The 127,725-nt window shown below is 41.4% G+C and overlaps 9 protein-coding genes across 12 annotated transcripts; 5 read left to right on the top strand and 4 right to left on the bottom strand.

The window, feature by feature from the left end:
• The first annotated feature begins 7,724 nt into the window (after positions 1-7,724).
• Positions 7,725-17,089, top strand: tnfaip3 (tumor necrosis factor, alpha-induced protein 3). The gene is made up of 9 exons (XM_076974472.1): positions 7,725-8,017; positions 8,938-9,282; positions 12,582-12,772; positions 13,168-13,309; positions 13,416-13,586; positions 13,681-13,858; positions 14,063-14,937; positions 15,314-15,507; positions 16,155-17,089. Exons 2-9 carry the CDS (start codon positions 8,976-8,978, stop codon positions 16,413-16,415), a joined length of 2,319 nt encoding a protein of 772 aa, XP_076830587.1. The 5' UTR covers positions 7,725-8,017; positions 8,938-8,975; the 3' UTR covers positions 16,416-17,089.
• A 6,883-nt stretch (positions 17,090-23,972) lies between these two features.
• On the bottom strand, positions 23,973-29,879 carry perp (p53 apoptosis effector related to pmp22). The gene is made up of 3 exons (XM_076974193.1): positions 29,589-29,879; positions 27,721-27,861; positions 23,973-25,815 (listed from the first exon to the last, which is right to left on the bottom strand). The coding sequence occupies exons 1-3, from the start codon at positions 29,791-29,793 to the stop codon at positions 25,604-25,606; spliced, it is 558 nt and encodes a 185-aa protein (XP_076830308.1). The 5' UTR covers positions 29,794-29,879; the 3' UTR covers positions 23,973-25,603.
• Positions 29,880-31,147: 1,268 nt separating this feature from the next.
• On the top strand, positions 31,148-34,876 carry psmb1 (proteasome 20S subunit beta 1). Its single transcript, XM_076975294.1, has 7 exons — positions 31,148-31,254; positions 32,025-32,233; positions 32,966-33,073; positions 33,215-33,296; positions 33,968-34,097; positions 34,302-34,408; positions 34,559-34,876. The coding sequence occupies exons 2-7, from the start codon at positions 32,028-32,030 to the stop codon at positions 34,742-34,744; spliced, it is 819 nt and encodes a 272-aa protein (XP_076831409.1). The 5' UTR covers positions 31,148-31,254; positions 32,025-32,027; the 3' UTR covers positions 34,745-34,876.
• Positions 34,877-46,471: 11,595 nt separating this feature from the next.
• Positions 46,472-50,306, top strand: LOC143476083 (uncharacterized). 3 transcript variants are annotated; one of them, XM_076974057.1, is made up of 4 exons: positions 46,472-46,571; positions 48,046-48,149; positions 49,118-49,287; positions 50,256-50,306. In XM_076974057.1, the coding sequence occupies exons 1-4, from the start codon at positions 46,546-46,548 to the stop codon at positions 50,298-50,300; spliced, it is 345 nt and encodes a 114-aa protein (XP_076830172.1). In that variant the 5' UTR covers positions 46,472-46,545; the 3' UTR covers positions 50,301-50,306. The 3 variants fall into 3 exon arrangements, 2 of the variants coding, with proteins under 2 accessions (XP_076830172.1, XP_076830173.1); XM_076974058.1 differs by having other exon boundaries at positions 49,382-50,306; XR_013121222.1 differs by lacking the exon at positions 46,472-46,571 and adding an exon at positions 46,587-47,763 and having other exon boundaries at positions 49,118-50,306.
• A 145-nt stretch (positions 50,307-50,451) lies between these two features.
• Positions 50,452-53,292, bottom strand: dnaaf10 (dynein axonemal assembly factor 10). The gene is made up of 8 exons (XM_076974053.1): positions 52,982-53,292; positions 52,326-52,426; positions 52,083-52,213; positions 51,891-51,992; positions 51,611-51,726; positions 51,272-51,406; positions 51,007-51,104; positions 50,452-50,899 (listed from the first exon to the last, which is right to left on the bottom strand). Exons 1-8 carry the CDS (start codon positions 53,165-53,167, stop codon positions 50,692-50,694), a joined length of 1,077 nt encoding a protein of 358 aa, XP_076830168.1. The 5' UTR covers positions 53,168-53,292; the 3' UTR covers positions 50,452-50,691.
• A 194-nt stretch (positions 53,293-53,486) lies between these two features.
• pno1 (partner of NOB1 homolog) lies at positions 53,487-56,776 on the top strand. The gene is made up of 7 exons (XM_076974054.1): positions 53,487-53,783; positions 53,932-54,081; positions 54,179-54,262; positions 54,396-54,456; positions 54,537-54,654; positions 54,824-54,894; positions 54,987-56,776. The coding sequence occupies exons 1-7, from the start codon at positions 53,586-53,588 to the stop codon at positions 55,052-55,054; spliced, it is 750 nt and encodes a 249-aa protein (XP_076830169.1). The 5' UTR covers positions 53,487-53,585; the 3' UTR covers positions 55,055-56,776.
• A 62-nt stretch (positions 56,777-56,838) lies between these two features.
• Positions 56,839-79,287, bottom strand: ppp3r1a (protein phosphatase 3, regulatory subunit B, alpha a). 2 transcript variants are annotated; one of them, XM_076974056.1, is made up of 6 exons: positions 79,028-79,287; positions 63,970-64,009; positions 57,782-57,958; positions 57,364-57,423; positions 57,068-57,252; positions 56,839-56,978 (listed from the first exon to the last, which is right to left on the bottom strand). In XM_076974056.1, exons 1-6 carry the CDS (start codon positions 79,028-79,030, stop codon positions 56,931-56,933), a joined length of 513 nt encoding a protein of 170 aa, XP_076830171.1. In that variant the 5' UTR covers positions 79,031-79,287; the 3' UTR covers positions 56,839-56,930. The 2 variants fall into 2 exon arrangements, with proteins under 2 accessions (XP_076830171.1, XP_076830170.1); XM_076974055.1 differs by lacking the exons at positions 63,970-64,009; positions 79,028-79,287 and adding an exon at positions 58,178-58,725.
• Positions 79,288-80,430: 1,143 nt separating this feature from the next.
• cnrip1b (cannabinoid receptor interacting protein 1b) lies at positions 80,431-82,519 on the bottom strand. The gene is made up of 3 exons (XM_076974684.1): positions 81,482-82,519; positions 81,163-81,307; positions 80,431-81,074 (listed from the first exon to the last, which is right to left on the bottom strand). The coding sequence occupies exons 1-3, from the start codon at positions 81,661-81,663 to the stop codon at positions 80,910-80,912; spliced, it is 492 nt and encodes a 163-aa protein (XP_076830799.1). The 5' UTR covers positions 81,664-82,519; the 3' UTR covers positions 80,431-80,909.
• Positions 82,487-87,945, top strand: plek (pleckstrin). The gene is made up of 9 exons (XM_076974683.1): positions 82,487-82,645; positions 83,530-83,685; positions 83,783-83,964; positions 84,734-84,825; positions 85,119-85,303; positions 85,468-85,572; positions 85,815-85,898; positions 85,999-86,071; positions 86,262-87,945. Exons 1-9 carry the CDS (start codon positions 82,604-82,606, stop codon positions 86,399-86,401), a joined length of 1,059 nt encoding a protein of 352 aa, XP_076830798.1. The 5' UTR covers positions 82,487-82,603; the 3' UTR covers positions 86,402-87,945.
• The last annotated feature ends 39,780 nt before the right edge of the window (positions 87,946-127,725 follow it).

Below are 127,725 nucleotides of genomic sequence, written 5' to 3'. Positions count from 1 at the left end.
TCAGTATATATTCAGTACACTGGTGTGTTTTTCATTTTTAAATTAACTTACCATAGTTTATACTTCATGTACATATTGAACTGTTTTGATTGCTGCAAGAAAATTTTCCGTTTTTCAGAGATATGATTCAATCAGTCAACAGCTTTCAGCTTAAACTCGAGAGGTTACAATAAAGCGTGAAAACAGGTCTTTGCTGCCACCCAGCGGCTGGTATGTTGTATGTAAAACTGAGCTAAAGGCTAACCCTGAGTCAGTTGTTTTGGTTTGTGTCCCACAGAGCTAAGGTCCGACCCCAAACTTGCCGACAAAGAAAGGTAAAAAATATTCTTAATTCTTAATGTAGGCTACTTTTAAATTAGATGGAAAGGTTTGAAACGAAGTGCTGGATGTGTTAATGAGACTGCTAGATGATAAAAATGTCATACATTCTCTGCAATTTATATTTTTTACCAATAATGGCGAATTATAATAAAAATAATATAATTAAATAAGAAGAAAACAAAAACACATACAAGGAATATAATGTACAAATGTTTGTCAATCTTCTTCAACACCTGAATAACAACTGGGAATGTTGTATAACCAGTAAAAAAAAAGTACAGGACACGAACTACACTATATTACCAAAGGTATTCGTTCACCTTCCTTGACTCACATATGACTGAGCTTAAGTGACATCCCATTCCAAAGGATTCATTATGAAGTTGGTCCACCCTTTGCAGCTACAACTTCAACTCTTCTGGGAATGCTGTCCATAAGGTTTAGTGTTTATGGGGATTTTTGACCATTCTTCCAGAAGTGCATTTGTGAGGTCACATACTGATGTTGGACGAGAAGGTCTGGCTCTTAGTCTCCGCGGGTTGAGGTCAGGACTCTGTGCAGGCCAGTTAAGTTCATCCACACCAGACTCTGCCATCCATGTCTTTATGGACCTTGCTTTGTGCACTGGTGCACAGTCATGTAGAAGAGGAAGGGGCCAGCTCCAAACTGTTCCCACAAAGTTGGAATAATGGAATTATCCAAAATGTCTTGGTATGCTGAAGCATTCAGAGTTCCTTTCACTGGAACTAAGGGGCCAAGACCAGCTCCTGAAAAACAACCCCAAACCCAGACTCGTTCATCAGATTGCCAGATGGAATACGCACGATACATCACTCCAGAGAACACACCTCCATTGCTCTAGAGTCCAGTGGCTTCACACCACTGCATCCGACACTTTGCATTGCACTTGGTGATGTATGGCTTGGATGCAGCTGATCAACCATGTAAACCCATTTCATGGAGCTCTCCGCACACTGTTCTTGACCTTAATCTTTAAGCCACATGAGGTTTGGGTGTCTGTAGTGATTGACTCTGCAGAAAAGGAAATTTCACGACTAGATTTGCTGCACAGGTGGCATCCTATCACAGTTCCACACTGGAATCCACTGAGCTCCTGAGAACGACCCATTCTTTCACAAATGTTTGTAAAAACAGTCTGCATGCATACAGTTGTGATCAAATTTATTCAACCCCCACTGAAATAAAGTGTTTTGGCCAGTTTGACATTGATTTTGATCATTTCAGTCATCTTATTTACAATTATATCAAAGAGGCACTTATAAATTAGACAAACATAACATAATATTTATGATGGAATAACCACAAATGTCTTTACTGTGCTCACATCATTATCAGTTTTATTCAACCCCCTAGTGACATTATTTTTTAGTACTTAGTACAACATCCTTTTCCAGTTATGACAGCTTTCAAGCGTGAAGCATAGCTTGACACAAGTGTCTTGCAGCGACCTATGGGTATCTTAGCCCATTCTTCATGGGCAAAAGCCTCCAGTTCAGTCACATTCTTAGGCTTGCGCACTGCAACTGCCTTCTTTAGGTCCCACCAGAGGTTCTCAATTGGATTTAAGTCTGGTGATTGCGATGGCCACTCTAGAATGTTCCAGCCTTTCATGTTCAACCATGCTCTAGTGGACTTGGATGTGTGCTTCGGATCATTGTCCTGTTGGAAGGTCCAACGTCTCCCAAGCCGCAGGTTTGTGACTGACTCCATCACATTTTCCTCCAAGATCTCCTGGTACTGAAGGGAATTCATGGTACCCTGCACACGTTGAAGCTTTCCTGTACCATTAGAAGCAAAACAGCCCCAAAGCATAATTGACCCCCCGCCATGCTTCACAGTAGGCAAGGTGTTCTTTTGTTCATAAGCCTGGTTCTTCCTTCTTCAAACATAGCGCTGGTCCATTGTCCCAAACAGTTCTAATTTAGTTTCATCTGACCACAGTACACTGTTCCAAAACCTTTGTGGCTTGTCCACATGACTTTTGGCATACTGCAGTCGACTTTTCTTGTTCTTTGGAGTCAGCAAGGGGGTGCGTCTGGGCGTTCTGGCATGGAGGTCTTCGTTATGCAGTGCGCGCCTTATTGTCTGAGCTGAAACTTCAGTGCCCACATCTGACAGGTCTTTTTTCAGTTCCTTAGCAGTCACGCGGGGATTTTTCTCCACATTACGCTTCAGGTAGCGCACAGCAGTCGCGGTCAGGATCTTCTTTCTGCCACGACCAGGTAACGTTTCCACTGTGCCCTTTAACTTGAACTTGCGAATGATACTTCCGATAGTGTCTCTTGGAATATTTAACAACTTCGCAATCTTTTTATATCCATTGCCATTCTTGTGAAGAGCAATAACCTCTTCTCTTGTCTTCTGGGACCATTCTCTTGCCTTCACCATGCTTGGAAACACACCAGTAGATGTCTAGAAGGAGCTGAGTATCACAGTCCTTTTAAATCTGCCTAATTGGTGCTTATCATGCTTGATTGCTGCTCGTTGACATCCACAGATGTTTTCAATACCTGATGGAAAACACTGGAATGAACCTCTGTTCTTAGGAGTGGTAGTCGTAAAGGGGTTGAATAATTGTGTCAATGAAGAAATCACAAAAAGGCCATTTAATACTTTATGACAAAAAAAATTGATGCTATCTTAGTTGCATTTAGTTCTTTAACAAGTCCTTGTAAGATTTCATTATGAACACAATTACAAATGTGCACTGAATTCCATAAAACCCTTCGCAGCATTGGGGGTTGAATAAATTTGATCACAACTGTAGGTGCTTAATTTTATACACCTGTGGCCATGGAAGTGATTGGAATACCTGATTCTGATAATTTGGAGGGGTGAGCGAATACTTTTGGCAATATAGTGTATGTCTCCTTGTACCCTTTCTAAAAGATTCTGTTAAACAAACAAACAGACAACACCCCCTCCCTCCATTTTTGACAAGCATAATTGTGTGGCCCTCTCCCATCACCCTCCACCCCCTTCTCTGTTGCCCTGGGCAGACATACTCGCACCATTCAGAGATAAAGCCAACTTTGAGCCAGAATGCATCTATGAAAATTTTGCCATTATGTTGCCAGAAGATAAACTAGAGTCAGTACACGAACTGACGCTGCCAGATGAAGAAATGATGCCAGTAAATGAAGCAATGGTGTGATCCCAGAACCAGCCTGCTCACCCCAGACCTGATGGAGTGAGTGAGAGTTCATATCTACACTGAAGCAGCTACTTGGAAAAACCAGTCCAAAAACATGGACTGGTTAATGACTCAAGAGAGTCTCACAAGGTTTCTTCTTACACCCACCGAGAAATTTGGCCAGGCCACGGGTGCCTTTGCTGTGCTCACTGGAGATCTTGGGATCTCGACACATACGTTTGTAAAGCTGCTTTGTAACAATGTGTAGTGCAAAAAGTGTTATATATATACATTTGACTTGACTTGAATTTACATCTTATTATAATACCTGTCAATATTCATTATTCAATATAAACTCAGCAGTTTATATTATATGCCATTAATAGTACTGAAAAAGCAATAAATGCTGTTTTGAACATTTGAGCATCTGTGTGCATGAACCGTAGACTTCTTGACGGTTTTTGGTACAGCAAGGTTTCATTATGACAGAGTTAATCAGCCCTGTCCCAGAGATACCACAATGGAGAGTTTATATCCAACCCCAGCCTAAAACGCCTGATCTCAGTAGAATCTGTAAACATGAGTATCTGAGGTCTCAGCTCGGTCACAGTGAGAAGAATAACCCATTCAATCCAAACTGGCTACTCTTTACGCTCAAGACACCAAAGCAGCCAGTTGGGAAACGTTTCACGTAGGAAGAACATTGTGTACTTGGGCCTGAAGACAACAAGCTTGGGAACCCATAAAAGAGGACATTCCCACAGTGAGGTAACTGTGTACACATCCTACATTAACCAAACAAATCTATTATAAATAAATGCAAATTCTTTATATAGTATTCATTCAAGGGCTTTATATGAGAAAGTATCGGTCTGAACTTCTTCATCTCTTTTTGAATGAATACTACATGTCTGTAAGAGCAGAGCTCTTATAGAACAGAAGATGTTCTTGGAGATAACAGTTCACAGTTCATTGCAACATTCAATGCGGTGCGCAACTACAGTGCAGGATTGTGCCATATGGGAGATAATACAGTAAAGTAAATGAATAGAGTTTAGCATGCTCTGAATTTGCGCAACCGTCAATGTTTGATCATTTCAACAGTGCAAAGTCTATGTGAGCCACGCCAGCCGGTCTTCCTGTGTGTTGATGTAATCTAGGGCCCACCTCCCTCTCATATCCTGCTGTAACACTAGCGCATGTGCTCTTATTCTGAAAATACAGCAACATGTTGAAAGCCCACCATCCGTGCAGCATGAGGTTAATGGACGTATTGCTCCTTCCTGTTCAACTCGTCTTCTGCGTCTGCAAATGTGTAATTACATCTCAATGTACAACTTTAGGCAGCTGTTCTCTAGACTGACTTACGTATTTGTCTGTATGACATTGTGTGTGCTTCCTGAATGTGACAACCACAACGTTGGTACTCTTAGCATCACCAAGTGAGATTCAGTAACACAGTATACACAGTACACGATGCACTCAATGGTAATTGTACTTTAATCTTAGTGGTTTAATAGTGTAAAATATCCTTAGTGTCACCCTGAAGCAGTATTCAATTCAATAAGACGCTGAATTGTAAACAATATCAGCAACATTGCTAAAAATGTTGGCACTGGCATGGCACTACAATAAATGCTGTGCAATCATTTGAAAACCAATAAAACTGACCAATAAGAACTACCATATAAGTTGTTTTGCAGTGGTTCTGTTTGTTGAATGCTATACACATACATATGGGCGATTTTGTAGCTGTGAATATAGTAAATGACTGTGTAATCTAAAATATGAGAAGGCCTTCCTAAGAGAATGTGCAGTAGTTACAGGTTTAGCGTATTTTTATTCTATTTATTAGTAAATACAGTAATTAAGTGTAAACATAGAGGTCGATCTGACACTACTGTGCAGTGGGGATGAGTGTATTTGGAGACAAAGTACAGAATACAAAAAGTGCAAAGTGGATGTGCACCACGTTGCTGTGCAGCTGAGCGGGAGAGATAAGTATCGCTGGTGAGGGTTCAGTCTTGGGTAAGATTGGTGATAGTGTCAGATTATTTATATTGTCATTTCTCTTCCAGTGTTAGGTGTCACACCACAAGTGCTCCTCACTGAAAGCTATATCTGAACTTCTTAATGGGCACCAGCTACAATAGGCAGTTTGACTCCTAGTAATACCACCAATGGTTCCCTGCATCCTCGCCTAATAAAACTGTTGAAAATGTTGGACACTTGCAATAACTTTTAGATCATATAATTAAAAAATGATACAGTTGCTGAAATGTCCACTAGATGGTGTGTTAGTTCACTTTTCTTGCAACACCAACAGTAAAAAATAACATTTTGTCTTCTATAAAACAATTTAGCAGAACAGTATTTCCCAACTCTGGTCTTTTTTATTTAATATATTAGCTATGCCATTAGATTTATCAAGCTCTGAGTGAGCTGAAATCCCTATTAGAGCAGTGAACTCAGCTCAGTGCAGAACTCAGCTCAGTGCACCTCTTGGGCTAATGTCAGAACACACATCTGGATAGTATAAAAAGTGAACATATCAACACTGCGCAAAAGATTAAATTAAAGCAGTTTGGAAATGAGCTCATTAAAGGCAAATGGGAGTTCCGCTAGAAATTTCCATAGAAAAGAGAATAAAGACTGCCATTTATGCTTGTTCATTCTCATTTTGAATTTGACTTTAAGGTGAAGTAGTGCAGAATAGGTTATGCTGTGGAAAATATTTTTTTTCTGTGCAAAATGTATTGCTTTACATCTCTGTCTGTGAATAACCCTGGGGAATTTCCCCTTGACTAAACTGAATGAAAAAAAAACCTCCGGGTGAATGAAGTGAATCATATGTAGGTATGTAGGCTTGTGTCCTAAGAAGTATGTGTTACACTAGGTACAGACATATGTCAAAAAAATGTGAGAAAAGCCCAGGAAGACTAGTATTTAAAAGGATTTGATTATGGGGATGGGCACTGTGGCTACTTCACAAATACATTCCTGCTGAGTACATGCAGACCGAAACTGAATGGTATGTATATGGTAATTTCTTCTGCACACATTCAGAACAGACATATACAGTGCAGGAAACAGGAGAGAGGCTTGTGTAAAGTATTTTTTTAACTTTACTCAAAGTAAATTCCTAAGGTTTTGTGCACAAGGTAATGTTTTACAACCATAATGTTTAGCAATCATTCGAAATTTAGAGTAGCACAGATGTGATGCCTACTTAGGATTCAGATATCCATGACATAGTGATCCATAATCATACCTACAAATGTTTGTTGTGTGTGATAATAATAACGATTCATCTGGATGTGTGGTTTGTGTAATAATCTTATTAAGTTTTTGTGAGTAAAACACAAAGCCTCTGGGTACTGGTGTCTGGTGTAGGAGAAAAAGTGGAATAAATGCTGATAGGAGCCAAAAGACCATCTGCCCAAGTCTGAGGATGAAGAATTGCACCTGAATTTATTTCCCCAGCAGAAGGAGCTGGCTTGTGTGCAGTCTGACTCTGTGTGTGTGTGTGTGTGTGTGTGTGTGTGTGTGTGTGTGTGTGTGTGTGTGTGTGTGTGTGTGTGTGTGTGTGTGTGTGTGTGTGTATGTGTGTGTGTGTGTGTGTGTGTGTGTGTGGTCTCGGTGATATAAGGTCTGGCTTCCATATAGATTGAACTATTTGGGGATAGTTTCAGTGGTAAAATGTGTGAATAACACAGTGTGTTTTTTGTAAAAATGCTTATTAGCTTTTTTGAAAATAAATTGCTCCAAGTAAAATAGTTTCATAACAAGTACTTATAACAAGTACAGTGTTACAGGTGAAATATTTACTAATGTAGACTATACAACTATTATAAGCGCCTTTCAATGGTCAGAAAGTGTGTTGTTGGGTCATCTTCAGCACAGCTTATGAAAAAAGCACAGCACCAATGCACTTGTGTGTCGCAGTTACTCAGCAATACCACCTGCTGGACAAAACAGCAACTGGACAATTTCAAACAATACCAAGAAGGCTTAAAGATTAAATATGGTGGCTTCATTAAATATATATCTACACTTTTGGTTTTGCTGGCCCTTTATCGAGATATCGGTGACTGAAAATGCGTTAAAGACTTTGAAATACGTCATAGGCGTTGGTTTTAAAAATGTATAGAAAAGCAAACGAGATAACAATAGTAGCTAGTGAGGTACGCCTACAAGCACCGATGGGTGTGGCAAAGTAGCCAACGTGACTGCGTCATCGTTTGAGCGTAACGTCAGCACGCTCCAATGGCTCGGCTGTGTAATTGGTGCTGTGATGGGTTGTGAAAGTGGAAAGTACCTCCTCGGAAATCCCCGATGGCTTTTCCTTGTTGACATCAATCTGAAATCTTTCGACTAGACGGATTAAATCATCCACTCCGCGTTTAAACGCCTGTGATGCGCGCTGGGAGGACCGGGCGGACGTGTGAGGGCGCCATGGACTGCTAGGCTGTGCCGAGCGGAGTCGCTGCCAGGCGGTCGGAGCTTCTGGGCTTTGTTGGCGGATCCCGACATATTGGACAGGTGAGAGTCGGACGGGTTCGGTCCTCCCCGCGTCCCCGCCTCGGTTATATTCGCACCGGCTCCGTAAATGTCCAGATGAAGGTGAATGGTGGAGGTGAACCGTGTGTGTGTGGTGCCGAGCGACCCTCGGTCCGGCTGCCCCGCACGTCTGGACGGGTTCGGGGGGGTTTTGGGTTTTGACAGCCATTGTTTGCGCGGACGCCACTTTGACCAGTTATGTGAACCCAGACTACCGGAGCGGTGCGGTGCTGGTGCTGGTGCTGGTACCGCCGGGTTCGTGCGGCGGGTCGCGGTGTCTGGTTCGGTTCGGCGGATGAATTACGTAATTCCAGCGCCAGGCGGCTGTGTGATTGTGCGAGGACGAGGTGGCCGAATCAGCCGAGTCTATTGTGCGAAGACGAACACACAACCGCGTCTCCGTGTAACGGCACCAACACACACTCCTCCAGGGGGGGTTCTTGGTGAGATGATGGTCTGTGTGAGGGGTATTTGAATAAGTTGTCCTCAGACAACCTCGGACGACTAAAGGCATAAACGTAAATCGTGCCCTTGTAAGTTAAGTCAGCAGCATTGTGAGATGTAAGGAGCTCATTTCAACAAGAGCGACTGTAAATCACGACTGTGGTCCTTCATGTCTGTAGACTGGAGGATGTATGATGCCAGCAGGCATTTACGCACCTTACCAATTTATTACTCGTGACCTCAAGGTAGCCTTTTGCAGTGGAAGTGGAATTATCCATAGTGTCATGTGCGGATAGTCTTCACTTCTGTGTGGACAAAAGAGATGGGGGAATTCACATTTACACACAAGCACTAATCTGACATCCCCCATCCCCCACCTGGATGGATTGCCTGATTGACTAAATACATTGTATATCTACCCACAAGAAAGAAATTATTGTTGCTCTTTTTTCCCACAGAGATAAAACTGGTTTCCCACACCTTTTTCAAGAGCACAATGTCCCAAGGCCAGAACTTCCTCCCCAAGTTCCTGTTTGTGAGTAACCTCCTAAAGGCCGTGAAGATCCGGGAACGTGTGCCCAGCGATGTGGTCAAGCCTTCGGCCAGTGGTGGCCAGCTACATCACCTGCGGGGCATGCACCGCTACACCCTGGAGATGATCTGTATGAACCAGTTTTCACAGTCGTTTCGTGAGGTCATCCAGTCGGCCATCTTGGACCGTGTCATGCAGAGCTCTCTGGAACAGGAGAAGAGGCTGAACTGGTGTCGGGAAGTCAAGAAGCTCGTGCCGCTCCGGACAAACGGTAGTTAACATGTTGTTTTCAGCTTTACCTTACAGATTTTAGCTTGGATCACCTGAAAATTAATCCAATTAGATTGCACAAAATCATGAATGTTTGCCCACATCCTGTGATTGCTAAGGGTTTGAATGTGAGTCTATGAGCATTGAGGCTGCATGTGTTTGCCATTCACAGAACCATTTGAGCCTCATGAGAAAATGAGGCCTATTTGCTGTGCATTGGGTTTTTGTTTGGTTTTCTTCTTTGTACAAAAAGAATGAAAAGTTCTCAATGAAAGTTCATCAGGGACTGATCCGCTGAAGGTTTTAAAGAAATCACTTTGAATCTCTGTAAGAATTGGGGCAAGATCAAAGAGTTAAATATGGGGGAAAACTGTCCTCATCCCCTGTTCTTTTTTATGTCTATATCAGACTTGGAGGGAAAGTCCTTTACCGTCACACTGACACCCCCCCCCCCCCAACCCCCTCATTGTTTTTGGTGTGATTTTGAGGGGCACTGTTGAAACACTGTTCTCCATGAGGTCTTTGGGTTTAACACTTCTGTTGTTAACTCTGGGTCAGGTTGCACTGCTCACATATGGTGAGTAATGTTCCGAAAGGAAGTTTCAGTCTACTTGCTCTTTTGTTCTCTACTGTACAGTCACTTATTTTACTGTAAGCCCACCCAAAGGGACAAAAGTGTCATAAGGGGTCACATTTTACTGTAAACACCAATGAGACACAATGCGACCCACAGATGTTTTCTTCTATGCTCATGATCGGAATATTTATGAATAAGTGACTTTGCATCTTTTTAAGTCTCTGGCAATATACAGTCAAATGTATTTGGGTGGTATTTTTACCCTTCTTGACTACCTACACATTTTTATTGCCGACTTCATAGGCCAATTATCTAAGTCCCTGGTAATCGTCACTGGAAGCAATTCTTTTTTTGTCCTTTTTTTTATCCTATATTAGTCAGTCTCATATTTGGTTTGTTGACGTTGCTTGGTTTGAACACAATCATGCTGAAATCGAATGTGCTACTTTAGATAAACAAGCTCTCAGACTGAAGGTACATACATGGCTGCTGATCTCAAACTCATCGCAGCAGGTGAAAACAAGACAAGAGTAAGATGAGCAGGAGTGTCCCGTGAGCAGGAGTGTCCCGTGAGCAGGAGTGTCCCGTGAGCAGGAGTGTCCCGTGAGCAGGAGTGGCCCATGACGGTGTCCATAAAGCTGACTCATTTTACTGTCCACATGTTGAAGTGGCGACTGAAATCCATACTGGTGAGCTGTGCTGATAAGGATGTGGTTTTGTGAGAAGGGCACTGGGTATTTCCAGAAATCTGTTCCATGCGTTTCATATCAGGTCCCCATCCAGTCTTCAGCAGTCACATGGTCTTATAGTTAATTTAGATGCTACCTAAGAATTATTGCGTGGTTCAGTTGATTTTCTAAAATCAGTTTTGGCCCATTTCCATCAGTGTTGAAAAGTGCCCGTAGCATCATATAGTGAATGTGATGTAGTTTTGTAATGTGTGACACAGCGTCATTGTGATAATACCTCTTCGAGAGTAAAGTCCAAATCGGTGTCTGGTTGCGTAGAATGTGCCATGTAGAATGCAGATTTATTTCTCTGGTGTTGTAGATGCCAAGGAAACATTAAAAGTTTTGTTATGCTCACGTATTATCTATAATAGAAGTTCAAACAACAATGCCTTCCCGCAACATTTTATTTTCATGTGATACTTATTCTACCCCCCCACCCCTTCCCCCAACACAAACACACACAAAAAAATCCTGGCTTGAATTTCCCGCAGGCGTAGAAGCTATCCTGGAATTAAAAAGAAACTATGGAGGCCCCCATGATGATCCTGGAAGTCTTGGGTGTCAGTGGAGTTTGCAAGGCTACAGGCATTCCAGCAGAGTGAGGCCCCGCCCCTTTGGAAAGTCCAGCTACTCGCTAGCACAGCTCGGCTGTCTCAAGAGCAGAAAAGGGGAAGAAAAGTTGAAGTGTCGGCCTTACGGCGCTTAATCAGAGTCGCACAGAAGGGAAATTCCTGTCTATTGTGTTACAGGCCTGTTTAAGAGTGGCTTGTTGCCATGGAGCGCACATGCGCACGCACAAAAATACACACGCTCAAGTTGCACAATATCAAAAAAACCCAGGCCTCAAATGGAATCTAGCACGTAAGCTGTTCTGCTGCTATAGTTGTGTGGTGTAATCCACGTTTCAAATGTTTAAGTTGCCCGTAATGTGATTGGCAATTTTCATTTTTTCTGTGTTTCCATTCTTTAAGTGAGTTTTATTTAACCTGCAAAGTTGGGGGGGGGGGGTGCTCAGGGAGGGAGCATGTTATGTTATTTCATATATAAATGTTTATATATAGATATATATGATATTGAATTTAAGAAGAGAAAAGGACCATAAAGAAATGGACAGCTCTTAGAATTGAACTTAGAATTTACATTTATGCGCATTGCATCTTGATTTCTGATGTCTGAGGTCCCATATGTTTAACTAATGCTATGTTCAAGTGTTCAAGCAAATTCACTAGCAGAACTGTAAAGTTTTGATATAGCTGTACAACCCATTTCCACTATAGGTGGCCTAACAGGTGACACTTCTGTACTTGTACAAAACCATATTTCCTCTTTCTAAAGATATATGGCCCATGTAATAGTTACATCTAAACAGTATGAAGAGCTTGGTGGAATTTCCCCAGTTCTGTTTTGTCACGCTGCTTGACAAAAACACTTCAGCATTTGTGATGCATCTTATGGCACCAAAATTCTTTATTGCTTAACAATAAAGCACAAGGTGCATGGATGGCTGTTTTGCCTCTTATAACTAAAGCTTTGGTAGCTTTCAGGTGGCTTCTTAGAACTCATTTGCCCTCTGCCTGATTTTTGCCTTTGGGTTTTTTTCCCCCTTGCCTGTGGAGGCGGCCTACAAAAAGACGCCATTCAAAGCGGAACCACAAGTCAGCCTGCAGTGCACAAATGTAGCACAAAATGAACTCGTTTCTTGCTTTTGCTTCTTATCAGATGCAGCTGAAGCATTAGCTAGGTTTTGCAATGTTTTCGCAGACGGGCAGACGTTCTGGAATTAATAATGACGCTTAAGTCTGCAGCGAGCATCTCAAACTCCAAGATCAACCTTGTGTGTCATAACAGGCCTTAAAATGCTAACGTTGGTTCTTGCGTCCAGAGCAGCTTCCGAAACCTGCTCTCGTACCTGACCACTTCCGGCGGTGGAAACATGGCTCTCTGTGTACTTCTGCTGACAAGGCCTCTCCGCGCTCTGTGTGTTGCGTCTAGGTGATGGGAACTGCCTGCTGCATGCAGCCTCCCAGTATATGCTGGGTGTGCAGGACACAGACCTGGTCTTGCGTAAGGCCCTGTACGCCGCTCTCAAAGAAACCGACACGAGCGGCTTCAGAGCGCGCTTTCAGACAGAGCTGCTGCACTCCCAGGAGTTCACCCAGACCGGTCTGCGCTACAGCACTAAGGTAACGACTCTCGAAACTAAACGGTACTGTGTGTTCGAAACCAAGCCAGCTGAGTAGAACGTGGTGCATGAGGTTTGCAGGCTAGGCCAATGTTTTTCAGTCTGGTCTTCTGGACCCACCATGCAGTCAGTGTTTTTTGTCACCTGAACCAAACCATGTAGACTCTGTGATAGGTAGCAGGTACACTTAGAAGTCATAACACTGGAGCCTTGACTAGTTGTGTAAAAAAGGGAAAGGTGGGTGTAGGACATGCCCTCACCTTGAACCAATCAGTTTTGAAGCCAGAGGTTTTCTGTCTACAGGGCAGGGATTCTCTCTGGCTCTAAATGTGGCTCTAGATTTAATAAGTTACTAAAGATTTGACAGAAATGCCTGATTGTTCTTTGTTCTTCCAGAACTGGGAAGAGGAATGGGAGAAGATAGTTAATATGGCATCTCCTGCATCCAGCAGTAATGGCTTACGGTTCGACTCCCTGGAAGACATTCACATTTTCGTGCTGTCAAATGTCCTGCGTAGGCCGATTATTGTTATTGCAGGTGAGCTTGTGCTCTGTGCCTGGAGGGGTGCGGAGGGGTGGTCATCAGAAAGACCTCAGAGTTTACATGCGGTTTTCTGAATTCACTGATTTCTGTTACTCAACAGCTCAAGTGGTGAGGAGCATGAAGTCAGGAACCTCCTTCTCACCTCTCAACTTTGGCGGAATTTACCTGCCTCTACACTGGTCTCCAGAAGACTGCTACAAGTATCCTATAGTGCTCGGCTATGACTCGCAACACTTTGCTCCCCTCATCACAGTCAAGGACAGTGGCCCAGGTACATTGGTTCATGGTTCAGCCCTTTCCGTGTGGGGTTTTTGGTTCGTTTGCCTCCGTGTCTGAGTGGTCTGCCGTATGGTCTTTTTCCTCAGAGCTCCGGATGGTGCCACTGATCAACCCTGGCAGAGGAGGCTTCGAGGAGCTGCGCGTCCACTTCCTGACTGAGGAGGAGAGGCAGCGGAAGGAGAAGCTGCTCAGTGATTATCTAATTGTGACGGAGATCCCCACTGGCCTGGGCTACGACCCTACGCGCATGATCAAAGCAGCCCGGTATGAGCCAGTCAGACACCGCTGGGAACCACTGGTGCTTCCCGTCTAGACTACACTTATATTTTGAGTCATTTGAGTTTATTTGGAAATTTACCGCAATAGTCATAAATGGGAGCTCAAGCACATATTGCCACTTTGAGTGGTCACCGTTGACATCATAAGCTAGTGGGCTTAATTTTCAACTTTGCTTGGTTTTTCCAACAGACTTGATGAGGGCAACCTGCCTGAGGACATGAACCTCATGGAGGACTACCTGCAGCTGGTCAGTCATGAGTTCAAGCTATGGAATGAGGACAAGGAGGGCCCCAGGGCACCCCAGTCGCAGTTCTCTGTCTCCCAGCTGTCCCTGATCGAGATCCGCTGTGCTACGCCACGCTGCACCTTCTACGTCTCTGTGGACACGCAGCCGCACTGCCACGAGTGTTTCGAGAAGAGGCAGGCTGGCAGGAAGCTGGAGGCCGTCACCAACCACACCAACTCATCGTCGGAGACGGAGGGCCGAGGTGGACGGTCGGCCCCGTCGGAGCGTACGGCGCTGGCCAGCCCTCGCTCGGCACCGCCCACGGCGCCCAGCCTGAGCCTCTACAGCGAGACGCATGCCATGAAGTGCAAGACTCCCGGCTGCCTGTTCACGCTCAGCGTGGAGCACGACGGCCTGTGCGAGCGTTGCTTCGCCTCCCGCCAGAACCGGCTGGCGGGCAACGCGCCGCCCCAGGGTCCCTCCCACGGCTGGGGCAATGCCCATTGGGCAATGAGCGTGCGGGAGCGGGAAAAAGAGAGGGACCGGGACGCAGAACGCTGTAGCCTGTGCCGACAGGAAACCTATCGGACGTTCAATGGCGTTTGCGGGCCGTGCATGCAGAGGCCCGGCGCTACGGAGCAGCCTGACCCCCAGCAGCAGGAGCCCAGGGTGGAGGGCTCAGTGTGGGCCCCGCCGAGGGAGCGCACGGTCACTGCTGGCCATGGCTGGCACACCCAGCCGGCACGCCCGTGCAAGCGTTCGGGCTGCCCGTTCTTCGGGACGCAAGAGAAGCTTGGATTCTGCACCATATGCTACGTAGACTATCAGACCAATCACCGTAAGTGGAACTGAAAGCGAGCATCCACCCATATTAGCCACATCCACCCGCTAATGTGGCTAATACTGAACGCTTGCTAGAAGGGACCTGCTAGTATGCTGTCATTCACATGCTTTCTGCATCTGCTTATCTTTCCTTCATTACCTGTTGCATCCACATGATGCATGGGAACCAAGTGGAAGCAGTACTTTAACCTTTAATCATTTGGTAGTTATTCTCACTCTTCACATTGAGACTTGGTCCATATACCACCAGGTGGCTTTTCTATTTGTTAACCACCATCATCGAGGCGAGCGCGGCGAGCACGGTCCTGCTCGCGGCAGCTTTTGCGCCCCGTGTTTCCACGCTTTGATGTTGTGACCCCTCGTTTCTGCAGAGGCCGCTCCCGCGGTGGTGCAGCCCAGACACACGTCGGAGGCAGGCTTCCAGAACGTCCGTTGCCGGGGCCAGGGCTGCGGCTTGGCTGGCAAGGCCATGCTGGAGGGCTACTGCAACAAGTGCTACGTGAAGGAGCAGAGCGCAAGACTCAACCAGGCGGCCAGCAGGGGCTCCACTTCCCCTCCAGCCATGGTGAGCTACCGGGTCCCGGCGCTGTTTTGACCAAGCGTGACTTATGTTCAAGCTTTGTGCACTTTGACCCCCAGCTTGTTCACCAATTGGCGTTACTCAGGCCCCGTCCACACGACGCCGGAGATTTTTTAAAACGGAGGTTTTTGTCTCCGTTTTCAAAAATATCTCGGTCCACACGGCTGCGTATCAGCTGCGTATCCATGCTGAACAAGCTGAGCGAATGTAAACAAAACAAAAGACATGCGCAGACTCACTATGTGACGTCAGCGTTTTCCTAAACGTGCGTTTTCCCCGTCCACACAAATACGCAGAGACCGGAGTTTTCCAAAGTCTCCACCTTGGAAGGCATTTTCAAAAACCTCCGTTTTCGGTGACCGAAAACGCCGTTTTCGTGTGGACGGGAGGCTGAAATGGAGACAAAAACCTCAGTTTTTTTAAATCTCCGGCGTCATGTGGACGGGGCCTCAGAAGACGGGCTTTAAAAGTCAACATTAGTCACAGAGCTGTAACATTATTGCCTCTCATCATAATCACATACAAATTGTATAATGCATGTTTCGTGTAGTTTAGTCTGAATGCAAATACGTCTTAAGACGTCATCACGTGACCTATTTAGATTGAACTCTTTTCTGGCCTCCCTCCAACAGCGGGTCACCAAACCTCGCCCAGTCCCGACGCTCAGCCAGGTCCAATGCCGGCGCAACGGCTGCAAGAACGTGTCCCCCGGCTGCACGGACCTGTGCCCGGACTGCCTGAGTCGCGGCCAGCGCGAGGGCCGCCGCGCCCAGGCGCCCAAGGAGAAGAGCAAGCAGCGCTGCCGGACGCAGGGCTGCGACCACTACGCTAACCAGGAGAAGCAGGGCTACTGCAATGAGTGCGACCACTTCAAGCAGATCTACCGAGGCTGACGTGCCGCGCCGACTTCCCGTCCGAAAACGGGGGCCGGACCGGGACCTGGCGGCCGTGCGCACGCACGAATGTTCCTGCGTGAGAGGGTCCGGCAGCAGATGGAGCGGGCTGTTCTTGGGCGGGGCTGATGGGCAAGGTGGTGGTGCTGTGGAGCTGGCGATTTACCTCTAAAGCAAAGTTTCGATCATTTTGTATCATGTGTGTAAGCGAGGGTATTGACACAAAGAAACTGATGATACACTGGCATCCAGTCGCATACATCTGTGGTATCTGTGATTAATATCGAACAGGGTATTAGATTGTAAACAATTTGTATATTGCCAAACAGTTTGAGGGAAAGCAACTTCAAAGGATCCTTGATTAAGTTTTTTTTTCTGATTGTGAGCTGAAAATGCAGCAAAATTTGACCAAAGTTACTTAGAGAATGAATATGACCAAGCCAATGTACATTGCCACTGTGGACTGCAGTAAGCCAGTGGGGCCTGTAGAAAATACAGGATATATATAGCTACAGGGTTTCAGAGGCCTCAGAAAGACAGCATTTGATAGCTTATTTCATACAATATAGGTTAAGTGCCAATGAGATTGCAAAGCAGAACTTAAATTTTATTTATCGCTGCACCATTTGATGAGTGCTGGCAGTATGGACCTGTTGCCTTTGAGATTTTTTTTTTGGGGGGGGGGAGTGGGGGGGGGGGGTGTCATCTATCACTTTGTGTCCGACTCGCTCTTGAAACTATTATTCACCTGATTTTGCCTTGCTAGACTTCTTTCGGTCTTATAAATTTTTTTTGTTTGTTTGTTTGTTTACTGGTTATGGCACTGGGCAGTGTTAGATGCATTCTAACATTTTTGCGTAGCTTCAAAATATAAATTCCAAAGTGCAATAAAACTGGTTCTTCACCATACCTCCTTAAACGACAGCTTGTGATCACTCACACATGATGTGATCTAAATGAAGGGGGCGGTCGGCTTCAAAAAGAATACAAACACACCAAGAATGTGAGTAAGGAGTAACCATAACATGAAGTGAAATCCCCGTCAGGATAGACGTCTTATTTTCTATATTGAAGAAAGAAAAAAGGTCCAGAAATGCGATGATTGGAAGGTGGACACGTCCGAGTTATCCGCACCCTCTCTTAGATCTGTGAATACCCTGTCAGTTTTGGTTTTGTTTGTTTGTATTTTTGGTAAAAGAGCTTCTCTCCTTTGGCTGTATTTCTTGGTTACATTCACATAAAGCCTCTACTGCATACATCCGTTATGCAGAAATGTGTCTAATTTGACTATGGGTCCCAACACTTGCATAGAAAAGTTTTTAGCCACTGTGGCTTCACTGAGAAAAGACCATCTGTAAAACATTCCCATTTCTGAAGTCTAGGGGGCCCGTATACAGAAATGTTCTTTAGTCAAATGATGCATTCAGAAGAGTTCACAGTCAGATCATGAGTAGGAATTCAAGAGTGTCTGCTCTTCAACTACTGGATCTGAATTCACTTCAGATTACCACAAATTTGCACAATATTTAATAAGCTGCTCTGGAATTAGTTGAGGTACTTCTGATTTACTTCTGACATTGTGACATTCCAACCTAGATACAAAATACAAATTTGTGCAAACTTTCATATAGAGTAATGTATGAAAATCTTTTTTTTTTTTCCTTCTTCTTCCTTTTTTGGGGAGGGGGTGTTGTTTTCGTATTTATTTACAGCAAACATTATGTGTATTGTGTTTCAACAATTATTTATATGTTGTTCTGGAATAAATTATTTTTAATAAGAAAACTTACATTGGCTTCTTGTTTATGATTCCATGTATTGTACATATTATATATGAAACATAATGATCTATAATGTATTCTTGACGTAGATTTGAAACTACCAAAAAAAATCACCAATATTTACAGCCAGGTGAGAATGATGCATCTGACAGCTAAAATAGAGAACAGGGAAATGATTCTGACAAAGGTTTCATTTGTAGGTCTTTACTGTAACATCTTTAAAATGGTGTAAATTTTGACAGAATTTTTTTTTATTACAGTTTTCTTTTTTCCCTTTCCTTTTTTCAACCATTACAAAACCAGTCAGACACAGAACTATAACCACTGGAGCTATGTCACTGGCTTCAGGAAGTTTTCTGACCACAAGTTACAACACATTTGTGCCTTTTTTCTCCTCGGCATTTTTGTCGGTAATTTTTTCACTCTTTCTAACAATTCGATTCTGAAAGTCGGCCCACGGGCTGGCGGCCCACGGCCAAACCGTTTGAATAGTAGGCAGCCCCCTTCCCGTGCTTGAAGCGCTGCACTGACTCACAGCAAGAAGGAAAGTGTGCATCAGAACGCTCTGTGAGAGAGGGAGGGGATGTTTGTTGTGAGTGAGAGGTGACATTTCAAAGTTGAGGGGGAAGAACCGTTGGCTGCGTGGGCCGTGTGCCCACACCCTTGAATGTGGTCGGCGATGCTCTCTGAAAATAGCATGCAAAGCAGGATCCTGACCTGCAAACAGCACTGTGAGATATGTATATAGCCCCAAACTTCACTAATATATATATATATATATATATATGACCCCAAACGTCACTAATATATATATATATATATATATGACCCCAAGCTTCACTAATTAATAAATAAATAAATAAATATAAATATATATAAAGTATATATATATAAATATATATAAAATAAACATATATATATATATATATATATATATATATATATATATAGATAGAGGGGGCAGTCATGGCCTGGTGGTAGGGAACTGGTCTTGTGACCGGAGGGTCGTGGGTTCGATTCCCATGACTGAGGTGCCCTTGAGCAAGGCACCTAACCCCAACTGCTCCCCGGGCGCTGGGCTAGGGCTGCCCACCTCTGGGCACGTGTGATCCACAGCCCCCTAGTAATCACTAGTGTGTGTGTGTGTGTTCTAACTGCACAGATGGGTTAAAAGCGGAGGACAAATTTCGATTGCGGTGTAAAAATCACAATTGACAAAATACGGCACATTTTTAAAAAAAATATATATATATATATATGACCCCAAACTTCACTAATATATATTAGTGAAGTTTGGGGTTATATACAGTATATATCTCACAGTTGAGTGCTGTTGTATATATAATGACACCACCCATCACAATTATTGGAATCAGGTGTTCCATGGCCACAGGTGTATAATATTAAGCACCTAGGCATGCAGTCTGCTTTCACAAACATTTGTGAAGGAATGGGTTGCTCTCAGGAGGTCGGTGAATTCCAGCATGGACCTCTGATAGGATGCCACAAATGCAACAAATGCAGTCGTGAAAATTTCCTCATTCCTAAATATTCCACAGTCAACTGTCAGTTGTATTATGAGAAAATGGAAGTGTTTGGAGTTACAACAACAGCTATGAAATGGCTGAGCGCCAACTTTCTAGAGCTGTGGAGGCGTGTTCTTTGGAGTGACGCTAACCTGAACCCTGGAGTTTGGAGTTTTGTCAATATATACACACACACACACACACACACACACACACACACACACACACATATATATATGTATATATATATGTATATGTATATGGTGTGAAGTTCCCCTATGAACTGCGAGTCTGAGGAAGCAAGGAGGAGGTGGATGTTGCCTTGAAAGAGAGAGAACTTCATGGAGCCCTCAGGAAGAAGCTGATGTCTCTACTGAAGGGCACAGGGGGGAGGCAGGAGAACAGGCCAGGAGACACACAGTCTGCTCTTCCAAATCCCAGCCCTGGATATATCAGTTCTGAATCCTTCCCGGGATTTTGTGGCCACTGCTATCTGTAAATTCCCTTTTGTGGGAGGAATGGAGGGCTTTGATGGGAGGATCAGTCCGCACCTGCTCTGGTGTCTGAGTCTGCCACACAGCCCGAGCGGCGTCACTCTGTACGGGAGAAGCTCAAGCCGACGCTCCCCATGAGCTGCCTGAGTGGAGAGTGCACGGGTCACCCATGCAAGAAAGGTGTGTGGCAGTCATGTGACCCAAAGACCCAAAGTGAGAATGGAGAGAGAATGGAAGACACAGGATGCAATGGACCAGGCAGGCAGACTCATGCCTGCAGCAAAGAGCTCTGTTGGGATCCGCAGGTCTCCATCGACATGTTATGACCAAGATGAAGGCAAAGAGAGGGGCCGCTTACTGCAAGAGAAGTGGCATGTGTGAGCCAGCAGGGAGCATGGCCCAGAAGTGGGCAGGCATTAGGTCTCCTGGTCCATGTTTTGGGAAGCTGCTTTTACATCAAGTTACTAATACAGTGTGTTTATGACGTCCTGCAGAAAGTCTGATGCACTGGTACATCCATTGTGCGGCAGGAAAAGAACACTGGAGCACATTGGTAGCTGGTTGCCACTAGGTGAAGGTCACTGGTGGCAGTGCCAGGTGCTTGGGCCTAAAGCTGAGCCAAGCGCTTCTGGCCCTCCAGGCAGGCATTGGCATCTCCATCTGAAAACAGTAGGTTTTTTTTTTTTAAACAGCACGTCACTGGTAGAGGAGGGTTGATCTGGGGGAGCAACTCGGGCTTCAAGGGAACATTACAGAGACCACCGACGTTGTGATGGTTTCAGAAAATATTAAAGCAGGTGGTCATTCTTTAGCTGACTGGGAGGTGAGGGTGGGGGAAGCCAACAAAATGCAGCCAGGGTCCAGGGGACCCAGGCACTGGTGGACACTTCCATCATCACGTGGAATGTGTCCAAGTGTCTTACTAGATATATTTAAAATATAAATATAATAATAATTATGTGAGTGTGAGGGTACAGTGCAGGATTGCGCTCTTCTGGACTAAGACTGATATTGTCATTCCTGGGATCTGTTGAAATGACTCCTCCATCTTAGGGGTCACAGCCCTGAAGTGCCCCTGTCACCATCGCAATGGGTATCAGGAACGAAAACTAAGTTGATTCCAGTTCTGGGCTAGTCTGTACCAAAATATTGATAAGCTCATGGGCAAACCGTGCTATCGGTATTCATATAACATGAGTTCATTCTAACATAAGGTAGGGCCTGGGTTGCTCGCTCACTCCCTTTAATGTGGTGTTCGTTTGGACCCAATGCAGGCAGATAAACAAATTATATGAAAGGAGCTCGAATGTGAGGGAAAGGAAACCCAGGATGAATTCCATGGGACAGGGTCTGGATTTGATCACACACACAGCCGTTCTCAGCCACTGAGTGTGTGGTATGGACAGGGAATTCCGTGTTTGTCACTTCATCTGTCCCACGCAAGGGCTAGCCTGGTCAAGTCTGATCAGTCACTTATTATGTCAGGAAAACTTCCAGAGTTGACCTGACCACTCAAGGTGCATTCCAGGAAGATTTTCTAAGTTTTCAGTTTTCATTTATGGTGCTGGAAGCAACTAAAAATAAATACATTTTATATATAATGTGCTATTGTGATGGATTTATTTGATTAAGGACTTCATTGGCTTGGGTAAAATATCTCAGTGGTCTGTGGAAAGCACCTAAGATCTTAAGTTCATTTTTCTGTTTGCTGTTTGGTGATAAGAAACTGAAAGAAAAGATAAATGCACATAAATGTCCTTAATGACTTAATAACTCACTATGTATAGATATATACACACACACCTAAGTATACACTTTACGTAAAAGTAAAAAAAAAAAACCCTGGAGTAAAGATTACAAAGGCACGACAACTGAAAGGCCCCCGTGCGCAGCAGTGGTGCGTGTGCCTAGGAATATACATGATTTGCATGCTGGTATTTGATTCCGGGCCTTTCTAATAGTCCATACTGACTCATCCGCTTTTGAGCAACTGAATCCCGTAAATTTGACCAGTATTTCATTCTGATTCAAGAAGGGCTGCAAATCCAGAATTGAGGGGGTTGTCCCCAGTGAAAACAGCACTTTTGAGTTAGCTCAAGTCAAATGAGCCAAGACACTCAGGAAATAAATAAAGCCACAACACGAGAGAACCAGAGTTCACTCTGAAGTGGGGAGGGTACTTGGGGAACATGCTAGATTTGAAGGGGAATCACTGTCATTTTTTAAAGACGGGGGTAACATTTCAGCAAGTTATCATTTGAATGGTTCCCAGCTGTCAGTCACTACCGCCATTCAACATCTCTAAAGGCACACAGTTCAAACAGTTCACACATCTAAATCTCACCTTCCGAATACCTTGTTTTTTTATTACATTTCATGTCACCACAGAGAGGTAGGATATGCTCTAACAGTTACTTACTGAATGCTGTTAAAACAGCATTTTTATTTATATATTTTATTTTTTTATATTTTAACTTTGGGATGTGGGACTTAACTGAATGACCTAAAGGTGTCAGTAGCTAGTGGTCTAGTTCCTGTCTCTGAAAATAATACTAAGGGGAAGAAAAATTTTAAGTTCTTCTTAATGAAAAAGCTCACTCCCACACACATAAGATACTGTGCATAAAAGCACACAAATGTCCTTAATGACTTAATAACTCATTATATATATAAATACACACCTAAGTATACATTTTATATAAACATAAAAAAAACCTCTCGAGTTAAGATTACAAATGTGTGTTTGTGTGAGTCATATTAGGGAATTAAGGGAGTTGTCTATTTCTTTTAACCCAGCAGGAATGTAAGGACAATAGTGAACTACAATAAAAAATCAACAAAGAGAACCGCTGTTTAAAAAAATTATTCCTGCCAGGAACAAAGCACAACTCGTTGCAGGCAGTATGTTACATAACATAGACGCTGCAGAATTAAACTGAATGCTGAAACTCTTTGTTTAGGTCAATATGCACTGTCCGTGTTTGCAATGACAGCCAGACAGGTCTAATGACGTCACACAAATTGATAGGCACTAAACGGTGAATCATGATACTAAAAAAGTTGTATGCTGCCACCTTGTGGCAATAGATATCATGCAACATGTTGTGTATTTTTGCACATTCCATTTGTGTTCTATTACATTAGAATGAAACTGGTTACGTTTTACAAAGCTATGATTCACCAGTAATAGTAGATAATGGAAGTAGATGATTCACTAAAACAAAGTATTGCATTTTTCCAGGAATTTCACAATTCAGCTACAGTGAATCCCAATTGCCTTTCGATGACAATGTGCACAAAGGGAATATTTTCCCCTGAGCATTTAAACATTTTTTTAAATAGTGTGGAATTTCTTTCTCAGAAAAATAAATAAACAAATACACCTTGTTTTGCTTGATTTATTGATTTTTCTGAAATGGCTATGTTGATATGCGAGTGGTGTCCAAATATGAAACAGGTTTGTGAAGGATTGCTCATTGTGTGAACAGGTGCGTGCATATCGGATAGCTACACAGGGCAGAATCAGGTCTGAGCCACAGATTAGCTTTAGTTGCTATATTTCATTAATGAGTGTGTAGTGACTAGATGCTTTTTCAAACATTTCCTACTATCTCCTACCCAGATGGCATGTTTAGTCAGAAGGCAGTGGCCTTTGTTTGAATAGCAAACATTAGCATCAGATTACAGGGCAGATGGAGAACAGGAACATGGAGAGAAAGGAAGCATAACAGTGTTATATTAATGCAGACACACGGCACCATGCACATCTCATTTATTTATATGAACTAGGTTAATGTTATAATTCAGAAAATGATACCAGGCAAAATACAGGTAAAACATAATATTTCTATATTGTAAGCACTTATATTCAATAATGTGGCATATATAACTATAAACATAATTAAACTAATTAGAGATGTAGGCATGTGTATTCAAATAAAGAAATGATTTGCAGCTCATGTTCATATACAGCATTTCAACTTCACACCCGCCCCCAGGCCCTGTCTTCCACCCAACCCAAGTTTATTTTCAGTTCTTGCTGACATTTTCACCCAATGGTTCGTTATTTTGTGAGCCATTGACATTAGTATTGTGAATTTTTATTTGACGTAGCGATTTTTAACAGCAGGTGTGTCACTTCAGGTGCGTCTGGTGTTAATCATCAGCTCTGAGGTTCTAAACAGAATCTACGAGGTTGTTCACTTTGAGTGTGTTTCTACAGCGGTATTGCACATCCTTTTTCTAGAGCTCCTTGTTCTAGAAACCAGGTGTGCAATATGAATATTTTTTCTCATTTCTATCTTAATATAAAGTGTGTCTTGATTAATCATGTAAAAATGCTATTTAAATAAGAATTCTATTTAACTTCTTAACGGAATGCTGCAAACTTTACATTTGCTCAATATTGGTATCGAAATTTATAACAGTAGAAAAAAACATCTTTTAGAAAGGTACAAATGACTAATGGAAACCCTTAACACGAAGGCCTTACACATATTTGCACTACTGCTGATAAGGGTAAGGGCTTCTAATATTGTAAAAATTCATCAATCCATTCATACCAACCATACCACAGACACACAATCTATACAGCATTTTAGGATAGTAAGAGCACTTCTGTAATATAGGCATGTTGCCAAAGTGGTATATTTGGTAGGATGTGACAAGATTTAGCACAACTTAGCAGAACTGAACTGAAAATTAGACAGCCATTTGCATACTGAGTAAAATGTATATTTATATTCTTTAAAAGTACTAGCTATGTTATTTGTAACATTTTCAACAATAAGAACCCCATTTATACTAACATATAACATATAGCGCTATTTCTAACAAAAAGTGACCAGGACACAACCATTATTGGCAGCTCAGGTAAACATCTATGGATGCTCTACCCAGGCACTGCCACAGATCTGCACGTCCATGCGAACCCATCTGTGACCGCTCATGGCTGATCCAGGCTTAGTGTTGCACAGGAAAGTGTAAGTAGTTAGTAAAATGCTGAAAAGCAAAGCGCTGCTTTCCTGGTGTGGCCCAAAGTGAGTACCCAGCAGCACCCACCAGGGCCACCAGCACAGTGTAGCGCTAACCAGTGTCCTCAGAGACCAAGTAAAACCCCAAGCAGGAACTGCAGCAAAATATATGGCAAGCTTTTTTCTGGTATCGTGAAAACACAGACCTTTGAACTATAAGGCATATAATACTGTACACATGTCTACCGTGCCTTTAATCTTGGGCAAATTGTAGAGCTGTGTCACCAGTTCCTGATTGGGGCTTTAGATTATATTCTAATGCAGTCAATATATAAAAGTCTTTGTCAAAATATAAAGATTTTTTATAAAGAACATTGCTCAAACTGTGAGGCATGGTAGGAATGAAGGGGTTATTTAGGAGGAAGTGTAGATGTATTTGGTCTTTTCCAAGCCGGTGAGTTCGTCTTCATAACGAGGTAGGCAGCAGAAGAGAACCCCGCAGCCAATCATGAGGATTGTGGCTCCCCACCCAAAGCCATAAGCCCACGTGTAGTCGTAACGGCCTTCGAAGATCAGCTCATTGAACTTCACTGGGTAGATGATGAGAGCGATGATCTGAACAACAACTGAAACCACACAAATAGACACGGTCAGACAACTAGGCTAAAACAAACAAAAACCAGCCAACCAAACCCTCAAAACTTCACTCTAGAATGTAAAAGAGCTTATCGAATGAGTCAAAGAAGTATTCATGGCCATTTTAACGATAAGCAGCCCACAAACAAAAACTGCTCCTGTGTTCCTACTGGATGTCTGCTCTGTGAAAAGGTTTGCTCTGACTGGCCTCAAATTCCAAGCAGTAAAGTTTCACCTGGATATGCAGAATCATCAGATTTGTCTACTAAATCATAGGTTTATCAAAGCGGGTATGACTAAAAATGAAGCAGGTGGTTTCATGTGTTTGTGATTCAAACACAACATTTATGATTATTTACAAAACGTTACGATTCAGGCCACACAGAGCATAAGACACATAACCCATCAAAATCTCTTGTTTGGAAATGAGCAATCATATATAAAGGTACTGATTTTTTATAGAGTTGATTTGAATGAATCTGACATCATTTAGAAAAGTCACACTCCATTTCATTCTTTAAATACAGCATTAAAAATGTTAGCATTACACCTCTTTGCTTAATTGTGACTTATAAACATGTAGCTAGCTTGTTTCCTTTTGATTAATGAAATGTTATGAGCAAATGAATGAGTTCTGAGAGGCCTCAGAGGTTAGGTGTGATATTACACAAACACTGAAACCAACCACACAGGGCCACTATATTAAATTCCAATCGTACAATTTGTGGAAACCAGACTGCCTTGTGGATCTCAAAGCATCAGAAAGCAAAAGTATGTTATGACAACCCTCAGATGAATCTAGGTTGAGAGGGACTGAATGTGCATTCTTGAATGCCAAATATGTCACCACCATGTAATACGGGCTGATTTAAACAAATGAGTTTTTTAAAATGTATTTGTCTGCAGGCACTTCCTGCAAAAACAATACCAGTAAGATGTTGTCACGACTGTACTGAAAGTCTCAAGCAGATGTGAGTAAGTGCCTCACCCTGTATGGGCGTGTGACAACGGTTCTTTCATATGGGCGTGTGAAAGGAGATTTTATTTTTTGCTGTAGACAAGATTAGGCTCAAAGGAGAGGCTCTTCCTGCTCTCCCACAAAGCTAAAAATTATTAAAAGATCATTATAAGATCTACAAAATCCTGAGGATGTATAATCATTATTATTAGTATTATTATGATTATTATTAATAGCATCATTATCATTAATATCATTCCATCCATTTCAATTCATTGTCTTCCGCTTATCTGGTGCTGGGTCTCCGGGACAGTAGCGTAAGCAAAGAGGCCCAGGTTTCTCTTTTAGTCTAATAAATATTATTGTTTTTTATTTATATTTATTAGTATCATTAATATTATTTTGCCAAAAGAGCAAATCATAGCGAGGAATGATAAGAGGGCAGGCAGCAGGTTTTTCCCAAGCCTGTGCGTAGACTGGTTTGTGGGTGTGTGTCAGCAGGAGAAGTAGGCAGTGTCACTTTCAGTTCTGTGTCCTCACAAGTCAAAAGTACACTCCCAGGTATCCATGGAAACAGCATAACAAAGCCAATGGCATCGCAGGACGGTGCACAACTCCCATAGTTTACTCAGAAAGAGCTCAGGGCTAGAGCTGGCTGTTCAGGCCTGTTCAGCCTCATGTAACTGCTGTCACTTAGTGTCATTAAATTAGTGTCCAAAGCGCTGGGGGTTGACTCAACACAGGGTGGAAAATCAAAACAAAGACGAGACTCATGTCTCCTTTGAGTCATTCACAAAATATGGGGAGAGGCCACAGTTCAATCCATCATTACCTCTCACTGTTGTTACATAGATCTTGGAAGACTAACTAAAATGCCCGACCTGAGTAAAGACAGACAAATTATATTTTATAATCATATATATTATGTTTCTCTTACCAGCGATGAAAAGGAGAAGCCCGATGAAGGGGAGGGCGGTAATGTTGAGGGTACAGCAGAGTGCAATGCAGGAGATGATGAAGGCTATGATGAGGAGGATTAGGCCGATGATCATTAGCGCAGCAACAGCCTGAGCCCATGCTGAGAGAGAGAGAGAGACAGAGATGTGTTTAACTCAGCATCAACAACGATGTTTTTACTATAGCTAACAAATCTCTTTTTCTTATTGTAATAGTTATAATACTTGGAATGCTAGTAAACATCTTGCAGAACAGGAGTGAGTTATTTGGTACTCAAGCAGAGCCGGAGTGGCTAATCGGGAGATTCTGGAGGATTCCCGATGGGCCAGCTCATGTCAATCTCTAGTTTGGGCCGATTGGGAGGGGAAAATAATTTTGGGCCGGATTTGGGCATGAAACTCCCGGGCTGAAAAAGGGGCCCACTCCGGCCCTGTACTCAAGGTACTCAAGGTACACAAAAATTGAGGAATTAATTGAGCATGTAGCTATAGGGACGTGAAGGGACATGAAGTTTGTCCAAACCAGGCTTGCAATACAGTTACTGTACACTGGCAAAAAAAAAAAAAAGAAAAAAGATTATCCTTAAAAAAAGCTAAAGAAGCTTGCCTGGGCAGAGTGTAATTTTTTAATGCGTTTCTGCAATTTAATTGTCACTTTAGTAAGAAGTGCTGATGACTCAGTGTGACATAAAAAAACGACATATTAGTTTCCACAGACACTTGCTCCACCCTGTAATTGCATCACTTGACTTTCAACCTATGAATTTGCCTAAAGAGAAATAAACCAACTGATAATTTCAATAAAAACTGATAATTATGAAGCTGTAACAATAAAACATGTTGGCTATGCCAACCCCCCACCCCTCCAGCGCTGAGAGAGATTACATTAGGCAGGTCTGTAAGGCGTGTTTGGGTTGGGCGAGACTGCCCTGACACAGCCCTGATGCACCCTATGACTTAAAGTCTGACAGCAGAAGGGTGTGGTTGTTGTCACTCCAAATAAACTCAGAGAATCTCTGAAATCTTTACCTGAAGTACATAAACATAATAAGATGGGGCAAAAACTGAGAGGACTTTGTGGAAAAAAAAATAAAAACTTTTACAATCACAAAAAATCACAAAAAAATTCAAGCATAAACATATGGAGTTTGCATACATTTTGGGGGCTGATTAGCCATCTGTGAATTGCACAACAAAAAATACATGTAACATAGTGAAACGTTTAATTGTGTTATGAAAGAAACCACCGAGGATCTGTTCGCTCTGGGGCCGCGTTACAATAAACAACACACAAAATGGCTGACTTGGAGAGTTACGCACTCACCTGTATCAGCTACCGGTTTAACAAGTTCTCCTTCAAACTATTAAGACCGAGTTACCAGCCCTAACGTGTTTAATATTCAAAGGAACAAATTTACCCAATATCTCAATGGCCATACAATGCCACTTTTCTTACTGTCCAGTGCGTTGGTTATGACCAGAACAAGCAAACTGTAAGGTTAGCTTAAGTCTTCGTAACGTACCTCTTCGTAACTTTTATCATGTTCAATAAGCATAACAACAAGCATAACAAATACTGCTAAAAGAACCTAAGAAACGAATCATTTAAAAGTACGAATGTTGACTCATATAGACTACGAATTAATAGCGATACTGAGTTTAAAACATCAGTGTCGGTCTTAGTTAAGGTCCACCTGTGGCGTGCAGACCGACCCTGCTACATTTCCGTCCCCGGGACTCACTCGGGTCTAGGGTTGTGTTCACCAACTCGTACCCAGGCTTCTCGTGTCCACTTGTAGAACACATAATATCAGTACAGTAATACTGTTATAACTCTTGACCAACTTACGATATCCCATTAGCGACGTGCAGGACCAGTTGTCATTGCGGCCTCGGCACTGGTCCCACATGCTCGCGTAGTGGGACTTGGCGTTTTCGTCTTCCACCCATCCAGACTGCGCCGCGATTGCAATTATGTCAAAAATGACGGCGAAGAGCAGAAGAAGAGGTAGAATCCACCTGCATCTTGGATAGGCAATTCCACAACGAAACATGTTTGATATCGGCCGCCTGCTGTGAACACCGCTCGAAGTCAACAGTTGCAGTTATTGTACCCGTCCTGTTCAGGCACCCTCTAAACTATGTGCTCCACCCAACATGTAACCTGATCACGGGAAGTCGATCCCATTTTGGGTGGTCTTAACACATTAAGGTAGGAGGACTAACCTACACTTTTCCTTTGGTGACTTGCGTTTTGAGTCCACGGTTAATATTTTAGCACATTTTCATCAAATAAGTATTAACTTGATTTAAAGATGATTGTTCTTCAACCCCATAAATAAAACAACCGTACTATCAGCCCTATGAACAAAAACATTAAAAACAGACAGACAGACAGACAGACAGACAGACAGACAGACAGACAGACAGATAGACAGACAGATAGATAGACAGATAGATAGATAGATAGATAGATAGATAGATAGATAGATAGATAGATAGATAGATAGATAGATAGATAGATAGATAGATAGATAGGCTATTCACATTCAAACCCCTTTGTACAATAGTCCATGAATACATAAATAAATGGATAAATAAATAAATATAGTGGAACAGAATATTTGGGGCAGATGTGCTTCATCAGCTGTGCATCCCGTTGATAGTCTATACTGTATAAATCATATGTAAATCAGAGTGACCCCTTTAATAAAGAAACAAATTTAATATTTTTTATGGGTAACCTTCATAACTTGACCTCACACATTCACTCAAAAAGCACAACTAAACACATAAGTTATTATTTACCTTCAAAGAAGCTTGATAACTTTGGTACTTGTTAAGACTGTAATAAACATTGCTTGTCCCCTCATTGCTTGAACCCATTCTATGTATCATTTATAACTATTCAAGATCCACAAGAAACTTCACCAGTTCCCTACCTTAATGACTTATTATTACTAATAGTCATTACAGTGTCATACGCAGAATTAAGACTGGGTAAAAGAACATCAACTACTATAATAATGATCCACAAAGAAGGATTTCTCAGTTTAGCCATATATTAAGACAGTCCTCAACTTTGAGATTAATTTATCTGGCTACCCTAAGAGATCCTGCTTCGTGGCATACCCCCATGTCTCTTAGGTAGGAGAAGACAAACATTAGAGTTGGACATGCAACACCAGGTTTTTATAACCTTCCAGACTATGGTCCAGTTTTATATTACGTCAGTTTATCTTTCTAATCCGCATTTTAAAAGTCCTGCAATTGTTGATGTTTTTTAATCTGTGAAAAATAAATATTTCCTCAAAGAAATGTTTTGAATGTTGTTTTTTTCTATGTCGCCTTTCTGCTGTGTGGGCGTGGACCTCAGCGGATGATTGACAGCTTTAGTGTCAGACGTAACCACCCACTCAGTATAGAGCAGGTTGGAAATCGGATCGGATCAACGCAGGTTTACTTGTCTGAACTTGAAGACGTGAACGGCTGTTTGGTGTCTCTATCAACATGCTGTAAATAGAAGCTAATCAAATTCTCTGGTTAAGTTAGAGGACGCCACGATTTATATTTTATCGACATATTTAGAGTGGTGTCATCTGTGCATTTTTTCATAACGTTTACATTAACGTTATTAGGCAACGTTAGCTCGCTAACTTAGCTTACGTTATACGTTATATAACGTTATAAAATGTATTTGTATCTGAGCTAAATTGCATTTCCAATCGTCAGAATTCACATTTTGAATAAATTGTCAATTGGGAACAATGACATTTAATTTTCAAATTCAAAAAAGACTTAATAACTGCCACATAGTCCACATCATTCAGTAAAAGTCTAGAAAGCTGTTGATAAGCTTTAGTTGGCGGGCAAATCAGGAGCTTTTTGAGCTCTATTGTCAAATGAATTCACAGTTAAAAGAATTCGCAGTTTGTAAAACTTCTACAAACTTCTATGTGGTATCAATTCAACTCCAGAAAGAAATCTGAGGCGATTTGGTCTCGAATTCTGGAATAAAATATAAAGAGTAACGTTTCTCTCGCTTGCATCCCAACATTGCATTTGTATAGTAATAGAGCAATGCAAAGTAAAATAAGTGTTGGATGAATATTATAATTAAACATAGGTTATTTTATGCTCTTTGCTGTAAATTCAATAAATGTCTCATTGAAGATAATCAATACTGTGCAGGGCTTTTAAAAAGTATACTAACTAACAGTTCTGGCAAATAGAAAATAATCTGTTAAGAGCATAATAGCTTTATATATATTTTTTCATTGTACAGTGTATGAAACGTCACAGGAAAAAGGAGAACATCAACTTCCGTCCGCCATGTTGCAGTGAGACAGCGAGATTTGTTGAAGAATTGTTACGGTTTCAATTTGTTGCAGCCATGCTTTCTACACACTCTTTCGGAGATAATGGAAAGATGAAAGATTATCACTACACTGGACCGGTAGAGCATAAATTTTCCCCATATGCATTTAATGGAGGGTAAGAACAAATAATTCTGAAATGTTCTTCTAAGCCGGCGTTGTCATCTTCCTTGAAGGCGAAAGTTAGCTAGCGAGGACGAGTCAGTCAGTCAGTCAGTCATCAGGGTTTCAGCTTTTAATTGTTTTTAATCCATTAGTTGAGAGGGGATTATGTCGAAATTAATACTTAATCACTATATAGTAGTCACAACACATTGATATACATTGATATACTGAATCCAGTAGGCTAGCTTGTTCCTGAAGGACTGAAAGTAAATGACTAGCTAACTAGGTTAGCTAACATATTCTCACTTTTCTTACCGTGGTTAGCTAGTTAGTACGGGGAATAACTTTTAATTTAATAGCTGACTAACTAACGTTAAACTCCTTATATAATTATTTGTACTAAACTTGAAAACTGTCATGTGAGATGCGTCCTACCTTGACTGTCAACCTGTGGCCCTCGTTGTCCACAGTAGACCAACACTCACATTGTTGCACAAACGCACCGTATCTGTCTCCAGACCTTCATATGTTGGCTTTCTTTTAAACTGACTTGACTTAAATTGACTTGTATTTGAAAATAGCAACATTTTTCAAGTTAAGTTTGTTCCCTATTCTGCTATAAATAAGCCACTGTGTCATTATATTTTGTATGTTGTGTTTGTAGTCACCAAGACAGATTCCTGGTGTTTTAACATACCTGGCAACATTCAGATTCTGCTTCTTATTTGTACAATTTCTTTGACAGAACTGTGCTGGCAGTAGCAGGTGAAGATTTTGCGATTGTGGCTTCAGACACACGTTTAAGTGAGGGCTATTCAATTCACAGCCGCGATTCCCCAAAATGCTATAAACTGTAAGTGACCACATTCTTCATATGCTAGCATGAAATTGGATTTAATATATAAATACATTTAAAAGCTTTATTGCATGGCTGCAATGAAGACATGTCAGACATGTTGACTGAGTCTGATTTGTCTGGTTCATTCCCACACAGGACAGACACAACAGTGATTGGCTGCAGTGGATTCCATGGTGACTGTTTGACGCTGACCAAAATTATTGATGCAAGGCTGAAGGTAGGCTCAGTTTCAACACTCATAGCTGTAGCAGCAGATTGAGTTACTAATCCAGAATTGTTAGTAGTTATGCTTTTGCAGGACAGAAGGCACTGATATAATGCAAGTCCATTAACAAATTAAATAACCAAATAATTAAGCAAATAAGTCTATAATGGTTTTTAATCGCGTGTCATCATTGTGACTGTCTTAGATGTTCTGTGTAAGTTTTCTCTGGGTGCTTTCATGAATGACAGCATTCCCAATAATAACAAATGTAAAGGCTTTTGCTCAAAATTCAGCACACATTTTTTGTAACATGTAACAGTCTAACCGCAGTGTAGTGTTTTGTTACATTGTGCAGCCCTAATGTACACTACATGCATAAAGAATGTAACTAGAACTGTTAACCGTATCTTCTGGACCTCAAACGTTCTTCATAGATTTGGAAGGTGGAAAACTTGGGCTGACAAGTTGTCAAGAACATTTGATACCGTTGATTTTGCCTACTACTAAAATAAAATATGAGTGAAGTAGCTTATAACTTGATAACTTTAATGGGACTAGTAATTTGCCTGTTTGTAGTTCTTTTGTCTCAGATTTTTTAAAGTATCTGCTTGATTTTGAGTATTTTTTACAAATCTATTACAAATCTATACAATATGTGCTTTGTTCTTTCTACTTTCAAATAGATGTACAAGCATGCAAACAATAAGTCAATGACCAGTGGAGCCATTGCTGCCATGCTATCAACAATTCTCTATGGAAGGCGTTTTTTCCCATACTACGTTTACAATATTATCGGTGGCCTTGATGAGGAAGGTAAGCGTACAGTGGCCATTGAATTTCATCTGGCTTGGTTTGTGTTCACTGCTGAAAACACATTATTACCTCATATTACTGTTAAATGCAATTTAAAGTTGGCCGTTCAAAAAAAAAAAAAAAGGATGGCACTGGAAATCTAAACATTAATAATAAAATGTATTTTTAATCTTACAAAAAGTGCTTTTCTAAAACCCCTTTAAGGTCGAGGAGCAGTGTATAGTTTTGATCCTGTTGGATCCTACCAGCGGGACACCTACAAAGCAGGGGGGTCAGCAAGTGCAATGTTACAGCCTCTTCTTGACAACCAGGTATGTTTGTATTTGTATAGAAAAGCTTAATTAACACAGGCAGTATAATACTAATATTATTTTCTTTATCAGTGATCCAGAGTAATCAAGCATACTGAAGATAAACCACTCAAACTGTCTAAAGGTTTAACCTGCTTTCATTATGCTTAGATTGGGTTCAAGAACATGGAGAATGTGGAGCAGTTACCCCTATCCCTGGAGAAAGCTGTGCAGCTGGTGAAGGATGTGTTTATATCGGCCGCAGAGAGGGACGTCTACACTGGTGATGCCCTCAAAATCTCCATCATCACAAAGGAGGGCATCCGAGAAGAGACGGTTCCTCTCAGGAAGGACTGAGATCGCTTCTCTACCATGCCAAAACTAGCCTGTTTTAGTTTGTCTGTAATTGACACGCTTCACTCTGGATATTTTTTTTCTGCTGTTCTTTTTATATCCTGTCTCAATAATTAAAAGAAATACTACATACAGTCACAGGGTATTGTCTCTTTATCTAACACTACTTTTATTTGAGAGTTGCTCTAGGGAAAGTCTGTTTCAGGATGTGAAGCAAAAGCTCTCGGCAGCCCCGTCGACGGGGGGACAACCAGGTCTGTTGTCCTGGGCCCCAGGGCCAGGGGGGCCCATCAAAGAGCACAGCAATTTATTTTTTATTTAAAGTCTAGAAATTTTAAGTCATCTTGAAATCTTTCATTAATATAAAATTCTGTACTCAAAATAAGCTCAATGGCTAAAATATATATGTTTTTTTTTTTACCTATCTGCATAATTCCCATTAAGTGCATACACCCCCACCTCCCACTGAAAAATGGTTTGATCCAGCGACCGACTGGTACCCGCCCAACAGCGGGAAATACAGTGGTGCATAGTTAAATTAAACAGAAATCTGGAGCGCAGAAAAGAAATGAAAAACATTTACCTGACAAATTTTAATGTTGCATTGTGTTCCAGGTTTGAAAAGTGCTGGAATTTAGGCTAAAGTACTTGAAAATGCTTGAAATTGTAACTACTTCGTTTCACAACAAATATCTGTCTGACTGAACATTTCTCTTGTATTTCGTTAACAAATACGAGCCTCTTGTAATTCCAGGACGAAACATGAGAGAACGTGAAGACGTTAAGATCGGGCGTTTTGAAAATAAACCACCATTAAATAATGTGATAAAAAGCTAATTATTTCGAATCATTTCGAGTATATGTATAAATATTTAACTTAATTAAGTTTAACGTGCTGGGAAATATTGAAATGGACCTTTAAAGTGACGTACAAGTGCTTTAATTCCACCTTGTAAACTCAAGGATTGTCTGTTACAGAGAAAATTCAAATGACGTAAGCGGGGGGGGGGGGGGGGGGGGGACTTTCTTGTCCCGGGCCCCAGCAAGACTGTCAACAGGCCTGGCTCTCGGTAGTAAAATACTCAGAGGAGATGATGTAGAAAACTTACAGTGGCACACTTGTTTGCGCATAAAAAATAACTCAAAGAAAGCTTGACTCGTGACAAAACGGATAAGTATGAGGCGGTACTTCTACTAGTCCTAACGATTCGGTGCTGTTGTGTAGAATGTTGCCATAAAGTAACTATAGGCGCTATGAATATTGGAGCAAAGTTAGAGGTCTGTCTCGTCAAGAATGGATAACCGATTTAGAAGAACTTTCCGTCAATGGCGGGATACCGGACGTATTGAAGTGGTTGCAGAGGACGGCACGTCAAAGAAATACCGCATTGACTTGACCAAGCTCTCAGCCACCACAGCTAAGTTAAACGCTCTGGCCTTGGAGGGGAGTGAACTTCATCCTGCGTGTTTTCCCAATGTCCACACTCCCGCAGCTCTGTATAAGGCTATTAAAAACTGGCGATCTTCTGGCCCGGTCAGATGGCTCTGTTGTAAATCTATTTGTATATGTATGGTGAATTTCGACTGTTGACTATGCAACCCGAAGTATCAGACATGCAACAAGTTGTGGTGAACCTGTCGATGGCGACACGACGATTACTGTCAAATGTTTGTCGCTAGATGGCACTAATTCTCAAGTCACAGTGGAGGAAAAAATTGGGTTATTTTGGTCACAGTGGTGTGTTACTCATAATAAAGCACAGGTGGTCTGTATGGAAATGTATGGCCGAGTCTGTATGGCTTATGGAAAACATAAGCCAGTGGATGTGTGATGACTTACAGCAAATTATATACATAATATATGAGAAAATATAGAATAGCGCTATTCTACAGAACGATTTGTTAAGTTAATTTTGCATAGGTATGTACACTGATTGACCACTTCATTAGGTACACCTGTCCAACTCCACATTAACGCAAATGTCGAATCAGCCAATCACATGGCAGCAACTCGATGCATAGGCATGTAGACATGGCATTTCCAGCAGGATAACGCACCATGTCATAAAGTGTGAATCATCTCAGGCTGGTTTCTTGAACACAACAATGAGTTCACTGTACTTGAATGACCTCCACAGGCCCCAGGTCTCAATCCAATAGAGCAGTGAGGAATGTTTGTACCTTGTTGAAACTATGCCATGAAGGATTAAGTCAGTTCTGAAGGGGGTCCAACCCAGTACTAGCAAGGTGTACCTAATAAAGTGGCCGGTGAGTGTATTTATGAGAATGATCTATAGGCTACTGTTAAATTCTACATTAAATGTATTCTTTAAACTACATTGCAAATGTGTAATTTGTAAATAATTGGATATTGAAATAATATAATCATAATACAAAATAATACAATGACTACATTAAATTGTGGACAGCATCTTCATGTATGAGAGTGGTAGTACAAATTTATGCACCATGTTGGAATATTAAAATGTTATTAAAAAGTTAGTATATGGTCAAATATGATCAAATGATGAATCAAATAAACCTTCATTTTATAGGACAAAAACATCTTACTAAAGTAGTAGAGTCTTTCAAGGTGAGAAGGAGAAGAGGTTTTAAATTGCCTGAACTGAATGTACTCTGAATGAACAGACTTTTGTCTATGCATACCTAACATTGCCAAATGTATGTGTGCTGACAATAACTGGTCACCCTCTGTGACTTGAATGACCAGATGGAGTTTGAATGCCCCATATCCATAAATACCCTCTATAGACCTGTATGAAAATAGACACTAATTAAATTATTAATGCATCAGTTTTTTTAATACACAAGGCTTCTACAGTGTTTTTTGTTTGTTTTATTGCTTTTTGTGTTGACATCCTAATATTTGATGCCATAAGCCAAAGGCCATCATCTCTGCTCCATATATTGGTATGCTATCTTGGAGGGCAAAGGTCCATTTACTGGGAGTATATTGGGAGAAGCAGGGAAAGTTCTGGAAATTGACCTTGATGAGAGAATGTCCAACAAAACTGTCAAATGATTCTTTGCACATCATGGTATGATTAACACTGCAGAAGATGCTATGCTTCGGTGAAACTGTAAAAGGAACATTGAATCTTCTGAAGCCAACACTTGGGGACTGTGAATAAAACTGCAATGACTTGTTTCTAAAGGAGGTGAAAGCAGGCTGATGCTTGCAGAGATTGGTGCACATGGAAAAGAGCGCCCTTACCACCCCTCAGGAGACTTGGACACAAAGGATAGTAAAGAATATATAAATATATATTTTTTTACCATACATCTGCTAGAAACATTGATCTTGTGCCTTCTGTGTTCTACTTCGCATCTTCACAGGAAGTTACTGAAACAAACTGGTACAAAATGTATTTCACATCCTCAAGTAACCTGGAAATTCAGACCGAGCGCCTTCTCGGTCAGGAGAGAGTTCCTGTTAACCCTGCGGATTTCTAGGGCTTCACAAATGGTGGAGATTCGTTTCCCATAAACAAATCTAGGATGACATATTTTTCTTTCTGGTACGAAACTGCGAGAGAAGACTACAGACTGCCGTGAACATGGAAAACGTAGATGATTTATGCAGACATGCTCATTGCCAGAGAAACCAGTACGAAGAGCACCTCCCCAGCATGAGACTTTCCACAGCCGCTAAGGCAAAAAAAGGCAAATTACCAGTTTCCAATTTATTTTCAAAAGATGGTGGGTGTTGGAGGAGAGACAAAGCCTTTGTATTTGGCCTAATGGTACATTTGTGTTAACGTGTCTACTTCTTTCACTATGCAGTCACTATATGGTTGCTACCAATGGATGTCCAAACCTGCAATGAATTTGCAATGGTGTCAGATTTTCTTCTTTAACATTTCAGGTAACACTGCATGCAATATGAGGCGGGGGAGTCTGCACTGGGTTGTTTGGAACAGGCAGCCATTCATTACGCTACTGCTATCAAACTAAAGCCCCAATATTCCCAGCTGCATTTCCTCCTTGGACAAACTCTAGAGGAATACTGTTATACTACAGAAATGTACGGTCTAAAAAAGAAGATAGGAACTGTGTATTTAACTGATGTGACGAACCCAATTTCACCAGTCAGAGACCGTGTGTGTGACTCAAACTCTTGCCTAAAGTTAAATTAATTGACTCCGTATCTCTTAGACGGTATCCTTAAACCTTCCATTACAGGGCTTGCAGGAAAAATTCAAAATGAGGGCCAAAGCACCAAGCAGCCTCTTCTGACCCGTTGACTGATTTGGCTTCATTTGGCTGTCCAAGAAATTCACTCTAGTCTGAATCATAGCCAGGGGTAATGGAATGGTCTTCTGTTCTGCATATATTTTGTTTTGCATGTGCACTCGTGTCTTTACAACCACTGAAGGAGTGTATTGCTTTTTTTTTCCTTTTACAGCAGCTGTTGTCTGTGTTGTTGCAGGCTGGAGTTTCTGATGAGGAGAGCTGACTCCACAGAGCCCTGCAGTACCTGGATGTTTCAGAGTCCAGAGAGCTGGGAATTCAGCCTGCAAGTAGGCCGACTGCTACTTCTGTAGGGCAAGAGCAGAGAGGCACTACTGCAGACTGCACTGGGCCTCACACTCTCCCATGCAGCCCTTAGGTGTGGCCTGGCTGCCTAGTCAGAACTATTTTAGGGTAGATTGGTTCAGGACTTTTCTTTTGTTTTTCTTTTGCTTACTGTCACATGCACTATTTAAGTGTTTTGCCTTCATTGTCCCAGTGTACACTTATGGGGCTGTACACATATGGAGCTATCTGAGCAAGTGTCTAACTTTATTGTGGTAGGTTCTACAGGTCGGTGTCTAACTTTATTGTGGTAGGTTCTACAGGTCGGTGTCTAGCTTTATTGTGGTAGGTTCTACATGTCTGTGTCTAGCTTTATTGTGGTAGGTTCTACATGTCTGTGTGTAGCTTTATTGTGGTAGGTTCTACATGTCTGTGTCTAGCTTTATTGTGGTAGGTCAGGGGTCACCAACCTTTTTGAAGTTGGGAGCTACTTCTTGGATACCAATTATTGCGGAGGGCTACCAGAAAGAAAGCTGTTGACCGGGGGGGGGGGGGGGGGGGGGGGGGGGACGAAAGTTGTTGGGGGGGGGGTTGTTGGGTTCATGTGCGCGTGTCAATTGCTAAGCGGGAAGACCGCTAGCAACCGCGGACAATCGCTAATAGTAGCAAAAACATCAACGATGCAGCGCTTTGGTGCATGGCAATATAGTGAGCTGTTTTTAAAACAAGCCCGCGGGCGACTCATAACGTCCTCGCGGGCGACATGGTGCCCGCGGGCACCACGTTGGTGACCCCTGTGGTAGGTTCTACATGTCTGTGTGTAGCTTTATTGTGGTTGGTTCTACAGGTCGGTGTGTAGCTTTATTGTGGTAGGTTCTACATGTCTGTGTGTAGCTTTATTGTGGTAGGTTGTACAGGTCAGTGTCTAGCTTTATTGTGGTAGGTTCTACATGTCTGTGTGTAGCTTTATTGTGGTAGGTTCTACAGGTCGGTGTCTAGCTTTATTGTGGTAGGTTCTATGTGTCGGTGTCTAGCTTTATTGTGGTAGGTTCTATGTCTGTGTCTAGCTTTATTGTGGTAGGTTCTATGTCTGTGTCTAGCTTTATTGTGGTAGGTTCTATGTGTCGGTGTCTAGCTTTATTGTGGTAGGTTCTACAGGTCCGTGTCTAGCTTTATTGTGGTAGGTTCTACAGGTCCGTGTCTAGCTTTATTGTCCTCCAGCTGGGCCTCTAGAACGTTATGGGACAGTATTTCATCTCTCATGACCAAGTTGGGTGAGGAACAGTGTTGCGAATAACAGCGTTAGGTAACCGCGTCAAATTAATTACTTTTCCTGTCGTTACAACGCCATTGACGTTACTGGTCATTAAAAGCGGTGCGTTACTATATATTGACATACTAACAGTAATGCGAGCGGACCGCTGCCCAGGCTAGTGAGGAGTAACAGATCTCGATAGGTCACAGTTCTCGGTGTAACACCTGTTTAACTTAACAAATCAGTAAGCGATTGGCTAAGGCAGCGTTATAGTAGCCAATCAGAGCCAGTGTTGTTACACGCGTGCCGAAGCACACCAGTGACACACGACACAAACGGAGAAGATGGAGAAATGGCGAGTCAGGAGCAAGCTGAAGAAAAATTAGCATTTTCAAGGTGGCGATATAAATATTATTTAAGAAAATACTTGAAGTTCCTGAATGTCTACCAGACTGGGTATTTGATTTATTTAATTAAGAATAGAGGTTTTATTGTTAAGTTTACCTCTGTTGTGAACAAACCAGTTGTCTCAGGTTGAGAGAATTTAATTTAATTTGATAGATGTAAATGCACTTTATATAGTGTTTATAAATAGTTATATATAGTTTATATATATATATATATATACAGTGGGGAAAATAAGTATTTAGTCAGTCACCAATTGTGCAAGTTCTCCCACTTAAAAAGATGAGAGGCCTGTAATTGACATCATAGGTAGACCTCAACTATGAGAGACAAAATGTGAAAAAAAAATGAGAAAATCATTTTGTCTGACTTTTAAAGAATTTATTTGCAAATAATGGTGGAAAATAAGTATTTGGTCAATAACAAAAGTTCATCTCAATACTTTGTTGTATATTAAGTAAATATACAACAATAAAATAAAAGTACGAGATTTCAGGGAAAACACAAAATTGTCTAAGTGACCCCAAACTTTTGAACGGTAGTGTGTGTGTATATATATATATATATATATATATATATATATATATATATATATATATATATATATATATATATATATATATATATATACAAATACAAGTATTTGATACACTGCTGATTGTTCTGCGTACTGCGTACGGTTTAGTAATCCGTGCCTACGGATTTTGCTCTTCAAATTTTTTTTTCGCCAGTGACCCCTACGGGGCTCCGTAATTTGATACTCTTATCGGGCGATATAAAAACTATCGCCGTTAATCTATTCCTAAAGTTGGGTGTTAAAGTGTTACCGGAGCGGAGCTCGGAGCGGTCGTTTTCTGCATGGTCCTAGCGCTAGATACGTCGCTATTTAAATATTTCTTTTTAACCGTTAAAACTACAGAGGACCAAAACTGACTTTTGAAAATTACGTCCGTGAGGTTAAATGTACTAAATGTTGGCTTACATTTCAAATATGTTTAGCTGAATAAACATGTTATTTAATGTACAGTATGTAGGCTTACAAATTCATGTTTAACTGAATAAACCTTTTAACACGAGTAGCCTACATTTTATTGAGCATGTTTTTTTTTTCTTCAAGTATCAAAGTAGAACAGCTTCCTCAAGCAGTCATTGATGCATTTTGGAAACAGGAGATGAGCCCCTGGTCTAATGCACCCTCTGTATTAAGAAACCTTATCTCAAAAACTGACTTTTAGTCATTACTTGGGTAGCACGCATATGAGCCATTTTAATATAGATTAATCTAGATTAATTTCAAGATTTCAGTGAGATTAATCTAGATTAAAAAAATTAATCTATGCCCACCCCTAGTGTGTGTGTATATATATATATATATATATATATATATATATATATATATATATATACAGTTGTGATCAAATTTATTCAACCCCCAATGCTGCGAAGGGTTTTATGGAATTCAGTGCACATTTGTAATTGTGTTCATAATGAAATCTTACAAGGACTTGTTAAAGAACTAAATGCAACTAAGATAGCATCAATTTTTTTTGTCATAAAGTATTAAATGGCCTTTTTGTGATTTCTTCATTGACACAATTATTCAACCCCTTTACGACTACCACTCCTAAGAACAGAGGTTCATTCCAGTGTTTTCCATCAGGTATTGAAAACATCTGTGGATGTCAACGAGCAGCAATCAAGCATGATAAGCACCAATTAGGCAGATTTAAAAGGACTGTGATACTCAGCTCCTTCTAGACATCTACTGGTGTGTTTCCAAGCATGGTGAAGGCAAGAGAATGGTCCCAGAAGACAAGAGAAGAGGTTATTGCTCTTCACAAGAATGGCAATGGATATAAAAAGATTGCGAAGTTGTTAAATATTCCAAGAGACACTATCGGAAGTATCATTCGCAAGTTCAAGTTAAAGGGCACAGTGGAAACGTTACCTGGTCGTGGCAGAAAGAAGATCCTGACCGCGACTGCTGTGCGCTACCTGAAGCGTAATGTGGAGAAAAATCCCAGCGTGACTGCTAAGGAACTGAAAAAAGACCTGTCAGATGTGGGCACTGAAGTTTCAGCTCAGACAATAAGGCGCGCACTGCATAATGAAGACCTCCATGCCAGAACGCCCAGACACACCCCCTTGCTGACTCCAAAGAACAAGAAAAGTCGACTGCAGTATGCCAAAAGTCATGTGGACAAGCCACAAAGGTTTTGGGACAGTGTACTGTGGTCAGATGAAACTAAATTAGAACTGTTTGGGACAATGGACCAGCGCTATGTTTGGAGAAGGAAGAACCAGGCTTATGAACAAAAGAACACCTTGCCTACTGTGAAGCATGGCGGGGGGTCAATTATGCTTTGGGGCTGTTTTGCTTCTAATGGTACAGGAAAGCTTCAACGTGTGCAGGGTACCATGAATTCCCTTCAGTACCAGGAGATCTTGGAGGAAAATGTGATGGAGTCAGTCACAAACCTGCGGCTTGGGAGACGTTGGACCTTCCAACAGGACAATGATCCGAAGCACACATCCAAGTCCACTAGAGCATGGTTGAACATGAAAGGCTGGAACATTCTAGAGTGGCCATCGCAATCACCAGACTTAAATCCAATTGAGAACCTCTGGTGGGACCTAAAGAAGGCAGTTGCAGTGCGCAAGCCTAAGAATGTGACTGAACTGGAGGCTTTTGCCCATGAAGAATGGGCTAAGATACCCATAGGTCGCTGCAAGACACTTGTGTCAAGCTATGCTTCACGCTTGAAAGCTGTCATAACTGGAAAAGGATGTTGTACTAAGTACTAAAAAATAATGTCACTAGGGGGTTGAATAAAACTGATAATGATGTGAGCACAGTAAAGACATTTGTGGTTATTCCATCATAAATATTATGTTATGTTTGTCTAATTTATAAGTGCCTCTTTGATATAATTGTAAATAAGATGACTGAAATGATCAAAATCAATGTCAAACTGGCCAAAACACTTTATTTCAGTGGGGGTTGAATAAATTTGATCACAACTGTATATATATATATATATATATATATATATATATATATATATATATATTAGTGGTGGGACTTTAACGCGTTAATTTCGATTAATTAATTACAGGAAAATTAACGCACTAAAAAAATTAACGCATTTTAACGCATTTAACGGACGAGACACTTTTGCACCGTGGAATGTTTCTCAGTGCGCGAGTTCCGGGCATACAGATTATGGACACACAATAAGATGATCATGATGGAGATGACTGAAGAGGCTACGCTGGTGGATGGGAAATTTAAATATAAGAAACTTTCAGATGGAAATACAAACAAAAATAGTGTTATTTACACTTTATGTAGGAAGGAGTTCGCTTATCACAGGAGCACTTCCACCCTTCGTTACCACCTCAACGCAAAACATGTTGCGGCTAAAGCTGGGCGTACACTGTGCGATATTTTAAATCGTGTACTCAGCTCCAGCTCAAACTGTACGACTAAATCGCAGGGAGAGTCGGCTCGTGGAGCTGCTTCAACAGTGCGATACTCTCACGAGGAGCGATTTGAATTTCAAACATGTTTGGTGTTCTTGCGACGCTGCGATTTCTGATCGGGAGTTGGTCGTGAGGTGTGAATCGTTCCTCGTTTACCTGTGTAAACCAGTGGTTCCCAAAGTGGGGGGCGCGCCTCCTAGGTGGGGCGCGGAGCTATTGCAGGGGGGGCGCGGAGCTTGAAAGTAAAACGTGCACATGTGTCAATATTAGGGATGCACCGATTCCGATATTAATATCTGAAAAAATTCTAGATCGGGTATCGGGGACAATGTGACCGATCCATAAAAACAGATCTATTCAGTCTAATTCTATGCTTGTATTGCTTGCCTTTCGGAGTTAGTTCAACCTTAATACTCGCGCTGGTGGTATTCCACTTATTTGCTGGTTGACCAAAATAAACCTGGGCTCCAGCAATACTTCACTGTTCATACATGAACTGGTGAGTTGTCCAAAGCTCATTTAATGCGTTACTTACAGAAATAAAACAACCAAACGTGACCAAACGTACGTAATTCACATCCTGTGAGGAAACGTCCTGGTTTTTAAATGACCTTCATTGGACCATTAAGACTGGATTAAACTTTCGCGAATGGCCGTAGCGCGCGACTCCGCACGCGTTTATACATGATGCGTCACATTATTTGTGTTGTCCGCTCTCTGTGGTCGAAGATAAATGCTTACAAGAAGCGCTGCGAATTGTGTCAACTGATGCAAGTTACGAACTACCGTCCAGGGGTGAGTTTCCCAAAACGTTCTTAGCGCCAAGTACTTCTTAACCTCGTACGTAAGAACGAGGTGACGAAGTACTTGACACTAAGAAAGTTTTGGGAAACTCACCCCAGAAAGACAATGTCGAAGAAAATCCAGCAGCTGTATGATGAGGAAAGAATTAAAACAGGTTATTGTGAAGAGTGCCACAAATGTGGCTCTGACTGGGGATCACTGGACCTCTGTTAGCAACAAGAATGATCTTGGTGTGACAGCTCATATTATAGATGATGAATCTATAGATGATGAAGATCCAGTCATTTGCTTTGAGCATGCAGAAGACCACTTCTAGGCACTATGAAGATGCCTATAGCAGAGGCCTGGGAAATTAAAGAAAGTCTACCATCTAAAATGGTATTAAAAAACATCTTCTGATTTACTTCAATTCTTCCAATATCCTGAGCAAAACTCCCTAAATTAAACAACATTTTTGGTCAGAATTTCCAATGTTCTGAACTGTTTTCTGCACACTACACATATATTGGTCTTCGTAGTAGACTAGTGGAAAAATAAACAAGATGTTGAAGTTTATGATTATGTTCATTGATTCATTCATCATTCAAACTTAAATTAATATTTCTCATGTTAAATACTGAAATGCGATTAAAATGCGATTAATTTCGATTAATTAATTACAAAGCTTCCGATTAATTCGATTAATTTTTTTAATCGCGTCCCACCCCTAATATATATATATATATATATATATATATATATATATATATATATATATATATATATATATATATATATATATATATATATATAGTTTACTGTTTACCTTTGCTTTTTTGGGGGGGATTTGAGATTTTGGTCTGTTAATGTGGAATAAATATCAAAAGTTAAACACCTTTCTGATCTACTCATTTCAACTGACTGTGAAAACACTGCTTTTTCAAAAAATCCTTATTCATTGGCGTATAACTTTTTTTTTTACTGTAATGCAAATAGTTACTTTCCCTGGTAATGAGTTACTTTTATTATAGAGTAATTCTGTTACTAACTCAGTTACTTTTTTGAACAAGTAGTGAGTAACTATAGCTAATTACTTTTTTAAAGTAACGTTCCCAACACTGAACATGTGACATTTTATACAAGCTCTGAATTTTGTAAAGACTCTGGGCAATCCGAAAAAAATCAGATGATACATTTATAATATAAATTATATATATTTATGTTTTAAGAATATTTTAGGCCCTCTGAGAGGGCGTAGAGGACCCTGATGGTTCCCCACTGGTGCTGTGAATGCTCCGTTTCTGAGGGATTGCTGTCCAAACATATGACCTCAGTGTAGAAGATGAGCCCAGAGATGGTTTCTCACATGTAAGTAATATTGACAACCATGAAATTTGTATGGTTAGTGAATTTCTCCTCATTACAGCAGGGTTAGAGTTCATGTTATCTTTTTTTCCTTGCACCTGCCACTATGATGCTACAATAAGGTACCTCTAAAACTGACAAAGTAGCTTAATTCCAATAAAGAAAACTGTTAATCCAATAAAGATAATGTACACCTTTGGCATTGCTGTATACCCAAGTTTTAATAGCTGAGTTTACAACTACACTATATGCTAATCTCTCTGATAGCACAAAGTGCTGTGATTCCATAACTATGATTAAATGCTTGTGTAAAAGTATAATTCTTCAATAACAGGCTGAGTTATAATTTATTAATTATGATTTGTCCATTGCTGCCCTCCTCGTTGGCGCTGATGTCATTTATTTCTGTAGCGTGGTTGTGCTAGCAGCGTGTGCTGTTAGCCAGTGTGTTGCTAGCTGCACGTGCTGTTAGCCAGTGTGTTGGGGTGAGGGGTCACGGCAGCTGGAGTGGGAACTGCCTGATGGTCACTTTCCGTTGCTTGATGCCCTCGTCCAGCAGCCAAACGCAAATACACAGGCCTGGACCGCAAAGAGGTGCCAAGCCCTTCCTGCTTTTATACGGCTCTCTTGCATTGCCCCCTGCCAGTAGTAAGCAAACCTATTAGGGTTTGCCAGTAGACTGAGGTCAGACATGGAATACTTTAAAACAGAAGTTGGAACACATTTCTATTGCATCTCCTCCTTCTTAATACATAAATATGGTCTTTTTAGGGGGAACACATCGTCCCCTTTTGCAACTGTGACTAACCATGAATGATGGCTAAAGTAGAGAACTTGGCACAATCTCACAAACACTTTGATTTGTTTCTTTAGCATTTTGGTTGATGTATAACCTGCTGTCCTTGTAACAGTAAAGTGCAAGTAATAATTCTGGGAGTTTCTGATTTGTTCAGAGCAGAAGTGGTGGCAGAAGCACCTGGATAAGGAGAAGAAAACAAGCAGACAAACAGGCTCGTGTAAATGCCAAAGAAGCACCTGGGTCATCTGAGGGCCCTGTGTCTGTTAGAGGTACTGGGAGGGGCAGAGGAGCTCCAGGCCGGGGTGGAGTTACTACCACAGTGAGGAGCCCTGTATCTGCCCTAGCTCGCTACGTCAAGAACATCCCAGGAGCCAGACAGACACCCCAAACGTCAAGGTTACCTTCGGAGACCCATCTTTTCCATTAGGGGTTTGGAAACGTTCCGAAGAGAGAGATTGGCATCGTAATCTGAGTGAACAACAACTGCTTTCATGTTGATCAAATGAGACGAAAATGAAAATCACACATGACTGGATTTGGAGCTTATAGTGTTTTCATCACAGATTTTGTAGGCTAATGAGGAAGAGGCAGACAAAGCCGAAGTTGCCAGGATACACAAAATGAAAATGAAAAAATGCTCTGCAGATAATAATATTGCTTTCCTCTGTTTTTTATCAGAGGGGCAAGGAGCGATGGAGGGGAGAAGACTTCCGGCTCTAAAACCCAACTCTCTCCCAGCAAGCCCAAACATGAGTATAATTCTCCAGGTGCCAGGTCAACAGGTTTGTCCAGGTCTCTGTTTTCACATAAAATGTAGTTAGCTTTATCATGTTTATGCATGCCTGTTGATCCCAGTTTAGGTGATGCTAGTAAATGTATTGCTGGGTGTGGATGTCTGAGTAGCCACCAGTCTGCCTGATGTCATGGGCATTTCACAACGACTTGTTACACCCTTGTGAATTATGGCTTAAAAAATTAATACATTATAACAAGTCTGCATCAGACAACTGCATTATTCACCAAGTCGAGATGTTGAGTCATTTGAATAAGAGCATGCAATAGTGGGAAATTAATAATTTCATGTCTGTTTTGCAATTGCCTTGTTTCCATGGAAATACAGAAGTCTTTGAGAACTAGATCAAGGTCTAAAGTTCATCTGCCAATTAGGGGCAAATATGAATATCACACAAACACAGTAATCAAACTTCTTAAGCTGTTTATACAGTTTGAATGACGACACATTCCATATTATTTTAACCTAATGCTGTACCTAATAAGATACTTATTTCTCTTTGTGAAATGCAAATCCAATTTATTTATTTTCTATGGATTATTTTTTCTATATTTTAGCTCTCATGGTTAAACCTATCATTAATATTATAGACTGTTGATTTCTTTGTCAGTTGGTTTACAAAATCAGCGAGGGATAGAGTAATTTTTCTTCCAGTGTATATTGTGATACCTATGGTGTGATGTTTTATTATGGTGTGATGTTTTATTACATCGACACAAATTACTTATTCAATATAACAAATAACATGAATTCATTATGTATTCATTCAGTACAAATATTACAACAAGAAAAGTTTTGAAGCTTTGAGATATTATTTAGGTCACTGGTTATTGATTATTGCATTCAGAGCTTATGAATCCAAAGCCTGTACCCATAGCTATGGTTTTGGAATGAAGTTAGATACAATGTGCAGTATGTTTAAAGGCTTGGGCCAAGGCCACTTTGTGTATATTTTAGAAGTACCATTACAAGATGACTTTAGAATGAGTGGAGACACCCTACCAACTGCTCTGAACGTGATGTCCCATGATCCTCGGCTTTGGTTAGCCAGGGCACCATCACGCTGCATAGATACCCACGAGCAAGCCTGTGACCTTTACCAGGAGGTCATCTCCATGACTCCAGAGGTCAGAGTCTAATTTTTCTTACTTGCTCATTTATAAGGACGTGTTTCAGGTTTATGAATAGTGATCCTCTAGCTTCTGTGGATGTCTACAGCAGATTCCCATTAAAGCACATCAGCCAACAGACTTTTGATGATGCCTTCATAACAGGGGAGATTGTTCGTGTTCTCATGCAACAAGAGCTGTATGAACACCCCCAACTGGCTCCTAACCTGATTGCCTATGGGAAAGTCATGGGGCTCAGTACGTTTCTGAATCTATCGCATTTATTTGTAACTGAACAATATAAAGTCCAAAATGCAATTATATCTGTTCACTTCATATTATCAGCTTGATCATTAGTGTTCGAAGTTTTTCTTGCTGCAACTGTGTGGCAGATTTCACACATATCTTGCAATATTGTAAAACATAAATGCATCCTCAATGTGTGTGCCAATGGTAAAAAAAAAAGAAAAGAAAGAAGCCTCTAGATAAATGTCTCCAGATCCCAAATTGCAAATGTGAGACCAGTCAGGATGAGTACAGTCAGGACACTCACAGCACCATATAAAATGTTTGACTTGTGAAAAACCTTGTTTGGATGTTTTTTTCAATTATAATTTATTTAATGTCATGGTGACCGGCGTCAGCCAAAAGAGGATGGGTTCACCCCCTGAGTCTTGGTTCCTCTCAAGGTTTGTTCCTCATGCTCTTAGGGAGTTTTTCCATACCACTGTCGTTCTTGGCTTGCTCACTGGGGGCTTGGACTCGGACACTTGTAAAGCTGCTTTGTGACAACTGTTATAAAAAGCGCTATATAAATAAAATTTGATTGATTGATTGATGTTGAATCTTTATGCGGTGCGAGACCAATACTACCACACTGATTAACAAAGGATGTATTGTGCTGCCTTGTTTGTTACACTTGTCAGCAATGTCAGTGGGAAGTGTCATTGTGACTGGATTTGAAACATGTTTTTTTCTTTTTAAAGGGTGCCTTAAAAACTACATTGACATACAGGACAGGAAGTTTATGACCAATCTGCTGAAGACAAAGAATTCATGACAAGTGATCTGATGACATGGCTATTCAAGAGTTTTTTTTTTCTTTCAAATTTAAGTGTTGGATATGATGGTCTCAGTCTTTTAACATTTAAATTTTGCTATTGTTTAAGGTTAGAGCTGTTTAAATGTGAAGCAAAGTAAAAAAAATGAAAAAAAGAGGATTATGTGTGTATATATAAGGAGATCTTATACAATGACAATTTAATAATAAGAGAGAAGGCGCAACGCAATATTCAATATTCCTGTAAACAAGTACTCAAGTATGTTTGCACTTAAACACATTCACATTTGGTTAAAAAGGGGTCAGGTGAAGGGGAAACTTTTGCTAGAAGTCAATAGCTACAGGAGTTAAAGACCATATACTCAGACTCTGTTCAACTTGGTAACAATGAGGACTCGCACACGCTGGTCAAAAGAAGAACACACACACAGGCCCTGTTTGTCAGGACTCCAGTCGAGGCTGGCGATGGGTTGGGTGGACAGGGTGACGTTCTGCAGGAGGTTCAGTGTGCCAGCCACACCCCTGCTCACCCCGTCTCCGTCTGTTTCACTCCTCTGGGCCGGATACTCGCTGAAGTGGACCAGAACAGTTGTAGAGTCAGCTGAGGGCAGCCGATTCTTTAACAAGTAGACATGTTCTAATGTTTCAGTTTAGCTGCAAAGCCTTTGTTGACTTACTACTTCCATAAGTGCAGGCTGCCTGCTCCACCTGCTGTCATGAAGATGTCTCGGTTCTGAGGCAAATGCCTCACTTGCCATATGGTAGATTTATGGGCCTTAAACACAGAAAATAACAGTAGTGAACTCTGGGAAAATGAGTGTTGTATAGAGTTGATGAGAACGCAGGTAGACCGATTCAGTGCTCAATGTTTCAACGTTTAAGGCCTTTAAGGTTAATAAACCTACAGACTAACTCTTGCCAATCAATTTCCACTTCAAATACCTTTTCAGAAACAGATGCAAAGCCTTTGGTTGGGTGCTGAGTCCTCATATCAAACACATGGAATTTGCCTTCTAACGATGTTGCTACCAGTTTGTTCATACTAATATCTTTTCTGTCAAATTCGACACTGCACACCTGTTAAAGGCAGAAACAACAGTTAGCTGTGACTCCTGTGTAGGAATAAGCAGGCACAGTTTCAATACTTCTATTAAATGTCACAGAAATCTCTGCTGGTGTACAAGCAAAACACTGAATGCATATCTGTCCAGGTGTCCAATAAGTGGATGCACAATAAGTGGAGGGAGGGCTTATGAAAGTCCTTGAAATTTGCACACTTACGCCATTTTTAAGGTTTTTCTCCCATCGTAGAGACATATTTCGGAGATCAAACAGTTTGATGTCACCATTGTCGTAACCAGCGCACACACAGCGGTCCTGGTCATTGAAGGCGTGACCTATATAAGGAAATAAAAAGCGTCTGTTTCCACAGACTTCTCTAGACTCAAGGAGTAAAATCCCATAAAGAACAAAAGTTGACACTGATCCTATTCACAAGAAACATTCTGGGATTTTTCATGAAAAGTGGACAGATTTGGTTGAATATACTATAAACACACACCAAAGGCGACAGTCCAGCAGTCTCTCGTTGTTTCCCCTTCAACGGGCTCCATGTTGGCTACAGGTAAGTCTTTCTGCCTTGGGTCCCACACCTTAACTGTACCTATAAAGACACAACCAAACAACACAAACAGGTCATTGTATGACAAACATGACCGTCTGCAGTCCATCTGCATATCAGTGACAAACGTACCGTCTCGACTTCCAGTAACGATTTCTGGAGCACCATCTCCAATACCTAACCCTCCAGCTCCATCAATGCAGTTTATTATCTCCTTGTGGGCTTTCACAGAGTACACTGGAACCTCCGGTGCCTCCAGGTTCCTAGACAATTCACACACCTTGATTTGTATGTTACTCCAAACCTCACTGAATGTTGAACTAAGACTACAAAACATATATTAGATGGAATAATGTGGGAAGTTTTCGTTCGTACCACACGTGAAGGTTGCCTTCAAAGTCACCCGTCGCCAAATGCCTCTGCTGTAGAGACGTGGCCCCAAATGTACCACATTTGATTGGCTTGGGTTTCTCTATCTAAAATGTGGGGATTAATACACACAAAAACACACTGATGTTTGTTTACAATGTTATAGAATGTGACTCCTGCTTTTTGGAAGTATGTACTGGGCAAAACAAGGAAATACGAGCCTACATTATGATAAACACAGCTGGATACATCTCTCCCATTATTAAAAGAACATTTATTAGGAAAACATGTACGTATAAAGCAAGAGAGCCCAAATGGCCATAAATAGTCTGTGTTAGTCCGGTCAGCTTCTGACCAGAGACCCACTACTGCTTTTTTTTGGGTGACAGGCCATTCTCAACCTAGCAATGATTAGTATCCGCTTATTCATAGTGCATGAAATATCTGAACCATTTTAGAGCAGAACTTGAATAATTTGGAGCCTTTTTTCAGCAATAAAGTTGTTGTTACTTACTGTTGCTATGGCAACGGCGCTTCCAGAGTTTTCTAGAAGCCAGCTAGCCAGCTAGATGTGCTAGCTAAGCAGCTGTAGTGGGGATCGACTGGATAAATAAGACCAGAAGATCGAGGAGCGTTATTAAATGAGAAAGCGAGCCAGCTACCTCTTTGACAAGCTGAACGTCTCCACGCTGGACCTCGTATATCTGCACAACACCAGTTCCCCTCGCAAAGTTGCCCATACAAACAAACTTTGCACTGCAGGGAATCCATTTGGTGTCAAACACGGTGTAGTTCAAACTTTTCTGTATATGAGCGATGATCTGTGGTTTTTCAAGAGGCGTTGACATGTCAGCGGAGCAGCAGATTATCGAGACAATCGCAAGAAAACACCGAGACGCCGTGAACGTGAAACTGACCGACAACTTCACGCGCACTCGGTGGACGGAGCCATGATGGCGGCTCGAGGACCCCGCGTGTACGGCTGTCCACATTATCGCCTGATCAATAGTCAACATTTACATTGTATTTTCAAGACTTTAACTTAGTGGTTTTATTAAAATGAGAATATTCGCAAATACATTAAGACAGTAATAATGACCTCTTCTTTTGGGACGCTGAGGCAATTTGATTATATTCAGCTTTTTTTTCTTTTTGGCAGTGGTTAGACAAAGCCGAGGTCCTTTTCATAGTATGGAGGACACCGCATGTTTAAAATAAACATTTCCTCCGACGAATTCTGTATAGTTTTATTATTTTAACCTCATAATGGAAGATTCAAATAACACAACACCCGAGGTCGTTAACATTATGGACAGTGAAGGCAGCACGGACACTTTCGAAAAGGTTAAATCCAAGAAAACTCAGAAACGTAAACGAGACAAGAGGGAAGTTGAGATGGACGGTGAGGACACGGTGGCGCCCAAGAGACCACAGTTCCCCCCGCTGTCTGGACACACACTCACGGTAGATCACTGGCAAACCGCTCACACTACCGTCAACATTCACATATACGTCTGGGTTTGCGACTCGTGTCCCACATCATGCCACTCTATGAACTGTTTTGGTGTTATAAGGTTTGTGTGAGTATGACAGTGTTGAACTCTGTTTTTAGGGGGGTGCTGATGAAATGAGGAAAGTACCAGTTCCTGCACATCGCTACACACCCCTGAAAGAAAACTGGCTCAAAATATTCACCCCCATCGTCGAGAACCTGCAACTCCAAGTCAGATTTAACCTCAAAACAAGAAATGTGGAGATTAAAGTAAGAAAGATATTCTTAACTAGCCTATATAAAGCTTTTATATAGAAATGTCAGTATGGATAAATATGTCCATGTTTTAAAATGTCCTCTTTTACAGACATGTAAAGAAACGCAAGACATTGGTGCCCTCACAAAAGCTGCAGATTTTGTAAAGGCCTTTGTATTAGGATTTCAAGTTGAGGTGGGTGTGGTGGTTATATTTTTTATGGACATTTATTGAAACAATATAGCTTTTCATTGTGCAATGTATAGAAAACATAGCTTTGATGTCAGAATTATTTTTATGTGCACTAAATGCATAAAACAACCCATAGGATGCCCTTGCGCTAATCAGATTGGATGAGCTGTTTCTGGAAACCTTTGATATCACAGATGGTAAGTTTAAAGTCACAACTATTATTTTATTGGTAAGCATCTCCTGTCATATGTTAATGTCTGCATTTTTTTTTGAACAGTTAAACCTCTAAAAGGAGATCACTTGTCTAGAGCTATTGGTCGAATAGCAGGCAAAGGAGGAAAAACTAAATTTACCATTGAAAATGTCACAAAAACCAGGATTGTCCTTGCAGACACGTGAGTCCAAACTAATCTAAAAATGTCAACTCTACTCATGAAGCACTTCCAGTAGATCTTTATGTAGCTCTAACTTATCAGTGTAAATGTCAATACTGATTGTGAACATTAGTTATATGATATACCTGCAGACATTAAGGCTAAAATTTGTTTGATTTTTGATTTGTAGGAAAGTTCATATATTGGGATCCTTTCAAAATATAAAAATGGCACGGGCAGCTATATGCAACCTCATCTTGGGTGAGTGAGTTAAAGGATCTTCGTGCGTGAGAGTGGTGCATGGGGAAATGAATGATAGGAACTAGGATTGATGTTTCCTTTCACCTCCACAGGGAGTCCACCATCAAAGGTCTATGGGAACATTCGGGCAGTTGCCAGCCGAGCAGCTGAGAGGTTCTGAAAGGGAGCTCCCGTCTTGTTGACCCGCTCTGATCTCTGACCTGATATGCGGCTCTTGGACTCACCCAGAAATGAGGCAAATCATAGACTCACGGGAATAATGGCCTGAAACTTTGAACAAAGATTTTTATGCTGCTGCTGCTTGGAGTTGGCCAGCCATCAGAAGACTCTTCATGTAGCAGATCACCAATTACTATGAATATCCAACAACTATATAATAAAATACATGTCCTATAAAAATGAGGCAAATTGTGTAAGAAACTTTATATTTTAAAGATTTATTTTTATTCATACAGTATCAAGTCCATGTATTCCCACGGTAGTCAATATGATGCAGCATGCAGAGTTAACATCTCCTAACCTGAAATGAAATTTCAGATACTGACTTAGGACTGAAATACCCATTCCATCAAAGTAAAGTTGAATTAAAAATTTCTACCTAAAGGCTAAACCATTCCTTTAAATAAATAAATAAAAAAACCCAGCAAAACCAAAATCAGATATTTAAATTACTGTCAGGTCACTGACTACATGAATAACTGAATTAATCTTTTCTTTCTTATGAACAACAAATTATAACAAATTATACTGATGTTTTCTAAACATTGGTGACATCTATGGTGCTTAGATATTTCTTAAAACAACACAACCTAAGTGTTCTCAATAGGAGTGCTGCAGTCATTAAACATGCAGTAAAGGTGTGCATGCAAGCACTGGAGAAGCTTCTTAGGATCCAGGACAAGTGTTGGAGCCTAAGAGAAATAACTGGTGCACAGGGTGGAGAAAGAGGCAAAACCTCTCCAGCCAAAGCTTGACCTTTGAATGCCAGAACCATAATATTGACGTTCATGGCACTCTGGGTGTCCGGTTAAACTACAGTACACAGTTTATCCAGATGGGGGCATGCTGTAATCACAAGTGTTCTTGAGCAGTGTTTGAAGATATGAGTCAGAGTTCAGGCAATACATGTATATAGATCTTTTAAAAACAATAATGCTGCTTGTATCTAAACATAAAATTTGAAATCCTTGAGAATATGTTCACTGCTCATAAAAAAACTGAAATGTATTTGAAGAAATGTTGATTTTTCAGTGCATTTCATTGGGAATTGATGACTTAAATTAACCTGCAGAAGCAAATACATTGACGTAACCCATAAATACAGTTATTTTCTTGGCATCTATTTCTACTGGACAGTCTCAGTCAGTCAACACACAATAGTTACCCTCCAATAATATAAACATTTATAAATAAAATTTTCACAGTTAATACAAAAATGGTGTTATGAAATATGATTAAATGCAAGAATGATAGAAGCATCTTGTATCACAAAATGGAAAAAAAAAATCACTAAAAATAAAATAAAAATAGCATTAAAACAGTACACAATCCAACCAAATAATAAAGATGTTCGGCAGTTTTTCTGATTTCTCAGTTCTAATGTTCAGCTTGGCACGTCACACCCTACTTCTGTACTGATTTCAAATAGTATTTCCCTTTCTTTGAATCCTCATTCTTGGAAAGCCATATACATACTCATTTAAACACAATGACACAAAATAAATATTTAAAAAAATGATCGCTACAAAAACAACATGAATAAGCCAACCCATTCCCCCTTTTCCAGATACAGATGCTCTTAGCCGTTGTTCAGTCAGTAAAGTGCTACACCAGGTTATTGACAGGATCTGAGTTCAATAACACATACGTTGGATTCACCAGGCTCGTGTTAGCAAAAAGGTAGCTTCACATATTAAATACTTCTGTTGAAATATTGAGAGCATTTGCTGGATATCTTGAGCAGAACATCAGAGATTGAAAGAAAAGCGTGTGTTTAAAGGGAATGGGGGGGGGGGGGGGGGGGGCTGTTGGGAAGCTCACACATCCACCACCATCTTCTTGTGTATGTCGAGACCGCCAACAACCTGAAATGAAAGATCTGAACTTAAAACCTTTCCGACCAATAGCTTGCTTGAAAACTTTAATGTGGCAGCAGATCACATGGAACACTTACAGCACAGAACTCTTCAAACGATATTCTTCCATCGCCGTCCTTGTCCGCATTGATGATAGTCTTGTCTACAATCTGCTGCAGCTGTGTGTCTTTCAAGTTGTTCCCCACCATCATCTTTAACACTTGGAACAGTTCTCCATTGGAAATGTACCCGTCCTTGTCCATATCATAGATTCTAAATGCGACTGGACATATTTAGAAAGATGTTTAGCTTCAGCCAATGGATTAAGGTATGCTTTGACGTCAGCTGATACATGTAGAGTGCTAGTCACAGGAGAGCTTGTTATTAGACTCACATCTGAGCTTCTGTTCCTTATCTCCCTTTACACTGAACTGTGAGACACCCTCTATAAATTCTATACAAAACAAAACATGGTTAGAGCTTCAGATATGGAATGAACAACAGTAATACTTAGCGGAAGAATTTGGTTTAGCATTTTTTGCAAAGAGCGTACCTTTGCCCCCTAGATTAACTTTTTTGGAATTGCATTGCATGATAAATTTGCTGCAGATTTGTAGGTTACATACTAGATACACACACAGCATACACTGATGCACACCAAACATTTCTCCAGAAATTGTTTTCACTCAAAGCAGTTGCACTGGTTAAAAGCATTTCCAATATTAGCAGGATATCTACATGCAACAGGTTTCAGTGCAATCATTTTGTACATTATCAAAACTGGTTTATAACATGTAGAGGAGAATCCTTACCTTTGAAATCCACCTCTCCATTGCCATCTGTGTCAAATATATCGATAACCCTCTGCACCAGTGGGTTCTGCTGCAGCTCAGGCAAAGACATAAACTCCTCAACGCTGAGGGATCCAGAGTTATCTAGGTCGAGTTTCTTAAATCTCTTTCCGAGCCTCTTAATTTCATCTGCATCGACTAGAGGGAAGAAAGTACAGAAAAAAAGAAAAGAGAACAATAAACCAAGAGTGTAACAGTGTTCCAGTCTAACTGCCTCCCTGGTGTTTGCCCCCGACGGCTAGAGTGCTCTCTTATGGCCAAAGCTGTTGTAGGTAAACACCTTAATGAAGTTCTCCGGAGAGACACAGCGACCCAGTGAAGCTCTGAAAGCAACGCTAGCAACCAGTACCAACTTACATCTTGTAGTCTGGTCCTTTCCTTGAAAAGGCAATGCAGTTGCTGCTCCAGACAGAGCTTTACCCTTCACACTATACCTCCAAGCCATACTGATCTCGGCCTGAGAACCTGCGCTCATGGACACCACCACCGTTAAGCCAGTGTAACACAATGCATTGCTAACTATAAGCTCATCCACACATAATCCTTATCCTCTGTTACTCCTGTACGTCTTTGAAAGAGCTAACTATTAACCTGAGGGAAACAGCAACATATTGAGCAAAATGGGTGGAAGATTGGGGAAGCACCACGAGTTGAAAAATGACAGCAAAGTCTGACTGCATTCAGTGTGACTTCATGTGTTCAAAGGTCATTCAGTAAGTGTATTTTTGACAGTGGTTTTCAGGCTTGACTGCACATCGTGAATGCATATCCATCCCATGGGTTTAAATGTGCTATTATATGGTATTGCAAAATAAAAACCTTTCAAGAGAAATCAAAAGCAAATGCAAAACTCCAATACAGTTGAGTTTAAATATTCAAATGTACAAATTTGTATTTTCATATTGTATTTAATCTAGGGGTGACCTGCAATAGTCGCTGATTCGACTATAGTCGACTATACCCCCTAGTCGACTATGAACGTCATAGTCGAATGTACCATTCTAACTGCATGGGGGTGTTGGATGCAGCTAAACATTAGTTGTTACATGAAATGTCTTTGTTTTCGTTATATATAGCCTTTTGTCAAATAAAATCATCCTAATTTCTGTTAATAAATATTTAGAAAGGATGTTTGCGCATTAACAATAGGCATCTTCCTTACTACATATTAATAAATCACACCCTGCAGTTGCACAATCCAAACGAGCGGAGCTGAACACGCTACAGAATACGCGCAGCATCTGCCGAGATTATAATGGCTACAAAAAAACTTCAAAAGTATTTTGAAAAACATAAAGCTGAATCAAACAAAGTAAAGTGCAAGTTATGTCATCAACGTCTTTCATTTCGCACAACAACCAACATGGCATACCATTTAAAACGCATAATGCGAAAAAAAAACTTGTCGTTTCAGTCGTGTCGTCTCGTCGCGGTGCGTCTCGGCAAGTAAGCCTATAAATATTTTTTGTTGTTTGCTTTTAAACCCCGTTACCTGAACCTTTCCTTGTATTTTTTTGCTGTTGTGTGGCAATTTTTAAAATATTTTCAGGCAGGCATATTTTATTTAAAATATTTTTGACATTTTGCACAGTGCCTATCTGACAGTTCCATATGCGCACTGACGGTTAATGTTCTCTAACGTTTCATAAAAAAATAAATAAGTAAATAAATAAAAGCTGAATAAAGCCAACCTACCGTGTTTATTCATTTATCTGAGTGTTTTAGGTTTTTACTTTGAAGAGGAAAAAGTCCTGAATGAGAACGGGATCCTGTTTAAGGTGCTCAACCCCCCCCCCCAATTCGACTATTAGTTGACTAAAGGGAAAAGCTGACGAATCAGATTCGACTATGAAAATCCTTAGTTGAATACACCCCTAATTTTATCTAATATTGATATACATTTGGATGTGCTCAGACAGCTTTAACTTGGGCACCAAATCCTGGGGCCCAGGCTGGGCTTTGTTCGATTTTTAAACAAAACATTTAATGAACACTGTGGAACAAAGGCACCAAACACAGGTGTGGTTTTCCCTACCACAGAACACCGTTTTGAAAGTTCAGCTGGCAAAATATATACAACATCAAATCTGTCCATTCAAGATGTGACTCTATCCTTAACTTTTGTCTATTTTAGTTCAATGGTACATATCTCGGCTTTTGTCCAGATAAAAGGAACTGAACTACAATTATAAAATTACCACTGAAAATGTATTGCTTAGTTGTGCATGTGTGTGTGTGTGTGTGTGTGTGTGTGTGTGTGTGTGTGTGTGTGTGTACAATTCTGAAGCAAGTGAAACTGCATGTTGCTGGGGTGTCAACTGTTTTGGGTATGACTTAGTCCCATGACTTAGGAAGGAAAACACGCTATCTAGCACTGACACGCACTACTGCTGCCTTAGCAGGACACATTTAACTCCACACTGACTCTGCAGCTGCCCATGAAGAAAAACTGCAAACCCCTGGAAAGGTGAAAGCATTGAGATTCTATGTTTAAGTTGACTACAGAGTTCCTTCCTGCTATGAATACACAATAGATCACATAAGATACCAACAGGATTTTAAATTGCTAATGTACACAAATATTACTTCCATCCTTTGCAACATGCAAAACACACTTTTGCATGTAGAGTGTATCCACGCCCTTGTCCATTAGGCAGAGATACAAATAATTGCAAGTTTTACCATGGTGTTCAATGCTTCATTGGGTTGTACATTAGCTCTTTCTCTGGGGAATATCATGCATTAACCTTGTCAGTTCAGTACTCCTGGTAAAATTGTCACATGTGAATTGCAGGTTGTAGATCAATGAAAATTACAGCCTATAACACCAATTATAGCACCAAGAGAAATCATCCTGTTTTTGTAATTGCACATAGTCAGTACATCCATTCCATTAGTATAATGTTCTGTATTAAGCTGAAGGATGTAGTACACGATCGCGTTTAATGCCTGTGATGTTCTCATATCCTCTCTGCATTTAAATGGGAGAGAAACTGAAACAATCAGTTCCTAAAAAAATGGCGTATAACGGTTGAAGATAAAACGATCTTGTCAGAACAGCCGAATGCCAGCGCCATGACTACGGCGTGTGGTGGGAGGGGGCGGCAACAGCTTCGGCGACTGTATTTTTAACTTCTGTGGTCATGAGAAAGCCCCTACTTGTTGCCCTGACCCATCGCCTGCAGGGAAACCCTTAGCAACAAGGGACTCCAGCAAGTAGGTTATTTTGAGCGGCTGGGGCCAGTCGGGTTTCAGGTGCTGCTGCTGTGTGTATAGGTCAACGTATGCTATGCACAGTATCACAAGGCACAAGACAGATGGGTTTCTGTTAATACATCCATAATGCATATTTTTAATGAGCAGATTTATTACAGAATTAGGGACTGTTAATTTTCAGTGAAGCTTCCACTATTATACATACAGTATATATGTTTATACACACATAATTAGCCACATATTAGCAACATAATTGTATAGAGTGCAGCTGTTATTGTATTTTAGCTAAGGATAAAAACCAGTGCCAAGGCAACAGATTCTGCATTCTGATGCTACAGCATTTCAACAAAGAGATTCTAGTAAATCAGTACATTTCTAAAAGTGCTTTTTTGTGCAGTCTTCAAAGCTGATATACATGAGTGTGATTTATTCTACTGAACTATGTATGGAGTGTGTAGGACTCCTAGGTCAAGACACATGTGCATGCAGCAGGTTGTGTGCTGGTAATGTTTCAGACAGGCGGGTCTGTGCTTTGTCTGTGTGTGTGTGCGCGCCCTTTCATATGTGTGTGACTGAATGATTGTCTGCAATTGATAGTCTGAACAGCTGGGCTGAGGTGTGTACATGTGACACAGAACATGAGAGAGAGAGAGAGAGAGAGAGAGAGAGAGAGAGAGAGAGAGAGAGAGAGAGAGAGAGAGAGAGAGAGAGAGAGAGAGAGAGAGAGAGAGAGAGAGAGAGAGAGAGAGAGAGAGAGAGAGAGAGAGAGAGAGAGAGAGAGAGAGAGAGAGAGAGAGAGAGAGAGAGAGAGAGAGAGAGAGAGAGAGAGAGAGAGAGAGAGAGAGAGAGAGAGCGTGCAAAGAACTTTAAAACTGTGTGAAAATATCTCACAAGCTACCAAGTTACCATGCCTGCTGCCAATCAGGGTAATACACCTGTTTTTCCTCTGATCTTTCCAGGGCTGGCATCATACATCACAGAGCACTTTAACCTACATTTTAACCTCCCAGAGTGGCAAACATTTTCAAACACCACTACACTTTAATTTGCAGGACTTCCCAGTGCTGCAGTTGCATGTGATTAGACAGGGCACAGGCGTTTTCATTTGAGGAAAGATGTAAACTAATAAAGTAATGCAGGGAATGTGTGGCGAGAGCCGAGTCAGGCCCCCTAAGTACTACAGCCTAATGACTCATTAAGGACTACACTGGAGGCACTAACAGCACTGCAGGCTTATGGAACTTAAAAACCTTCATGTAGCAGACCCCCCCCCCCCCTCCTGTCCTGTCCTGTCCTGCTGTTCTGTCCCCTTCCTGCCGTCCTGTCCTTACTCATTTTCTTGTTTGTTTTCCGTCTTTCAAGTGTCTACTCTAATCTGTTTGTATTGCACATGTCAATGAAGGCCAGGACACACAGGGTCGCGAAACCAATTAAAACAGCATAACAGGACTAAAAATAAAGTGGCTATCTACAGTGCTAGGAATGACCTTCGCATTAGAGGAAGGGATATTTTGTCAGGACACTGTGTGGAAACCCGCTTGGTTTCTCGCACCATCACTGTGTGTGTTCAAACTCAACCTTTCAAACTATCCTCATAAAGAGGGATAAAGACACAGCTAGATGGCTATTCATTCATATACTATGATTAATTTTGCAGTGTTTTTGATTTATAAATGATTTATAACCAGTGTTGCGAATAACACTATTTTTAACTGTGTTAGGTAACGACGTCATTTTCTCAGTAACGGGATAATATAATTAATTACTTTTCCTGTCGTTACAACGCCGCTGACGTTACTGGTCATTAAAAGCGGTGCGTTACTATATATTGATATACTAACAGTAATGCGAGCGGACCGCTGCCCAGGCTAGTGAGGAGTAACAGATCTCGATAGGTTACAGTTCTCTGTCTAACACCTGTTTAACTTAACAAGTCAGTAAGCTATTGGCTAAGGCAGTGTTATGGTAGCCAATCAGAGCCAGTGTTTTTACATGCGTGCCGAAGCACACCAGTGACACACAACACAAACGGAGAAGAGGCAGAAATGGCAAGTCAGGAGCAAGCCGAAGAAAAATTAGCATTTTCAAGGTGGCGATATAAACATTATTTAAGAAAATACTTGAAGTTCCTGAATGTCTACCAGACTGGGTTTGATTTATTTAATTAAGAATTATTGAATTAAGAATTAAGAGGTTTTATTGTTAAGTTTCCTTCTGTTGTGAACAAACCAGTTGTCTCAGGTTGAGAGAATTTAATTTAATTTGATAGATGTAAATGCACTTTATATAGTGTAACTGTTTACTTTTTTATTTTTTTACAAAGATTTGGGATTTTAAAGGATTTTATCCTGCACTGGTCTGTGGTTGTGCAATAAATATCAAAAGTTAAACACCTTTCTGATCTACTCATTTCAACTGACTGTGAAAACTGCTTTTTCAAAAAATTCTTATTAATTGGCATATAACCTTTTTTTTTTACTGTAATGCAAATAGTTACTTTCCCTGGTAACAAATTACTTTTATTATAGAGTATTTCAGTTACTAACCCAGTTACTTTTTTGAACAAGTAATGAGTAACTATAACGAATTACATTTTTAAAGTAACTTTCCCAACACTGATAACATATATGTAAGAGACAATGTGTTAAATATAGGCTATGGCTGAAAAAGATCAATAATTCAAATCTACATGTACTCAACACCACACATATTATGTAAGAATTAGGCTTACACCATCAAAAGTGCTGCATCAGAACACATAATACTGTTGCATCATTAAATATTCACTGCAAAGGTAGTGCTGCCAGTTTTGTGATTTTGAATTGAATTCTTTAAATGGAGAAAATAGCCTGTGGCAAAGAGCCAAACAAAAGGCAATAATGCCATTGGTGAGCTCAGTGTGGACCACGCCAGATACTGAAGCCAATACTTACAGTGTGAACACATCTCCAGAGGATAACTTGCTTCATTTCCCTACAAAAGAGAAAAATATGAGTTATATAACACAGGGACAGGCAACATTACACAACTCCAACCCATTACATATACTTTTCTTCCATTAGGCTGTAGGCTCTTGACAGTCTGGAGTCAAGTAAGATAGCGTGCCACACACATCAGATGCCTTGTGTGATATATATTGTGAACATTTCATGATGTCTGTGAAACAATATATAAATATCTCTTTGCGCACAAAATTAACACGAATGAAAAGTAATCGGGAATGAACAGGGATTCTTATTAAGTGCTGTTCTATTTACAGCCACATGCGATAACTATATTACAAAGTTCTCCCACTGGAGTCACTGGGAGGATGATGTGTTTCTGTATTAGTGTGCCATAACTATCTCTGCAACTCTGCCCACAAGCTCTGGTAACAGTGATATGGCTATGTACCCTGTGGGCAGATCTGTGATGTTCCACAGACAGCTTCCCTACATTCTGAAAAGAGAAAAAGGCCTATGCATTAAAATGATGACTCATATAAGGTACATTAGCTCATGTGTAATTCACCCTCTCCCTTATTTCACTGCAGCAACGTAATTAGAAGATGGAGATGTTCTTGTATCAGAACAAGGCTCTAATGATCTGTATGCTACCATTAGTATCTGAGACAGGCAAGTCACAAAGTGCACAAATCATACCCTAATAAAGCCATTTCCTGTCCATGCCTGTACACGTCAGTGCAATCACTGGTATATAACAGCTAAAAAGGATAAACACATTTGTAAGATTTGCACAAAACCCACAAAGCTAACTGGACCACCCCTTTAAACTTGAGAAATGCTTTTCTTAGTATGGAACATGGTGGCTCATTAGATTATGCTAATCACTTTACCGTCATTACACGGTGAGCCAAAAATTTTCCCCTTTCAAAGTACATAAAACAAAATGGTGTCCAATAACTCAGAACAACAGAACAACCCACCATCCCCAAAGGTTCACGTTCAACATGGTACCAAGATAAACTATGAGCTTGAATACAATCAAAAACAAACAACAATAATAAAAAAAAATCAAGCCAGTTAAACACAATTAAACAAAATAAAATAATTCCATAGGCCTACTCTACCAAAAAGGAGTTAAGGATAATGGCTTATGGTAATGGATTATTCATGTAATGCATTTAGGAAGTGGGTTGGGATCTGTGTTTAAGCCAGCGACTATTTTATCGCATTCTACATCTTAGCTCTGCTAGATCAATGCTGCGTGGCGTGGGCTCAAAGGAACATACTATCCTCTCTGAAACGTGGGGGAGGCAGCGGCTACTGATTGCAGAGTAGCATACTCTGATCACCTGTACTGATCCTTCATCTAGCACTGCAGTCACCACTACCCACTCTGGAGCCAGAGTTGGAGCTCTCTCAGCCTGAGAAATTTACCTTGATTGATGCCTACTGTATAAAGGTTACACCTGTAAGGAACATACAGCCCACTGATGCTGTTTGGAGAGGAAAATCTCTCATAGGTTTACGTATTTGTATGTATTTGTATATACCACTAAAAACAATTTAGTGGTATCTACATCAGCAGGTTGCGTGTTAAAACACCAGTAATCATACAGAGCTAGGCTAAGTGTCAGCTGTTGTTCGAGCACATTAACACCAGGAAATGGGAAGATGCCTTCAGAACCATAATTGGACATTACGGACTGGATGGATTCAGAATATTTCAGAGTTCTAGAACAGGGGTTACAGAGCCTGATGCTGTTCTACCCCTCAGAGAAATTCTAAAAACACTCTGAAACAAAAGATGGGGTTCAATATCTCTTTCCTGTATTCTGACCATTCCTGTATCCTGTACTCTAACCATTTAAACTACATATATGTGGCTACACCTTGCTAATACTGAGTTGGACCCTCTTTTGCCTTCAGAACTGCCTTAATCCTCCATGGCTGGCATAGATTGAACAAGGTACTGGAAACATTCCTCAGAGAGTCTGGTCCATATTGACATGATAACATCACACAGTAGCTGCAGATTTGTCGGCTGCACATCCATGATGTGAATCTCCTGTTTCACCACATCCCAAAGGTGCTCTATTGGATTGAGATCTGGTGACTGTGGAGGCCATTGGAGCACAGTGAACTCATTGTCGTGTTCAAGAAACCAGTCTGAGATGATTTGAGCTTTGACATGGTGCGTTATCCTGCTGGAAGTAGCCATCAGAAGATGGGTACACTGTGGTCATAAAGGGATGGACGTGGTCAGCAACAATACTCAGGTAGGCTGTGGTGCAGACATGATGCTCAATTAGTACTAATGGGCCCAAAGTGTCCCAGGAAAATATCCCCCACACTATTGCACCACCACCACCAGCCTGAACTGTTGATACAAGGCAGGATGGATCCATGCTTTCATGTTGTTAACGCCAAATTCTGATCCTACCATCTTAATTTCGCAGCAGAAATCAAGACTATTCAGACCAGGCATCGTTTTTCCAATCTTCTATTGTCCAATTTTGGTGAGCCTGTGTGAATTGGGGCCTGTTTCCTGTTCTTAGCCGACAGGAGTGGCACCTGGTGTGGTCTTTTGCTGCTGTAGCCCATCCACCTCAAGGTTCGACGTGTTGTGCGTTCAGAGATGCCCTTCTGCATGCCTCGGTTGCATTTGAGTTACCGTTGCCATGATACTGTTATTTGAGTCACTTAAATCACCTTTCTTCTCCATTCTGATGTTCAGTTTGAACTGCAGCAGATTTTCTTGGCTATGCCTACATGCCTAAATGCATGGAGTTGCTGTGATGTGATTGGCCTATTCGACATTTGCGTTAATGAGCAGTTGGACAGGTGTACCTAATAAAGTGGCCTGTGAGTGGATGTAGCCCATTCCTTTGCACAGAACAGCTTCAGCTCTGGGAAGGTTGTGGGTCTCCACCCATTAACTGCTCACTTCAGGTCCTTCTACAACATTTCGATAGGATTATGGTCAGGACATTTACTTGGCCATTCCAAAACATTAACTTTATTTTTCTTTAACAATTCTTTGGTAGCACAACTTGTGTGCTTAGGGTCATCATCTTGCTGCATGACCCACCTTCTCTTGAGATTCAGTTCATGGACAGATGTCCTGACATTTTCCTTTAGAACTGTCTGATATACTTCAGAATTCATTGTTCCATCAATGATACCAAGCCGTCCTGGCCCAGATGCAGCAAAATAGGCCCAAACCATCAATCCAAATCAATCAAAATTTATTTATATAGTGCTTTTTACAAGTTTTTGTCACAAAGCAGTCCAAGCCCCCAGTGAGCAAGCCAAGGAGCCGTGCAGTGCTCCTAGAAGAATGTTAAAATCAATACGGAATTTAACTGGGAGCCAATGCAGGGCTGATAGGACTGGCCCAATATGATCGGATTTTCTAGTTCTAGTCAGAACTCTGGCTGCGGCATTTTGAACTATTTAAAGTTTATTTCGATTCTTATATGAGCATCCTGACAGTAATGAGTTACAGTAGACTAATTTGGAGCCAAAAAAGGCGTGTATGAATTTTTCTGCATCATGCTGTGATAATGCATTTATTAGCATAGTAATGTTACAGAGATGTAGAAAAGCTATCCTAGTAGTATTATCTATGAATTTATCAAATGATAGGTCAGATTTTTGGCTACTGAACCAGGAGTAATGGGGTAGTCTGTGAGATTTAGCATTAGATCTGATATTTTCTGTCTTGCGGCCTTTGGGCCCAGAAGGAGAACTTCTGTTTTGTCCCCATTAAGTTGGAGGAAGTTTAGAGACATCCAGCATTTAACATCTCTTATGCAGGCCTCAGTTTTTCCTAAACTGAGTTTGTCATCAGGTTTGGCTAATATGTAAAGCTGAGTGTCATCTGCATAGCAGTGAAAGTTGACACTATGTTTGTTTATAACTATGCCCAATGGTAGAATATATAATGTAAATAATAGTGGTGCTAAGATGGAGCCTTGGGGGACTCCATATTTCACTGCCTGAGATTTCAAACCAGCTTTCTAACCGTTCTAGCAAGATCCTGTGATATATTGTGTCAAAAGCTGTACAAAGATGCACTAGCAGAGATACATAGCCTTGATCTGAGGCAAGAAGGAGATCATTTGTTACTTTAACTAGGGCTGTTTCAGTACTGTGGTGGGGCCTAAATCCAGATTGGAACTTTTCAAACATCTGATTTCTATGCAGATATGAGCATAGTTGCTGGGCTACAGCTTTTTCTATGATCTTGTATATAACCAACTATAATACTACTACGTCAGTTTCACAGATGGGATAAGGTTCTTATGCAGGAATGCAGTGTTTCTCTTTCTCCAAACATAATGTTTTCCATTTAAACCAAAAAGTTCAATTGTGGTTTCATCTATCCAAAAAAAAATTGTTCCAATAGCCCTCTGGTTTATGCATGTGATCCTTATCAAACAGCAAATGTTCTTTTTGGAGAGCAGTGGCTTTCTCCTTGCAACCCTACCATGCACACCATTGTCGTTCAGTGTTCTTCTGATGGTGCACTCATGAGGTTTAACATCAGCCAACTTGACATAGGCCTTCAGTTGCTTAAAAGTTACCTCTGGCCCTTCATGACCTCCCCGACTATTACACACCTTGCTCTTGGAAGTGATCTTCATTGGTCGTGCACTCTTGGGGAGGGAACTATGGTATTGAATGTCCTCCATTTGTACACAATCTGTCTGACTGTGGATTGGTGGAGTCCAAACTCTTTAGAGATGGGTTTGTAACCTTCTCCAGCCCTCAGGAATCTCCTTTGTTCGTGAACTTCCACAAACATGTGTTGTGAAGAGCAGACTTTGACAGATGCCTGTTCTTTAAATAAAACAGGGTGCCCACTCACACCTGATTGTCATCCCAATGATTGAGAACACCTGTAATATTTATAGTAAATAATATTTATTTCAGTAAATAAATGACCAAGTTTAACTGGGTTCTCTTTACTTTTAAGTCTTGTGAAAATCAGATGATGTTTTCGGTCATACCTATGTAGAAATATAGAAAATTCTAAAGGGTTCACAAACTTTCAAGCACCACTGTATTATGTACTCATATAACAAATATAAATACCCACAAGCAGGATGGTGTTTGCCAAACATGAAGATGCCATGTTAGGACCATATTAATTACACTGCCTTTTTCTCATGTATAATAAGAAACCCAACAAAGCATCAGAGAAGCCACTCCATTAGACAGTTACACAGTATACTTGCACTGGTGGTCCCTTTCATAGGGACTGTGTCCGAGTATCTGGTGAAAAAATCCTTTGGCGACTTTAGATCTAATGCATGCAGTTCAGCATGGTGAACAGGGACACACACTTCACTTCACAGGACCACCATATCAAGCACCTCCATCAGCCAAAACCTTTTAACACGTGTCCTTCTTTGGACAGAAGGTAAAATGAAAGTGAGTGATGACCTCATTTGCTGGCTTAAAAATGTCCTAAATTATTGCCCTTACAGCACAGATGGATGGAGCCTCCTCAGATGTGCTACTTAAATCCTGGAGCACCTCTGGACTGCTCTTATCAATTTAGACATAGAGAGGGGCATGCAAAACACTAATGAAGGTTTGCAGGAACGCCAAGTACTGGCTTAGAGTAGTAGTAGATGGAGTTTTAGTAGTAGTAGTAGTAGATGGAGTTTTAGTAGTAGTAGATGATGGAGTTTTAGTAGTAGTAGTAGATGAAGTTTTAGTAGTAGTAGTAGATGGATTTTTAGTAGTAGTAGTAGATGGAGTTTTAGTAGTAGAAGTAGATGGAGTTTTAGTAGTAGTAGTAGATGGAGTTTTAGTAGTAGTAGTAGATGGAGTTTTAGTAGTAGAAGTAGATGGATTTTTAGTAGTAGTAGTAGATGGATTTTTAGTAGTAGTAGTAGATGGAGTTTTAGTAGTAGTAGTAGATGGATTTTTAGTAGTAGTAGTAGATGGAGTTTTAGTAGTAGAAGTACAGTTGTGATCAAATTTATTCAACCCCCAATGCTGCGAAGGGTTTTATGGAATTCAGTGCACATTTGTAATTGTGTTCATAATGAAATCTTACAAGGACTTGTTAAAGAACTAAATGCAACTAAGATAGCATCAATTTTTTTGTCATAAAGTATTAAATGGCCTTTTTGTGATTTCTTCATTGACACAATTATTCAACCCCTTTACGACTACCACTCCTAAGAACAGAGGTTCATTCCAGTGTTTTCCATCAGGTATTGAAAACATCTGTGGATGTCAACGAGCAGCAATCAAGCATGATAAGCACCAATTAGGCAGATTTAAAAGGACTGTGATACTCAGCTCCTTCTAGACATCTACTGGTGTGTTTCCAAGCATGGTGAAGGCAAGAGAATGGTCCCAGAAGACAAGAGAAGAGGTTATTGCTCTTCACAAGAATGGCAATGGATATAAAAAGATTGCGAAGTTGTTAAATATTCCAAGAGACACTATCGGAAGTATCATTCGCAAGTTCAAGTTAAAGGGCACAGTGGAAACGTTACCTGGTCGTGGCAGAAAGAAGATCCTGACCGCGACTGCTGTGCGCTACCTGAAGCGTAATGTGGAGAAAAATCCCCGCGTGACTGCTAAGGACCTGAAAAAAGACCTGTCAGATGTGGGCACTGAAGTTTCAGCTCAGACAATAAGGCGCGCACTGCATAACGAAGACCTCCATGCCAGAACGCCCAGACGCACCCCCTTGCTGACTCCAAAGAACAAGAAAAGTCGACTGCAGTATGCCAAAAGTCATGTGGACAAGCCACAAAGGTTTTGGAACAGTGTACTGTGGTCAGATGAAACTAAATTAGAACTGTTTGGGACAATGGACCAGCGCTATGTTTGGAGAAGGAAGAACCAGGCTTATGAACAAAAGAACACCTTGCCTACTGTGAAGCATGGCGGGGGGTCAATTATGCTTTGGGGCTGTTTTGCTTCTAATGGTACAGGAAAGCTTCAACGTGTGCAGGGTACCATGAATTCCCTTCAGTACCAGGAGATCTTGGAGGAAAATGTGATGGAGTCAGTCACAAACCTGCGGCTTGGGAGACGTTGGACCTTCCAACAGGACAATGATCCGAAGCACACATCCAAGTCCACTAGAGCATGGTTGAACATGAAAGGCTGGAACATTCTAGAGTGGCCATCGCAATCACCAGACTTAAATCCAATTGAGAACCTCTGGTGGGACCTAAAGAAGGCAGTTGCAGTGCGCAAGCCTAAGAATGTGACTGAACTGGAGGCTTTTGCCCATGAAGAATGGGCTAAGATACCCATAGGTCGCTGCAAGACACTTGTGTCAAGCTATGCTTCACGCTTGAAAGCTGTCATAACTGGAAAAGGATGTTGTACTAAGTACTAAAAAATAATGTCACTAGGGGGTTGAATAAAACTGATAATGATGTGAGCACAGTAAAGACATTTGTGGTTATTCCATCATAAATATTATGTTATGTTTGTCTAATTTATAAGTGCCTCTTTGATATAATTGTAAATAAGATGACTGAAATGATCAAAATCAATGTCAAACTGGCCAAAACACTTTATTTCAGTGGGGGTTGAATAAATTTGACCACAACTGTAGATGGAGTTTTAGTAGTAGTAGTAGATGGAGCATTAGTAGTAGAAGTAGGTGGAGTTTTAAAGTAGTGAAGTTTTAATTAGGAGGCTAAAGAACAGTACACAGTACAAACACATAGAGCGTGAAGCGTGATTCTTGTAAAGGTTCTGGCAATGTTCTGATTCTTCTAAAAGCTCTCTATATGACAAAGTTCTCTGGTGACCAGGAAATGGGTAAAAACTACACAGCTGTGATATCCTGACAGTGCTACACACAGCATGGCAGGTTTAAGTAAAGGTTTCTTCCATGCTCTGTATTAGCACACAGTGTTTCTCTGCCCTGTGCTTTAGTCAGCTGTGTTCCTTTAAAAAGCCTTTTGTCCTTCGTGACATTTGAAAGCTGAACAGACATAAAATGTTATTTCTAATTACTCTTTCAACATGTATTGCTGTGTCATATGCTGCCATATAATTGCTCATTAATTCATGTTTGAATGCATTTTCAGCCTTATTCTAGATTTACTTTTTGCAAAATCAAAAGCAGGTTTGCACCGGCATTTAATGTCAAATCAAGTCATCTTTATTTCTATAGCACATTTAAATGACATCAAGTGCCAACCAAAGTGCTGAACAATAGATAAAATATTACATACCTAAAAAATATATATAAAATATAAAACTAGGCATAAAAAGAAATTGAGAAAAATCTCTAAAAACACTGGCAATATAACACAGAGATAAAGAACATGATGACAAAACAGCCAAAACAACTAATGGCATAAAAACCACTCAGAACTCAAAGGCCTGTGAGAATAAGTAGGTTTTTAAATTAGATTTGAAAATATCTACTGTGGCTGACTCCTGTATAAATGTTGGAAGATTATTCCAAAGTCTTGGAGCCACTACAGAAAAAGCCCAGTCACCTTTGACCTTTAACCGAGAGCGAGGAGTGTCTAAACTCCACTGGTTAGAGGAGCGTCTAAACCCCACTGGTTAGAGGAGCGTCTAAACGCCACTGGTTAGAGGAGCGTCTAAACGCCACTGGTTAGAGGAGCGTCTAAACGCCACTGGTTAGAGGAGCGTCTAAACACCACTGGTTAGAGGAGCGTCTAAAAACCACTGGTTAGAGGAGCGTCTAAACGCCACTGGCTAGAGGAGCGTCTAAACAGCAATGCAGAAGGGGTCGAGCGAACGTGAAGGAGATCAGTGATGTAACTCAGAGCCAAGCCATGAAGAGCTTTAAAAACAAACAGAACTTTAAATTGATGACAGTACAGGCGTGACACTGTCCCTTTTCTTGGTACCGGTCAGGTACAAGCTGCTTTTTGGACCAGTTGGAGACGTGATAGGCTTGACTGAGAGATACCCAGATAAAGTGAATTGCAGTAGTCAAAATGTGAGGAAATAAAAGCGTGGATAACTGTTTCCATGGCTTTGCTATTTTTCTAAGCTGATTAAAATGTCCTCTGACCACTGTGCTGATTTGTTTCTGGAAGTTTAGATTAGTCCAAAGATGAAAGGCCCCAAGTCATTGGCTAAAGCTCTAACAGAGTCAGGATTTCCAAAAGATAATAATGTCAGTTTTTTTATTGGTTTAACATGAGGAAATTCTTAGACATCCAGCACTTAATGTCCCTCAAACAGTCCAACACGAGGTGTAAAGAGCAGTTTATGTGTGGGTTTAGTGGAAGATGTAAAGACAATCCAGTGTAAATGTTGCATTTTTCATCTCTGGTAGTTTTTTGTGTGCATTAATCTGCAGTCCTGTCCAGACAAAAACAAAACATGTCTGACAAGTGCTGCATTATTTTTGTACTACATTATGAATGAAAAAGTATTCATCTGGAACGTTCAAAAGTAACCTGTAACAGTTAATGACTTAAGGAAATATATATCCAGCAGCAATCCAGACCATAATGTGTGTGTATGTGTGTGTGTGTGTGTGTGTGTGTGCCACCCAGCCAAGAACAGCTAAAATACTTTTAGCACAGGGAGGGTGAGATGTTATTGAAGAAGACAGGAATTATTTGAAGACGGTTCTAGGGAGTACCTACAGTGTGCTGTAGGTAAAGACGTAGTGTTATGGCGCATTTCCACTAGGGCCTGCTTGGCGCGGTACGGTTCGATTCGCGACGGTTTGTGAGTGTTTCCATTAGTACCACTTCCCTGTGAGCCGGCCCCTTCGGGTACTATTTTCGTACCGACTCGCTTGAGGTTCTAACCGTTCCGAAACGGTAGTTCTGTGACGTGGAGGAACAGCATGACACTGATTGGCCAGGGAGTGTCGTCACAGGTTGCGTCAGGAGAGCGACTCCTCCGCTAAGCTATGGACTCCTCGGCCATTTTTAAAAACCAAGGAGCGAAGTCTGTTCCCTGGTCAAACGCCGACGTACAAACCTTTCTGTTAATAATCAGCGATCAAAAAATCCAGGGCGAATTGGACGGGGCCACTAGAAATGTAAAGGTTTTTAGCGAGGTTTCCGCGCTAATGGCCACTCATGGCTACCAGCGGTCCGTTCAGCAGTGCCGGTCGGTCCAAGCTAAAAAAGCTTAACGCGATTACCGGGCGGTGAAGGACCATAACGGACGCAGCGGAGCAAACCGCAAAGACTGGAAATGGTTCCAGCAAATGGATGTCATATACGGTCACCGGCCAGCCAGTAACGGAAGAGAAAGAGCTGGACAGACACGGCAATGTCAGTGCTGGAGGCCACGGAGAATGGTGAGTGTATTGTGATTTCAGTTTTACTAGGCTCGTAAAAGATGTAATATGAACGTAATATGAACGCATCTATTGTAAACGCAGGAATTTAGAGCTGTGTTTGTAGTTAATGTTACCACCACAGTCACTACTGTACAATAGCTAGCTCTTAGCCTTGCTAGTTGCTAGTTAGCTGTAGCCATAAACAAAGCATCAGCAGCGATGACGTGCTACACATTTTGTGCAGTTACGCTATATTGTTGTTGCTTTCACGGGAATACTTGTGTTTAATATTTGTTATTTTTTACGTTCAAGATTCCCCTTCCACTTACGAGGCGAGCGGAGTTGGCGGAAAATGTTTCCTTCAACCGGGCTTTCCTCGGGGTGCTTGGCGAACTTGTGAACACCATGCGAGACGGACGCCAGTAAAAGCACACAAAATGTTGCTTGTAGTACTATAAATATTTATTTCATATAAAGCTATACGTATATATTTGCTTTTTGCACTTTTTTAAACTATAACTATATTATTTACATATGTTGTACTTTAAATATCTATATTTCATAATAAAGTTTGATTTCATTTGATTGTATGACTGATGCTTTTTATGCAGGGTGTGTTCAGCCTGTTTGAGTAATACCAAATTATTATCAATAATTAGAGCAACCACATACAATAATGAAGATAAAGATAAATAAGATACAATAATGGTATGTGTTAAGGGGCATCGACCGGTGTTGTGGTCGCATACAAATGATGTTACAACACTACAACCCGCGCGCCAACAGCGACTCCACCCACATTGTGGTGGTCCACCATTGTAATGGAAACACAACGCGACCGTACCGTTCCGTTGCGAATCGACCCGTATCGAACCGTACCGCGCCAAGCAGGCCCTAGTGGAAATGCGCCATTAGTGAAGCAGTGAAGCTCATTGTAGCCCCATCAGAAACATCCTTGAGTAATGTTTCAAAAGTAACCTTGAGTAAACTGGTTTCAAAAGCACAGGACCATTTCACACTCTGCTTTTTAAAGTGCCCCTCATTTTAGGAGCTTAGATGTTTTAACGGAGAATATATAAGGTTTACTCTATAGATTAATAATGTAATACCCAAATGAAAGCTATATATCAATATAACATGTTTTGCAATTATGTAACAATATATAGAAACGAAGTCTAAACTATAGGGTGTAAGAGGTGTTTGATAGCTGGAGGTGTAATTATTCTACTATTGGCCTGGTGCTTCATGGGAATTTCACATGTATCTTGCACTTCCTCCTTCCATTTTTTATTAGGCCAAGTGGTCATGACATGCTTTAAAATTAATAATGGTACAACTGCAAACTCTTCACAGGTAATAGCTTAGAGGTAGCAAGCTTGGTAGGAAAGAGGAGAGAGGGGAGAGGGGAGAGGAGAAAGTGGAGAATGGAGAGGAGAGAGGGGAGAGGAGGGAGGAGAGAGGTAAGAGGAGAGAGGAGAAAGTAGAGAATGGAGAGGAGAGAGGGGAGAGGAGGGAGGAGAGAGGTAAGAGGAGAGAGGAGAAAGTAGAGAATGGAGAGGAGAGAGGGGAGAGGAGGGAGGAGAGAGGTAAGAGGAGAGAGGAGAAAGTAGAGAATCGAGAGGAGAGAGGGGAGAGGCCTTCTGTGCATTACTCTTCACTAATGAGCTTCTCGAATTTTCAACACACCCAATGCTGAATATAGACTAAGCTAATATTCAGAAGCAATAACAAAAGGTGTTCACTTATGCAAAAAGGACAGAAGCAGCTGTTGTCAATACACCGGAAACATTGAAGACAGGAATCGGGAGAGGCGAGCGCGCCAGACAATACCAGAACTGTCCAATCACACTTCCACTGGGCTTATCCTGTTTCTGTAGGCTGTACAGGAGGTGAAAAGCTGTGGGTTAATGAGACCACTGTGCACATCATGCTTTCCCTATAAGCTTTATTTCATGTGCACAAGGCTGTCACAATATTTTACATGTAGACCTACAACATATTGGTGTTTTTAAGAAAACGCAAAACGCTTTTAGGTAATTTCCTGTTCACACAGCGTGATGTGGCGGAGCAGACAGCTGGTGTGCATGTAAATAAGGCACTGCAAAGTGAGGTGGTGCTAATTTCATGAATACTTCGCCTAAGATATAATGGGTGTCAAAGAACCACATCTATTTTCAGTACGACTAAAACCCAGTGCAACGTGCTATTTTCATGATGGCGGAAGACACAGATGTAAGACACATAAGAGGTGTTTTGCCTTCAATACACACTCAGTGTCGGCTACTAATTTCTGATGTTCTGATTATGTCCACCTATTTATATTTAACTTCATCCAATCTTTCTGCATGTAGAACATCTAAACGGGCCTGCAGGACCACACTGAATGTCTTCTGGATGTGGTATTATGTCTTATGTGATATGAGGTAGTGCAAACAAAGTGGCCTGATCTTGTGAACTGTGTATGAAAGGGCCTAAGGTAACATGAATAACGCCCCTTTATATGCGCATACGGCTCGACATAGGCTATATTTTTATATATTCAACAGCAATAACACACCTAAATACTTTGATGTATGACAAACCTGATAGATCTACAGCACATGGATTATTCCTGTTAAAATAATTTCATGTGTATTTTTTCTCTCTCACTGCACACCTCCATAATGCAACCATTTTTTGCCTTGTTTTTTCTCTCTCAAGATTCGAATTGTCCAGAAAAAGACATGAACCGCTTTTGCACACAGAACAGTTGTATTATAAACTTCTGAAGCCTCTATGTGATCCAGAGAGTAAAGACGGGCATAACATTTAATCTCATGTGTCCAGTGATGACCACAACACAAAGTATTACCTTTTTGATGAAGAGACATAAAGCCACAATCAGTGGCTACATTGTAAGTACATTTGTTACAGGGTCACACAATAATCTTGGTGCTCGATTCCAAAGCATTATAACATGTTGCCTTGTAGTTCTTTCCTTTACACAAGGTTCTCATTTGAATTCAGCAACTTGACAAAAATACATGTTGGACTTTATCTGGATTCCCCTAATGTCAAGTACACCAGTGTCTTGGTGGGCACATGCAGCAAGCTGATACCAGGCCCCAGTTAGTCAGCGACAGTAAAATTAGGCCCAAAAGTTGGGAACTCTGCAATATATGTGCCCACCATGTTACCCCTGTAGTGTGACCAATTCAGCAACGCAACTAGAATCTTGTACTGTAACTCCGCAATAAGAGGGAGCATAACACAGTGACACGAAAGAAACCCTGTAGAACGTCTTGCAACATTGCAACCTCATGGCTATTTCTAAGGCTTAGTAGAAAGGATTAGTGTTAGAACAGAGTTGTTTATACATCTCAAATAAAACTCATGAATGATCCTGTTTTATGCACAGACATAAGTATTTTGTATATTTGTATTTGCAGAATGTACAGTAGGCTATTTCATATATTATATATTTATATATAACTATAATTGGTTGAGAATTAATGCATTTAACTTTAAGTCGAGCTTTCCATTTGTTCAGAATGTATATAAATTCCTGTTATCCTCAGTGTCATGTCAAGATCGATCTCACGAGATGTTAGAATGTACATTATTCACTTATGACTTCTATTATGACTTATTTTAATAACCCTTTATAGTGATAGCAGCCCTGAACATCTTACATGTAGCCATATACTATATGAAGCATCCAAAGTGATTATCATAAATAACATGTTTGTTTTGCACCAGCACATTTTAAACTGGCACAAATATTGTTGTGTTTAGTCATCTACTGTCTGCCAAATACAGTATAATATATGTGTTCATTACTATACTGTATTTATGCGTATAGACATGCCACTGTGTACTTGTCGCAATGTCCAATTTGACATGGAATTTTATTAAATGTAATAAGATTTTTTTTGAATTAAGACTTTGACAACAGAATTGATATTTCATTTAAAGTCATCTGTTGCTATTTTTCTGGATTACTTGGTTTCCATAAAGTGGGCTGACAATCAATTTTGTTGTTTTGTCGTGCCACCGTTTTGAGCCGGTATCAATTGACAAAAATTCTGGGCCTTAGAACTGACTTGAACTTCAACGAAAAGGGGAAAAATCATATAGTGGTGTTGTGCCTCCTCCCACGGCTGCGTTCAGATGCTGATTCAGAGATTCTTCCCTGTACGCAAAACGTTTGACTGAACGCTCAACTAGAATGAACTTACAACAACAAACGTGAAGAACACGATTTAATGCACAGTTAACCACAAATACCTCCACAACAGACAGAAATGTACAATTAAAACATTTACAGTACAGTGTAGGCCTACACATCTCCGTTATTAAACTGCTACGACTCCACACATTGGGCTTCTCTGGTAAATTAAGATTAGTACTTCCTGCGGTGCTTGACGAAGCCTGCAGACACCAAAAGTAGCATCGCATGTGTTGTATTTCACACGACATTTCGACTTATATAGGCTTATTTAACACACTTTATTGGAGTCTAACAACACAACTAGTTTTAAAGTGATCTACCACACCAAGAATAGCCAGGTGACATGATCTGGGCCACACGGAACAGCACCGACACCAGTATCACGAACACGACCCCACCTGCCCCAGTTTAGCCCGTACGGCTAATCATTTTGTTTCGGTGTTGTTAATCACTGCGTGTTGGATACACTGGTTACAGTCCAACTACCCCACTAGGCAGTTATACTGAGCTTTAAATTAAATTTACCACGTTTATGAGCTAGAAACAAACACCACTCTTACCATTTTGTTGCCCGTGCGACAGAATCCCGCTTCAAAATGGGCAGCGATAAATGGCTGTAAAAAAACTAAGAAATAAATCAACGAGCCTTTTTCTTCTTAAAGCAAATATCGCTTTGTTGTGACACAACGGAAACCCCGATTTGCTGCCTGTTTCTTCGGGCTTTACTGCGGCACGTAGGGGTCCACCCGGAGGAGTGAGCCGAGCCGCTGGAGGGAGACGCTAGGGCGGGGGCGCCTGCCCGACATCCGGCCTCCTCCGACACAACCACTCCACACACACACTTGTGCAGTCATTCATTCAACGTGGAAGCGGATCATTTTAACAGCGTTTGTTTTTTACTCACAAATGTTTAAAATAAAGTGTAAGAAAGTGTATTTTGTACTTTGCTGCATGCCATAAATGCACACAAATATAACGAATAGCAGGTGATGACACGTTTACGATGTAATAACGAAAACTGCTGTAAAATTATATATATCCACGAATTCATGAGTAATAATAGGCTTACATTTTGTGCACTTCTTTTTATACCACAGTGGTGACTTTCACCCTTTTCGAAGCTTCATAATCTCTGATGCTTTAGCGCCATCTAAAGGATAACGTTATACAGTTCATACACTTCAAATGAAAGAAATACAAAATAGCTAATGAAGACCCAAAAAGGTCACTTTCTGAAAGTTTAATTTCAGACTAGTTAGTCTGAATTCTCAATTAAGTTAAAAGATTAAATGGTATTTATGGAGGGCTATAAATTGAGTTTATAATGTGTTGCTGGATCCAGGAATGCATTCAAAGTTCTGGAATTGGATAGGCAAATTCAAACCACTAGGTATCAATAAAGAGGGCGATCTATACACTTCAATGAATATCAGAATACAATTTTTTTGTGTGTGTAGATTTGTACTTATAGACCATGAATGTGACATTTTGCCATTATGCTAAATGCTTTCTCCCTAGCAATTTTTAATGGTAATCTGGACAAATGAGTTGAGCTGCTAATTTGTTTGCCTTCTATAGCCACAGAAGAAGGACAGGTGTCTGCCCCTTTAGCCAGCAGAAAGAAAGCTTACTCTCCACGAAAGACTAGTTAATTTCACATACAGGCTGAAATATCTAAATGATGATCATGAAATGAAAATGAACACCCGCATGAAGGAAAGGCAGGTTTGGCAAAGTGTAGGACTATTTTCATGTATGACTTAGAAAGTGAGTTAGAGATTCTCTGCATAAAAAAACAAAAACAAAATATCAAGTGACCAGACTCAATGTCTACCATAGCACCTACCCCTATATGCCATAGAGTTATGCCACTTTAGTAATGGTAATGATAAAACAGGAATAAGACACACAAATAAGTTGTTATATCACAATATACACAATGTTTATTAGGTACAATTTACAAAATTACACAATTATATAAATGAAAAAATAAATAAAAACAGCAGTAAAATACCAACCGTAACCAGAATGTTTACTATATAAAAATGGGGTATATACACATTGTAACACAACATTACACAATGTTTCAACATTTTATCAAGAATACCTGACCTGTGTTTAAAATGACCACCAAACCAACTCTCACCTGGAGATCCAGGCAGGAGGTCCAAACTGGACAAACAAGAAAATGATAACAAATTATTAATAGATTAGTATACATTTATGTTTTGTTATAACCTCAGTCAGTCAAACTATATAATCTCACCAGACTGGGCTATGCTACAAAAACGCCAAAACATTGTTAAACTGACAATACCTGGTATGGACATGTACATTTTATTATGGATATTTCCTCTGTACAAAAAATGTGTTCTCTCTGACAGAGTTACAGCTATCTGCTTCCTCATGGATTCATTTCATCATATGACTGCAGGTCACTTCTCACAAAAACACTTCTTTATTGATGAACATCAGGCTGCATGTGTCATTGGGTTTGCACTCATAGTCAATACTGCGGAAGCTGTTTCCCCACTGACAGTGGTCTCTCTTCTTGGAACTGTAGAATTTCACCTGCCACACAGTCTCAAACAGGCCAGCCCGAGTTAACTGTTGAGGGATTGAAAGCCACATGCAGTGGGCTCCTTGGTTTGATTCCCATGCATATTCCTTTATACGAAGCGCTACACTCTCTTACCTGTATGCTGACTAGGACAGACTGCCTCTCTCCTTTTTTGGTGTGAGCGATTCCTTCAGTCTCGTATGTTCCTGAATACACCACTGACTGGGGGTCTTTGGACTGCTGGTCCAAAGGAAAAATTACCCCAGCAATGGTCATGGATCTAAAGGTATTGATGTGAAAGAATAATGAGATGTTCGTTCAAAAAAGGCATAATGAACACTCACATTAGCATACAATAATAGACGTTTTCAGAGGCTGCATTTGCTAAAGCCATGGCTGTAGAGTGACTATGAGCAAAATATGACAGGTACAGTGTTGCGACCTGTATACTCACCTAGCCTCAATGGCGCCAGGTTTAACGATCACCTCAATCTTATACTTCGTTCCGGTCAATAATTTAATTGTTCTGGTCTGATCAAATCTCGTCCCATCCGTTTTGAAAAAAACGGGTCCATTGTGTGGAGTCGTTTTCAAGGAAATTCCAATTTTGATCAGTTGCGGGACGCTGGCCATCATTTGCAAGGATTCAGATTTAAGCACGGTGTATGAGGGCAGTCGACTGGGACCAAGAAGACGTTCACTGCACTCTGTAAACTACATTAAACTACATTACACGACATTACACTACATTACATTGCATTACACTACATACGGGATTATGTGACGTGCGCTCGTGTATATAACCTAAACACGTCGTTGAACTAGCGGCCATGATGCCATTTGTACTCTTCCTTTCCACAATCTCCGCCACACATAGTAAAATCACCCACAAGAACTGGTCCACCTACTTAACAGAAGCAACAGATAATCCTGCTCCGTTATCCATGCGTGTTTTATAGCCGCACAAATATGTCAAAATCGTGTTCTTTTTTACATGTAGATCGAAAAGTGGGTGTGAATTGTGGATGTGATTGGAATTTAGCTTTAGTGACGTGATGTGTGTGTGTGTGTGTGTGTGTGTGTGTGTGCGTGCGTGCGTGTGTGTGTGTGTGTGTTTGTTTAAGGCGGTAGGGAGAACCTTGAGTCTTAAAAAAAATCTTCAGAATATCCACTTGTCCTGGGAATAACATGTCAAAGCTCCTATGATTGACATGCTATTCCCATCCTATTGCAAGTCATTCCGGTTGTGCAATTTAATGTAGACATGTAGACATCCTTAACTCCACTTAAAAGACCTATTTAAAGTCCCTGGAAGAAGTACAGTCATTATTATTTAGCAAATCTTCATGAAAATGATTGACATGTGTGAAGACTTTCCATTATGAATGAATCACATGTGTACATGCTGATAGGTGACCATGAAAACGTGTGAATCATAACTACAGAGCAACTTCCTTTTTGTTGGGTGCAGACAGTTATCTCGCAAGCAATGAACACAAAAGCTTCTCATTGAAGCTGCGGTCCTCACACTCTCAAGACAGCGCGGTGAATAAACAGCTAAGAACTACTGGAGCTTATGGAGCCCAAGACCATTAGAGAGGGGTACCTCGTGAAAAAGGTAAGAGTCTGTAAATAGCTAAAAACTGAAATTGAAATTTGGAATATGAATTGACAAGCACTGTGTGGCATTATATTGGTTATTGTAATCGATTTCTCTTCTTTTGGTCGCCATGTTGAATTATAAGGATGATGGACCAATGTACAGCTCTCATCTTTTAAAAAATTACATTATTTTGGATTTTGGTGCATCTATATTTTCATTTTTTATCTTCTTGTTTTCTTTGTCTGGTCGGGTAGGAGCCCAGAGAGACGGTTTCTTTTGAGAAACGCCTATATTTAGACAGCACGAGTGTTTGGCTAGAACAGTACTTCCTCCATGCTGATCATTATTAGGGTTTTGAAGGCAGGGCAGTAACTTCCTCCACAACCACAGCTGAGATAAAAATACTTCTGTATGTGTAAGTACTCGTGCTGCCATGTCAGCAGTTAGATGAGCAGCACAAAGGTTTTAATGGACTAATATTTTAGTGTGACAATAACTTTTCCATAATAACTATTTTCCTTTGAGACAAGTGCCAGTTTGTCCTTTTAGAAGAAAAAAAACACATTTTGAAAAGGGGCCATTATGCTTGTAACTTTAATTGTAACTTTAATTTACTGTTTTATTTCAGTAAAATGCATTTTCTGGGTATAACTCAAATTTGCCCCTTCATCTAAGTAGAGTGCCATGTACAACTAAATGTCACAGAGTAAAGATAATCCTTCCTCACAATCACAAACAAAACTTTATCTGGAGAATTGTTTAATCTATTTTCAATTATTCTTTGTAACAACATCAAACACTTTGTTTTACAGCACATGATTTCATATCATGATTTGACATGATTTCATATCATGACAATAGTGCTAGGGTTAAACTAGCGGTTTTATTGTTTTCTCCAGGGCACTGTACTAAATTCATGGAAGGTGGTATGGGTGGTGTTAGCAGATGATGGAATAGAGTTTTACAAGAAGAAGACAGACAGCAGTCCAAAAGGGATGATTCCATTCAAAGATGCCGTACTTACCAGCCCCTGCCAAGACTTTAACAAAAAAATGGTGATGTGTTCAGAAAACAATTCCCTCTAATACCAACAAATTAAAGCTTATGGTGCCAAGCACTTTTCCACAATTGTGCGCTTCTTTTCGTGTTCAGTTTGTGTTCAAGGTGAGCACAGCGTCGAATCAGGACCATTTCTTCCAAGCTACTCACCTGGAGGAAAGAGAACTATGGACCAAGGACATCAAGAGGGCCATAACTTGTCTGCAGGGCGGCAAGAAGTTTGCAAGGAAATCCACCCGGAGGTCTATTCGACTGCCTGAAACTGTTAACCTGAGGTAAAATCTGACAGTGGCATGAATATAAGGAAATTAGATTTATACAGTTTATACAGTGCCCTCCAAAATAATTGCGTCAGTAAAAATATGCTTTATGTTTAAGATAAAAATCTTTTAAGATTGTCTTGTCCAGATTAATGTTTTCACTTCCACGCCTATGTTAGATCTTTGCTTCACACTCATTTAATGTGAATGAATGTCTGCCTCTTTTGCACTGAGGCCAAACAACAGAATGGTAAAAGTTTATAATGGAACAAAAGTTTATGATAGAACAATTATAAACATTTCCTAAAGGTGTTCAACTCTCATCAACAGCAGAAAGTTCACAAGATTCTGTTAAACTAAAAAGATATTACCACACGACACAAATAGCTGTCTCAGAAATATTTTTTTTTGTGCAGATGTCAATAAAGGTCTACATCTTGCTTATTGCTGCATGAATGAAAGAGACTGCTGTAAAAGGGATTGGGATCAACACCCCTAAAAATAAAGCAGAAATGAAAGTGGTTAAAAAAAAAGTAAAAGTTTGGTTTGAAGCCTAACACTGGTAAAGAAATGAAAGTGATTAAAAAATAGTTTAAATTAGTCCTAACACATCCCAGAACAAGTATCCACATTTTATAGTTATAACAGAAGTAAGAATACTTAAATGGTCATGGATTAAATTAGCTCACCTTAACGGTGACGTGTTTACCTTACTTGACCATTATTCCTGCTGAGAGACGGCTGGATTCATGCTGGATATCTGCTGTGCTCTGTTTTCCTGAAGTGAACTGTGCGTTATGATGAAAGACCAAGATGCAGGAATTAAACAGATGAAGCTGGAGAAGGAGAAGAAGGTCTTCAATCACTGCTTCACTGGTACAGAATGTTAGACAACATCATTATGGAAATTTGAAGGTGTGGTCTGCACATGTGCAGTAATGGAAACTTGATGCTAATATTTAAGCAACTTCCGGTGCATCTTCACATCAATGCATATGCCATTTAAGCCAGATTTGCAGCTTTGCAAATTTGCTTCTTTCATACTGTACCGTCAAAATGATGTGAGCCAGATGCTGTGTGTAGCAGTTAGCACACTTCTTACTGCAAGATTTGCACTGCTTTTTGTCATCCCTGTGAATGATCTTTAATGTGTGCCGGTGTGCTGACAGGGAACGCTGTGATTGACTGGCTGGTGTCTCAGGGAAAGGTGAGGAATCGGACTGAGGGCCTGATGCTGGCCGCGGGGCTCCTAAACGAGGGTTTCCTGCAGCCGGCCGGGGAGCTATCTAAAGCAGCTGTGGAGGGCAGCTTAGAGTTGACGCTCCTGGACCAGCCTGATGCCTTTTACTACTTTGTAAGTAAACCTGCCTGGATCCGGGCCCACTTGAACCGGGGCCACTGCACAGGGACTGCAGAAAACATTTGGAGTTTATGGAACTGTTTTGTACAAGTCATTGTGAAGGAGGTGAAGATGTGAGATTTGAGAACTTGTACAGAGACTCTGTGTCTCCTCTTCAGGCTGACAGTGGCTTCTTCTGTGAAGGCTACTCCAGTGATGATGATACAATTTTGAAGGAGGAGTTCAGAGGGACCAAAGTCAAACAAGGCTTCCTCCTTAAACAGGTAACTATTTGACCTTTTTAAAAACTTTTGCTCATCATATAGATATCTTCCAAAAATGCAAAGGGTGCTAAAAGTGATGGCCTTTTCATTTGCTTCAAATCCACACAGGAAGTTTATGTTCAAGGATGAAATGTAACTATTAGTTCATGGTTGATATTGCTCCCCCTTGCGAAGACCATTTGTGTCTAGTGGGACCATTTAAACAGACTTAGAGCCATAGTTTGTAAATTTTTATTTAACAGGGTCACCGTCGAAAAAACTGGAAGGTGAGAAAATTTATTCTAAGGGATGATCCTGCATATATTCACTACTATGACCCCACCAAGGTGAGAAAGGTTCTGAACTCAAGAGCAGGATTAACAATTATTCTTAATTCCTTGTGTGCTCTGCCGCATTCCCTCATACTCTGTGTGTGTCTATTTTAAGGGTGAGGAATATCCACTCGGTTCTATTCACTTGCGTGGATCCGTAATAACTGCAGTGGACTACGTGCCAGATGGTAAGACACCATCAATTTTTGTTGTTAATCGGCAGTAAAACATTTTTAATTATGAGAAAGATGCGGCATAATCATCATAACGTAATGCTAACAGCCACATCGTTGATTCTAAGCTTCCATGCCCATTTAGAGTTTTCCAAGAATCACCCAAAGCAGTCATTTTCTAATTGTGTGTTATTGACTGCTACAGCTAAAAAGCATGATGTGGAAGGGAATCTTTTTGAGATCATCACTTCAGACGAGATACACTACTATCTGCAGGCCGCTACAGCCGAAGAACGCAACGAATGGATCAGAGCCATCCAAGCTGTATCAAAGACTGGGAAGTAAACGCAAGCTCCACAGACCATGATCTACGAAGAAAAGACTAATTGATTTGAGGACTCTTGTAAAAGAAAACAGGAAATAGAAAATATTAAAAGAGCATAAAAGGAAAACATGAAATTAATAGCTGTATTTGTAATGCAAGACGGGCAGGATGTGAGATATTCATGTCTCCTCTCTACAGTAATATTTATATCTTATAGTAAACGCCTTTTAACCTTCTAAGAGTAGAAAATGTTGAAATCGTCTTAGTCCAGTAATTTCCTCTCTCTGTTGTGACACACATCACTTCCTGTCAACTTTCCTGCTACTCTGTGGTTAGGTTTATGCATAGTGTTTGCCGGAATATGTCTCTTTGGTCAGTGCCGATGATGAGCTCCACTCTGTTAGTTGTATATATGACTTTTTGCCATCCTTTATTGAAGTTTCAAAATGCAATATTATGCGAGATTTTAAAAGGGTAGTGGACAAACCAAAGAACAAGTGTTTGCTTGTATTTTTTTATATCTGAAACTATAAGTGTTTGTTTATTCAGTTTCTATTCCGCGTGGTTGATCATCGCTTCTCATTTTGTGGATGAGGCCATACTGACTGTAATATTCTGATGTAAACACTACATCAAAAAATATGAAGCCATATTATAGTTTGCTAGAAATTATGCTTTAATTAAGGTGTTAAATGAAAAAATCTCCAAAGACATACTGTATTCCCAGTAAGAAACATCTTGGAGGAAATGATAAGGAAATCATAGCCTATAGTATTTAACAGCAATTTAGTTTCACTTTGTCTAACTATAATAAGGCATGTTCATTTATATAACACATTTAAAGTACAGGGGCAATTCAAAGTGCATAAAGAACCTTACAGGTTTGTAACAAGTGAATATATTAGATAAGTGTACTTTACAGAAAGCTAATAAAAACTGAAAGGAGACTAATCAGGGGATTTTTACATAAGGGTTTCACTTTGTTTAAAAGTGAAATGTTTTTAATGAATAAAATAAAACCCATTTGAAGGGTACAAATATTGAACATCTAGCAGGAAACACATTATTTATTCAGTGCCAATTTTTCTCACACCACGCCTTCAGGTGTGTTCTCTCTGATCCATCCTTCGTACAGAGTTAATAAAAAGGTCACTAAGCCCTGACAAAGTTATCTTCAGCTGAGTAATTTTCTCAGTTTCAATTTGCATTGTTTCTCGCAAGCATTCACATTTCCTGGTAAAGAACTGGATCAGGGGGCAATGAAGGGACAGTTCGCTATTACCAACTGGTTCACTTTTTCCTGATCCTCCTATTTGGTAAGTTCAAATTTCTTCATAACTGTGATTGACGAAATATGATTGATCAGTGTTTAGTAATGTTAGTGCTCACTCTGAACTCATGAAACTATTGTGAACTTAGATGACTAATACCATTACAAACTACCATGGCAATTTCCTAAGAACAGACGTGTGATCATCCTCTAAGGCAGTGGTTCCCAAACTTTTTCTGCCATGCCCCCCTTTAGTAGATGAGAATATTTTTGCGCCCCTGTAGCCGGTCTGTGGGTTTAAGCTACTCCCTTCTGCGTTGTGTATGTGAGGAATAAAACTCTGGACACCGGAATCAGCTTCAGTCTGTGTATTCTGTATAAACACCATAAAAAGCAAAGCAAAAATATTCAACAGGCATCATCACTAGCTTCAACAGGCATGCCTCTCTCAGTCAGGTTCGCCACAGACTCGCATGCATGTATACAGAGAAATAAAAAAAATACATATATATATAACCTAATTTCAACATTGATATCCCTAATATTATTATACACCAATTTCAAAATACATTCCCACTTTAATCACTTTTATCTTAATCTGTTTTGTTATCCTGAGATCTCAACTAAAATCACCCGCATTTACCCCTTAATACAAAAAGAAAGAATTGATAAAACGAAAGTCCTCTATTTTGAATACACAGTACATCGACCAAGATCAAACAAACTAAAATGGCAATGAGAGCACTCACCTGTATAAACACCATAAAAAGCAAAGCAAAAATATTCAACAGGCATCATCACTAGCTTCAACAGGCATGCCTAACATGGAAAGAAAACCATTTTATCCGTTAGACGATAGAGCTAGGAAGCTACTTTGCCGAACGATTAGCAAAGGGCGCTTACTGCCCGATAAAGAGTGTAACTTTGCTTTTAAAACCGTTTTAAAACTCAGAAATATTACTGGCAACACCGTAGTACATGTCGCTAGGCTTACAATATCGATGTGTATTAGAAATGCTCACAAAATAACTGCTTTAACTATTAAAATGCACAATTTATGTAGAGCGCTACACAGCATACCTCTCTCAGTCAGGTTCGCCACAGACTGAGGGAAAAATTGCGCCAAACGCGACAATAGGGGGAGTAACTACGGGTGCACAGACCGGACAAAAGGAATATACGCACTCCCATTGCCACACAGAACCGTAAAGAACTTCCAAAACAAAATAAAAATAAAGGAGGGATTTCTGTGAAATTAATAAAATAAATCACAAATACAACAAAATATAAACATCATTTTTTCCATCTGCTACATTCACCCCTCCTAAATTTCACAGAAACCCAGAATGTATTAACAGTAATGAGAATCAACCACAATACCACATAGGAGCAAACATCTTTCAAAATCCGGTCCAAATTACCTTAAAGGAAATAATCCTAACTTCCAGTATATCAAACTACTTGTAAAACAAGTTCAGATGGAGCAGAAGTTGATCAGGCTTCAGCTCCTTCTTAGGAAATATGATGCCTTTTACACCACATATGACTTGGTACCTTCTTAATCAAATGTTCTTTCCAAAACAAAACTTACTCCAACAAAACCTGTCATTGTGACAACATAGGAATCCCCCTATTGTCCATTTTAAGACAAAGAAAACAAAGACTGTGACCTTCTATGAAGTTTGCCTCTCAGGGTGTTTGTGTGCTGCTTTTGCACCATAGACTCAATTAACCTGCTGACTGCTTTTACTACCCTGCCAGCCCTTGTCCTGACTAAACCTGGCGCTGTGCTAGCATTCTGACTTTCAGCTGCTTCTGCGTCCGTATCCTTATCAGGCATTTCTGTCATGTCAGGATCTTGTACACTGTGGTCGTCAGTGTCATTAACAGGTGACTCAGGAATTACATCTAAGTCAGTTAGGTCTGGTGTTCTGTTAGGACTACGATCAACATCAGGCCCTATTCCTCCAGACATTCGTCGCCAATCATCTGGTCGCAAATCATGGGACAGGTCTCTAGTACTTTCACAGCACTCTTCCTCAGAAACGAGCTCCTCTGGAGTCTCTGATAAGGAAGTCCATGATTCTTCAGTGACGTCAGAGCTGTCTTCTCCAGAGCTATCATGGCCAGTAGCCTGAAGTTCATCCACTCTATCTGAATCATCTGAGATCATTTCATCTTGAGTGGCTTCCTGAATAGGCAGAAAACTCACATCGAGGATTAGATTTCGATGAACAACCTTGACTCTCCCGCGGTCATCTTCGATTTTGTAAATGTGTGTCTTAGGGTTACTGTCAATGATGGTGTATATGGTGGATTCCCACCTGTCAGCCAACTTCCTTTTCCCTCGTTCTCCCTTATTTGCAAGGAGGACTCTGTCCCCAATATTCAAAGCAACGCCCTTGGCTCTTTTATTATATTCATGAGCTTGTCTCTGTCTTTCTTTGGCTGCATGCTGTTGTGCGATTTGGGCAGCTTCATGCAGAGTTGACATCAGAGACTTGGCATAGGTGTTGTAGTCAACTATGATTGGGTCCTTTAGCACTTGCTTGAAAACCACGTCTATTGGGAGTCTAGGGACTCGACCAAACATAAGATAAAAGGGGGCATAGCCCGTAGTTTCGTGCACAGTAGCATTATACGCGAACGTCAAAGCTTGTATTTGCTGCGGCCACTGCTGCTTGGACTTCAGGGGCAAAGCACGGAGCATACTTCCCAGGGTTCTATTGAACCTCTCGGTTCCCCCATTCCCCATTGGATGGTACCCGGTTGTACGTGATTTGGCAACCCCTGACAATTTAAGAAGCTCAGCCACGAGCTCACTTTCAAAGTTAGCTCCTTGATCTGAGTGGATGCGCTGTGGGAATCCATAAACACAGAACACATTATCCCATAACTTCTTTGCCACTTGCTTCGCTGTTTGATTGGCACAGGGAAATGCATGAGCTAGTTTGGTATAGTGATCAGTGACCACAAGAACATCCACTGACCTTTGCTTTGCATCCTCTGCACTCCAAAAATCGATACAAACAAGCTCCATAGGGGCAGATGTAACTATACTCTCTAGAGGTGCCCTGGCTGCAGGTTCAGGGGTTTTAGCTAGTATGCACCGCTCACAGCATCTTATATATTGTCTAATGTCCCTTTCCATTCTTGGCCAGAAGAAGCGCTGCCTTGTGAGATGAAGAGTCCTAGCCTGACCTTGATGTCCGGCCATGTCATGCAAACCGGATAAAGCCTGTTGTTTAAGACTTTCTGGAAGTACAAACTGAGACCTTCTTTGCTTACTTGTCACATCTCTTGTCACCCTGAAGAGTACTCCATTCTGGATGCTGAGCTTGTCCCACTGCTTTATTAACATCAGAGCTGCAGAATTCAACATGCTTCTTTCTCGTCGGTTTGGTTGCCTTTTCCGCTCTACAAAGGGGAGAACCTTCGATATTATAGGATCTTGCTCCTGACACTGCCGCAGTTCGTCGAGGGTGAGTGTTTGAAGTGTATCTTGCCCTGGGAATGTAACCTGGGGAGAAGATTGTAGAAACTGGACTGCTCGAGACTCCGCCGCTGCCTCCCACTCAGTGTGAACTTCCAAAAGAGCCTTAACATCACCATGAGTTACTTTATCAAGATCTTCCCCACGTTCGCCGGCCTTCTCTATCATCTGCATACCCTGAACTCTAGTTCGAAAGACATCCTGGATTCCCTCTTCTTCTGTTCCTTCAGCTTCTTTCAAAAGGGTAGCATATGGCTCACTGATTACTCTCCTTCCCACAGTAAGAGCAAAGGGGTCCCGGCTGAGTGCATCTGCGATGACGTTCTTTGTTCCTGGTATGTGTTTTAAGTCAAATGTGTAGGGGGCGAGCTTGGCCACCCAGCGTTGTTCGCAGGCATCAAGCTTGGGTTTGGTCATAATATATGTCAACGGATTATTGTCCGTCCAAACTGTAAATGGATGGCCCTTTAACCAATGGCTGAATTTGTCGCAGACACTCCACTTCAGCGCCAAGAACTCTAATCTATGGGCGGGGTATCTCTTTTGGGCATTGCTGAGAGTTTTACTCGCAAATGCGATGGGCCGTGCCTTGGTCTCACCAGCTGAGATCTGTGACAAGACGGCCCCAAGACCATCAAGTGAGGCATCGACTGATAGTATTAGAGGTCTGCTAAAATCAGGATGGGCAAGGACTACACAGTCAAGCAGCTTTTCTTTGAGTGAGAAGAAGGCTGATTCACATGCATTTGTCCAGTCAGAAGCTTTAAGTTTTCTAAAGGTCCCTGCATTTTTGTGTAGCTTTACAGCCTTTCCCTTCCGTTTCTGCCCAGCTGTGAGAGCAAACAAGGGCTTGGCAATAGATGAGCAGTTGGGAATGTAATGTTGGTAGTAAAAGACCATTCCTAAGAATGATTTCACCCTGCGCACTGAAGGAGTGCAACCATCATCTTCCATTAGGTCTTTTGTAGTCATCCTGACAATTACATCTACCTTGTCTGGATCAACGGCTACTCCATCCTCGTTCACAATGTGACCAAGGAATTTCACAGATTTCCTCAGGAGATGGCATTTCTTGGGACTTAACTTTAGGTTGTGCTCCCTTAAACGCTTCAGGACTAGCTCTAATCGACTAAGTGCTTCTTCTTCAGATGGAGCATAAATAAGAAGATCATCTAGGTAACATAAAAGGCTGCTGAAATTCAAGTCCCCAAAAACACTCATCATCATCCTCATAAAGGAGGCGGGGCTATTTGAAAGTCCCTGCGGCAATCTGTTATACTCATGAAGGCCTAGAGGTGTAGTGAAGGCAGTATACTTCTTGTCCTCTTCATGCAACGGTAGGTTATAAAACCCGGACGTCAGATCCATTGTGCTGAAAAAGGAATTCCCACCCAACGCTGCCAAACAATCGGACTGATGGGGTAGGGGATGAGCGTCCTTAATGGTTCTTGCATTCAGCCATCTGAAGTCTGTACATATTCTAAGACTTCCATCCTTTTTCCACACCATCACGAGTGGAGAAGCATACTCACTCATTGACTTTCTGATGATCCCCTGTTCCTCCATTTCTGTGAGCACCTGTCGCAGTTTTTGGTAATGCGCTGGTGGCACACGGCGGTATGGCAGGCGAAAGGGACGATCGTCTGTCAGTCGAATGCGGTGTACGAAGTCTTTGGCTTCCCCACAGTCAAGGTGGTGCTTTGAGAATACGTCTTGATATGTTTCGAGCATCTGCACTAACTGAATTTTTGTTGGCAGGGTAGCTTGGCAAGATTCTATGTCGACGTCACCCAAGCCTGCTTTCTGAAGCCTTTCCTTCAAATCAGCTATGCTGGTTTCGTCACTTGTGGGTTCTTTAGAACATGTCTGAATTTGACAAGAGCTCTCAAGAATTGAAAAGTCTTCGGCAGCCAAACAAGGTTGAACATCTGCCAACTTGCAGTTCCTCTTTAAAGTGATGGCCTTTTCTGTGGGGTTGGTGATTTTCATAGGGATCCAACCATCTCCCCAAAGTGGGGTGATAACTCGGCCCACTAAAATATTTCTAGGCACGGACCTTGAGGACGTTGGCTCTACCACCACCGTGCTTCCTGGCGACATAGGCACATCTCTTGGCAGACGACCCCACACCAAATACTCCTGTCTTGGAAGCAGAGTGACAGCTTGGGTCAATTTAGCAGTGCCAACCTTGTCTGGAACCTTCTCGCCTCTCCATCTAGTAAGACATGACATCATTTCAAGGAACTGTTCACATTCATCAGACTTTTGTGTATCTTCTCGTGAAACTAATTTCCAATAGTCACTATCTCTTTTCATTTGATGCATGACATGCTTCAGGACATTGGTGCCAATAATGATGTCATCATTCTGACCGGGCACTACCAGGATTGGTACCATACACTTTACCCCATACAGACTCAATTTGACTTCATACATACATTTGGGCTGCACCTGTTGTCCTCCACAACCAACAAGGATGACTCGCTCTGTTAACTGCCCTTTCTCTGAAATAACATTTCCTCTGAGGAGTTTTCCCTCAGCATCTTCACTCAGTGTGCAAGCCATCGAACCTGAGTCAAGCATCCCTTTTAGCTGATACACATCATTGATAGTGACAGGGGCATGGTATAGTTCGCTGAAAGACTCTATCCTCTGTAAGTTTTGTGCAATTACTTTACAGTCGCTTGGAAGAGACTGACACACGTCCATATATTGTTTCTCTAAATCATTAATGAGGGTTGATTCTGTAACACCCACATGTCCCCTCCCCACATGTAGGTTGTCTAGTTTAACTGCGGCTCCAGGTCCCCACCTTCGGGTGGCTTAGAGACCTCCTTAGATATAGGTCCTGTCTTGCGTTTTGACTTCCAGCACTGTCTTTTCCAGTGGCCAGACTTGAAACACGACAGACACAGACCTTCCTGTCGACAGTGCATGGTTGTTGTGTGCTCATCAGACTCACACACCCTGCATCTCATCTGCTTTTGGGAAGGCTGCACAAAGACTGCTGCCTGAGCCTTCTGTTCGAGAGCACGATCTAGCAGGCCAATCAGAGACTGCACACAGCCACTGTCAATCTGAAATTGTGAGGTCGTAGCCTTCTCAGGAGCCTCGTCAAAAGATTCTTTTGCAACATGGGTCTTCTCACCCTCAGGTAGTGAAGTTTGTAGGTGAGCCCCAACATGGGTTATCTGGGAAGACCTACTCATCTTTGTTTGACATTTGGCCCGTGCTTCCCTCTGATGTTCGGTCAGACGTTCCTGAATTTCACTAGCAGTCCATTTATCAGCTGCCTTGAACTTCAGGATGTTTGAGAGAGCTGGGTCAGGACAATGCTTTACAAACATCATGGTGACCTCTCGACTTGGTTCTTCAATGCTACGGCCCTGCCTTCTAAGGCATTCATCAGCTACGTCCACTGCTTTATTTAGACGAAGCCAGTAGTCCATTACATTTTCAGAAACATGGGGAACGGTATTATAAAAGTCAGCGAGGGGCATGGAAGAATAAGTCACCTCACTATAATGCTGTTTCAGTATGTCCAAGATTATCTTAGGGTTCTCAGACGGGTTTAAAGACGAGTCGTTACGTAACGTCACTCGTACAACATCCTTGGCTCTCCCCATTAACTTAGACATAATCTCCTGAGAATGCTCACTGACTGGAATTCCCCTTTTTCTCAGGTAATGTTCTACAATCTCCTCCCATTCATGTATTGAGTACTTGTCTGACCCATCTCCCCTAAAGAATGGGGGTTCCTTTACATCTGCGGCCATTATTAGTTTGACTCCTGTCATGTTTAGTTCAGCACGTGTTTGGTCTGACTCTGCACTCCGTGTCTGTGCAGTATTATTTTGAGTTGCGTTATTATTTTGCATGCCAGACCCTCCCTGTAGCTGTGAGGCAATGCTGTGTCCAATCTGCTGAGCTAACTGGGTGATGAGGTTCTCTAGGTCTGTTCTGGGTGCAGGCTGGCTAGTGGGTGGGGTTTCAGAACATAACTGAGTAGAACAGAAAACAGGAGGACCTGGTGGGCGGATACCCTTAACAGGCGTCTGCTCTACATCTTTCCACAACCTCCCCCTTCCTAACCCAATAGCAAAATCATCCATGACAGGTAAACTATCCCCACTCTTTTCAGTAAAATCTGTCATAATCACAAGGTCTGTTAACACTTGACTTGAGGCAAAAACTTAGTGTTTAGAAAAAAAACACTTAAACTGTCCATCAAACACACAGATAACAGATACCAGCAACCCTCGGCGATCACACTGGCGATGATCTGGACTGAAGGAGATCCGGGTCACGGCACCAATGTAGCCGGTGTGTGGGTTTAAGCTACTCCCTTCTGCGTTGTGTATGTGAGGAATAAAACTCTGGACACCGGAATCAGCTTCAGTCTGTGTATTCTGTATAAACACCATAAAAAGCAAAGCAAAAATATTCAACAGGCATCATCACTAGCTTCAACAGGCATGCCTCTCTCAGTCAGGTTCGCCACAGACTCGCATGCATGTATACAGAGAAATAAAAAAAATACATATATATATAACCTAATTTCAACATTGATATCCCTAATATTATTATACACCAATTTCAAAATACATTCCCACTTTAATCACTTTTATCTTAATCTGTTTTGTTATCCTGAGATCTCAACTAAAATCACCCGCATTTACCCCTTAATACAAAAAGAAAGAATTGATAAAACGAAAGTCCTCTATTTTGAATACACAGTACATCGACCAAGATCAAACAAACTAAAATGGCAATGAGAGCACTCACCTGTATAAACACCATAAAAAGCAAAGCAAAAATATTCAACAGGCATCATCACTAGCTTCAACAGGCATGCCTAACATGGAAAGAAAACCATTTTATCCGTTAGACGATAGAGCTAGGAAGCTACTTTGCCGAACGATTAGCAAAGGGCGCTTACTGCCCGATAAAGAGTGTAACTTTGCTTTTAAAACCGTTTTAAAACTCAGAAATATTACTGGCAACACCGTAGTACATGTCGCTAGGCTTACAATATCGATGTGTATTAGAAATGCTCACAAAATAACTGCTTTAACTATTAAAATGCACAATTTATGTAGAGCGCTACACAGCATACCTCTCTCAGTCAGGTTCGCCACAGACTGAGGGAAAAATTGCGCCAAACGCGACAATAGGGGGAGTAACTACGGGTGCACAGACCGGACAAAAGGAATATACGCACTCCCATTGCCACACAGAACCGTAAAGAACTTCCAAAACAAAATAAAAATAAAGGAGGGATTTCTGTGAAATTAATAAAATAAATCACAAATACAACAAAATATAAACATCATTTTTTCCATCTGCTACACCCCCCCCCCCTACACCCCCCCCCCCCCCCCCCCCCCCCCATACTGACTAGGGATGTGTTGAAAACTTACAAAAACAATAGGTTCACAACTTTGGTTAAACATGAAAAAATAAACTGTAAGAAACCTTTTAAATGGTTCAAGAATTCTAAATATAATTTAAAATAAATAAGGAGATGAAATAAGAGAAACAGCAATACATATGCGGCTAGTTTGCAAGCGCAGACATCACGCAGAGCACAAAGCATGTAACGGCCAGAAATATGTGTAGGCTACTGTCTCTTTAAGGGAGCGAGTGGAGCGCGCGTATGGAATATTGTTTTTTTAGCTTTCTGCCGTAGACCGAGTCAGACCACTGCTCTTTATTTTATTTCTGTAAGTAACGCATTAAATGAGCTTTGGACAACTCACCAGTTCATGTATGAACAGTGAAGTATTGCTGGAGCCCAGGTTTATTTTGGTCAACCAGCAAATAAGTGGAATACCACCAGCGCGAGTATTAAGGTTGAACTAACTCCGAAAGGCAAGCAATACAAGCATAGAATTAGACTGAATAGATCTGTTTTTATGGATCGGTCACATTGTCCCCGATACCCGATCTAGAATTTTTTCAGATATTAATATCGGAATCGGTGCATCCCTAATATTGACACATGTGCACGTTTTACTTTCAAGCTCCGCGCCCCCCCCTGCAATAGCTCCGCGCCCCACCTAGGAGGCGCGCCCCCCACTTTGGGAACCACTGCTCTAAGGTCACTTTTTTACTGCATTCTTCTCAACACAAGGGGGCAATATTTGTCAGATTTTGCATTTGTACAGCACAGTGAAACAGACCTTTGGGGGCTCTGGGGATATAAAGATAAGTTTAACCTGCATTTAATTTCTCTATGTTTCCATAAGCTCTAAGCACATATAGTGCTGTCAGTGCAATAGAAACAAAGAAATCAAATTTTAGACAAATTTCATTTCATGGTATTTTTTGCACAATTCCTGATGTAATATCATCCCTGCTAACATCAGTAGATATGACATGTATTGCATAGAAAAGAAAAACATCACTTGGGTGCTTTATTTTGCTTCACAAAAATAATCTGTAACTCTGAGCAACTTAGAAAAAACAACAGGACAAGATTAAGGGGGGGGGGGGGGTTTGTTATTGAGCAGCACATAACCAAATATCTCTGAATCATTGCCTAAAAAGACTGAGATAGAGTCATATTTGAGGTTCTTCAGCATGGAGCCTTTACTATGGCTTCTGTCACTGGTAAAAAGGCATGGATACCTTACCTGACACCTAAACCAAACTTGATGTCAAATATATTCTTTCAGTATGTTGGACTACATTGCTCCACCATTGATCCCTGCCACAGATAGTTGTAACATCTAGAAAATGAGCACCATAAGTTACAGGGACAGAATAATAGCTGAATATACCAGGAATGTTCTGTTGTCTTCCCACAGTATTTCTTAACAGCTAATGGTGCATTTTCAAATTCATGCGCTGGCTTTAGTGAACCCCCACCACTGACCATAATATTATGATATAATTGCTTTTTGTGTAATTAAAAATATTTCAGCTCATAAGTTTTTGTGACACTGTCCAGGAAACACATTATTTGACTTTTCTTTAAGGTTTTAAGGTTGCTATTTCTGGCTGTGCAATTTCTTTGAATAATAATGACGGCATTAGTGTACTTCATTTTAACTAGAGATACATTTTGTTCGAAGGTGTTTGAACAGAAAAAGAAAGAGATGTCTGGCCAGGAGTGGAGGGCACCTCATTTATTAGATATTAACTTAAAAGTACCTCCCTGCAGTATTCCAGTTCTTGCTCCCAACAGATAATAATCTCTTTCTAGTTTAATCAAGGTTCCAGTGATCCTGTATGCTATTTCAAAATGAATAAGCTTGAAATCACACAGTCACACTAAGGCAGTATTTTACCAGGCTCTGACGCAAAAGGCACCCTGGGTCACTACAGCTTCGTGGGCTCTGTACTTGTTATCGAGTTTTGTCAATTAATTTGCCAAGACGGGCTAAGTTGCAATGAGGTGATGAAACATATCCACTGGGTTTCCTGCTTCACATTGTTAATTCTGCATGTACAGCGAGTAGGAGCATTAGTTAATCTTCATGTTCAGATGACAGCTCAATTTGAGCCTTATGATTAATACAAAGCATGTAATGTATGCTGATCTTTAGCCTCAAATGAACAAAAGATGAGTTTGTGCACACTCTGCTTTAACAGTCCTCTAACTCAACGTTAATAGTACACCACCATTCTTGTTTAAATGCAATAAAACCTGTGTGAAAAGGTTTAAAACAAACTATTTTTAATTTTTATACATGGTGTATACAATCTTTTTTGTGTGCCAGGATGGAAAGAGGTAGCAAGACAGCTTGCTGTTTCACAGAGACATTCAAAATCCCACCATAACTGCAAAAAAAGAAGTGAGAAGTATGCTTGATATATCATCATCGTTCATCTTCTTCAGATATAGGGGGGGTCACATTGAAACCATTTCTAATGGTGTCCTGGTCCCCCCTGTAGCATTACAATCCCCAAGGCTTCTGTTTTTGTTTGAGTTTGGCTCTTGTAAGGTATATTGATTTTCTTTGACCTAGATTTACACCAGCTGTGTCTTGTTTCAGTTCTTTTACCCTGTGTATACATATCTTGTATTTTTTCAGTATTGCCACTGGGTATTGTTGATGTGATCGTGACATTGTGATTGTGCGTGTATCACTTCCTTTAGTCTTGTACTACCTGTTTGTGCTATTGCCTTTGTCTCTAGGTTTGTCCTCATGTTGTTTTGTTCCACTCATGTGCTGTTTAATAATGTAGTCTGCTTTCATCTCATTCTGGCTTGTCGACTTGAAACCATTTCATGGATTAAGATTAAAGACTGGCCCGTAATAAACGCTGCTCATTTCAGCATGTCCTGCCTATTATTCAATATTATAAATGACTGGGAACTAAGATCTAGGCAGGGTTCTGCTGTAAAATAATGGCAATCAGATCATTCTGAAAACATGCACTGTTGAACATAATTTTAGCCATTTTCCCTCTAAAAAGACAATAAAAAAAGAGGAAACCCCATGGGATCCAATCTGAAACTACGATAAAAGCCCAACAGTATGAAAGCAATTATCAAATTTCATGTCAATTTAAAGGGAGCTATGAAATGACAAACTAATCCTCTTATCAAAAGCCTCAAAAAGATACCTTAACAAGTAAATTCATTACCTCACTATAAAGGTTTAAGACATAGCACTGTACTGATATGCACACTTTAATCTAAGTTTAATCAAAACGATTAACTCAGAAAACCAAAAGCTTATAATTATGCTCTGACAAAGTAATTAAAAAATTTATTTCTTTTTCACTGAGAATTTAATTAACGGTGGGGAAACCATTCCATTTGCAATGTGAAATAAAATGAACATTGCTGTAAACTCACAAAAATGCAATGTTGATATTATTTTTCCTTCATTGTAAAACACAATCTAAACTTATATATATACTATAAACTACGGCTCAATCCAATTGTTGTACACAGTTCCAAAACTGATTACAAAACTAGTGTTACAGTCATTAGTGAGTGCCTTGCTGCAGTATGGATAGGGCTTCTATTGCAATTCTGCATCATATATACTGTCATATATCTTTTTCTTGGTCTTTGATAATTTCAGTAGACCATATAATATTTATATTTTTCTTCTGTGACAGAACTCTCCAGCCCTTTCAGTGAGCATCAAGAACACATTTGAACCAGCGTTCACAGCGAGGCATTCTTCCGTTCTTTTTTAATTTCTGTAAGTGTGTGGGTGTGTTGAATGTGTAACAATGCTACAAACATGATCACATGAGGAACACACACAGTATCAGGACCCAGGTGCTACAGACACGTTGAGGCTTCAAAGGCATACGATGTTGAGACTTCAAAGGTCTCTATACTGCCTGGTCCACAGCGCAGTGCAGTCTAGCTGTCATTTTTGCTATCTGAGCTCCATGCTGTCATTTTGGCTCCAGGTCTACATAAATAAAACTTTCATAAAGAGGCATTTGTCACATTCAGTCTTGTGAGCATGAAAGTGTCCAATGTGAGAAATAATTGGTATGAGAATTGGTTGGTATGAGAAGTAGCAGCGAATTTTACTTGGCAAATATAAAAATGTGCTGAAAATGTATGCTTTCTCACTGTTTTACTCTGAAAAGTGTGGAACAAAATAAAACATGTGTAAAGCTTTGAAATGGCGTTATATCATGACGAGAGCACCTGGACTTATCTTCTGATCAAAGCACTTTTGTAGAGTTGGATGAGATGGTTTGACATCATGAAATCCGCATGCTGGTAGCTCATGGCTGTCTGTATGGAAAAAGGAGGGCTTGTGACAGGCAGGTCTTTTTTGTTCCTTCTGAAGAGATCCAGAGATGTGGTCTCTTCAACAGAGGCTGCAAATGAAAAGCATACAAGCAGAGTCTTACAATCATCGAGAGCCAACCAAAGGAACTCTCCCTCCACCCACACGCACAGACCCACAACAGCGAGACGCGCAGTGGTTTATGTCGCTCTGGTCCTCTGTTTCAAAATAAAATGTATTTTAAATCAAAATATTTTAAAATGCTTTAAATTTTTCCTTTAAAGGAATATTTCTACATAATATATGTCATTTGTAACTGTGTAGTGTGATTGATTACCATGAACAATCATTTTGACACATTTACCTGAATTACGTTTATAGTGAACGTCTAAGAGTGGTTGCTGAATTCCATCAATAAACCTTTGAAACATAAGCATATAAAAAGGATTCAAAATTACTACCGTTACACTCTAACAACAAGTGTCTTAGGAAGAGATCCAGCTTTCAAAACACTGGAGCAACACTGTTAAAAAATCTGGAAATTAAGGAAAAAGCTTTTCTTAATATTTTGCAGTATCTATACATCATCCTATATTTCCATGAAGTTCCATGAACAAACAAATGAGAAAACAAACAAAAATGCTCAAATCAAAATAAAACAAAAAATTAAACAGGTGTTTCACATTTTTATTGCTCATTCAGCGGGTGCTTCCAGTCAGTGGGTTTCCTGTCAGTGGGTGTTTTATTCTTTTTTAAGTACAGAGATGTTTTGTGAAGTTGTTCCAATCACAAGCCATTGCCTACTTTTAGAGTCTATTCAATTTCTGTCTGTGTAATTTATTGATTGCAATGACTGACAAAAAGACTTTGTCATGGTATGGTGGATTTGTTCTTGTAGGTATTTGTTTACATGTGTGTTTTGTAGTGTAGTGGGTGTTTATTATCTGTAGCTCCTGTCTCTCATTTTTGGTGATGTGTTACACTAGTTAATCATTGTGGTCTGTGTATTTAAGTGTGTTTCTTGGCTTTGTTCTTTGTCTCTTGTTACTTTGTCTATATGGCGTGACTTTTGTCTTTGTCTATATGGCGTGACTTTCATCTTTGTCTATATGGCGTGACTTTCGTCTTTGTGACTTTCGTCCTTGTGAATGTCACAGATTTCAGAAAGCTTGAGATCAGATTATGGCAAGAGAGAAGAATTATATAATTTTACCACTGAACTGAGTATGAGACCAGGCAATAGGCCTCGAGGACATGAGCACGAGCCCAGTGGTTTTGAACTGGGATTTAATAACTGTAATTATGTCAATCATGTGTCTTGGAATAGTGGGGGAGGTAGTTACTGTTTTTTCCCACTTTGATAAGAGGGTAGTCCTATAAAAGCTGACAACTGAGATAAGTGAGCTATGTGAAAAGCACAGGAAAATACCCAGGAAATGTCAGTTGAGCAATTTCCTTTTCTGACAGAGGTCTGCACATGACTTTCTGCTGGGTATAAGACGTTTGGCTCTTCAGACTTCTAGTCTGTCAACACATTCCAAAGGTCACATTCACTCCGCAAAAGCTTTATAGACTGCTTGGACAAAAATAAAAGCGTCTCCTCTGGCTTTGACAAGGTCATTTATTCCACACGGAACATTTCTGTAATTCCCATATGATCTCAGAATATACAGTATATGGAGCTCTGGGATTGGTGTAGGATTCCCACTTAATTCGTGAGTACTACAGAGAATGAAAGGTTAGATCTGTAATAATGCAGCATAGAGGGATGCACAAAGCTCAAGTTTAGCTCACCATCAAACATAGATAACAAGCTTTGAGGACATCTGAGCTAGAAATTAATATTGGGGAATAAAGACCTCTCATCTCAAAGCTGCGTTTCTGTTGTACAACAGGGGTTAGGCCAATTTGAACTATGGACCAAGAAGAAATGCAAATTATTGGACAGAGACAGACAGGAAGGTTCCAAAACATTTTAAATGACATTTTCGTAAATGTCATAAATAAATTGTTGGAAGAGGAATATTCACACACATTTCCATGAAAATTGTTTAAAACGGAAAGGAAAATGTGTTCTGTTTTAAGCCTCAAAACATTAGATTTGTTCACAAAATAGCTTCACACTGTCACGGTGAGGCGGCCCCCTACCGGTCGCCTCCGTCCACAGCGGCTGTTGTTGTTGTTGTTTTGTGACGTCGTGTGCGTCCCTCAGGTGGGCGGAGCCCGTGATCCGTCTCACCTGAGGGTCGTTTGTTTGCCTATATATGTCTTGTCTTTGTACCAGTTGACCGCTGGTCATTGTATCCTTAATTTTGATCTTTTGCACGGGTTTTTGGTTTGCGCACTTTCTATTAAACCATCCTTTTTCCCTGAGACTTGGCGTGATCGCTTCCTTTTTAGTTGCTCACCCCGCCCGTCACACACACTGATAGCGTAGCTTCAGTTCATTTGAATTCTCACTGATCAGCTAGTTCATTTCTTTCAGGTGTAGGCCTTCATGTCAATGTCAGTTTTCGTTGTCTGTAACGCCAGTGATAGTTATGATAAGGCTGCCTCTAAACTCGAATGCCCTACATAACTTCACTTGCAGCTCTCATGCAGTTTAAAAAAACCAACATGTTGATGCTCCTATAATGGTCTCATTAGTTGCTCGTTATACATGTACTAACAGTGTCTTCCAACTCTGTGGTTCTCTAAAGTCTGTGCCTGGCAACTTGGATGGTAACTAGGGATGTGGGGAGCTGCACCCTGCTCATATCAACACTGCTTTGTTCTTTTGATGGCTCTCGGTGGTGGGGTTATTCCTCTCCGTCCCCAGGCGTCTTTTCTCTGGCGCTTGCCTCACCTCCTGTGCCTCCATATGGTTGCTTTGTTAACCCTGCATGTAGAACGGCCTCTAATGGCCCCTCTACGGCCAGTGCCTACACGGTGTGGTGTGAGCTGCAGTCCTGACCTGTACCTGTCATCCCACTTGTGCGGGGGCACATATGGAAACTTGTATGCCTAAATCTAGCTGGGGTTGACACAAGCCTCACCGCCCAACATCGCCCAACACTGCTCCACTCCTTACTGGGGACACCCAGAATAATCAGCCATCAACTATTATATAATAATGCTATTTTCAATTCAAATATGTATACATCTTCTCACAATTCACACGCCCTGGCTCTTCTCAACAACCCTTCATTAATAGTACTTTTCCCTTAGTTAACAGTGTGCTTGTCTGTTATGTGTGTTACATACATGTGTGCTCTCACCAGAACAAATTCCTTGCATGTGTAACATACTTGGCAAATAAAGTGATTCTTATTCTGATTTTTTTCCAGAGTCGTATCTGTCTGCTTTATGCAGTCTGACATATTGATATTCAGCAACTGCAGAGTGAATATGGAATTCTTAAAATATTGTTGAAATGACGCTGTCTTTGCCTACACAATAAAACAGCAGGACCATGAGGCCAGAAGAAAATGTGGCAGGTCAGAAACAGCAAATAAAGATTCCATATGAACTACAGTATAGAAAAGAACAAATAACCTCATGTACCATGTACCTCTGGAATTGGAATAGACAATATGTAATTTGCATAAAATGCATTTGAAACTAAATAAATCGAAACTATTTGAATTTAAATCTGAGCAATCACTTAAAACTTGCTATATAAAACAGGCTCTCTTAAATCACTTAATTGATTCAAGCAGGTGTAATCAAATAAGTACTAATTCTTAAGGACTGGCCTGACCTCTTGTTTGTGGAGTAGTGGAGTAGAACACACATTTGAACAAGCTGAGCTCACTCTGCACCGCTCCAACACTACAGTGTAGATCAGCTTCTTCTGCCCGAGCTGTGCAACGCTTCATACACAGCACTGGAGTGACACCGAGGGCTGCTGCTTCATGGCAGTGATTTGCACTGACTCTAATTTCTTCTCAGCTGGATAGAATGGCATGAAAGGACAGTGAAAGATGAAGGGGAAGACGGAAACTCCATTACGGGGAGCCCCAGCTCGTTTTTGTTGTCTTTCTTTTTGAATGTATTTATTTATTTAAAGAAATTGCATTACAATTTGTTAATGCTCCACAATTATTTTCAGGGTACAATATCATGAGACATATATAAGATTTGTGTAATGGATAAACTATAAAGGTATGTTTTTTTCCATGAAAAAAATGATTGAGGGAGAGAGCGAGAGAGAGAGAGAGAGAGAGAGAGAGAGAAAGAGAGAGAGCACCCAGAGAGCCAGAAAGGTGACTCATCTCTCTCACTGATATTTTTTCTATCCATGACAACATTACATAAAAATGCACAGCCTAAAATTAGAAGAATAACAAAGCTTAGAATGGACTTCATCGTAATGAAGACCATTAAGGATTGCAACAGTACACACACACACACGCGCGCGCGCGCGCGCACACACACACACACACACACACACACACACACACACATACACACACACACGCACACACACGCACGCACACACACACAAAGTCAGTTATTTATATGGCGTTTTTTTACAACACATGTCACAAAGTAGTTTTATAATCGTATGGATCCAGATCCCTAATGAACAAGCCATAGATGACAGTGACAAGGAAAAACTCCCTATGATAGTGGAGAATAGGAAGAAACTTCGGGAGGACCAAGACTCAAAAGTGAACTCATCCTCCATTGGGCGGCCCGCTAGCAGAAGTCCGTATTTATAGTTCAAATATAGTTCTATAGTTATAGTTGTAATTCCAGGACGAGTAGCCACAGTCCATTCAGTGCAGATGGTGAGCCTCAGGTAGGAGATGACATCAGCGTGTCCTCTTGTGGCAATGGCACATCCAACCACAGCATCAGCACAACCGCTGGCAATACAGACAATCTCGTAAGTGCTTGTATGGAATGGTCTTTGGTAGACACAAGCAACCAAAATATAAAATACAGGTTGAGTATGTGAACATCAGTTTAGACAACAATTGGTTTAAACAGACATACATAGCTCAAGTTCCAGTGATTAGCATGCTTATCTATAGCATCATAACTAAAGGGAGGAGTTCAGAGGTGACCACAGTCATGAGGGCTCACTGAGACATTGCTTTCCAGTCAAGTCATTGTCACAACTAGAGTGATGCCATGACACAGCTGGATGACAGCATCAACATCTCAGATTACCAGAAGACTCAATGACTGGGGGCTCCCAAGCTTTACACCTCCACATGTAGTATATTAATTGTAGGTATGATTAAATAGGTGAGTCTTAAGTATAGATTTAAAGATTGGAACTGTGTCAGAATCTCAGATTGGAGCTGGAAGGCTATTCCATAATTGAGGGGCTTTAAAAGAGAAAGCTAGAAGGCGATATGGGTTATGCAATGAGTTTAACACCTTATAAGTCAACAGAAGGATTTTAAAATCAATTCAATATTTAACCGGAAGCCAGTGTAACGCAGAGAGAGTAGGACTAATATTATCGCATTTTCTAGCCATAGTTAGGACTCTAGCTGCAGCATTCTGTACAAGTTGTAGCTTCTTTAGGAACTGTTTAGAGCATCCAATTAGAGGACCATTACAGTAGTCCAATCTTGACAAGACAAAAGCATGGACCAGCTTCTCTGTATCAGCTAATGAGAGTAAATGTCTCAGCTTGGCGATATTACGTAAATGGCAGACTTAGTGACATTGCGCGTGCACACACCCACACACACACACACACACACACACACACACACACACGTATGTAGCAGCAACACATCTTAATCTCCATTGCTAGCAAAACATAAGAAGAGGCAATAGGCACTAAAATAGGCACTAAAACAACTCAGAATGTACAACAGCGCTTAAAGTGAAGCAAGTCCATGATAACGCCAGGAGGGCTTTAGCAGTGAGTACTCCAGCAGTCTCTCTCTCTCTCTCTCTCTCTCTCTCTCTCTCTCTCTCTCTCTCTCTCTCTCAGGGCTTTAGCAGTGAGCCACCCACATCACAAACTGCCCCTAGAGACTGTCGCGCTTAACCTTTCCTTACCTTAGCGCAGCGTGTTCGTTGATTGCAAAAGAAAACATTACCAGTCTTGTCTTTAGCCTTTTATTAAAAAATACACATAGGCCTATTAATTAATTAAATACAGAGATCTCTGGAGAGCTCACATTACCTAATCATGTCACCCCATGTGCAGCTCTGAAGCTGTCTGCTCTCTTCACCATTATATATGCTTTCCTTCCTAAACATAGGAACTGCACATTCCATAGTTTAACCTACAGCTGTCTCTATTCTGGAAGCGAGGTCTTACTACCTGGCCTTACCACATAAGGTCACAGTGAGCCTTCTCTTACACACATCCCATTTTAGCCTACTGCAAACGCATAGAGTATTGGAAGGCACACAAGCGCTTATACCGACATTCTTACTAATAAACAACTTGATCAATAATATAATGTAAGCAAAACATATAGTGATTAATATTAGAGATTTGATTAATACTTTGACTTCTCAAAATATATATGAATTATGATAAGCTGTTGATTCAATACTGTAATGTAAACAAACTATGAAGGGATTAAGATGAAAATCACAACAATTCCCCCTTTTTGATCTCTAAATAGATCAAACTTTAAGTTAATCCAAAACTACCTTTTCATCTTCTGACTCCAACTATGACATCATACCCAAACATCTTTGTGGTTCCTGCTTCTCAATCTTACTGCTGATTAAGCTTCCCACTAAGCTTCTTCTACATTGGAATACAACATTTACCTGTAATCATAAGTCAAAAACATTCTCACATAAGTTAACACAGACATAATATGACCATCATTCAATTATCTGCTGTCGTGTCCATTTAGTATAATCTGATCCATGAATGCCTTCTATCTTAATTTCTGACGTATTTTCCAGTGATGGTCCCAGTGTTGGGGCAGGTCTAAACCATACTATGTTTATCCTAATTAGGCCTAAAGGGTCTTAACCCGATTGGCCCACTCCTATTACTAGATATACGGTACATGACCTGTACTAGAGATGTGCCAGTACTCCAGATGAAAACATCCCAATTCTATTGATAGAATAACTAGGTTCTTGGTACGATGTGCGTCTCGCTGAAAAATAATGCTTACCTTTGAACTTTATTATTGCTAAATGGCCGTCCCAGCCGGCCAGTAGTATGATTATCAACTCCTAAAGCTTTATGTGAAACTCTCCAAGGGATCTCAGTTATGCAGCTACTATTACAACAATATTGGCCTTGACCCACCATGGATCCATATGCACAGGGGGCAGTCCCCTGTAAGGTCCTTTAACATGTTGTTAAATACTAACAATCACATTGCTACTACTTTCAATAATAATACAAAAACATATAGACAAATAAACAATGTTACACAAGGCCTGTAAAACAACATTAGACAATATTACTGAACATCCAAATACATCACAAAACTTTTACTGCAGCATCATCTATTCTTCTGCCCTGTTGGAGGCAAGATTATCTTCTTATCCCACGTAGGAGGTCAGGGTGGACTACCTGATTGTTGAACCTCCGCTCTCAGGTGTTATTTTGACCTGTCGTTTGAGAGCTCCGTATCTCGGCGCGCTGGTTCTGATGCTCAGCACCGGCTGAGGTGGTACCACGTTTCTCCTTTGCCCTTCAATCGGACAGAGTGTGATGTTCTCTTTAGTGACCTTGAATGGACTGGTCCACCTGGGCTCTGACCACTTTCTTTTGATGACCTTAAGCAGGACCCATTTGGTGACAGGTCCGTTGGTTCTGACTTCTCTCCTGGTACCTGGACAGAATAAGCTTCACAAATTACTTTTTTAGTTCACTGTAACCTTCCTTGTACGACCCCGAGTGTACCTGTCAGGTTTCGCAAGCGCATTGGGGGACCCCCGAAAACTTCTCACTGTCATGAGCTCAAACGAAGTGAATCCTGCAACAAAATTCACTGAAGATCTTCTGGCCAACCATATAAATACCTTTGTGCACATACCTTTACCTTTACCATTATACTTACCATTTATAATCTCCATTTTAGCCTGAGATTGAGAATGATAAACCAACCCACATTTGTGTCTCAAACCCAAATTTTGTTCCACAAATTTTAGCTCCCAGCTAGTGAAGTGCATCCCATTATCTGAGCATACTTAATTTAGTATACAATGGTGCAGTATCCAGTAATTTTTATCAACATTCTGCAGACTGACCTCGAGTCATCTGCCCTGGTGGAAATGCTTCTACCCAACCTGAGAATTTATCCTCAGCCACTAACAAATAGCTTAATCCCCGTATTGGTATTTCTATACCCATGTAGTCAATCTGAACTTCATCTCCTATTTTCATTGCATTTTGTACAGAACCTCACATATGTGTATTTCCTTACACAATTCTCTGCTGCTGTAACAATGCAAATTTCCCCACTGAGTGATTAACAAAGAATGATCATATCCTATCTTAGCTCCTTTGGTCCAGGGAGCCTGCTTAGACCTTTCCTTAAAGCATGACAGCTGTTATGCATATTTCAAATGTCACATTACTCTGTCCAATCTGCTATTACGTCAGTATAGGTGCCATCAGTTAACCAAAATTTTTCTTCATTTATTTCTACCCACGTGCTACCCTGTGTGCCACCCTGTGTGCCTCAGTTAACACTGGTTTGATCAATTGATTCTATAAAATTCGTTTCCCATTTTGTCCTTTCCAGACTTCCTTATTTCTTACCATATTTACTCAGCAATGCTATTTTATTTTATTAATAAAATTTTATTTAAGTACTCTATTTCTTAAATTTTTTCTCTGGGGTCAATTCTCCTGTACTTTACATAGCTCTTAGTCCTGTGGTCTGCCTTGCAAACCATCTAATGTGCTCCTATTTGCCTCTGTCTCTCAGCTTACCCCCTTTTGTTATCTTGTCACTCTGTACGTACAACCTCTGATTTATGCTGTGTGCATGGTGTTGTCTAACAGGTGTATCTCCCCCTTTACTGAAATATCATTCAGGAATGTATTTCAGAAACTTCTAAAAAGAGTAATAAGTTTTAATCAGTAATTTGCTAAGTCCACAGCCTATGCCAATGTCTGTTTTTGTTTAATAAATTAAATTAAACTTTCATAAATTAAATTTAAAATAAGTCTTTCTTTGTGATGGAAAATACTAGTCAAATGAAGTTATTTTAATACACTAGTTATTACAAGATTTAAATTAGCTCCCACTCAGAAAGTTAGTTGTTACCCGATGCCTTGTTGTACTGGTTTCCTATCATGTTTACCTACTCCTTACCCATGTGACCAGGGTGTGAAGGTAATAAGATGTGTGGAGTGGCTGAATCTCCCATTATCTACCAGCACTGCTGCGCATGTCTCAGCTTTGCAGGGTTGCCGCCCCTCAGGCCCCAGTAATCTAGTTTACCTGATCCTGTAGCTGTTCTTCAAATTCCTCCCATGAATTGGATCCCCTCCTATGTCATAAGACAAAATAACATAAACTGGGTCGGGTGGCAGGACAAAGGTTCAATCAAAGTGATCTGGCTTCCAGGAAACGAACTGGGAGTGGACGCCCCTCGCGGCTCATGAGTGAGGCTTCAGGAAACCCCTGTAGATAGCAACCGTGGAGGCCAGTCTGTGGACTTTAGGTGCATCAGGTGTCTGCTGTCTGTGAACAGTGCATTTGTAATGTCTCTTCCACAGGTTAACAGGTGCAGTCTTTGATCTCAGGAACCTGTGTTTAGTGGCCTGCTGGCCGCATTGTACAGTCATTTGAACAGTTCTGTGCAGACTTTGATATTCTCCAGCCAGAAATGATAGTCTTTGAGTACCGCCAGTGAGGGACAACATAGAATTTGCCGTAGCTTTGCTGTCCGAGTTCTCATCAGGGCCCCGCCATTGCCCTGGTACTGCAGAAGGGTTTGGAGCTGGACCTCTGACCTCTGGCCCTCCTTCATCCTACGGTTCTGTGGGGACTCTCTTTCGCCCAATGACTCTCCTGAACACAAAGAGAAAGCATCCACCCCACCTGCCACAACGAAGTTGCCAGGATCACTGTGACCTTCCTTGCCCCTTCCCAAAACCCCTTCTTCTAAAATTTAGGTTAAACCCATACTGTTGATACTACTGTATAAAATAATACACTTAGGGGACATATTGAGGTCTCTGGGGCAGATCCCCTGTGCTCTGAGATCTTTTAGATTGCAACAGCTTGCTCAGAGACATTTTATCTCTGCCCAGCTTCAAGAAGAGTCTCAACACCTTCCTGTTTAGATCTGCTTTTAATTAAGAAACTCCAACTTTATTCTAATTGCCATCTTACTTTCTTTATTGCAATATTATCTTATAATTTGTTACTCTATTACATTCTTTTATTATGTTTGATTTCTTTTATCTTTAATTTCTTTTAACATTTCACTTTTTGTCTATTCTATAAAACACCGAGTTGCATGTATGTTTGAAAGGTGCTATACCAATACAGAGTATTATTATTATTATTATTAAACATTTCCTAGTCACTTTAACTGGCATCAGGTTTCTCATATTAAACTGACAACATACAGACCTATTCCAAAATTAGAAAAACATAGAAACATTGATTATTATTCAAAAAGCTACTTTCCTAGATTATATTTTCAAGGCCCACAGTGTAAATGATTTAAAGTATTTATTTTTATTATTATTATAATTACCACCATTCCTCTAAGTGTCCCAGAGCCAAGCTCTATAGCTGCTGTCAGCTTGTCCAGTTTTAGCTATCCAAATACCTCACCGTTTCACTGACATGTCTACCTCACTCAAGTCACTTCGCTGTGTGTGTGTGCTATTTATAACTACTCCATCCAAGTCTCTTTTAAAACGCAGTTTACACTTCACCCCACGGCATGCGTTCCCTTTTTTAGCCTTAAATACTAATATTCAGTGTCAAGGGTAACTCGCGCGTTTTAAACTCCACGTCGTCGGTTTTATCTATTTGTACGATTCCTGTTTTTACATTAATTCCTGGATAACTTAGTTAGTGGGCATTGCCGAGTTTAACTCATACGGTGGTGGTGTATCTTCCTGAATATCTGCTGTGTAGACCCCGCTCATTCTAGTTGGTTATGAACAACCCCCAGCAAACAGTATTTGTACATGTGTCACAGAGCTAAATCTTCTCAGCGTTTGATAATTTTGCGAGTTAAACGTGTGCACTTTAGCCAGTTGGTCTATTTTGCGGCGATGTAACAATTCTCGGTTAAGAGGCGGAGGCAAATACACGAATGAAATTTTACTTTTTGCTCGCTTGTCTAGGCACACTGTCCCTACACAACAGGTGCGCGCGCTGAGGCATTTCTCTAGACGTTCAACTAAGATTGATTACTTAGTTAGTCTGAGACTAGGGGAGGGTGCGAAATTGAGAAATCTAACTCGGAAGTAAAACACAAGTAATCTCAGGACGAGAAAATATCCACGCACGATCACTAGGCTTTACCGACCAGACACAAGGAGAACTTATATACAATATGCAAACAATGCATGGAACAGAAACAGATGCAATAGACTTAATTATACATGACCCACAGCACGCCTTACTTACTATGCAAATGAATACTCAACGTAATCGCCAAAGACACAAGGTACAGCTGATACTAAATCTATGCAGGACCAAACCAAAGGGGAAACCTGAATAAATGAAATACAAATGAGGGAGGAGTCACATATTACATACGAGACTCTAATGTTTTATTTTGATCAATTAATTACATCTGAGGACACACGGTTCTGTGTTGGTCACCCATACTGTCACATAACAGCCAGCCCTTCAAATATCACACTGCTTATGATATTCTTCAATAGTATAAATCACTTTACTAGTCACACTCATCTGTTCCACTAAGGTACTCCATACCCTTAAAACTAACATTATATTCTACTTAAAACCAATTATAAAACTTGCATTTTCCTCACCAGTTACATACGTTGATAAAAACAGATACTCACCCAGAAGTTCTAAATATAGAACGAGAGTTCCGTTCTGACACCGTGAGGTTTTACCATCCTCAATCAATCCAGGTGCATTATCCGGCTTTTTGCTTTATCGAAATAATATTAATTTATGGACTCCTCAAGATCCAAAGGTTAATATCAATACCCAGCTCGCAAGACTCGAACTTGCGTAGGTCTCGTTCCTCTCGTCAAAAGAACGGATCGGCCGCCACACCACGGAATAAACCTTAAATAAAAACTTGTTAGTTTTCATTATTACACAAAAACTTGTTAGCTTTCATTTTGCCGGTAGGGACTTCAACCCTAGAATCACCTTTATGGGACTCAAACCCATTTTCCATAGTATACTTATACTTTTACCTTTTTAGACAAGACTGGATTTAATTTAGAATCATCCAAGTACTGTCAGTTCACCACAATTTAGTTGCAATTCAAATTTTGCAGATTTGTTTTAACAGGTTCTGCTTTACCACTATTGTTGTGCCGGCACGGTCAAACTGTCAGTCATTAGATGAAAAGAAAAAAGTTCCAAATTATTTTGCAATCACGTCGGGGCTCACCAAAATGTCGCGCTTAACCTTTCCTTACCTTAGCGCAGCGTGTTCGTTGATTGCAAAAGAAAACATTACCAGTCTTGTCTTTAGCCTTTTATTAAAAAATACACATAGGCCTATTAATTAATTAAATACAGAGATCTCTGGAGAGCTCACATTACCTAATCATGTCACCCCATGTGCAGCTCTGAAGCTGTCTGCTCTCTTCACCATTATATATGCTTTCCTTCCTAAACATAGGAACTGCACATTCCATAGTTTAACCTACAGCTGTCTCTATTCTGGAAGCGAGGTCTTACTACCTGGCCTTACCACATAAGGTCACAGTGAGCCTTCTCTTACACACATCCCATTTTAGCCTACTGCAAACGCATAGAGTATTGGAAGGCACACAAGCGCTTATACCGACATTCTTACTAATAAACAACTTGATCAATAATATAATGTAAGCAAAACATATAGTGATTAATATTAGAGATTTGATTAATACTTTGACTTCTCAAAATATATATGAATTATGATAAGCTGTTGATTCAATACTGTAATGTAAACAAACTATGAAGGGATTAAGATGAAAATCACAACAAGACCAATGTAAGGCTTCTTCTTGGCTTCTCAGCAGGTATTTAATGAACTTTTGTGGTGACTTTTTATTCTTTTTAATATCATAGCATAAGCTTTCCTGTGGTAAACCAAAGCAAACACGAAAGCTTTTGGAAATTTTGGAAAAAGTGACATCATTTGCTGAATTTTCTCTAGGAATATCAGCTTAGCAAAACCAAGGCCTTAAACACAATATCATAGATTCTTGTGGTTTTCCTCTCCATCACTGTTCAGTCTCTAATTGTTTCCTCTTAGCACATGAGTAGTTCAAATGCTAGCAGGCAGAGATAGAGGACTTGGTATGGAGGCAGCCAAGCTCTCGCTTTTGAGAAAGATGAGTTTTAAATGCTGTTCTCCAGGATGCAGTCATGAAAAGTAAATGGTGTGTTGATTTGTTCATCATTTCATACACACCTTGTTTACACATGCCTCTGGAATACGTCCTTGTTTGTAATCCCAGCAGAGCTTTCATGAAACTACTTAATTAGCATGTGCCATGCCAACAAATTAAAAAGTGAGCTGCAAAAAGGTCTATAAACCTTACAGCAGTAGCAAAACTCTCCAAGGAACATTTTAAGAAGCAAAGCCTCATCGGTTTATGGCCAGCAGCATGAAGAGCTGATACTGATAATACCTTGATAATAATGTCATGATAACAACATGACTTTCAATATTATCAAACAGGTCTCACTCTTTCTCTCTCTCTGGCAAACACACACACACACACATCAGACACCTGAAGGAATAACTATAGTAGTGAAAAAGCACGCAGGTAAAGAACAAATGTCACCCCTCTCTTAAGGCAGAGCATCCATCCACTCTCCCTGGTAAAAAGGCTGCGGTAAGATTCTCCTCTTGGGCAATGTCTCCTGAGTAGAAGGAAGAAGGAGCCGTGTGTTTCCTTTTTGCAAAAAATACACAGTTGGAAACCACAGTTAACCTAGCACAGCTGACATGCAGTGAAGTATGATCCCTCATGTAAACTTTAATAGATTGTTTGGATGGGCAGTCATACCAGCAACTTCAATTTTCCAGTAGGGATTGTGCCATTAAGTGTAACCAGCATGCATCGTTAGACATGGCATCTTTATGAAACAACAATGACATTGCATGGTGTAAACAGATATGCTCCAAATGGCTTCAGCTTTGCTGGACATTTACAGGCTGGTGGTACCCTAGGCTGTTTGATCAGGTATTATATAGTGATAACAATAGTAAAAACTATTTATCATAAATTCTGCCCTGTCATTTCTCATCAGTATATATATATATGTATACATATATGTATATATATGTATATATGTATACATATATTGATGTGATGTTCTGTTGTTGAAAAATGTGAGGACCTTTTTACCATTGACCTTTTCATTTTCAGTACTACAATCAAACAAGCATGACATTTCTTTACTGCAAACACACTAAATGGTGGAGTCACATAGTTCATGTTTCTTGTGTATAGATATATTTCCGCATGAATGCAGAAAATATGGCTTTTCTATGTTTGTTTTATAATGCCTTGACTAGAGGCAGATTTATTTGGTGTGTGTGTGTAAAATAACAAATCTATATTTTTGAGCCATGATGACTGTAGTGGTATTTATTAGCAGGGGAAAACCAGTGACAATGTCAGGGTTGGACCCAGGCACGTGCCTCCTGCCGCCACTAGGCGGAGCCCGCGAGCTGGTACCAGGGGTAATCGAGCCCGATAGGATACACCTGTTCGGCTGCCTATTTAAAGCAGGCGACTTCAGCAACGCATTGCTGAAGTTGTCTGTAGTCACGCACTCTCACAGCCTAAGCCAAGTTCTCTCTTCTTCTTACTACGATCTCGTTGCTCTCTTTCTCTCGTTTTCCCCTGAGTGTTCTCAGGTTGGTTTTGTTTCTTTTTTGTCTTCTCCCTCTGTTCTTCGTCGGTTGTCCTCCAGTGTTCTGGTTGACAGTCTGACAGGTAACCTGGTAAGAAGCCGCTGGTCTTGTACCAAAGCTTCGTCTTTTATTTTGTGTATTTTTCTCCTCTCCTTCTGACACGTTGAGGTTTCTCCGTGTGTTTTTCGTTTTCCTGTTTTTTTCCCTTCTTAGACGCGTTGTATTTCTTCCGCGTGTTTTTCGTTTGTTTACTTACCTGTACACGTCGAGTTTCTCCGTGTTATCCTTCTGTTGTTACCCTTGAGTTTTATTTTCGTTTTTTCCCGCATCGGCGGAGGTTTCAGTTGGCTGTCTTTTTGCCGTTTTATTTTTGGTTAGCGTTTGGGTTCTCACCACGTTTAAACCAACGCGTCACCGCCGTGATCGGCGGCAACGCGTTACAGAACAACTTCAGCCTATTATGGACCCAGCTAACCCTGACGCCGACGACATGCGAAACGCCCTTGCCATACAAGGGCAGACTATTGACAGGCATGAGCAGGCGTTGCAGGAAATTCACACTCAGCTCCAGGCTATCGCTCTCGCTGTCCAAAAGCCTGATCCACCTGCTGCGGCTCCCAGCCCTCTGGTTTCCCCCGGGGCTGTTGGGCTGCCTGCTGACTCTCGTGCTGAGCCCGCATTGCCCGCTCCGGCGCGTTATAACGGGGATCCCAACGAGTGTAGGGGGTTTTTGTTACAGTGTTCTCTTATTTTTGAACAACAACCGTCCCGTTTTCCCACCGAACGTGCTAAAGTGGCTTATGTTATGGCGTTACTCTCGGGGAAAGCGTTACGGTGGGCTACACCGGTATGGGAGAACCAGCCGGAGCTCTGTTCCTCATACGAACGGTTTTCTCGGGCTATGCGGCAGGCGTTTTTTCATCCTGCTTCAGGGGGTATGGTCGCTTCTAAGATGTTACGTTTGCGACAGGGCAGATCTACCGTGGCGGAATACTCTCTGGACTTCCGCACACTGGCGGCAGAAAGTGATTGGGGTTCGGAGGCGCTGGGGGCCGTTTACATAGAAGGCTTGAGCGAAGAGATCAAGGACGAACTGTCCCTCAGGGAGCCTCCTAGCGGTCTGGACGACGCTATAGACCTCACCATTAGAATAGATAATCGGTTGAGGGACCGTAAACAACACCGCCGTTTGTTCACTTCGCCCAGTGTTAAGGCAGTATCCCCTGTGCGTAAGACCACACACGAAGAGGGCGCGTCATCGGAACAGCCCATGCAATTAGGGCACACTCGTCTCTCCCGTCAGGAAAGACAAAGCCGCATACGAGAGGGCAAGTGTCTTTATTGCGGCAGGGCTAACCACCGTATCGCAGAGTGTCCTGAGTTACAGGGAAAAGGGCAGACCCGTCGGTGAACGGGGTTGCACCGACGGGTCATGGCACTTATTTCCCCGCATGTGGACTGATGCCTCATGTAGTGGTGTCATGGAGAGGTTCTGAGGAACATCGGGTCCTGGCTCTCGTTGACTCAGGGGCCTCTGGTAATTTCATAGACACCGCTCTCGTAGCCTCACTCTCCATACCTCTGGTTCCTCTAGAAAAGCCCATCTCTGTGTCCGCTGTGGACGGTAGGCTGCTCACTTCCGGGGACATAACCCACCAAACCGTCCCTCTGAACATTTCTATAGGGAACCACCACGAAACACTCACCCCCTATGTCATCGCTGCACCCAAACTACAGTTGATCCTAGGGTTTCCCTGGCTCCAACGCCACAACCCCGACGTAGATTGGCTTAATCTGTCCATTAACCGTTGGAGTAAGGTCTGTGAACAGTCGTGCTTGGCGCCCCACCGCAGCAAAACCGGGGAGAGCCAAGAAAAGATAGCGTTCATAGAAAAGGTTCCTGCTGTCTACCACGACCTCAAAGACGTTTTTAGCAAACGCAAAGCAGGCTTCCTACCCCCGCATAGAGCCTGCGATATCGCTATCAACCTCCTGCCCGGTACTACTCCCCCTAGGGGGCGTTTGTTTTCCCTAGCTTTGCCTGAACGCAAGGCTATGGAGACCTACATACAGGAGGCGCTCGCGGCTGGTACTATTCGTCCCTCTACCTCTCCCGCCGGGGCTGGATTTTTCTTTGTGGGGAAAAAAGATGGGGGTCTCCGCCCTTGCATCGATTACAGGGGGCTTAACAAGATCACTATCAAAGACCGCCACCCCTTGCCTCTCATGTCCTCTGCCTTCGAGGCCCTTCAACGGGCGACGGTCTTCACTAAGCTAGATCTGAGAAGTGCGTACAACCTGTTGCGTGCCAGGGAGGGCGACGAGTGGAAAACCGCCTTCAACACGCCCTCCGGGCATTACGAGTACTTAGTCATGCCGTTTGGTCTCATGAACGCACCCGCCGCTTTTCAGCGGTTTGTTAACGGCGTCCTTAGGGAGGCTTTGGATAACTACGCCTACGTCTACCTAGACGACATTTTAATATATAGCCGTACCGTCCAAGAGCATCAGCAACACGTACGCCGCGTGCTCCAATTGCTACTCGAGAATCACCTCTATGTTAAATTAGAGAAGTCCCTGTTCCACGTCGCCGAAGTAGCCTTCTTGGGGTTCATCATTGCCAACGGTAAACTGGCAATGGAACCCGCCAAGATTAAAGCTGTGTCTCAATGGCCCGTGCCCACGTCCGTGCGTTTGGTCCAACGCTTCCTGGGGTTTGCCAATTTCTACAGGCGCTTTATTAGAAATTTTGGCTCCCTCGCGGCTCCGCTCTCTGCTCTCACTAGCAAAAAACTGGGGAAGTTCACATGGACTCCAGAAGCCCAGAAAGCATTCGAGACCCTTAAGGGCCTTTTTACTAGTGCTCCTGTACTGCGGGTTCCTGACCCTGAGCTTCCTTTCGTTGTTGAGACTGACGCTTCTGATCTGGGTGTTGGGGCTGTTCTCTCGCAGCGGGTCGGGGTTCCTCCTAAGCTGCATCCCTGTGCTTACTTTTCACACCGGTTCACCCCTACGGAGAGACGGTACGACGTAGGGGACAAAGAACTCCTGGCCGTTAAGATGGCCCTAGAGGAGTGGCGACACTGGCTGGAGGGGGCTCGCCATCCTTTCCTGGTTTGGTCGGACCACAAAAATCTGACCTATCTCCAGCAGGCCAAGCGCCTCAACGCCAGACAGGCCAGATGGGCCCTGTTTTTCAGTCGTTTCGACTTCACTTTGTCGTATCGTCCTGGCTCAAAAAACACCAAGCCTGACGCTTTGTCCCGACAGTGGGAGCCACCTCTCATCGACAGTCCCCCTGAGACCGTGCTTCCCCCGGGAGTCGTTGTCGCACCTATCCGGTGGGGTATTGAGAAAGCTGTACAGGATGAACTCGCTAACGAACCCGGCCCTAGCGGTGTTCCTCCTGGCTGTCTCTACGTGCCCTCGACCGTCCGGCGTAAGGTCCTCTTATGGGGACACACCGAACGGTATGCGGCGCACCCCGGTGCTAGGCGGACCGCCGAGCTCATAAAAAGGAGGTTTTGGTGGCCTGCGATGGATCAGGAGATCCGTGACTTCGTGGCTTCCTGCGAGGTGTGCACCAGGAGTAAGGCCCCTCGTAACAAGCCCAGGGGGCTGTTGCGCCCTTTACCTATTCCCTCCAGACCATGGTCCCATATCTCCCTAGACTTCATCACCGGTCTTCCATCCTCCAAAGGGCTGACCACCATTCTTGTGATTGTAGACAGGTTCTCTAAGTATAGCAAATTCATCGGCCTGCCTAAGCTACCCTCCGCCCGAGAAACTGCGTCTCTATTACTGGTTCATGTAGTCCGTAACTACGGATTTCCTCAGGACGTGGTGTCCGACAGAGGACCTCAGTTTGCCAGCAGTTTCTGGAAGGCCTTTTTGACCCTCCTCGGTGCCTCCGCCAGCCTCTCATCGGGTTTCCACCCCCAGTCTAACGGTCAGACCGAGCGAGTCAACCAGGACCTGGAGCAGACGCTCAGGTGCCTGGCGTCGTCTAACCCCGCGTCCTGGGCCGATCACCTGTTGTGGGCCGAGTACGCCCACAACACACTATGGCATTCCGCTCTGGGTATGTCGCCCTTTGAATGCTTGTTTGGGTATGCGCCTCCCCTGTTCGCTGATCACGAGCAGGCCGTAGCTGTGCCTTCTGCTGTGGCTCAGTTTCGGCGCTGTCGCAAGGCTTGGTCGCGTGCTCGCTCGGCCCTGTTGAAGGCCTCCTCCGCCTATTGCCGCAGCGCCGACAAGCATCGTCTCCCTGCGCTGTCCTTCCGTCCTGGTCAGCGGGTGTGGTTGGCGGCGGGTAACTTACCGGTGCGGGGCGGCACCAAGAAGCTGGCTCCTCGCTTCCTGGGCCCGTTCAAAGTCGACCGTCGCATCAACCCGGTCACCTACCGTTTGGTTCTCCCTCCGTCCATGCGTGTCCACCCGGTGTTTCACGTGTCCCATCTCCGGCCTTACTTGTGTGGTTCTTCTCCCGCCCCGGCTCCTCCTGCGCCGCGTATGGTTGGTGGTGGTCCTGTTTACACGGTGCGGCGTCTTTTGGATGTCCGTCGGGTCCGGGGGCGGGATCAATTTCTGGTGGACTGGGAGGGTTACGGTCCTGAGGAGCGGTCTTGGGTTCCCAGGGCACGCATCCTGGATCCTTCCCTGATCGCGGCCTTCTACCGCGACAGGGCTGTTGCCCTGGGCCCGCGGGGTCTCGGGCCTAGAGGGGGGGGTTCTGTCAGGGTTGGACCCAGGCACGTGCCTCCTGCCGCCACTAGGCGGAGCCCGCGAGCTGGTACCAGGGGTAATCGAGCCCGATAGGATACACCTGTTCGGCTGCCTATTTAAAGCAGGCGACTTCAGCAACGCATTGCTGAAGTTGTCTGTAGTCACGCACTCTCACAGCCTAAGCCAAGTTCTCTCTTCTTCTTACTACGATCTCGTTGCTCTCTTTCTCTCGTTTTCCCCTGAGTGTTCTCAGGTTGGTTTTGTTTCTTTTTTGTCTTCTCCCTCTGTTCTTCGTCGGTTGTCCTCCAGTGTTCTGGTTGACAGTCTGACAGGTAACCTGGTAAGAAGCCGCTGGTCTTGTACCAAAGCTTCGTCTTTTATTTTGTGTATTTTTCTCCTCTCCTTCTGACACGTTGAGGTTTCTCCGTGTGTTTTTCGTTTTCCTGTTTTTTTCCCTTCTTAGACGCGTTGTATTTCTTCCGCGTGTTTTTCGTTTGTTTACTTACCTGTACACGTCGAGTTTCTCCGTGTTATCCTTCTGTTGTTACCCTTGAGTTTTATTTTCGTTTTTTCCCGCATCGGCGGAGGTTTCAGTTGGCTGTCTTTTTGCCGTTTTATTTTTGGTTAGCGTTTGGGTTCTCACCACGTTTAAACCAACGCGTCACCGCCGTGATCGGCGGCAACGCGTTACAGACAAGGAGCTTACCACTCCATACATGTGACTGCAACTCATGTTGGGCAGACAGTAAATTTACATACAGAAAAACAGAGAACAGAAACAGAAAAACAACACAGAAACACAAGGTAAAACAAGAACAAGATGTTGATTTTGACAAAATTTTGTTTTTATGTAGGGGAATCCTGACTGCTGATGATATAAATTGAATTCTTAATTAGAATTCTGGTCAGTGAGCTCTGCTGTGCTCTCCAGATATGAGCGCCCTCTGTTGGTAAGGGGGAGAACTGTATCCTCCAGATGTGAACAATCCCTTGATGCCAATTCCCCTACTGATTTAAAGAACATTTACAGATATCACAAGTGCATTTCCTTTTTCTTTATGTTATATCCTAATCTTGGACAGGGTTGTAACAACGCTGTAACAACCTCAAATGTTTTCACTTCTTCTACGACTACTTCTACAAAGTAAAAAAACATTACTTTCAGTCTCTGCCAAGTATTTTACCAAACAAAACTGTGTATAATATATGTATTTATAAAACATGTTACTGAAACTTCTGTCAACTGCAGATAGATGAGAAAGGTAGCAGTAACCATCTAACTGGTCTGTATCTGTATGTCACGTGTGGCCTCGCCCCCTCCCTTAGCTGTCACTCCGGGTTCCCTTGTGTCTGTGTTCCGTGCCTGTTTATCCCACCCCGCTCGTTTGTCTCCGTGATTCCTTGTTTGTTACCACGCCCCCGTGTCATTACCGTCACCTGTCCCTAGTTTAGTTCATTGTATATAAGTCCCAGCACTTTCTCAGTCTAGTTATCCGTGGTTTTGTCTATCTATTGATTTGTGCTTCGTGCTTCGTGCGTTGTTCATCTTGCTCGTGAGTTTGTCTGTGTTTCCCCGTCGTGTTTAGTATGCCTGTGTACCTTTGTTACTCTGACTGCCCTCCCGTTGTGAACCCGGACTGGGTATCCGACTCCGATGATGGTATGCCCTGTAATAAATCTCGCTCTTCTCAGCACTTGTGTCCGTCCTCTCGCTCCGCAGCGCGAGCTGCGTTACATAACCACAGATCTACCAAGGACACAGTGAGAGAGCGAGACTCTGGTGAGTTCGTTCACTGTAACGAGATGTTGGCTGGTTTAATTCGGTTCGACTCTCCTGTGTTACAGCTCGAACAAACCAGAGACAGGAATACCCCTGGCGGACGCCGCCTGTTCCCGCTGCCCGCCAGCGGACGCCGCCTGTCCCCGCTGCCCGCCGCGCCTGTTCCCGCTGCCTGCCTGCCGGCCGCGCCTGTCACCCCAGAGACTGTGCTGCCCACATGTGGGCCTGGACTCAATGTGTTGTCTGTTCCACCCTGTGTTCCTGCCTCTATGCCCATGCTCCCCAGTCCTGTCCCTGGTTTTGTTTTGGTTCCTGTCCCCGTGGTTGTGTCTGTTCGTGTCCATGTTCCTGTTTCTGTGTCTGTTTCACGTGGTGTCATCTCTGTCCCTGTCCCCATGTCTGTTCCCCAAGTCACGACCCACTTCGTTCCTGTCCCAGTCTCCGTCGTCCAAGCCGTGTTTGCCTCAGTGTACGCCTCTGCCCTGTCCCCTGACCCCACTCCCGTGTCTGTCCCCAGTCCTGTCCTGTCCAGCCCTGCTCCTGTACCTCACCCTGGCCCTGTCCAGTCTCCCTGTGTCCCATGTCATGCCGTGTCCCAGTCCAGCTCTAGGCCAGTCTCCGCGTCTCCTGTCTTTGTCCCTGCCATGCCCCAGGTCCCATGTCCTGTCCCTCTGGTCCGTCCTGTGTCTGCTGTCCCTGTCCCTCGCCACGTCCCGTGATTCCCTGTCCTGTCTGCCCTTGCGTGCCCCGGAGTGGCACGCCTTGAGGGGGGGTAATGTCACGTATGGCCTCGCCCCCTCCCTTAGCTGTCACTCCGGGTTCCCTTGTGTCTGTGTTCCGTGCCTGTTTATCCCGCCCCGCTCGTTTGTCTCCGTCCTTGTGTCCGTCCTCTCGCTCCGCAGCGCGAGCTGCGTTACACTGTAATAATGTTGGACATGGATATAAATACAGAACTGCACTGAGGATTTGACTGTTACCTTTCCAGTATTACATAACAGACCATACTGGAGTCAAAGCAGAGGCATGTGGGCTATTAATGTGACTAGAGGAAAGGTATTAATGAACAGATGTTAGACGAATGTAAGTCACTGATCAGGACAGGGTACTATACTGCCACATTTGTTGCGTGCCAGACCAAACAATTTTTGTCTGCCTCCCAAGGAATACTGGGGTTATTATAAATGGGAATTCTCTAAACATACAATCCATGGCCTCTTAGGAGAGAATAAGGAAAAAATCTACTCCTTATTTTGGCCCTTTTCAATCACCATCCCAGTCATTTAAAAGTGTCCCATAACTACTAATGTGAGGGGCTAAGTGCTGTTCTTCTATGAAATGTCAGTGGGAGGAAGAGACATGATGGGATCACGAATGGCAAACATCTGCAAAGCATGCTGACGCTGTTCAAACAAAACCCACCACACATGATAAAATCCAAATATGCAGTTGTAAATGGGATACCATAACACTGAAAGACAGTGTGTGTTTTTATGAATAATAGGAATAAGGTGACCTGGTTGGTGACCTTATAATTTTAATATTATCAGGAGAATTCATTGAAACCTACATATTGTGAATGGTTAAATTTGAGACTTTCAACATCAGGAAAGTTCTATAATATGCAGTTATTAACAACATCATTAGAAGTATTTCTAAAATACACTACGGATGTATAGTCTATAGCTCATAACTATACACAGTTTGTGTTAACCATCTTTGAGCTTTTTATTAATGCTTAGTTTCTGATCAGGGCCACTGCTGTTTGGATATTTTACAGTGACTGATGCCATTCAGTGGCATTGAGGTATGTTTTAAAAATGCTCACTGCTTCAGACAGGCATACAGAGCAAATATAGTAAGTGCACACACGGGAGAGGATTCTAATAAGGATTCTAAAGAAGTGGTTGGTATGTGTATATTTGAGCCAAACCTTTGTGGTGCTAATATCTATGGTCCATTATGTTGCAAACAAGTTACATTTCATATAGGTGACATCAAGACACTTATTGTACCTCTACACAAGAAAGCCACTGAAAAACCTAAGTTAGACAGAAAGGCAACAAAGACTTTGGCTAAAAGTGAAGAAATTCCTTAATCTCTGCCAATTCAGATCAGAAGAATTTACAGAACCTTTTACATTGACCTTAGAGATGAAACTTGATCAGTGCCTGGAGATTATCTACTATTAGATAAATCCATTCTGTTTCTATGCCCATAAAACAAGACTGGGAAACACTGCCTTGTGCCACTGTAAATTCAAATTCTGCCGAGCCTGCAATGTTTTTTCAAGTCTTTATCCAAACAAAGAAAAATGCCTGTGAAAACCAAACCACAAGACATAGTAATTGTTCTGTTTCATCTCAAGGCAACAGAACTTAAGCTTCGGTACAGAGATTCAAATGTAGGATCAAGAACAGGGCACCTTTAGGGAACGAGGAAAGACATCCACACCAAAACAGAGCCAACAATGAGCTGTGCTGTGTGGCCAGTTCTGTCATGTACATTTATATCTATGTTTATTTATTATTTTAGCAGACACAATAACCCAGAGAGACTTACACAATGCAAACCCACAATATTATAAGAAAAAGGGCAAGAATAAGACTTCATATTGCGGCTGAAGATCCTGAGCAAGAAGGAAAGCAACTTCACTTTAGCAAGATATCACTTTTAAAAAAAGGTTTTGCCTTGATTGTTGAACTGTGGTTTATCACTTTAATATCACTTGGTTCAGAAATCTCAGAAATGTCAGAATCTTTAAAGGAGCAATAAGTAATTTTTAACACCAAAAATGCAAACATTATTTATGAAATGGATTATTCATTATTCTACTTCATCTACTTTATTATTTTCCAAATTAACCAGATCATGCTCCATAGACTGGATCCCCCAAACTGAGGTGGCCAAGTTTAAAATATGGAAGAATGTTTCATCTTCCCTTTCTCTGATAGACAAAAACTTCTGTCTGTATTGTCTAACTAAAACTATAGCTTGTAACACATGTACAATGTAAACCTTGTAAAAATTTTTGTTTAGCCATTTATAATATCTCATAGCCACATTATATTTCACAATAGACTTTCACAAAGACTACACATAATAAATGTGAGCTGGTAGTGCTAAAAATAAAATAGATAAAATGTAGTCTGTATTGGCGCTACAGCATTATTGTCACATATAGCTCTGCCCTCTGCCCCGGTGTGGTGTCGTCTGCCCTAGTCCCGCCTTGTTTTTTGGTTTCCCTTCTGTCTATCACACCCCTGTACCTTGTGTCTCTGCTGTAGTGATTATCATATTCAGCTGTGTCTTGTTTCATTCCTTGTTTACTCCCTGTTATAATCCCCGTGGTTCACCAGTCCCATTGTCGGTTATTGGATATGTTTGTTGGTCCTGTTCGTCTCCTTGTGATTCCTGTGTCCAGGTCTGTTCTGTGTTTCATAGTTATGTTATATGTATGCGTGTATTGGTTTTGATTCCTGCCCTGTCATGTTGCTCCTAGTCCATGTCTATATTCATTTCTAGTTCTGTTCATTTAGTGTTTCTCTCTTGGTGTTAGCAATTTATTTAGGTCCTGTTTGGTTCTTCTCCCCTCTTCTATGTATGCCATTAGTGTCTTGCTCCATGTATTTAGTTTGTCGGCTAACAGTGAGTGTTACTTTTGAGTTTCTTTATAGTATGCCCTGTCATTTGTGTTATTTCCATGTTGCTTACGTTCGCTATTAAAACCATCATCTCCTGCATGTGCGTCTACTCTGGCCTCGCCGAACGTTACAATCATTATCAAGTTAACAAACAAGCTCACCTCCCTGTTCCAGAGTTCTAGGGCATGGAAGGCTGGGTTAACTTCCATTTCTTAATTTCCTTCTCTGGTTGACAAAAACCATATCTGCCCACTGTGTGTATTTGTTTCAAAGGAGTTACTCTTGCCTTGCCCATCACCAATGTTACATAGACCTTGCTCTCGGTACTGACATATCGTATATAGCAGGCTGTACCATATCCTTTCTCACTAGAATCAGAGAAGTGATGCAGTTGAATTGATCTGTAAATTGGATAGTCCAGCAAGATCATAAAGCCAACTTTGCCATGGTTTTTCTAGTATTTTGGGAATTGGTTGATCCCATCTATGTTGCATTCTGCAAAGCTCTTGCAAAATGTATTTCACATTCAAAGTCAATGGAGCAAGAAGACCAAGGGGCTCATATATAGACCTGATAATGGAGAGAATGCCTCTTCTGCTGAAAGTTTTTTCTTCATTAAGATCTTTTAATTGAAGGTATCATTACTTACATTCCACTGTAGACTTGGGGCTCTTTCAACAGGCATCCTTTCCGTGTCCAACTCCATTCCTGCTTCTGTCCTTTCATCATCTGGCACTGGAGTTATCACAGCTGGGTTGTTGCTGACCCATTTTGTCAACTCGAACCCTCCTTCTTCACAAGCGTTTCTGAGTTCCTTAAAGATACAGCTACTGACTTTTAACAATCATCCACATAGAAGTTTAATAGTCTGAATAACTTCAGTATCATACTTGTAACTTATCATCTGCTGTCTTTCTTAATGCTAATTTGCGCAGCTGGGTGATGACACTGCTCCAAATAGGTGTACTGTCATCCTATATTCTTCCAGTTCTTTGCTGATGTTTCCACAACATAAATCTGAGATTTATGCTCAGCCTTGACTCTAACTTGGTAGAACATAATCTTTATGTCTGCTATTGAGGCAACGTGCTCTTTACGAAATTTTAACACTACAACCAGTGTGCTTGTCATGTTAGGACCTTGCAGTAATTCTCTACTGAGTGAAGTACCCAGGGTATGATGCAGTCAAAGACAACACGAGGGGTATTTTCATTTGTGATGTACACCATGTTGCAATATGTACTATATGTTACCATCCTCTCTTGTGAGTTGGTGCTTTCTCTGTGTGACCCTTGTCCAGTATATCTGCCATGAAGTGGGTATATTCTGGTAGTGTTTATTCTTTCTGAATTTGTTTAAAAGGTAGATTGCTCATTGTAATCCCATTTGATGTTATTGGGCATATTCACTTCTGATTTTCTAAATGGTAAAGGTAAGTGATAGTGTCCATTTCTATACTGCACAGAATTTGTAACAATGTGCACAAACATGCTATCTTCTTCTGACATAGCTACCCTTTCTTCATATTGTCTTTCACTGAAATCATGGTTGTATTGTTGACTAAGTAATCCTTCCAAATTTGCTAGATATATGGTTTACAGTTGTTTTACAACAATTTGTGTTAGAAGGTTCACTATGAAGTGGACCATTAACTATCCATCCTAAAACGTTTTTACGGTATAGGGACCGTCTCCATGGCTGTTTACAATCTGCCAGGGTTCCATTGCCCTTGGGGTATTGATCTCAATC

This window comes from Brachyhypopomus gauderio, chromosome 15 (genome assembly GCF_052324685.1).
Source record: "Brachyhypopomus gauderio isolate BG-103 chromosome 15, BGAUD_0.2, whole genome shotgun sequence".
NCBI classification, from domain to species: Eukaryota; Metazoa; Chordata; class Actinopteri; order Gymnotiformes; family Hypopomidae; genus Brachyhypopomus; species Brachyhypopomus gauderio.
The sequence above is the reverse complement of the archived record's forward strand: the minus strand, read 5'-3'. Positions and strand labels throughout refer to the sequence as shown.

Bases quoted from the DNA above. Each gene is read 5' to 3' on its own strand.
- tnfaip3 (XM_076974472.1), top strand. From the start codon at position 8,976: ATGTCCCAAGGCCAGAACTTCCTCCCCAAGTTCCTGTTTGTGAGTAAC. The intron at 13,310-13,415 runs GTGAGCTTGTGC...GTTACTCAACAG, and splicing joins GCCGATTATTGTTATTGCAG to CTCAAGTGGTGAGGAGCATG. The intron at 13,859-14,062 runs GTATGAGCCAGT...TTTTTCCAACAG, and splicing joins CGCATGATCAAAGCAGCCCG to ACTTGATGAGGGCAACCTGC.
- perp (XM_076974193.1), bottom strand. From the start codon at position 29,793: ATGTTTCGTTGTGGAATTGCCTATCCAAGATGCAGGTGGATTCTACCT. The intron at 27,862-29,588 runs GTAAGTTGGTCA...TCTCTCTCTCAG, and splicing joins CACGTCGCTAATGGGATATC to CATGGGCTCAGGCTGTTGCT. The intron at 25,816-27,720 runs GTAAGAGAAACA...GTGTGGTTTCAG, and splicing joins GCTTCTCCTTTTCATCGCTG to TTGTTGTTCAGATCATCGCT.
- psmb1 (XM_076975294.1), top strand. From the start codon at position 32,028: ATGAAACGTCACAGGAAAAAGGAGAACATCAACTTCCGTCCGCCATGT. The intron at 33,297-33,967 runs GTAGGCTCAGTT...ACTTTCAAATAG, and splicing joins TTATTGATGCAAGGCTGAAG to ATGTACAAGCATGCAAACAA. The intron at 34,409-34,558 runs GTATGTTTGTAT...CATTATGCTTAG, and splicing joins AGCCTCTTCTTGACAACCAG to ATTGGGTTCAAGAACATGGA.
- LOC143476083 (XM_076974057.1), top strand. From the start codon at position 46,546: ATGAGCCCAGAGATGGTTTCTCACAT. The intron at 48,150-49,117 runs GTTTGTCCAGGT...TGTATATTTTAG, and splicing joins TCCAGGTGCCAGGTCAACAG to AAGTACCATTACAAGATGAC. The intron at 49,288-50,255 runs GTCAGAGTCTAA...TTCTTTTTAAAG, and splicing joins TCATCTCCATGACTCCAGAG to GGTGCCTTAAAAACTACATT.
- dnaaf10 (XM_076974053.1), bottom strand. From the start codon at position 53,167: ATGTCAACGCCTCTTGAAAAACCACAGATCATCGCTCATATACAGAAA. The intron at 52,427-52,981 runs GTAGCTGGCTCG...CCCACATTTTAG, and splicing joins ACGTTCAGCTTGTCAAAGAG to ATAGAGAAACCCAAGCCAAT. The intron at 51,407-51,610 runs GTAAGTGTGCAA...TGCCTTTAACAG, and splicing joins AGAAAAACCTTAAAAATGGC to GTGTGCAGTGTCGAATTTGA.
- pno1 (XM_076974054.1), top strand. From the start codon at position 53,586: ATGGAAGATTCAAATAACACAACACCCGAGGTCGTTAACATTATGGAC. The intron at 54,082-54,178 runs GTAAGAAAGATA...CCTCTTTTACAG, and splicing joins CAAGAAATGTGGAGATTAAA to ACATGTAAAGAAACGCAAGA. The intron at 54,895-54,986 runs GTGAGTGAGTTA...TCACCTCCACAG, and splicing joins TATATGCAACCTCATCTTGG to GGAGTCCACCATCAAAGGTC.
- ppp3r1a (XM_076974055.1), bottom strand. From the start codon at position 58,295: ATGAGCGCAGGTTCTCAGGCCGAGATCAGTATGGCTTGGAGGTATAGT. The intron at 57,959-58,177 runs GTAAGTTGGTAC...TCTTCCCTCTAG, and splicing joins AAAGGACCAGACTACAAGAT to TCGATGCAGATGAAATTAAG. The intron at 57,424-57,781 runs GTAAGGATTCTC...TGTTTTGTATAG, and splicing joins TGGAGAGGTGGATTTCAAAG to AATTTATAGAGGGTGTCTCA.
- cnrip1b (XM_076974684.1), bottom strand. From the start codon at position 81,663: ATGATGGCCAGCGTCCCGCAACTGATCAAAATTGGAATTTCCTTGAAA. The intron at 81,308-81,481 runs GTGAGTATACAG...CAATACCTTTAG, and splicing joins CCTGGCGCCATTGAGGCTAG to ATCCATGACCATTGCTGGGG. The intron at 81,075-81,162 runs GTAAGAGAGTGT...ATCCCTCAACAG, and splicing joins CTGTCCTAGTCAGCATACAG to TTAACTCGGGCTGGCCTGTT.
- plek (XM_076974683.1), top strand. From the start codon at position 82,604: ATGGAGCCCAAGACCATTAGAGAGGGGTACCTCGTGAAAAAG. The intron at 82,646-83,529 runs GTAAGAGTCTGT...TGTTTTCTCCAG, and splicing joins AGGGGTACCTCGTGAAAAAG to GGCACTGTACTAAATTCATG. The intron at 84,826-85,118 runs GTACAGAATGTT...GTGTGCTGACAG, and splicing joins CTTCAATCACTGCTTCACTG to GGAACGCTGTGATTGACTGG.